This window comes from Tursiops truncatus, chromosome 3 (genome assembly GCF_011762595.2).
Source record: "Tursiops truncatus isolate mTurTru1 chromosome 3, mTurTru1.mat.Y, whole genome shotgun sequence".
Classification (NCBI taxonomy): Eukaryota; Metazoa; Chordata; class Mammalia; order Artiodactyla; family Delphinidae; genus Tursiops; species Tursiops truncatus.
The window spans coordinates 112659446-112802829 of NC_047036.1; the positions used below are offsets into that span (position 1 = coordinate 112659446).

A 143384-nucleotide genomic window follows, 5' to 3' on the forward strand; every position below is an offset into this window, starting at 1 on the left:
GGGGTTTTAATGAGCACCTTTATATGGGCCCGCGGGTAGGTGGTGGTCTGGGTTTCAAGAAGAAGGTGAGCTTACTGCTGACCTAAGCTCCTCCAGAATCTCCTGTACAGCCACAGAGGGTAGATAACATTTCCCACAGTGACCATTCTCTGATCTCATTGGTTATCATTTCTTTTTTTTTTTTTTTGCGGTATGCGGGCCTCTCACTGTTGTGGCCTCTCCCATTGCGGAGCACAGGCTCTGGACGCGCAGGCTCAGCGGCCATGGCTCACGGGCCTAGCCGCTCCGGGCCATGTGGGATCTTCCCGGACCGGGGCACGAACCCGCGTCCCCTGCATCGGCAGGCGGACTCTCAACCACTGCGGCACCAGGGAAGCCCTTGGTTCTTTACACCTTTCTTTACACCTTAATGTGAATGAGTCTGCTACTTCCTGAGGAGTAGTGTGTAAACCTCTCTCGTGGTAGACAGTTGGCTTCGTTTCCTCTTCAAGAGGTTTCAGGCATCTGTGAGAGGAATCTTGTCCAACAAAGAGTCTTTCCTGATATTGTGATAGAAAGGCAGTCCCTGATTTTATCTATGTAAAAGGTTAAAAAGGGATATAGACCCATGGGTCTGAAACCTTAAATTACAAATATGGGATTTGGGTTGTGGAAAGCTCCAGATTAGGAAGAATGGCCTCTGAGGCCATTTACCCCAAGCTCCTGCCAGCATGACAGTCCCCTAGCAGCAGTGTTTCTCAGCCTGTTTAGACATTCCCCCCTAACTGCTGCCTTCTGTGAAATTTGAGTATCACAGATACATCATATATCTGTTTGTGTACTATGGCCCTTTGGAGGACCACAGCCATTATAATAGTGAAGACTTTTTGTCCCCCAAGCACTGATTTTGTCCTGTTGGTGTGTATCCCTCTCACTGAGAAAGCCTTCTCTCTAGCCTATCCGTGAGCAGTAGCTATGCAGCTTCTGCTTGGATGTCACAAGTGTCAGGGACCTCACTACCTGCCTCCTTCTCAGGGTAGCCTTGGAATACTGCTCAGCAAGAGAGAACTATTGATATGCACCACTTGAATGACTCTCCAGAGAATTATAGCATGTGAAAAAAGCCAGTCCCAAAAGGTTACCTACTGTATGATACTATTTATATTATGTTTTTGAAATGATAAAATGTTAAAAATGGAAACCAGGTTAGTAGTTGCCAAGGATGAGGTGTGGTTATAAAAGGGCAATGAGAGGGATTCTGTGGCTCTGGGGCTGTCCTGTATCTTGACTGTAGGGGTAGATACAGTAACCTACACATGTGATAAAACTGCATTGAGTTGAAGACACACACACACACACACACACACACACACACAAAGTACGAGTCAAAATAGAGAAATCTGATGGACTGTATGATTGTCGGTATCCTGGCTGTGATATTGTGCTATAGTTTTACAAGATGTTAGCGTTGAGGGTAATGGGATGAAGGGCACAGAGAATCCCTCTGTATTTCTTAAAGTTGCATGTGTATCTACAATTATCTCAAAATACAAAGTTTAATTTCAAAAATACCTAACTTTGAAAATAGAAATTAAACAAATTAAAGAGCCTATGTTTTCATTTTACAAATCTAGGATTTGTTTTTCCCTTTGGAATTTTCTTAGGGCCCACATCGATTGTCAGAGGCAGTCAGATTGACTTAAAATACATGCAAATGAGCCCACTTGTGTACCAGAGGCAGCAAGAATGTGCAACCCAGTGTCCTAGAGGTGGGGGCGGGGGGCCGTGTTTGCTGGGTGGGTCAGCGGAACTGTTCAGACACGCAGGAGATTCCCTCCCTCCCCATGGAGCCCCAAGGGGAGGGACGGACGGGGAGAGGTAATGGGGGGCAGGAGAGGATGCTCCCATATTCCCCCTGGGAAATCACCTTCAAAGGAAGAACAGGGGCAGGTAGGGAAGGCCCTCAAGCTGCTACATGAAGAAGGAGCCAGGCAGAAGCTGAGGGCCCACAGAACCTTCAGTCAGGGAAGTGCCTAGACCTGCTCAGGAATGTGGGACGGGGTCTGGGCAGCCCAGAGCTAGTCTCTGTGGATTGCACCTGCCCTGCCCCTGCCCCTTCTCACATGGCAGGGACATGCACCACTTCTGCACCAACTTGGAGGTCAGGGGTGCAGAGGCTCTGCCTAGCCCAGAGCAGAGCTTGGCTGCAGCCCATCCAGAAAGGGTTCTTTTTGAAGCAGACTCTGAAGGGGCTCATAGATCAGTTGGATCAACAGTCCCCTACCAAAGTCATTTGTTTTGAAAACTCTGTGTAATCCATTTCATTCTCAGCTGGCTGAGGTTGCAAATGCAGTGGCCCAAAGTCACTGCAGCCCCTGCTCATTTTAGCAGCTGAGCTCCTTGATATGAGGTGGGGCCTTTCCCCAGGAAGACCCCCCCACCCAGGTTGATCCAGATGACCCAGACCCATCCCTCTGGCCTTACAGACAAGCCCTGTTTCTTGGGTCCAGGGCCGGCTGAAGCGGACTGCTGCCTGGACCCACAGAAGGGATTTGCATCACCTACGTGCCCTTCTGTTGCCAGGACACAGCTGAGGTGCTTTTTAAGCACCTGAAAGCACCTTGGTCGATGTGGAATCACTGCCTAGGCCCTCTGTGAAAGGAAGATGTGGATTTGGTGATGGGGGCCAGGCCCTGTGCTGAGCTCTTCACAGACACTCAGACACAAACACACACACACACACACACACACAGAGCCTCCCCATTGCCCCACTCTGACTTTGTCCTCCGTTCTCCTGCAGACGAGGCTTACAGAGATGAAGGAACTTACCCAGGGTCCCAGCACTGGCCGTGCTCACCCTGAAACTTAGGTGTGTCCAACTTCAGAGCAGAGCTCTACACAACACGGCCATCTGCTTTCTATTCACAGGTCCCACTCTGCAGGGCCTCTTCTCACCCCTCTCTGTACCCGATGAGGCAAGGCAGGTGGGGATTATGATCCCCTCAATAGAGAGGAGCCCAGATCTCAGAGAGGGCAACGTGTCCAGAGACCCCCAGACTTGGCAGCAGAACTGCTCTCTGCTGCTGGCTTCAGTGTCCTTCCACCTAAACCACGAGACCCCTCCTGTGACCTGGGAGACTTGTGTGACTGAGGACACATCTACAGAGGAGGAAGCTGGCTCTCATGGGAATCAATGTCCTTGTGACCCCAGTATTTGCTGTCACTGGTACTCAATAACAGTGGTTTCCTCAGCTGCTTTGGTGCCCAGAGAAAGTTCCATAACACCTTTGGTACAGGTGTCCGTCTGGCCCTGCACAGCCCAGCCCTGGCACTACCCTGGCGGATTCTGGTCTCCTGATTGCCCGCCACAGCCCATTGCACAGAGATGCCAGGGTGGGGCAAGAAGGGAAAAGAGGAAAATCCTAGAAACCACTGGATTTACACCAACAAAAATGGGAAGTGGAGCAGGGGAGTGTAGGGATGGGATAAGACTATTTTCTGGTCTTTTCCTGGGGGGAGGGGCGGGTCCTCCGGCCGGAGTTATAGCACACCCAGGTTCTGGCTCCACCTCTGGCACTGACCCATGTTGTCTTCGCATTCTTGGGCATATCGGAGTGCAAGTGCTGCCCTGACGAAGGGGTGCTCTTAGGGGTAGCAGAGAGGGACCTGGCCCGAGGGCTCTGAGCTCCTGTTCCCGTTTCAGCTAGCATTGTTCCACCTCTGTCTGATTATACAAGGGCGCCCACCTAAGATTTCTGTTGAGGGGATTCCACACCTGAAGCTGGTTGAAAGCTACCGGCTGGGTGGTCTGAGTGCTGCACGGTGGCAGCAGACCTCTGCTCTCCAGAGCCGAGTGTAAGAGCCAGGAGAAATAAGAAGTAAGGACAGTTTCTGCAGGAGGAAGATACTTCTAAAGGGGGGAGTGGGCCAGGGAAAGGGAGAGGAGGCGACAAAGAAGAACTGTGTGTCCACAGAGGCTGCTGACAGCCCTGGTCACTGACTGGACTGGTGCCAAAGCTCTGGGAAGATTACCTGGACTCAGCCCAAGGAAGACATGGTCATGATGCCCTGGACTTCCTCTTCAATTATTATAAGATGTGCTCTGGTGACAACATGTTTCTGAAAACCAGAAATGACCAGCAGAGAGGACCTGCAGCCCAGGTATGTGGGACTTCTCCCAGCCTGGGCAGAGTGCAGTCTCCATTCTGCAGGCTCCAGGCGCCATGCCGGAGGGAATGGTACAGTGTGGTTTTGCCTTTGTTGGAACGATTTCAGAAGGCCCAGAGCAGAGCAAAAGCTGAAAATCAATTCTCTTCCCTTCCGAATCTCTGTGTAAGCATGCTAATTGAGCGGGCAGGGATCAGCAGTCTGTTTTTCTCTTTTAAATTCCTAACATTTCTCATTCATGTTTGCTCGACTTGAAGACAGCACTGTGTCAGGCCCGACACAGTGCCGTCTGGGTCTGTCTGTCGGTTGGTCTGTCCACCTGAAGTTCTGTGCTGCCTGTCCCCAAGCTTCTCGCGCTGTTAATAGCAGTTGGTACCTTCTGGGCAGTTTGACCATGTAAACTGGCTGTCTGAGGGATCCGTCGATTGGTGTGTGAGCACAGAGGGAATTTTGTTTCCTTCCTCTTTCCAGGCACGTGGCTGCTCCTCCACATTTTTCATTTGTGCGGACAGTCAGGAGCATGGTGTGCATTGCATCATGCTGTCATTTACAAGGACACGTGGCCTTGGACCTCGGACGAGTTACTTGTTTCTTTGGAGACTCAGTTTCCTCACCTGGAGAGATGCATTCCAGTTTATGGACTGCCTGGGAGAGGCCACAGGAGTGGAGAGCCTGAGCCCCATCACAGCTGAGCTGAGGTGTGGCCTGGCCCGGTCCCAAGGAGGCTGGCATTCCAGGGCACCTTCCAAGATCCCCGACTGTCAGGACAATGACATTGCTGTTGTTCAAACATGAGTGATTATTACAGGTACTGCATCTCTCCACCCTGGCCACCCACAGGGGTCACCAGGCAGGGCCAGACAGGGCCAGAGCACAGGGGCCTGATATCCCTAAGTGACCCCTTTGCTCACTACACAACATCTGCTTCTTTTCCAAGAGGCCTGTATGGCTGGGTATCTAATGGCTGATGAAGTAGCTGGCCCTTGCGGGCCTCTTCCTGAGGGTTCAAGGTTTCTTGATTCACAGGCTCCTTGCAGGCATGTGTTTTCATGGTCTGGCTCCCCGCAAACTTTCCCTTTGCCCTCATGTCTCTTTAACTCCCCATTGTGCCAAAAGTCTTGATGACAAAGCCCAACAATGTTTTTTTCAGTGGCCAGTCGATTGGCTATTCTTTCAGCTACTGTAAATTTGCAAACTTCCCTCTTCAATAGGTCCTTTGGGACCTGGAGCCATTTTGAATGGTAGCAAGTGGGAGAGGTGGAATATCAGAGAGAGAGAGAGAATGAATGAGGGGGACAGCTCTAGGGGGTGGCGCCAGGGGCCCTTGAACTACACATGCTCCCTTATCCTCTCTCTCTCTCCCTTTTTTACTTAAAAAAATGGGACAAACCACAATGTAACAACCATAACAAAAATGTTGCTTTAATCATTCCTAATCCCATCAGTCAAGCAAATCAACTGTTTTTAATTTTTGCTTCCAGAGCTGGTCTGTAAGTAAACATTTTTCTAAACAGCTGTAATTGGCACACAATTTTGCATCCTGTGTTCCCCTTCTCTGCTAAGCCTGGCCTCACATTGCTACACAGTCTTCATAAGTATCATTTTTAATGGCGCACTCAATTGTGGCCTCTGGAATTTACTTGCCGTCCCCATAAATGGCCATCACGTCATTACTTGTAAGAGCTAAAATTATCTGGGAAACAAGTATCTAGGTTATTCTATAATTTCTCAAGGTAACTGAATTCTAGAAGTATCTGGCCTTAACATGCTTCTTTGGGAAGGCACATCCCTGTTCCAAGCCTGGAGCTGTTCTCCATGCCTCCTCCTGTGTAAATAAATTCTACATTTTTGAAGGAGGCTCCAGCCCAGACCCCTTTGTCTGTCAAGAGCACAACCACAGGTCATTCTTTGCACGGTGACTTTTTTGAATATGAATTCGCCTTGATGGAAGAGAGATCTTCCATCAACATTATCATCGTCATCACCATACTAAGAGCTGCCGTTTATTGAGCATTTACCCTGTGCCAGGCGCTGTGTTTTACATCATTATTTTGTTTAATCCCATGACTTGCTACTGCTTTTATCCTCAGTTACAGATGAGCAAACTGAAGCTCAGGATGCTGAAGTGGCTTGTCCGAAGTCTAATAGCTCTCAAGTGTCAGAGGCCTTGTCCAGCCCCACACCCCCTGGGAGGCATCCCTCCAGGATGGGTGAGCCTTTGCACCATCTACCTCCTCACGTGAGGGTCTTTCATCCAGGGCAGAGTTTGTCTAGAGCTCCTAAGGTGGGCTGCTGGGCCCAGGGAACCTACTGTCTTAGTCTATTTTGGCTGCTATAACAAAATACCACAGACTTGTGGCTTCCAAACAACAGAAACTTATTTCTCACAGTTATGGAGGCTGGGAGGTCCATGATTTATGGCACTGGAAGATTCGGTGTCTAGTGAGGGCCTGCTTTGGTGTAACCTCACATAGCAGAAGGGCAAGGGAACTGTCTGGAGTCCCTTCTATAAGGGCACTAATCCCATCCTGAGAGCTCCACCCTCATGACTTAATCACCTCCCAAAGACCCTTCCTCCTAACATCACTTTGGGCACTAGGTTTCAACATATGAATTTGGGGGACACAAACATTCAGTCTATAGCACTTATTACAATGAACCTTTCTCTAGAAGGGAAAGGAGACCTTCTCCCACCCCGCAGGAGCCCTGGGCAGGAGGGAGTGCCTGGTGAAGATAGAGCCAGGAGGCCATGATTACTTTATAGAAATCGAGGCCCAGAGACGCCCAGAGCTGGGAAGGGCCTCACCCAAGGTCACGGGGTGAGTCACTGGCACAGCCAGCACCCACAGGAGGTGGGTCTCCTGACTCTGTCCTCCTCACTGGGAAGTGATTTCAACAGACTACACCTCAACCTGAAGGAGAGGCTTTGGAATAGTCTAACCTCTCAGTTCTCAGAACATGCTGGTGCCGTCACATAGACAGTGCAGGGCAGGAACAGGAGAGAAGGCAGTGACTGGTGGCGAACAACATCGACTCAGATATGTCAGAAACACAACCCTGACTTGACTTGTCAGACTTACTAAAAAAGCTCCAGCCGAAGGGATTGCCCAAAAGGTGGGGCTCTTTGCTCTTCTGAGTCTTCCACAGGCAGCAAAACCCCCTGAGAGGGACCTTTACTATGACCACAACCTTTCCTGGGCAAAATTAAAGCTGCTATAGGAAGAGAGACAGCTTCATTCACTGATTCTTTCAACAGTTATTTATTGAGAGTTTCTGTGCCAGGTAATGGGGATAATGGGGGAATAAGACCAACTTCCTGTCCTTATGGAACATCCTCTTTGGTGGGGAGAATAAACTAGTAAACAAGATACTTCCTGAAGATAAGTGCTTTGAAGGAGGACGGAGGTGTGGTGAGGACAGTGGGTGGAGGTGAGGGTAGGAAACCAACTTGGAGGGAGTTGTCAGAAATGGACGGCCCTTCTGGGGAAGAGGCGTGTGTGCTGAGACCCAGCAGAAGCTGCTCAGATCTGGGGGCAGGACACTCAGGCTCTAAGGTGGGAAACAGCTGGGGGAGTTGCCGGAACAGAAGGAGGGGCAACGGGAAGAGCTGTTATTTTAGGTTCAGCATTAGTGCTGTTTAGAGCAAAGAGAGAACCCGCTGGAATTCCTGGCCTGTCTCCCCTTCCTCAGTCATCCACCTGGGCTGTATTCCTCCCTTGCCTCTGTACATCACTCCAGATTGTCCCCTCATGGGCTCTGTGTGCACGCTCCAAGGAGCAGCGTGTGGTTGGGCACTAGTGCAGACAGTAGCCCTTCGAGATGCACTGCTCCCTCCAGATTCTCAGTTCTCTCAGTCTGATGGCTTGTGTATATCTCTGATTGCTGCCTCGTATTAGAGGCTGTTAACAGATCAAAACAGCTTTTCTTGGACTTTGTAAAGTAATAAGTCATGTTATGTTTAGCTTTTGGTTACTAGGCGGAGTGCTAGGGTTTGCAAAAAGCCAGCCTGTGGTTATTTAATTGGAGAAACCTGCTCTTGTTAAGGACTCAGCTCAACAGCCATTAGTTCCGGGAGAGACAGATCTGAACAGGCTGTGCCTACTCATTTGCTGGTTCCTGATGGACACTAACTGACTCCCAGATCTCACTGCCCATGGGCAGGGCTGATCCAGGTGTGCCCTGCACTGAGGCTCTGCTGCTGGGGTCTGGGCCTGGCTCGGCACTGACTGAGGAGAACCCCTGCCATCCCATCTCCTCTTCTCCTGAGGCTACAGACAGGGCAGGGGAAGGGAGTGCCCTGGGGGCTAATAGTGGACCCCCACCCCCATGGCTCTGACTCTGTGCTGCCACCTCAACAATGAAGCACTCCCAGTTATAAACGATAAGCCCCATCTGTGTCCCCTGCGGGATTCGAGGCCTTTGATGAAGCCCACAGTACACAGCCTCATGTCTGCCAATTTTCTGGGTATGGTCTCATCTACTTCCTTTTTTTTTTTTTTGCCTTGTTTCAGATTTTTTTTTAAAATAGGTCTTTATTGGAATCTAATTCTTCATAATACCATGTTAGTTTCTGTTGCACAACAAAGCGAATCAGCCATATGGATACACATGTCCCCATATCCCCTCCCTCTTGAGCCTCCCTCCCATCCTCCCTATCCCACCCCTCTAGGTCATCGCAAAGCACCGAGCCGACCTCCCTGTGCTATGCTGCTGCTTCCCACCAGCCAACTATTTTACATTCAGTAGTGTATATATGTGGATACTACTCTCACTTCTCCTCAGCTTTGCCCTCCCACCCCATGTCATCAAGTCCATTCTCTATGCCTACCTCTTTATTCCTGCCCTGCAACTAGGTTCATCAGTACCATTTTTTATTTTTAGATTCCATATATATGCATTAGCATACGGTATTTGTTTTTCTCTTTCTGGCTTACTTCACTGTGTATGACAGACTCTAGGTCCATCCACTTCACTACAAATAACTCAATTTCAATTCTCTTTATGGCTGAGTAATATTCCATTGTATATATCTGCCACATCTTCTTTACCCATTCTTCTGTCAGTGGACTCTTAGGTTACTCCCATGTCCTGGCTATTGTAAGTAGTGCTGCAATGAACATTGTGGTACATGACTCTTTTTGAATTATGGTTTTCTCAGGGTATATGCCCAGTAGTGGGATTGCTGGGTCATATGGTAGTTCTATTTTTAGTTTTTTAAGGAACCTCCATACTGTTTTCCATAGTGGTTGTATCAATTTACATTCCCACCAACAGTGTAGGAGGGTTCCCTTTTCACCACACCCTTTCCAGCATTCATTGTTTCTAGCTTTTTTGATAATGGCCATTCTGACTGGCATGAGGTGATACCTCATTGTAGTTTTGATGAGCATTTCTCTAATAATCAGTGATGTTGAGCATCTTTTCATGTGCCTCTTGGCCATCTGTATGTCTTCCTTGATGAAATGTCTATTTAGGTCTTCCACCCATTTTTTAACTGGATTGTTTGGTTTTTTGATATTGAGTTCCATGAGCTGTTTGTACTTTGGAGGTTAATCCTTTGTCTCTTGTTTTATTTGCAAATATTTTCTCCCATTCTAAGAGTTGTCTTTTTGTCTTGTTTATGGTTTCCTTTGCTGTGAAAAAGGTTTTAAGTTTAATTAAGTCCCATTTATTTATTTTTGTTTTTAGTTCTGTTACTCTAGGAGGTGGGTCAAAAAATATCTTGCTGTGGTTTACGTCAAAGAGTGTTTTGCCTGTTTTCCTCTAAAAGTTTTATAGTGTCTGGTCTTACATTGAAGTCTTTAATCCATTTGGAGTTTATTTTTGTGTATGGTGTTAGGGAGTGTTCTAATTTCATTCTTTTACATGTAGGTGTCTAGTTTTCCCAGCACCACTTATTGAAGAGGCTGTCTTTTCTCCATTGTATGTTCTTGCCTCCTTTGTCATAAATTAGGTGATGATATGTACGTGGGTTTATCTCTGGGCATTCTATCCTGTACCATTGATCTATATTTCTGTTTTTGTGCCAGTACCATACTGTCTTGATTACTGTAGCTTTGTGGTATAGTATGACGTTGGGAAGCCTGATTCCTCCAACTCTGTTTTTCTTTCTCAAGATTGCTTTGGCTTTTCAGGGTCTTTTGTGTTTCCATACGAATTGTAAGATTTTTTGTTCTAATTCTGTGAAGAATGCCATTGGTAGTTTGATAGGGATTGCATTGAATCTGTAGATTGCTTTGGGCAGTATAGTCATTTTCACAATATTGATTCTTCCAATCCAAGAACATGGTATATTTCTCCATCTGTTTATGTCATCTTTGATTTCTTTCATCAGTGTTTTATAGTTTTCTGAGTACAAGTCTCTTGCCTACTTAGGCAGGTTTATTCCTAGGTGTTTTATTTTTTGTTGCAGTGGTAAATGGGAGTGTTTCCTTAATTTCTCTTTCTGGTTTTTCATTTTTGTTGTATAGGAATGCCAGAGATTTCTGTGCATTCATTTTGTATCCAGCAACCTTACCAAATTCAATTCATTGGTTAGTTCTAGTAGTTTTCTGGTAGCATCTTTAGGATTTTCTATGTATAGTATCATGTCATTTGGCAAATAGTGACAGTTTTACTTCTTCTTTTCCTATTTGTATTCCTTTTATTTCTTTTTCTTCTCTGATTGCCATGACTAGGACTTCCAAAACTATGTTGAATAATAGTGGTGAGAGTGGACATCCTTGTCTTGTTCCTCATCCTAGTGGAAGTGCTTTCAGTTTTTCACCATTGAGTATGATGCTTGCTGTGGGTTTGTCATATATGGCCTTTATTATGTTGAGGTGGGTTCCTCTATGCCCATTTTCTGGAGAGTTTTTATCATAAATGGGTATTGAATTTTGTCAAAAGCTTTTTCTGCATCTATTGAGATGATCATATTGTTTTTATTCCTTAATTTGTTAATGTGGTGTATCACATTGATCGATTTGTGTATACTGAAGAATCCTTGCATCCCTGGGATAAATTCCACTTGATCATGGTGTATGATCCTTTTAATGTGCTGTTGGATTCTGTTTGCTAGTATTTTGTTCAAGATTTTTGCATCTATGTTCATCACTGATATTGGTTATAATTTTCTTTTTTTGTGATATCTTTTTCTGGTTTTGGTATCAGGGTGATGGTGGCTTCGTAGAATGAATTTGGGAGTGTTTATCCCTTTGCAATTTTTGGGAAGAGTTTGAGAAGGATCGTTGTTAGCTATTCTCTAAATGTTTGATAGAATTTACCTGTGAAGCCATCTGGTCCTGGACTTTAGTTTGTTGGAAGATTTTTAATTACAGTTTCAATTTCATTACTTGTGATAGGTCTGTTTATATTTTCTAATTCTTCCTGGTTCAGTCTTGGAAAATTGTACCTTTCCAAGAATTTGTCCATTTCTTCCAGGTTATCCATTTTATTGGCATATAGTTGTTTGTAGTAGTCTCTTATAATCCTTTGTATTTCTGCAGTGTCAGTTGTGATTTCTCATTTTTCATTTCTAATTTTATTGATTTGCATCCTCTCCCTTTTTTTCTTGATGAGTCTGGCTAAGGGTTTTTCAATTTTGTTTATCTTCTCAAAGACCCAGCTTTTAGTTTTATTGATCTTTGCTACTGTTTTCTTCGTTACTATTTCATTTGTTTCTGCTCTGATCTTTATGATTTCTTTCCTTCTACTGACTTTGGGTTTTCTTTGTTATTTTCTCTAGTTGTTTTAAGTGTAGGATTAGATTGTTTATTTGAGATTTTTCTTGTTTCTTCAGGTGAGTTTGAATTGCTATAAACTTCCCTCTTAGAACTGCTTTTGATGCGTCCCATAGGTTTTGGGTTGTTGTGTTTTCTTTGTCATTTGTTTCAATGTATTTTTTAATTTCTTCTTTGATTTCTTCAGTGATCTCTTGGTTATTTAGTAATGCACTGTTTAGCCTCCATGTATTTGTGTTTTTTACAGTTTTTTTCCTGTAATTGATTTCCAATCTCATAGCGTTGTGGTCAGAAAAGATCCTTGATACATTTTCGATTTTCTTAAATTTTCTGAGGCTTGATTTGTGACCCAAAATGTGATCTATCCTGGAGAGTGTTCCATGTGCACTTGAGAAGAAAGTGTATTCTGCCACTTTTGGGTGGAATGTTCTATAAATATCAATTAGATCTATCTGGTCTATTGTGTAATTTAAAACTTGTGTTTCCTTATTTATTTTCTGTTTGGATGATCTGTCCATTGGTGTAAGTAGGGTGTTAAAGTCCCCTACTATTATTGTGTTACTGTCAGTTTCTCCTTTCATGGTTGTTAGCATTTGCCTTATGTATTGAGGTGCTCCTATGTTGGGTGCATAAACATTTATAATTGTTATATCTTCTTCTTGGATTGATCCTTTGATTGTTATGTAGTGTCCCTCCTTATCTCTTGTAACAGTCTTTATTTTAAAGTCTATTTTATCTGATGTGAGGATTGCTATTCCAGCTTTCTTTTCATTTCTATTTGCATGGAATATCTTTTTCCATTCCTTCACTTTCAGTCTGTATGTGTCCCTAGGTCTAAAGTGGGTCTTGCAGACAGCATATATATTGGTCTTGTTTTTGTATCCATTCAGCCAGTCTGTGTCTTTTGGTTGGGGCATTTAATCCATTTACATTCAAGGTTATTATTAATATGTATGTCCCTATTACCATTTGCTTAATTGTTTTAGGTTTGTTTTGTGTGTCTTTTTCTTGTGTTTCCTGCTTAGAGAAGTTTCTTTAGCATTTGTTGTAAAGCTGGTTTGGTGGTGCTGAATTCTCTTGGCTTTTGTTTTTCTGAAAAGCTTTTGACTTTTCCATCAAATCTGAATGAGATCCTTGCTGGGTAGAGTAATCTTGGTTGATGGTTTTTCTCTTTCATCACTTTAAGTATATCCTGCCACTCCCTTCTGGCCTGCAGAGTTTCTGCTGAAAAATCAGCTGATAACCTATGTGAATTCCTTTCTATGTTATTTTTTGTTTTTCCCTTGCTGCTTTTAATATTTTTTCTTTGAATTTAATTTTTGTTAGTCTGATTAATATGTGTCTTGGTGTGTTTTTCCTAGGGTTTATCCTGTATGGGACTCTCTGTGCTTCCTGGACTTGGGTGACTATTTCCTTTCCCATGTTAGGGAAGTTTTCCACTATAATCTCTTCAAGAATTTTTTCAGGCCCTTTCTTTTTCTCTTCTTCTTCTGGGATCCCTATAATTTGAATGTTGGTACACTTAGTGTACCAGAGATCTTTGAGATTGTCTTCAATTCTTTTCATTCTTTTTTCTTTGTTCTGCTCCTCGGCAGTTATTTCCACCATTTTGTCTTCCACCTCACTTATTCATTCTTCTGCCTCAGTTATTATGTTATCGATTCATTCTAGTGTATTTTTCATTTCAGTTATTGTGTTGTGTATCTCAGTTTGTTTGTTCTTTAGTTCTTCTAGATCTTTGTTAAGCATTTCTTGTATTTTCTCAATCTGTGTTTCCATTCTATTTCCAAGATTCTGGATCATCATTTACTATCATTACTCTGAATTCTTTTTCAGGTAGATTGCCTATTTCCTCTTCATTTATTTGGTCTTGTAGGTTTTTACCTTGCTCCTTCATCTGTGACATATTTTTTGCCATCTCTCTCTTTTTTTTTAATTAGTGGGATTGTGTTCCTGTTTCACTGGTTGTTTTGCCTGAGGCTTCCGACTCTGGAGTTTGTAGGCTACTGGGTAGAGCTGGCTCTTGGTGCTGAGATGAGGAACTCCGTGAGACCTCACTTTGATGAATATTCCTTGGGGTTTGAGGTTCTCTGTTAGTCCAGTGGTTTGGACTCTGAGCTTCCACCGCAGGAGCTTCCACCTGACCCCTGGCTCACAAATCAAGATCCCGCAAGCTGCATGGGGTGGCAAAAAAAAAAAAAAAAAAAAAGACCAATAACAAAGTAAAAAATAAAATTAGACTAGGAAACTAACAGATATGTTAGAAAGAATGTAAAAATAAAAATACAGTTGAATCAACAACCGGAAGGTAGCTCTTGGCTATAGATAGGGGGGCCTAAGCAAGGGCGAGGTTTGGGTGGTGGGTGAGGCAAATGCTTAGGACCCACAGGGCTGGAAAAGGCCCTGGGGGCTGTGGGGGGTGGGACTTAGGCTCAAGGAACAGAAGGGGCCCAGGCATGCCCCCCACCCTGGTCTTAGATGACAGGGTCCTCACCTGGAAGCCCAGCAGGCTTCCTGAGCTCAAGAGGGTGGGGCAAACGCCCTCCTCTCCTCTCCTGCTCTTCCAGTCTGTGATCTGAGAGGACCCCTCCCGCCTGCCTCTTCTGATCTCCCCGGCCTCCCTCCTATGCCTCCAGGACCAATGCGGCTGGTTGGGGGGGTGTTGAAGGGGGGTCCTTGGAGGGCAGGGGACTGGCCTGGGAGCTCAGCAGGCTCCCCGGGCCCCAGTGAGCAGGGAAAACTCCCTCTGCTCCTCTCCCGCTCCTCCTGGATGGCCCCTCCCCCCTGCCACTCCAGATCTCTGGCCTCCCTCCTATGCCCCCAAGACCCACGAGGCCTGGATGGGGCTTTGGAGGGGGGAAGCAGCTTGGGAGCTCAGTAGGCTCCCCTGCCTGAGTGGGCTAGGCGATCGCCCTCTGCTCCTCTCCTGCTCTTCCCGGAGAGTCCCTCCCTCCTGCCTCTCCTTATCTCCCTGGCCTCAGGGACGCTGATCTTGTCTGGCCTCCACTTCTGCTCCCCTCTTGGTCCCCTTACATCCTACTGGTTCATTCTGGGGTCCCTCCCATCTCCTTGGGGGTCAGAGACCCCAACAGTGGCCAGTAGGCGCCCTAGTTGTGGAGAGATGCTAACTCCGCGTCTTCCCACACCACCATCTTCTCATCTACTTCTTATTCTAATTAAGCCTTTTATTTTGAGATCATTGTAGATCCACATGCAGTTGTGAGAAATAGTACAGAGAGATCCCACATAGCCTTTATCAAGCCTCCTCCAGTGGTAACGTCTTGTGAAACTCTAATACAGTATCACAACCAGAATAGTGACCTTGATAGTCAAAATACAGACATAAGGATCCCCATGTTCCCCATAAGGATCCCTCGTGTTGCCTCTTTACAGCCACACCCTCTCCCCATCCCTCCACCCCTCCTTTACCATTTGCACAACCATTAAACTGTTCTCCATGTCTGTAATTTTGTCATTTCAAGAACGTTATGTAAATGGACTCACCCAGAATGTACCTTTGGAAATTGGCTTTTCCCACTCAGTGTAATTCTCTGGAGAGTCATGGCTGTTGTGTGTATCAATAGTTCCTTCCCTTTTATCAGCAAGTAGTATCCGTGGTACGGATGGGCCTCTGTCTGCTTAACCTTTTACCCATTGAAGGACATCTGGGTTGTTTCCAGTTTTGTGCCACTCTGAATAAAGCTGCTATATACATTCATGTACAGGTGTTGGTGTGAACATAAGTCTTCATTCCTCTAGGATAAATGTACAGATGTGAGATTGCTGGGTTCTATGATAGTTGCATGTTTAGTTTTTTAAGAAACTGTTTTTATGAGGGACTGTTTTATTTTACATTCTCACCGGCAATGTATGAGTGATTCAGTTTCTATATATTTTCTCCAGCATTTTGTGTTGTCACTATGTTTTATTTTAGCCATCTGATAGGTACATAGTGATATCTCATTGTGGTTTTAATTTACATTTCCCTAACAGGTAATGGTGTTAAACATCTTTTCATGTGCATATTGGCTATCTTCATATCCTGTTTGGTGAAATATCTTTCCTGGTCTTTTGTCCACTTTCTAATTGGATTGTTTGTTTTTATTTTTACTGTTTGGTTTTGTAATTTGTTTACTTGCAAAGGATACTAGTCCTTTGTCAGATATGTGGTTTGCAAATATTTTCTCCCACTCTATAGCTTGTTTTTTCATTCTCTTAGCAAGGTGTTTTTCAGAGCAAAAGTTCTTAATTTTGATGAAGTCCAATTTATCAATTGTCCATTTTATAGATTGTGCTTTTGATGTTATATCTATGAACCCTTTCCTGGCCTTGAAGACTTTCTATTTTTTTCTAAAAGTTTTATAGTTTTAAATTTTACATTTATGTTCATGATACACTTTGAGTTAACTTTCAAATAAGAAGTGAGACTTAGGTCAAGGTTCATTTTTTTTCACCCACAGATGTCCAGCTGTTCCAGCACCATTTGTTGAAAAGATTATCCCCTCTATTGATTTTCTTTTGCACTTTTGTCAAAAGTCAGCTGGGCATATATCTGTGGGTCTATTTCTGGGTTCTTTTCTGTTTCATGGGTCTATGTGTGTCTCTACCAATACCACACAGTCTTGATTGCTATAGCACATAGTAAGTCTTGAAATCAGGTAAAGCGGTACTTCCCATTTTATTCTTTTTTCAAAGATTATTTTAGCTATTCTAGTTCCTTTGTCTTTCCATATAAATCTTAGAGTAATCTTGCCTATATCTACAAATTATCTTGCTGGAGTTTTGATAGGAATTTTGGTATCTGTCATTTTATAAATAACTTTTCTGTAGCGAGCACATATTTTGTGTATTATTTTTAATAGGATGAAAAATTTTAAATTAGCAAAAAGAGAAATGATAACATCTACAAGTCTACCAATATATATACATCCTGCATAGTCTATTTCATAACCGAGCTGTCTTTCAGTTAATATATTATGACTCTTTTCCCATAGCAATATACACATTTCTATGTTATAATTTTAAATTGTTTCATAATATTTACCTGTGTGGATATAGCATTCTTTATCTGATCAATCCCCCATTGTTGGATATTTAGGGATTTTTCTTTTTTTAATTTATTTTTCATTTACTTTTTTCTGTTATAAATAACACTGTAATAAGTGTCTTAAAGCCACATTTCTGAAAATATCTTCAATTATTCCCATAGGAAAAACTTCTTTGAGTAAGTAGCTGGTGTTGTCTAGACTCTTATGTTTTGCTGAACTTAGATGGAGATCCAGTTCCTGGAACTGAAGATAATTTGTTTGTTTATTAGCTCAAAAAAGGATAGAGAATCAAACCGCTTTTTACCTCTGGCTTGCCTACCACCTCGGTTTCATCCTCTTGGAATGCCCCCACTGCCACCCCACTCAGGCTTGGATGGGAGAGGGGACAGATGAGAGATCCAAGTTCTCCACAACTCTCTGTTCTTAACATCTTCTCTGAGGCTCTCCCTGTAGTTCAGAGCTCTGTGTCCTATTTCTAACCCCAGATATAAAACAGATGGGAAATGGATCCTGTGCTTTACTCTTAGATTTCCCCCATACCCCTGCATTTGCCCAGTGATTCTCTAAAGCTGGTTCTGCCTTTCCAGAAGAAGGTACACAGGGACTCATGGGCCCTTACAAGCCCCTCTCCCAGCCCTGAGTAGCGTGTGACTATTTTCAGAAAACTCTTTAAGGGCTTCAAAGAGTAATAGGATAGTTTTCTGGGGTGCTTGTTAAAATTCTTGAATATATTTAAGGGATTTATATTTTCAAAGAGAGAAAGTTTTCTGTTTGATGTTGAGAAAAGTTTTTTTTCTTCCCTGTGAACTTAAATAATTTGCTTGACTTTCTAGTGGAAAGACAACAGTGTTCTTACATTCTGGATGTGGCATTTGTTAGATTGCTTAATGACTGACTGCAGGGAGAATGTATGTGTAAATGATTTTGAAATATGTTTTCAAACCAATGGCCATCTGTAAGTTGTCAGCTTAAAAAAACAAAAAAGGCATCTCCCATGAATAGAGAAGTTTCATTTCTTTGAAAGAAATAGTCACACAAAAAATCATAGTAGTTTTAAATGATCTTTAATGATGACCCAAAAGGTGCCTTCCAGAAGAAATGGTATCAGTCTTCCCCCTTGTGGATAACTAGGAAAGTACCTATTTCTCCAACTAAAATTTACATGGAAGAGTTCTGAGGGAACTGTAGGGCATATGAGATTTTTCCTTCTCATTTAAAAGTACGTTTAATGTAAAATTTGTGTTGAAGTAACAAAATACCTCTGTAATAACTGATTGGTTTTATGACTGGTATTTTAAAATACACACACAAAGTAAGTAAAAAGGTTAATGTGAGATTGTATATATAATTTATACAATATTCCTTTCTATCTGTCTATGTATCTATGTATCTATCTATCACTTTAGAGATTCCTGTCCCGTGTCCTCAGAGCCATGGCATCCCTGTGGGACAGGTCACTCTTCACATCCCTGTCTAGGTCTTGTAAGCTGAGAGGTTTATGGTACACCAGGAGCCTGTGGACTCACAGGAGAGGTGACAGTAATCATCACTGTCATGTGGTGGGGAGGTTACTATGTTCCAGGCACTATTCTTACCATTTATGACTGTTCTCTAAATTAATTCTTGTCACAGGCTTAGGCTGTTATTATCCCCATTTTACAGCTGAGGACTCTGAGACTCAGAGATGGCTAGAGACAAACTCCCTGCAGGGGACAGGGGACAGGGAAAGCACTAGAGAAGCTCTGGGCATTCGAGGAGGCAGAAGGAGGCCATTCTCTCTGTAATACAGTCTGAGAAAGCGGGACAGAAGAAGTATGAGGACCTGTTATAAGCTGAATTGTATCCCCCCAAATTCATATGTTAGAGCCCTAACCCCTAGTACCTTCAAATGTAATTTGGAGAGAGAGTCTTTAAAGAGATAATGAAGGCAAAATGAGGTCATTCAGAGGGGGCCGAATCCAGTATGGCTGGTGTCCTTATAAGAGGAGATGGGGACATGACACGCACAGAGGGAAAGTCGTGAAGACACGGGGAGAAGGGACCCATCTACAAGTCAAGGAGAAAGGCCTCAAAAGAAATCAGCCCTGCCTCTACCTCGACTTCAGACTTCCAGCCTCCAGGACTGTGAGAAAATAAATTTGAGTGTTTAAGTCACCCAGTCTGTGGGATTGTATTATGGCTGCCCAAGAAGGCTAATAGAGCACCTGTGGCCACCCGGGAGGTTTCCTGGAGGAAGGCTACTGGCTTGCTCAGGTGGGAGTAGGGTTGCCGTGTGAGAGAAGGCACAGGGGGCAATGTGCCGGGTCTGTTAGGGGCAGCGCAAGTCCAATGGGCCGGAGGGGGCACCTGCTTAGTGGAGAGAGGAAGCTAGATGGTGAAGGGCTTAGCATGCCAGACCAGAGAGTTTGGATTTGGTTTCCTAAGCAAGAGGGAGCCACCAAAGATTTTTGAGCAAGGGAGTGACAGGATAAAATCCAAATTTTAGAAAGAGAAGTCTGGGAGCAGGTTAGGTTGGCAGGGGAGTGTCTGAGGTTGGGGCCAGCTGAAAGAGGCTGCGGTTGCCTGGGGTGAGAGTTTTAAGGGTCTGAATGAGCATGACTGGGGAACAGGTCAGAAGTAGATCCCCAAGAAGGAACAGTTCATAGGTGACATGGAGGCCCCACAGGAGGGATCCGCATGGCACTGTCTGATAGGTAAGAGATATGATGACCAGAGTGTAGGGGGAGGCAAGGGTTGGAGAAAGAGGAGGACTTGGGTAAGAGCCGTAAACCCTTAGTGGCACCCATCTGTTACTGTGACTGGTATGTATAAAAGTACATCTTTGGGCTTCCCTGGCGGCGCAGTGGTTGAGAGTCCGCCTGCCGATGCAGGGGACGCAGGTTCGTGTCCTGGTCCGGGAAGATCCCACATGCTGTGGAGCGGCTGGGCCCGTGAACCATGGCCGCTGAGCCTGCGCGTCTGGAGCCTGTGCTCCGCAACGGGAGAGGCCACAACAGTGAGAGGCCCACGTACCGCAAAAAAAAAAAAAAAAAAAAAAAAAAAAGTACGTCTTTGATTTGCCAGCATTGAAAAGCAGACAGTCCTCTTAGGTGAAAGTTTGTCCTTCTGACAAACTTCTTATCTGAATTGGAAGAGGGGCTAGTTGAGCAGCTCATTTGGGGGCCCAGCTGAAAGGGGAAATTAAACACTTCATCAGTCCTTTCAAAAAGAAATAAACAATGTTAAAGGTACCAGGGGAGTTCACATTCTTGAAAGCTGCAGGAACCAGTGGCATACTCCTGCTCTGAGATGGTTTAGAACAGGAACTTTATTGGAGCTTTTCCTGGAAAACAGTAGAAAGTAAGAAAATCCTGGGGGGAGAGAAGGAGGGAGACACCAGGAGCATGGGGTAAAGGGGAGAACACCCCCAAACGGTGGGAGGAAAGTTCTGCTCCTGGACGCACCCCAGGTGAGGGACTTAGGACCAAAGGCCTCAGTTTCTCCTGACAGAGTGACCTCAGGCCACTGAAGAGCAGCTTCAGAGTGATAAAGGTGTCACTTCTGGCAGGAGGAGGAAAACACAAAGGACAATTCTGACCGCCAAAGACGCAAATGTGGTGGAGTATTTTTTCCAACAAAGAAAAATCAAGTTGGCAATTGAAACAGAATCCACACTATAGTTGAGCTCCAGGCTTTTTTTTTTTTTTTTTTTTTTGTGGTATGCGGGCCTCACTGTTGTGGCCTCTCCCGTTGTGATGCACAGGCTCCGGACACACAGGCTCAGCGGCCATGGCTCACGGGCCCAGCTGCTCCGCGGCGTGTGGGATCTTCCCGGACCGGGGCACGAACCCGCGTCCCCTGCATCGGCAGGCGGACTCTCAATCACTGCGCCACCAGGGAAGCCCTGCGCTCCAGGTTTTGAGGTGACATCTCACTGAGCATGGGCTACCCATGCAGGTCTCTGCACTCTGGGCCTTAGCTCTGCACCCCTCACTCTGTTCCCTTAGCTGACCACTCCCATCTTATCGAATCACTGCTTTCTCCAAACTCCACCTGGACTTTAGCAGCACAGGGACCATGTGTCCCTGCAAATCTGAATTTCAAACCTCCTGCAAGATGGTCACATGGTCCCTGTTACACAGATGAGGCATGAGGCACAGGGAGGGCTGATGTCCCTCCCCATCTAGACTGTAATCTGTCTGGACAGAGAGCACGCTCTGCCTCCAGAGCAAGGGCTAGAAGCACAGGCTCCGGAGGCAAGGGCCTGGGCCGAGACGCTTAGCCACACTGACCTGGAGTGAGAATCTCCACGCCTGCGCTCTGAGTCCCTGCCCCTGGGATTATGAAGGTTTTTAAAGTGCTTCCTCAGCGCAGTGCCTGGTGCTGCGTCCTGGCTCTACCTGGATAAGACAGTCCCCATCTCTGGGCCCGATGATGCCCTGCTGGTCACAAGCGTGAGGATCCAGTGAGGATTCAGTGAGGCCAGGAAGGCCAACGCCTTACGAACTGGCAGCAGCGCCCAGGGGATGGGCCCAGGGATAGGGGCTCTGCTGGACCAAACACTTGAGCTGCAGTTTGAGTACGCTCTGGCTCGTACAGTGAGTTGGACGCATCTTCTCCGGGGCTCGGTGTGGGCCGAGATGGCTGAGGGTTTGCCACAGAAATCCCGGAACCCTGGACTTGCACAGCATTCATGGGGAGGTGGCTCTCTAAAAGTCACCTGAAATGTCTTACAGGCAAAAAGGGCATCAACCCCACAGTAAAGCCTGAGGGGCTGGCCTTAAACTCTCTATATTTATGGGTTAGGGCAAAGTCTAACACGCGTTATGAAACGAAGAAAACAACTTGTGATGCATGATTTCCTTTACGTAAAATTAGTGATCGTCATCCACATTGACAGATACACACGGACACAGACCAGCCTGAAACCACATTCACCAAACCAGAAGGGACAAAGTGTAGTGTCTGTGTCCCACAGCACAGACATTCTCACATCTCCTCCATGTTCTTTCCGCATCTGATTACAACCTATGATACAGATATTTAAAGACTCATATTTTTATTGAAAGAAAATCTACCTTGTCCCAAGCAAAAATATCTATAAAATCATAGCTTTGATGTGATAATTATATTTTTTCTAATATACATTAAATTAAATATATTTGCTATCAAAATAAAAACTGTTCCCCTGTGTGTCACCTGAAATCTTCTTCAATGGCAAAGTGATTAAGTACTTCAGCTTTGGAGTCTAACTGCCTAAGTTTGAATTCCAGCTCTGCCACTTAATAGTGGCCATTGATTACTCAATACATTCTTAACCTTTTTAAACTTCATTTTCTTCTCTTTACATACCCGCTAGGATTATTAAGTGGAAATAATCAATGAAAAATGATCAACATGGTTCCTGGCATAGAATAACCATGCAAATAAATGTGACTATTGAAAATTGGTTCTCTTCATGCCGCAGTGTAACTAGTACTAAATTTGCCCTCCCACTGTGAACAAATAGGAAAGTGGATAAACCAGGAAACCACTATTTTAAGACAATGGAAAACAGAAAATGCAGGACAGTGATTCAGGCAAGAAAGGGAACAAAGGAGGTGAGCCCTGAAATCACCACAGCTGTCCCCCTGAAGACCCTTTTTAAAATGCAGCAGGGAGGGGATACTCATGCAGAGCACAGTGCCTCAGTCTCTCTGAGTCGGGAAGGCAGAGATGAATGTTCAAGAAAGATGAGATGACCAGAACTTGCATATGATTCCTTTTGTGTGATTTTAGGGGAAAGGCAAAAACCAAAGGGACAACTAACAGATCAGTGGTTAAATGGGGGTGAGGAGAAGGGGATGCCTTCTACCTAGTGGTACAGTGAATGGTGGCCAGGAGGTACCAGGTACCACCTCACAGGATCCCAGTCTGCGCCTCTCTTCCCAAGTCCACATTGAGCCGTGCCATGTTAGCATCTTGGAATCAGCCAGGTGGGAGTAGCTACACCAGGGAAATCAGCAGACACTCCCATCAGGGCTTGGTTGTGTTGTTTGTTTTTGAGAGCTGGTTTACCAGAACACCACTGGGCAAAAGGGGTTTTGGGGGGGATAACTAAACTGTTCTATGTGTTTTTTATTGAAGTATAGCTGATTTACAATGTTGTGTTAGTTTCAGGTGTACAGCAAAGTGATTCAGTTATACATACATGTATATCTTTTTGTTTTTTAGATTCTTCTTCCTTATAGGTTATTACAAAATATTGAGTATAGTTCCCCGTGCTATACAGTAGGTCCTTGTTGGTTTTCTATTTTATATATAGTAGTGTGTATATGTTAATCCTAAACTCCTAATTCATCCCTTCCCACCCTCCTTTCCCCTTTGGTAACCATAAGTTTGTTTTCTACATCTGTGGGTCTATTTCTGTTTTGTAAAAAAGTTCATTTGTATTTCTCTCTCTTTTTTTTTTTTAGATTCCACTTATAAGCAATATCACATGATACTTGTCTTTGTCTGACTTACTTAACTTAGTATGATGATCTCTTGCTCCTTCCATGTTGCTGCAAATGGCATTATTTCATTCTTTCTTATGGCTGAGTAGTACTCCATTGTATATATGTACCACATCTTCTTGATCCATTCATCTGTCGATGGACATTTAGATTAATTTCATGTCTTGCCTATTGTAAATAGTGCTGCAATGAACATTGGGATGCATGTATCTTTTTGAATTATAGTTTTCTCTCGATATATGTCCAGGAGTGGGATTGTAGGATCATGTGGTAACTCTATTTTTAGTTTTTTAAGAAACCTCCATACTGTTCTCCATAGTGGCTGCACCAATTTACATTCCCACCTACAGTGTAGGAGGTGAACTGTTCTATATTTTGATTAAGGTCATGATTACATGTTCGTGTGCATTTGTCAAAATTCATAGATCTGTACACTCAAAAGCATATATTTTATTAACTAAAAATAATATATATATATATATAAAACTTGAAATATTTAGAAGTTAACATAAATTTATATGAAAATGCAAAGGACCTACAGTATGTTTTTATTTTTATATTTTAAAAATGTAAAATATATTTTCAAATGACCAAAGCTGACAGACTCCTGTAGCTGATTTCAAGGAATATAGTAAATTTATAGCAATGGTTCACAACTGAAAGCTATTTTCCCCCCAGGGGACATCTGGCAATGTCCGGAGACATTTTCGGTTGTCATAACTCAGGGGAAGGGGTGCTACTAGCACCCAGTGAGTAGAGGCCAGGGATGCTGTTAAATATCCTACAATGCACAGAATAGCCCTCACAGCAGAGAATCATCTGGCTCAAGATGTCAGTAGTGCCAAGATTGAGAAACTCTGATCACAGTAATCAAGGCAGTGTGGTATGGATCAACAAAACAGAACAGAGAGTCCAGGATGTATGGGCCCACACATCTATGACTGAGCTTTGACAAAGGTGCTGAAGTATTTCAATGGGGGAAAGGAAAATCTTTTCAACAAGTAGTGTTGGCATAATGGATAGCCGAATGGAAAAATCAATCTTGATCCCCACCTCAAATCATGTCAATTAACTCAAAAGAATCATAGCTCAAAATATAAAAGCTAAAGCTATAGAGTTTCCGAAGAAAACAGAAATAAATCTTCACAAGATTGGGATAGCAAAGATTTCTTAGGATTCCAAAAGCACAAATGAAAAAAAGTGGATTTCATCAAATTTAAAAACTTCTGTTCCCTAGAAAGACATTGTTAAGAAAATGAAAAGGTGAGACACAGCTTGGTAGAAAATATTCACGATACATATTTCTGACAAAAGACTTGTGTCCAGCATATATAAAAGCTCTTACCACATAACAATAAGACAGACAACCTTACAAAAAAGATATTTTGAAAAGGAGTTTCCTTTTCTAGTGTGATAATGTAAGGTCACTATCGTTCATTCCTCCCATTGATTATGACTAAAGATTCTGAACAAGATACAAAAACCAACTACCTGAGAACTCTAAAAAGCAGATGAAACAGGTTGTGGAGGAGAGTCAAAACTTGGACAAGTGATCCATGCAGGGGTAGTTTTACTAGGTTCCTTCTTTTTCTCTCTGTGTCTCTGTGTCTGTCTGTCTGTCTCTCTGCTTTGCCTAGAGGGCCAACTCCATGGCCACAGTATCAAAAGCAACAGTGGAAGGAAGGGGACCCTGGAAGGACAGAGAGTGTGGGGGAAATCCAGGAGGAGAGAGAGCCAGAAAAGAGGTCCCTTAACTCTTCAAACCTGCATACAAGTGTTGACCTAACCCCTGAGCTACACATGAGTGGGACAGACCCAAACCAGCACAGCCAAGCTTTGAGAACCAAAATCAGGTTTAAACCGTGTGCATAAAAACTTTTTTAAATGAGTTATATGATTTCAGAGACCCATATTTTTAGCCTAATCACTAAATAATGTAAGTTCAGGACAGACCCAAACCACCACTACAACACAACACAGCAAAGGCTTAGAAAACTGAACTCAGATTTGAACCACTGCATACAGAAGGTAAGACAGAACGTGCAGCTTGAACCTAACAGAGTTGATTGCCTTCTAAAACAAAAACATCGACTGTCTCCAGAGGATGCTATACAGGACCCAAATCTACACAACGTAATAGTCATGATGTCCAGGACATTTCAAAATTACCCAGCATACAAAGAACCAGAAAAATGTGGCCACTTCTCAAGGGAAAAGACAAGAGATGCCAGCTTCAAGGTAACCCATATGTTGGAATTATCAAAGACTTCAAAGAAGCTTTTATAACCATGCTCCATCAGGTTAAAAAAAAAATTCAGAATGAATAAAAGGGTAGAAGTTCTCAGCAGAGAAATAAAAACTATAAAAAAGAACCAGATGGAATTATTAGAACTGAAAAATACAAAATCTGAAATTAAAAAGTTCACTGGATGATTTCAACAGCAGACTGGTGATGACCAGAGGAAAAACCTGTAAACTTGAAGAAATGAATAGAAATTACACAATCTGAGGATCAGAGAAAAAAGAAAATTAGAAAAAAAATGAGCAGAGCCCCAGGGATCTGTGGGAAAATATATATTTTAAAAATAACATATGTGTCATTGGAGTCCCAGAGGGAGAGGAGAAGTAAACTGGGAAAAAAATACTTGAAGAATATTTGGCCTAAAGCTTCTCAAATATGGTGAAAGACATAAATTGACATATTCAAGAGGCTCTACCAACTCCCAAAAGGGTAAGGATATGAAAAATAATCTCTAGTGACAGCAGGTCATAGTTGCCTGGGGATGGACCTGGAGGGAAGGAGAGATTACAGAAGTGCCAGAGGAAATTTGGGGGGGTTGATAAAAATATTTGTTAACCTGACTGTGGTAATGGCTTCTCAGGTGTGGACATAAGTGAAGACTTATCAAATTGTACACTTTGAATAGATGCAGTTTATAGTACTTTAATGATAATGAAGTTGTTAAAATGGGCAAAACATTTGGACGCTTGCAAATGAAGATACATAAATTGACAACATGCACGTGAAAAGATGCTAAGTGTCGTTAGTAATTAATGCAAATTAAAACCATAATAACATACCACTATATACCCACTAGAATGGCAAAAATTTTAAAGTGATGGCAAGAATGTGAAGCAACTAGAATGTTCATACATTGCTGTTGAGAATGTAAAAATGGTACCACCATTTTGGAAATAGTGTGGCAGTGTCTTATTTAGTTAAACATGCACTTACCATGTGATCAAGCTACGCGATCCAAGGTATTTACCTAAGAGAAATGAAGACTATGCCCACATAAAGTCCTGTACCTATTCAGAGCATCTGTATAATGGAAATGACGGAAACGCCTCTACACAGATGACTGGATAAACACACTGTTATGCCGTACAATGGTGTACTGCTCATTGATAAAAAGGAGCGAACAGTGCCACAACAGGGATGAATCTTCAAATGTGGAATAAAAAGCTTCACACAAAAGAATACGTATTGTGTGATTCCAAAATGAATCAGTAGCATCAAAAAGCAAATCAGTGGTTGCTTGGGGTTGGGAAGCAGAGAGAGGATTACCTGAAAAGAAGTACTTCTGTATATTAATTCTGGGGTTGTTACATTAGTGTATAGATTGATTGGTATTGGTGAACCATATACTTTTTAGTGTATGTAAATTAGACCTTGATAAAGTTGATGTTTTAAAAGATGACTGTATAACATGAATTGAAATTATGATAAAACTAAAGAGATCAAAACAATATGGTATTGGTACAAAGAGAGACAAAGAGAGGGACAGAGCAATAAATTCGAGAAACTGACTTGTGTTTGAAATAGTTAAGAACTTAGAATGTGGGTTTACTTTGGTATTTCAAATCAGGTTGGGGGAGAAATAAATTATTCATAAATGATGTTGAGTCAACTGACTAACCATTCAAAAGATAAAATAAAATTAGAGCCTTATCTATTACCACTTACAAAAAATCACTTCCACATGGATTCGAGAGTTAAGTCTATTAAAAGAGAAAAGTGGGCTTAAATGGCCCAGCAGCCCATGGGTCCCAGGGCAGAGAGATGGGGGAGACCCGCCTGGGCCCCGGGGGGTCTGCTGGGTCACGCTTTGCCTGGAATCCTGCACTGCGGAAGCCTGAGGTCCTGGAGACGCCCAGACCTTGTGGCTTCCCCATGGTGGGCTGGGGCTCTCCTGTCTTGAGCCCTCAGGCTAAAGTGTAACTCTGAAGTCCTCTTCTCCAGGCTGTCCTAGTGCTGAGGCTCAACTCTCCAATCTGTAAAATGGCCTAACAGTGATGCACTTTCTGACTTGAAAGTCTGTAGTGAGGACTGCATGTGGGAATCACCCAGTGGGTGGGACACTTGGGAGGCGACCTGGGAGAGAAGCCAGGGCTGCTGGCTCCATGGGAGAAAGCAGGCATTTGGCGTAATCAGTCCTTCCACAGCCGTCTCACGTCGTGCTCACTGGTGACCAGGGAAGGACAACACAGGAGGGGCTGCTGGGATGGAGAGCAGAGATCCAGGTCTCGGCTGCATCCCCGAGGGGACTGGGGCCCCCAGGTAAGGAGACGTCCAGACGCCCTGGGCGGCAGTCCTTGGGACTCCTCCTCACCTCCTGCCAGAGGCCCTGGGGGACTCCACAAGTCTCGGGGCACAAGTCCCTGAGCAAGCTCACTGGCCCCGTCGTGGAGAACTGATCTGATTACAGAAGATGTCCGCCTTCCCTTTGTCCCCCTGAGTCTCTGGGGGAGAGCTGGATTAAGCTGAATTAAGAGGCAGGTGATGAGCCCAGGTGTTGGGCGCTTGGGCAGGAGTCTCCATGGTAACAGAGCCATCTGGCTTTCTTGCCTGGCACCAGGCCTTGTGACTTCACGATGGAATCTTCTCTGACAGGCAGAGGGGGATTTGCTAGGGGGAAGGGGAGGTCAGGAGGAAGGCACCTGCTGAGGAGGCTCTGTCTTTTCAGCCCGACTGTGAAGATGAGACTTGATCTTGTCATGACTCGGGGCTACTGCTGACTCTGGAACGGCCTCTGGAGGCGGTGTCCCAGGGACAGGGCAAGCAGCATTGTGCGTGTGCCATTTTGCCGAGCCCCTTTGGGGACCTGGAGGCACACCTGGCCTCCTTCAATCCAGGCCTGGATGGTGAAGTGGAGCCAGGACCCAGGCGGGAAAGGCTGCGGTTCAGGAGAGCTGCTGGCCCCCGGCAGGGAGGTCCACGCTGGGCCAGCACTACCACATGGCAGGAAGGGTAAGGCCTAGGTGAGCCCAGCCCACAGAGGGGGCTGCCGTCATGGCGATGGGCCTCTCCCCACAAGCTGCTCGCCAGGTGGGGCTGAGAGAGTGCTGCCAGTCTCCATCCTTAGGCCAGATCCCTTTATCCACGCAACCAGCCATCCAGCCAACCTGCGTGAACTAGTGTCCTAGGGCTGCGGAAGCAAGTCACCACAAGCTGGGTGGCTTCACACAACGCAGATTTATCCTCTCACAGTTCTGAGGTCTAGGAGCGAAAATCAAGGTGTGGGCGGGGTTCCTTCCTCAGGGCTCAGAGGGAGCACCTGCTCCTTGCCTCTCTCCTGGCTTCTGATGGCTGCTGGCGATCCTTGGCATTTCTTGGCTTGTGGCAACATCTCTTCAGTCTCTGCCTCCATTGTCACGTGACATTCTCCCTGTGTCTGTGTCCAAATTTCCCTCCTCTTATAAGGACACCAGTCATTGGATTTAGGGTCCACTCTAATCCAGGATGACCTCATCTTAACTGGGTTCCATCTGCAAAGAGCCTATTTCCAAATAAGGTCTCATTCACAGGTACCAGGGGTTAGGACCTCATTTCCTGTGGGGGACATGGTTCAACCCACGATACCATGTAAGTCACAGTGAGAAGACCACAGGCTTCAGAGCAGGGCAGACTCGGGCTCAAACCCCAGCACTGCTGCTAGTCTCTCCTGTCTCTTTGGCACAACCGAGCTGGAAAGGCAAGTCTCTCCTCACAGGCCTCTTTAGGATTCCCGGAGAGAGAGGACTGCACAGCGCAGTGCCCATGGGGTGTCTGGGGAGTGGTAGAAACTCAGCAAAGGTGGCGTGAGCGAGACACGTGGAACTCAGAAGAGGGCCTGGTACCCACTCTCCAGGAAGTTGCAGTCAGCAGGACAGCAGGCATTTAGCAAGGGTTAAGACTTACGATGGGGACCGTGGGCTCAAGCTGCCCACAGGAGCGTGTGCCACCACGTGGCCTGTGGCGAGGGAGGGGCACTCAGGCCCAGAGTCCCCATCAAGCATCAAGAAGGCCTCGGCCAGACCACAGTAGGTCCTTCCTATTGGGAGGGTCCTCCAATATGGGCCCAGAGGCCACACATATACCCCACGGACCCCACCATGTACTCGTGGCCCTGACAGGCAAAGGTGGAGCATGGGCTGGCTTTTCACTGACAGGTGCTCTGGGTCCCTATGTTCCCTCAGGGCCTGGGAAGTAATTCCTCATTCTCCACCCCACCCTCCCCACAAGAAATGGCTTCTCCCTCCTGTCGACATTGAGTCTGGCAAAGACTTTGTTCCTGGCCAAGCCCAGTTCAGTACTCTTTCTTTCTTCCTCTTTCCTTCCCTCCAACCTTCCTTTCATTTCTTCCAATATCTGGTATCTACTGTACGCCAGGGCTCTTCTAGGCTCCAGGGATATGGAAGACAGATGGGCTTTGCCTTGGTGGACTTTATAAATTGTAGGATGAAAGGCATTAATCAAGTAATCATGCAGACAAATGTTTCACAGCAGAGGACTGGGTGCCTTGAATGAGAGGAATCAGGATGGGGGGAGTCAATGGTAGAGTGATGCAACCAGACCAGGGGACTACAGGAAGAGACCTTAAGCCAAGAGCTGGAGAAGTTGTCAACTAGGAAGAAGGAGAGGGGAGAGATTCCAAGCAGGAGCATTAGCAAGTGCAAAGGCCCTGTGGCAAGAGGATGCTTGACAAGTAAGAAGCACCTAGAGAAGGTCTATGTGGCTGAACTGGACAGAGTGAAGGGCATATGAGATGCACTGAGAGCAGACTAGACTGATCATTTGTTGGAAAAGCATAGGCTGAGTGCCTACAATGAGCCAGGAACACCAGACAAAGACCACCGCACACACGGAGCAGGCAGACCACTGACTAAGAGAAATGCTTCAGTGCAGAAGTGAAGGGCGAAGTGATCCGGAGTCACGTGGGGGAGGCAGGGGCTGGGAAGGCTCCTCTGAGCTGAGAGTCTAAGAGAGTCTTTAGAGCACAGGCTCTAAAGCGGGACCTGCTTGGTGTGACTGACGAAGGGCAAGAAGGCTGGTGTGTCCCGCGGGCACCTTGCAGGTGAGGCTTGTGGGTAAGCCGACCCTGGATGGGAGCCACCCTGGGTTGTAACGAGGACAGCCGCATTTGGAAAACCCCTCTGGCCTCCAATGTAGGCAGGAGCTGGGGTGGGAGCTGGAGAGGCTGGGGGAGTTGGGTGCAGTGACAGACGGAACTCCCTTCTCTTCCCAGACGTCCCAGAAGAGCTGCGAGGCTGAGCCCAGAGTCTTGCCCTCTCAGAGCCTCCTGCAGGAGGACGACCCAGAGCCCCCGTCCCAGCAACTGCAGGCCACCGGTTCAAGGGGCAGTGAGCCCCGCAGCAACCTTGACCTCTCCCGTGGGCCCCTGGTGGCCTTGGAGTACCTGCCGTTCTTTCGCACCTACGGGCAGCTCCTGGCTGAGGAGGAGCTGGCCCCGCGGCCCGAGGTTTGCAGGGACCGAGGAGGAGACCAGAGTATCAGAGAGGAGGACTCAGAACCACCCAGTGGCTTCTTCCCTTACTACCGCTCCAAGGAGGAGCGTTTTCCCAGCCTGGCCCTTCCTGGCAGGTGGTGTGCAGGCTCCCGTGACCCGCCCGCCTGGAGGGAGCTGCAGGCTTGCTGCTGCTGCAGGACGACAGTCAGCGGCAGGTGTTCCGTGAGTTGGGGAGGCCACAGAGGGTGCAGGGTGCACTGTCCCAGGGCCCCACTCCCCAGGAGGCTTGACCAGGCCCCCGAGGTCGGCTGGGGCTCCTGGAACAGCGTGTTGTTAGGTAAGGGCACAGAGCCTGGAGGCAGGCTGCCTCAATCCCAGCTCGGCCACTTGCTCAGAGAATGTGTTTTAAGCCTCATGACCCTCAGTTTCCTTATACGACAGAAAGTAATAGTAGCTACTATTTGTTTAGTCCTTAGGCTCCCAGACATATGATTCGTGTGTGTCATTTCATTTTTCCTAGTAATAGTCCTATGAGGTAGGTCTTGTTATTTATTCCCATTTTATGGAATGAGCCTTGGAGAAGTTAAGCGACTTGGCCAAAGACATTGCTAGCAAGAGCAATCCTGGGATTTGACCCAAAGCCCGTGCCCTCCAGAGTTCCTAAAGCCACTCCAGCCCCACAAAGCCGGCAACTTGCCCTGGACTGTAGGATGGAGGAGGTGGGATGCGTGGGTTCTAATCCCAGCTGGGAGCCCTGGGAGGGCTGAGTGACGTCACATCGCCGAGTGCTTCCCTTCTGTAGAAGGTACGGCCCTGGCTTCTTCCCCTACGCTACTGTGGAGTGGAGGCACAGGCCAATCCTGGGAGCCTGGCTGACCATCTTGTCTCCTGCTGACCCAGGCTGGCCCGGCAGGCCCAGACCTCATCTCTGGGCTCTCTCACTCGCCGACTCGCTGCCCCACCCTGCTGGCCTCAGCGGGGCACTCCCGTGACAGCGGCTTGGATGCGCTTGTCTACAGCGACGTCGCCTTCGGGGGCCAGGCCCTGTGTGCTCCAGGATTCGTGCCTTACTACAGAAGCCCTGAGGAGTGTCTGCGCACGAGCCCTGGGCCTCCCGCCTGTCCACTTTGGGGCCAGGAGTCCACAGGGAAGCTGCCCGGGCCTGGTGCAGCCTCACTGCGCCGGAACAGGTGCTGGGGGCGGCAGGGACGACCGAAGAACGGCCCCCAGCACCTGATGATTAGCACACAGGCGGTGAAATGGCTGGCGGTGAGGTTACCAGAGCTCAGTTCGCCCTGGACCTGGAGCTGGCCTGGGACTGCAGCCTTCAGGCCTTCATTTTCCCCCCGGCGGGAGGACTCCAAGCCCCGGCAGGCTCCCCTGTTGGGCTGGAAAGAAGACCCTGCACCCTGTTAGCCAGTGGCTCTACCCTGGGGTGTGACTCAGCAGAGGGGAGACCTCAGCCTGTACCCTACGTTCAGCCCCACCCCCAGGAAGTGACCCTCCCACCCCAGCTGCTTCCACTCAGCTATCCTAGCTGGGATACCTGCCCAGTGGAGAGCAGCTGCCCCAAAAGTGCCTCCACTAAGCAGAAGGGGCAGGGCTGGCTGGACACCTGGGAGGCGCAGAGAACAGAGACGAGTTTGTAAATAAATCATTCGACTACAAGGATTGGCGTTGGTGCACTAATTTGATGCTTTGAAGTAATACCTGTGGCTTCCGTGTATTGAGCATTTACTATGGACTAGGCACCTCACAGAGACCGTCTCCATAATCCTTAGGGGCATACACTTGTGTCATCGCCATTCTACAGTTGAAAAAACAGGCTCAGAGAGGTTAAGTAACATGCCCGAGCTCACACAGCTGGGAGTCACACCCAGGTCTGTCTGACCGGGGGTGGGGTGGGGGGGCTGAGTGCTTGAGCCCTTCCCCACATGCCCCTCCTCCGTGAGTCTTTACACGGCAAGGACAGAGCCAGCTGCTGCCTGCCAGGCTCCCTTGGACCCACCCCCAGCTCTCCTTTCCTCACTGCCCCTCTGCCTTTCCTTCCCCAGCTTCCTCCTCTTTGGAGCAGCAGGCAGGACACAGCGACACAGCACACATCTACCGAGGCCCTGCCTTCTTGGACTTCGCGCATGTGCTGTCTGGTGCCCCAACTCCAGGTTCCCCCCACGCACCACAGCAGAGGGCCCTGAGGCTGAAGCACATGGGATGAGGACACATGGGTGTGTCCGCCCACCCCACCCACTCCTGGGACTGAGCACACGGACGTCAGCTTCTGTTTGACACTGTCCTCGAGTGCCCAGTCATACACGTCATGTCCCACCTTCACAGCCAGTCTGTCCCGCGGCGCTGATTCCATGACCCACACGCCCCTGATGGCTGATTCCTGTTCCTGCACCAGGGCAATGCCTGCACCTCCTCCCCACTCTTCCTGAGGATGAGGAAGTTGAGGAGGAGGGGAAATAAATCAGTCGGTCACACTTCAGGTACGTGGAAGAATTTCTTCTAAAAAAATCCACTTTTTGATATTTCCTGCGACTTCCCTTTGGGCTGGGGGACTTGGGGTTGGGAGTATGATGGACGAAATCTAGGTGCCCTTGCTGGAAGACTCCTTGGCTTTGCTCTTGGAGTGGGGGAATTGGCCTGGTCCCTTGTGAGTTCCTCAGGGCCGAGTCTGGGCTGGGTCTGTGCTGGCTGGCATCCTTGAGCCCTCACTGCCCTCAAACAGTTGGGAGGTGTCTGGGTGTGAGTTAGAAACCAGGGCGGGGTGCCACTCTTTCTTCGTGTTCTCCGAGCTGGGTCCCAGGTACGGCTCCCTCGGTCCGTGTGTGGGGCTGGTAGAGAGCACAGGTAGGGCTGGGAGCCCTGCAGCCAAGCGCCAGGGCTGAAGAGACCCTGGAGCTTTGCAAGACTGAGAGCTCTCTTGAGGGAGTGGTTTGCAGGAAGGATCTGGGGCAGAGAGGTCCTGGGTAAGCGGATGGGCTTCTCTGCAAGAGCAATTTGCTTCTCATCCATTCAGCTGGCACTGGCCAGGAGCTGCTCTGTGCCGACTCAGACGTGAGCACACGTGAGGACGCAGAGGCCGGAACAATGGTGAGAGTTAACTTCTGTTGAGCGTTTACTGTGCACCAACCACAGTGCTGAGCACTGTACATGATTTAACACACTGATTTTGACTTTGCTTAGGTACAGTTAGCAGCCCCATTTTACAGAGGAGGATGTCCAGGCACAGGGAGATTAAACGGCCAACCAAAGACTACAGAGATGAAAAGCTTTAGAGCTAGGATCTAAACACTATCTAGCTCTGGAGTCCATGCTCTTCACTATTATGCTTGTATTAGATGTCTATTTCCTTGTAATAAATTATCTCAAAACTTGGGGGCTTAACATAACAATGAACACAATTTCTCACAGCATTAAGGTTCAGGAATCTGGGAGCAGCTTGGCTGGGTGATTGTGGCTTGAGATCGCTCGTGAAGCTGCAGTTAAGGGGTTGGCCAGGGCTGCAGTCATCTGAAGGCTTGACTGGGCCTGGAGGATCTGCTTCCTCCCTCACATGGCTGGCAGATCGGTGCCAGTTCCTGGCAGGAGGCCTCAGCTCCTCACCTCGTGGGCCCCTCCACAAGGCCGCTTGAGCAGCCGCGCAACATGGTAACTGGCTTCCCCAGAGCAAGTGATCCCAGAGACCAAGACAGAAGCTGTAATGCCTATTAACAGCTGAGCCTCAGAAGTCACCTATTTCTACCTCTGCCATATTCTGTTGGCCACACAGGTGAGCTCTAATTCAGTATAGAAAGAGACCCCACAGGGCATGAATGGTGAGAAGCATTGGGGACCGTCCTGGAAGATGGGCTACCATATGCTCTAATATAAGGTATAGTGCCAAATTCTGGGGGTTCGTGGGGAGAGAGGGCTCATTCACCAAAGCAGGCCCTGGAGTCGGGGTGCGGCATCAGAGGGAAGTGGCATTAACACTGTACTTGGGAGGGATGTGCTAAGATAACAGGGCTGTATCCCCAGAACCCAGCATTATGCCTAGTTCATGGGAAATACTCAAGCGTTCATGGTTGGATGAATGGATGAGGCATCAATAAGGGCAGAAAAGGGGGCACATTCTGGTTTTATGGGGCCTAAACTTAGGGGAGGAGTGGAGGAAGGGGGATGGAAGCCTCCTTGGTCATTCTGAGGCAACTTCGGAGGCTGCATGCAAGAGGAAAAAGGTGGAGCTCCTCAGGAGAAGGTGGAGAGGGGGCTGGAAGAAGTGACAGGCAGGGGCAGAGCCGGAGCTCGGCTGCTCTGCTGGGAGACCCGGCTGCAGCAGAACCGTGTAAGGCATGAGGCAGTGGGCAATTTCCCTTCTGCACGCCCCTCCCCAAGTGGACTGGTACCTCATTTAAGGCTGGTTCTCCTCAGCCTTCTCCCTGGCTACAGATTTGTCACATAGGAAATCTCTACTTTGGAGAAAATTGAATCCACATGGTTTTGAGATTTTGTTCTTTTAAGTTTTTGCTTTGTACTTGCATCAAAAATGAGATGTCCTTGGAGTCCTTTAAATCACCCCTCTCTTAAAAACAGGAAGTTCCTCTTTGCCATGTTCACACTGACCCTGGAGCAGAGAGCAGTGGTTTGGGGTGGGTTCCAAGCTGAGAGTTTTGTCACCCCGTCTCTTTCTTTGAGGTGTGGGGTCTTAAGTCTGGCCTTTCTTTTAATAGATGGAGAAACTGAGGTCGGGAAGGAAGAGTGCATCCAGAGACGCAGAGCAAGTGGGAGGACCTGTGCCATCTCTGCGGACGGAACGTGTTGCTGGTTCTCGTGCCCACGCCCCACCCTCACCCAGAGGCTGATGAGTGTGCTGTGCGTGTGCTGGGTGAGGGGAGCGAAGGGACACCACAGCCCTTCTGAGAGGCTGGACCAGCACAGGCCTCAGCCTCCCCAGGCAAGCCCGCCAGGTTCCCACAGAAAGCAAGGCTGGTGTGCAAGGAGCCCAGGCCTGCCTCAGGGTGGGCCAGGGAGGTCTGTCCAGGTGAGATGCAGCTAGCCCCCAGATGGGTCCTCCGTCCACTCACAGGGGCAGCAGGAGGACTGCGGACCACCGATAGACAGCAGATGCCACCGCCCACAGAGGCACCTGGCCAGCCAGGGCCCTGGAGCTCAGACTCCAAGCCTTCAGCCTTCTCTCCCACAGCAGGCGAGCTCTTTTGGCTCCCGTGCTCTCTCCTGCCTGGGGTCACTCCGCTCTGCCCTCTGCCTGTGATGTGATGGATGCCCTCTCTACTGCCTCCGCAGGCCAAAATCCAGATCGTCTTTTTAGGACCAGCTCCTTCCTGAGACTTCAGAGTCTGGCTCCTTTTCTTTTCAGCTCAGGCATGAGAGGAGGTTTCCTGGTCTCCCTCAGAGTTCTGCCCCTGAAGTTTGAGCCGGCTGGTGGAGGAGACTCGCCACACAGCGGCAGAGATGGGGCCGCCATTCCCAACACAGACTCCTCTCTCACCATCCGAGTCACCAGCTCTCTGCACCCCAGGCAGTTCAGCACACAGCAGTGCTCAGCAGGGGCCGCCGGATGTGACCTCAAGAGCTGCAGTGGAATCCCCCGGCCATCGCCCACCTCACGCCCCTCTTCTCCTGCGGAAATCCCTCAATCCCAGATTTCCTGGTCCCCGACTTGCCCGGCCTCCGCTTGTCCTCAGCACAAGCCCGCTTATGCCCATCAGCTGAGAAGGAAAGGGCAGACTTGCCTTGTTCTCAGATGTGCACAGAGCCGTCTCAGCCCACAGGACCCTGGCAGGGAGGCAAGGACTGAGGGCAGCCCAGGGTGCTCCCCTTGATTCCTGAGACATCTGCTCCAGCAACTCTAAGAATGTGAGCGTAGTTGGCAAAGGTTAATACCATCTCCCTGATGGTGGAGAAGCTGAGTCAGAGAAGTTAGGACATTTACGCTCGGGGGCCAGGGCAGGGAGGGGGCAGGGCTTTGGGGAGAGTCACCTCCACTTTCTGAGGCTTGACCAGGAGGCAGCACCTCGGTTATGAGCCGGGTCCTGGAGTCAAACAAAAGGTGTGAAGCCTTAATCCTCCACTCACGGAGGTTTTGTGTGGTTTTGGAGAAATTGCTTAACTAATCTGAACTTCATTCTTCTCACCTGCAAAGTGGGGAATTGCCTCACAGAATTTGATGAGCTAGTGTAGGAGGAACATATAGCACTGGCCCAGCTTGGAGCCCTGAGGTGGAAAAGAACCTGGTAAATCTGAGGCCTGGATGAGTCAAGGCAGGTGAAGAGATGGAGGTGTCACCTCTCCTTACTGGGGGCTCTCCCTCCAAGTACAGAGTCAGCTCCCAGGAAGCCTCAGATGGGTCCACATCAAGCCCCTCAGAGGTCCGCTCTGGCACCCTCAGACTCCTCCTGAGCCTCCCGTGTCAGCGCATCTCCCGTTGCCCAAGTGTATACTGGCTCTGACTCTGCCAGCCCAGTGCCAGGGAAACTGGGCCAGGAACCTCTCCCCCTGCTGCAGCCAAGCCTGTCCTTTCCTCCTGGGAGTTCCAAGTGCTGTGCCGCAGCGCCCTCTGCTGACAGATCTTAAGAAGACACCCACAGCCGGCATCTCCATGGCCCAGAATTTTAGACTTCTCTGGACACTGAGGAGGCCCGTCTCTACTCTACAAAAAGCAGAGGGGAAATTGAGCCCTGGACTTGCCCAAGGTGCCCAGTGAGCAGCAGCACCAGAAGCAGAGCCCAGGCAGCCCAGCCTCCCAGCAGCTGCTTTGCCCCCTCACTTCACAGCCACTCGCCTCTGTTACTTGACTTGGAGCATCAAATTGAAGGGACACTGGACCAAATACAGAACATGCTCTGAACAGACTCTCTCAAAGAACTGTCAGTAAAAGAAGGAATCCTGCCCCAAATGAGAAACTCCAGCGGCACCTTCAAAATCACTCATCAGAGTCAGGGAAGGGACCCCAGAGCTCCCATTGTCTGAGGCCGGCACAGGAGTGATGCAGCAGGTACAAACACCCAAAGAAGAAAGACAAGACATGCATGTGTCCCACTTCATTCATTCATTCGCACTCAATCATTAGTCATTACCGTTCATCTGCTCTGCAGCAGAGGCTTAGAATGCAGCAGCAGTGGACAAGGCGGACAGCTCCTACCCTCCTGGGCCTCCCAGGCATTGCACAAAGACTGACCAACACGGTGAGGGCTGGAAGGAGAAGCAGGGAGCCTCGAGAGGGGCAATGAGAGAGCCCTCTCTGCAGAGGATGTTTCAGCTTAGTCCTGAGGGAGGTAGAGCTGGCCTTGAGGATGGCAAGAGGAGGGAGCTGCAAGCAGAGGGAGCGATTAGTGCAAAGGCCCTGAGCTGGAAAAGCATCTGGAACTTTTGAGGGCCTGCAAGGAGCCGGGCTTCTGTGACATGCCAAGAAAGACCCTGGTCTCTTCTGCTCTGCCTTGTATCTAGACTCCTTCTTTGACTGCCAGCAGTCAGCAGGCCCTTCAGACTTGGTCTCCATGGCCTCCCCTTTTAAGTCCCGCTGAGCAGTGATGTCCGTCGGGCCTCTGCCAGGCTCTGCAGGTCCAGAGGAGAATAAGGCAGTGCCCTCTTCTCAGTGTGTCCACAGTCCTGACGGGAAGGCAGCCTGTAATCCGTAGAGCGTGACGGCAGTGCTATGCATATGCCTGGAATGTTCTGGAAATACAGTTGAAAGCTAGCAGATCCAGCATGGAGTGGGCCGTGCTTCAAGGAAGGCCTATCAGGAGCAGCTGAGCTGAGTTTCAAAGGAGTAAGGTGTGAGGGTTAGCTAGAGAAGAAGTGGGGAAAAGGGCGTTCCCGGCAAGGGAACATGTGGGCGGGCACACATGTGAAAAGCATGTGGGGCGTGCAGCACATACTACGCAGCTGGGGCTTTGGCCCGAGGGGAGGGCTGGGGTGGTAGGAGGTGAGAAGTGGAAAGGCAGCCGGACCCAGGCCCACAGACCCTCACATGCCAAGCTAAGGAAGTGGAAGTAGACTCAAGGCCGTGGGGAGTCATTGGAGGTCTGTCAGCCGGAGAGCAGGAACAGATTCAAGGTCTCAGAAGCTCACTGTGGCAGCTGCTGGAGGGACAGAGGATCGGGGCAGAGGGACCCAGAGGCTTCTGTCCACCATGATCCAGACAGGCAGAGGCACAGGGCTGGGCTGAGCCACATTGGGAGACGTCAGAGAGGGATGGATGTTGGGGCCAGGGAGGAGATGGACCCTGGACTTCACAGCTGATGGAATGAGGCCTTGGGGGAGAGAGCTGAATCGAGGGTGATGCCCAGCGTCTGGTTTGGGTGGCCAGCTGGGTGGGGCACTGGAGGGATAGTTAGAGAGTTAGTTAAACAGAGAGTCCATAAAAGGATGTGCTGAGTTAGAGATGACATGGGGCCATCTACTCCTCAAGTAGAGGAGTTGAGGAGAGGAGAGACAGGTAGGAGATGAGGTGTCGAGGTTGTGATCTGAGAGGTGATGGGTGTGGCTGGGAGAGGGTCCAGGTGAGGGCCCTGAGAGTCCCCAAACAGAACGAGGGGCAGGAAGTGAGTACTGCGGACAGAGAGAAGGAGGGAGAGCGCAGTAGTCAGGGAGAAAGGCCGCCCCACCGGGTGAGGGCAAGCTTCCAGAAGACAGAGGAGAGCAGGGAGCAGGGCCGGGTCTCTGCCGTGGGGTGTCAGTTGGGAGCACCTGGCCCAGGTGTAGCAGGTGGGGGACCTGGGCTTGGCCAAGGAGGTGGAGCCATGGGGCTGGAGAGACTCAGGGTGCAGCCAGGAGGCTGCAGGCCGGGAGTCGGGGGCCGGGGGGAGTGGGGGGCCTTCCCTGACTGCTGACTGACACTTGACTCCCCTCAGTGCTCTCACAGCCGCCCCCATGTGGCATCTCAGGCAAACGGTCCCCTCTCTGCCAGAGCCCTTCCCAAGAGCAGAGACTGACACAGAGTAGGTGCTTGGGAAACTCTTTACCTGAAAGGGCAAATGAGAAATGGGAAATGCACCACTCATCATCAAAGACTGTCAGCATCGCCCACCTGCCGATCCCCACTGCGGTGGAAGATGCTCTGGGGGTTATCTTTGGGGAAGGAGCTGAAGGAGAAAGGAAATTGGGTTTCCTTCTGACCCTAGCAACCGAGGGAGTTGATCTCCTGTGCCTCCGTTGCTTTACCTGCTCCCTCCCAAGGGCGGAATACAAGTGTGCATGGCAGGCAGCACTGCAAATGCTGCTCCAAAGCGGGGAAGCCAGGCACACGTAGCGGCTCAGAGCCCTCCCCAGAGCCAGCGTTCTGCTGGGTCTAGGATCCTCTGGCCGGGCCGTTGGCTGCCACGAGACCAGACCTGGGTCCTCCCCCTACCTCCCTTGTAGGTGTGCCTGCTGGGCAGATCTGTGGCCCACATTTGGGAATGGAGCACAGAGATGCCTTCTGGAAAGGAGCCCACACCCTCCGCTCTGCTGCAGCTCATTAGCAGTTCAAGCAGCCGCTCTCTGGGCCCGGGAGGCTGTCCCAGGGCTCCGGAGCCTCTGCCTGCCAACTCAAGGCTTTCTTACTTGGTGCCAACACAGGACTGAGGGAACGACAGTCCACCTGGCACCCTCTAGGTGGTCCTCCAAAAGAGCAGGCAGGCCTTGGTGAACTGGCAGACTCTCCACCTGTGGACTGGCTTCAAGGTGAGTTCACACAATGACCACTCTCTGGAGACCTTTCATTTCTCATAACTGTCCTGGCACACGTCCCAAGCATGGCAGGGCACAGCATGGTGAGGGGGGAGAGGTGCTGCTGGTAGCCCCACTCCTCTCAGCCCTTTTCAGATCAAGCCTCAGTGGCAAACTTTGTCTTGCTTTGGAAGAAGGAGCCCTGGGCAGCTTCCACACCATGATGGTCTTGATGATGTGACATAAATGTGCCAGTGGGAGAGGCCCCTTCCTTCAGACATTACCCCTCACCATTTTTTGCAATCCCAGGTGCTAAGGCTGGGTCCCTGCTGGAAACTAGCAGGACACTGAGGTACACCAGTCCTCCTCCTTCTTGGAGGGAGGCCAGGGAGCTCTCACTGGACCAAAAGCACCTCCACGTAGCCAGGTCACATTTCCCAGCAAGCATGGACCTCCAGCTGGGACCTGGCTGGGTGCAGGGCTGCCTACAGAGAGGAAGTCTGAGAGAGAGGTGACCGCCCCTCTGCCTTCCTTCCGGGCTGGCTCAGGCTGAGCCTGGGCCTGGAGGGAGCTGGGCCCCTGCAGAGTCAGACCCTGGCCTTCCAGGTCTTGCCTGCTCTGGGGCCAGGGCCTAGGATGTGGCTGGAATGTCAATAAACATCACTGCCTGGGGGTGAGACAGGGAAGAGAGAGCCCATGGCTGACGGGGGTCAGCACAGGCTCAGGGAGACGTGGGCACACCGTGAAGCACCATTTCAGGACAAGGGGCGGGATAGGAAAGTGGAGGGCGGGGTGAGAAGTGTGTGGAGAGAGGTCCAGAGCAAGGCTGTCTCTAGAATTCCTCCACCAGCTCACAGCTGGGGGGCATGAGACCCCCTGACTGGTTAGGGTTTCATGAAACCTCCCTGAGTCTCCTACGAGCCGCTTCGTCTCTATTTTACAGGTGTACACAGTTAGGGTTCTACCAGAGAAACAGAAGCAGAGGGAGATTCTATGTTACATAATTGTAGGGTCCGGCTGGGCAAGTGTGACATCTGGAGGGCAGGCTGGTAGGCTGGAAATGCTCATCCCACAGGTGGCATTTCTTTCTCAGGGAAACGTCCATTTTGCTCTAAAGGCTTTCGGCTGACTGGACGAAGCTGACCCAGATTATCAAGGATGAGCTCCCAGACTTAAAATCAGTTGGTCGTCACCTCCACAGCATCCCTTCCCGGCAACACCTGGATGAGCGTTTGATCAAATCACTGGGTAGTGTCACGCAGCCAGATGGTCACACATAAAAGTGACCATCGCCGGGATGACCCCCAGTGCCTGCTCACAGCTGCTGTGAGGGGGAGTGAGGAAGTAAGACTTGGCACAGACGCTGGCTTGAAAACATCCTCAGGGCGAGGCAGCTCTGGCTCCCTGTGCTTGTCTGGGGCGTGCAGGGAGTGCGTTTGCAGGCTGGTCAGAAGTGTTCGAGCCAAGGAGGCTGAGCTGGGTTTGGGTCTGCTTGTCTGCAGGGGGTGGGGACTGGCTCAGAGAGCCCTGGGGGCTTTGTGGGTGGGGCATCAGCGGCTTCGGGGAGCTTCAAGGCAGGCACTTCCAGGGGCACAGCGTGCTGCCTGGCCACCCAGACCTCACGCCGAGGCAGCTCTCAGAGGAAATTTCCAGGCTAGCCTCATCCCTCCTGAAAGCCTGGCCAGGGGCAGGCTGAGAGTTTTCAGGGCTCTGGAAATTCCCACCTGGCCCGGGGTGCTCTCAGCAGGGGGCTGTGTGCCCTCAGCCGGGGGTGCTGCAGGACCTTCAAGTCTGGGTGGGGTCTCCCCTGGGCTCTCCACCGTGGCAGCTGGATCTCCTGGGAAAAAGCTCAAATCTGTCCTCACACAGCTAAACCTACAACTCAGGTGCGACAAGTTTCGTCTCCTAATCTGGACCAGTTTTCTAAAAGATTAAAATCTATGTGTCATACAATCATTTCCCTAGGAATGAGGATAATAATAGCACCCATCTCACAGGGCTGCTGTGAGGGGTAAGCCCAGGTACAGTGAAGGGGGCCCGATGTCAGTGCCCAGGAAATGTTGCACATTATTAAGAGCGAGTACTTACTTAGCGCTGATTTGGAGACTGCCCCTGGGCTAGGTGCTTTCCACACATTATTTCAGTAATTCAGGAATAGATAGGGTCTTGAAACCTGGGGGCTAGAGAAAGGTGTGGAGTGCAGGCGGAGGAAGAGCCCCTGACCACTAAAGTTGTTATGGAAGATTGTGTGTCCTTTGTATTTTATAGAGAAACTGTCCATGGCTTTCAATCAGCTCAAAGAATTGAGAACTTCTGGTTTAGTTGATAGTTGGACATTCAATTATAATTATTTCAGCTCTGTTTTCGCTAAAAAGAGGATGTGTCCACCCAGCTAAATAATCCTATCACAGAGAGACCTTGGTGTTTGTAATCAAATACTTCTGGACTTCGGATAAAGCCTTCCTCTGTACCTCTTGTCATGAACTTTGAGAAATGTCCCTGAAATCATTTCCAGTGTCTCGGAGGAGATGTGAAGAACTACCATAACTACCGGTGGACACTCCCTCGCCTGGCCCGCGCGCTGCGCCTTTAAGGTCTACTGGGGGCGTGATGTCAGCTGCCCGCGGGCACTTGGAGCGCGAGCCCGGCGGCCCGCGCGCTTCGGCGATTCCGAGCCATTCCGAACCCGTTGTGGAGAAGGACCTGCCTGCCGGTAGCTCCGCGTCCCTGACTTCGCCCGTCCGGCGCGCTCGCCCGTGGGCCATGACCAGCAGACCCTGAACGGGCACCGACCCGGCTCCGGGAACGCGAGGCTCCGCGGCCCCGGCCATGGGCAACTTCCAGCTGGAAGACTTTGTGGCGGGCTGGATCGGAGGTGAGCGCATCCCCGGATGGGAGGGACCCCCAGAGGTGAGTGCGCTGACGGGACAGCCCGGCCCGAGAGGAAGAGAGCGAGTCAGCCGGGAATTGCGCAGGCGGAGTTTCCACGCCGTGCCGGGTCAGGGAGCTCCGCGCCCAGGCGCTGCCCACACGCGCCCTGGGTGCTCGCTGCCCGCCGCCCGGCTGGTCTTGCCGCTTCTCGCCTGCTGCCGCGACCCCGGGGGAGATTCATCCCGAGCCTGCGATTTGCCTCAAAGTTTGGGTCCGCGGAACTTGATCCTGTAATGATTAAACCAATGGTCAAAGCGGACAGCCAATGGAACGTCCCGGCGCGTACACACCCTTCGGCGCCCTGGTGCGCACTTGAGTCTGGGGACTCTGGGCTCACAGGAACTCGTGTGTGAGGGTGGCGTTTGACCGCCGCCCGCCCCCGTGCGCGGGATGCGGAGCCCGGCCTGGCGGTCAGGCCGGCCCTTGTGGCGTCCGGCTGCGGGGAGCGGAGCGCAGAGCTGGGAGCCCAGCACTGGCTGCAGGTGTCCGCTGCCAGATAGGAGGAACCCTTCACGTTTTCAGCCACAGCCAACTGTCATGCCTCTCCTCGGGCACTGCTGGGCCCGCCGGTCCCTTCCTACCATTCCTGGAGACGCTCTCTGCTGAGCCTGGGGTGTGTTTGCTTAGGCAATAGTCGCATCCATTGCCTTGCTTCTCCATTATTCTCTTTCCAATAGGTCTATCCCTCCTCTTTGCTCAGCTATTGGGGGGGGGGCGGGGGTGAGGGACTTTGCTTATTGTCAGATATAGCCTTTCTTTTGGCTCCATCTAAGAGGACCATCAGAAAAGAGCTGTTGGCGAATGCAGTCCCTCCCCAATGTAAAATCCTGAGACGCTCGCTCAGGTAGAGGCTATGGCTAGCATGTTTGTGCCCCACTAAGTGTTCTAGGTATGGAGACCAGGAGATTTGTAGGAAAGGAAAAAAAAAAACAAAAAAAGCAACTAACCAGCTAGGATCCCGGGTGGTTCCCCTTCTGGTGGCACCCTCCCACCTCCTAGCAGGAGTCCATGTCTGTCCCCCGCAGGTGACAGGTGGCTGCAGGGCCCCTGCTTCTCACCCTCCCAAGCAAAGGTGATTCCTCTCCCTGGGGGCAGTTCCATTGCACAGGCTCCCTTGGGTAGGGCTGAGACCTGCCTCTCCTAACTTTGCCAGTCAGGGGACTGTGCCCAGGGACCTGCCAGGCACATCCAGACCCTCTTCGGACAACCTTTCAGCCGTCCGGAGGGGGAGGCTTTCCTCGGCTGCCCTTTAAATAGTCAGACCAACTTCAGTAGGGCTGCCAGGGGCTTGGTTTGAGAAATGTCCTGGAGGGTAAGACTGTCAGAGCAGCTCAAAATCTCTGATGACACAGAGACCCTCCCCAACTCACACAGCAAGTAGTGGGTTGTCCTTTATTCTGAGATTGCCCTTACTTTGTTGATGTCAGCATGGTTTTGTTTGTTTTTGTTTTCGCTTCCATGAAATGAACACGAATGTAGTAGCAGTGAATGCTTCGTAAGTGTCAGGTGCTGTTTAAATGCTACATGGATACTTTTAAAGCAACTTTATTGAGGTTATTTTACATATCATAAAATCCACTCATTTCAAGTGTACAATTTAGGGATTTTTAGTAATTTTACCAAGTGTTGCAACCATTACCATAAACTAGTTTTAAAACATTTCATCCCCCAGTAAGATCCCTCATGCCCATTTACAATTAAACCCCATCCCCTCCCTCTCTCTCTGGGCAACCACTTTCAGGCTCTATAAATTAGTGTTTTCTGGACACTCTATATAAACAGAATCATACAATATGTGGTCTCATGTCTACGTATATTTCTTTACAGCTCTAATGAGGTAGCTACTATCATTACATCCCCATTTGACAGATGAGGAAATGGATACTCAGAGAAATTCAATGACTTTCCCCAAACCATACATCTAGGATGAACACGAGGATTCCAACCCAGGCAGTCTGGTACCAGGGCCATTTTAAGCCCTGTACTCATCTATAGCTGTTTTCTCTCTCAGTGACCTGTCATGATAAACTTTCACCATTACATCCTTCACATCTTGCTTGAAATTTTACTGGTCTGTAATATCCCAAGGTCTGGAAACCACTGACCTGATAATTCTGTTTCTTATCTTGTATCCCTGCTTTCAGATGGGTGGACTAATGAGTGTGCAGGGAGATAATGGCCCAAGGCTGGGTCTGGGGCTGCTGCCCTGGGCTGAGGGATACAGCCAGAGCCTGAGGACCAGAGCTCCTTCCTTCCCCTGAAGGGAGGGGTTCCTGTAGAGTGAATGGCCCGGCTTTCCGCCGCCCACCATCTTTCTGCCTCTGCCCCGTTCTGCGGGAAGGAGGGGTTGAGAGGGGCCTGGAGGTTCTAGACCAAGGGAACATTTGTTCTGGAATAGCTGGTTTCTCTGCCCTGTAGATATCTAATGTTCCAGGACCCCTGGTCTGCCCTACCTGGTGCAGTCACTCCTGCTAGCAGAGACACTGCTTCCTCATCAGCACGACGGGGAATGGGTCTCAGAAGGATGGCTCCTGCTTCAATCTCACAATCATTGCCTTCTGCGGTACGGCCTCAGGGCGGTCTTGCTTGCCTCCAAAATCGTTCTGGCCTTGTGAAGGTGTGTGTGGATGGGCATTTTTCATTGAAAAGATCCGGAGTATCCATCACCTTTTCAAAGAGGCCTTCTTAAAAAAAAAAAAAATCGATAGGGATGGCAGCCCCTTTGAGCATCCTGTAAGTGCCAAGCTCTGCTGGCCCTTTACCTTTTCTACTTCAGTTCATTCTTAAAATGGAACCGTGAGGTAGGTGCTAATGTTATTCCCACTACACGTGCTACAAGGGAGGCGTAGAAAAGCTAAATAACCTGCAGGTACCTGAAAAGTTTCTGGGTTTTCTCTTCATACCCTCCCTCTTTTTTTTGAGGTGAGATTCACATAACAAAATGAATCACTTGAAAGTATACAATTCAGTGACATTTAGTACATTCACGGTGTTGTGCAACCATCTATCTAGTTCCAAAACATTTTTCTCACGCCCAAAGGAGTTTCTGGACCCATTAAGCAGATACCGCCGTTTCCCCTTCTCCAAACCCTGGCGATCACTAATCTGCTCTCTGTCTCTATAGATTTACCTATTCTAGATAATTCCTATAAATGGGATCATACAGGATGTGACCTTTTGTGTCTGGCCTCTTTCACTTTGCGTAATGTTTTCCACGTTCGTCCACACTGCAGCACGTATCAGTACTTCATTCCTATTTATGTCTAGGAATAGTCCATCGTATGGATACACCACATTTTATTTAGCCACTCATCCAGCAGTGCACATTGGGCTGTTTTTACCTTTTGGCTTTTTTGCATAGTGCTGCTATAAACATGTGTGAATATGTACTTGTTTGAGGGCCTGTTTTCAGTTCTTTTAGGTATATTTCTAACCGTGGAATCCCTGGGTTATAGGGTAATCCTATGTTTAACTTTGTAATAAGCCAAACTGTTTTCTACGGCAGCTGCACCATTTTACATTTCCACCAGCAATATATACGAGTTCCAATTTCTCTATATCATCACGAATACTTGTTATTTTCCTTTTCTTTTCTTTTCTTTTTTTTTATTATAGCCATCCTAGTGGGTGTGAAGCAGAATCTCACTGTGCTTTTGACTTGCATTTCCCTAATGACCAATAATGTTGAGCATCTTTTCAGGTACTTGGCCGTTTGTATATCTTCTTTGGAAAAATGTCTATTCAAGTCCTTTGCCCTTAAAAAAGTTTTTTTTTTCTTTTTAGTTGTTAGAGTTCTTTACATATTCTGGATATCTGACCCTTATCAAATGTTCGATTTGCAAATATTCCCCCCCCTTCTCTAGGTTTCTTTACCTTCCTGAGAGTGTTCTTTTATGCACAAACGTTTTTAATTTTTATGACATCCAATTTATCCAATTTTTCTTATGTTGCTTGTACTTTTGTTGTCATATGTAAGAATCTGTTGCAAATCTCCATTCGTGGAGACTTCCCCCTATATTTTAGCATATGATTTCTGTAGTTGCAGTGCTTCCATTCAGGTCTTTGGTTTCTTTTAACTTTTGTATATAGTATGAGGTAGAGGTCTATTTATTCTTTTGCATGTGGGTACCCAGTTATCCCAGCACCTTTATCTCCCTTTTTTTAGGGTACTTGTTTCTTGAGGCAGGACCCAGGTTTTACTCCATTTTCTTGCCTTCCTCCATGCGTGAGCCTGTGCCTAACACACTGGGTGGGGGTTGTCCCCTCTGGTGACTGGGCATTGACTGAATAAGTGAATGTAAGCGTCTGAGTCCTCTGTTCTGTCCTAAGAACCAGCCAGTACAAGCGAGGAGTCCAGGGACTGAGTAACCAGGACGTCCTCTTTGATCCACAGGTGCAGCGAGCGTCATCGTCGGCCACCCTCTGGACACAGTCAAGGTACGGTAGCCATGTTGCCATTACCTTTTGGAAAGGGGCCTGGAGTGAGTCTGACTCTGGGAATGTGCCTGCTGTTTCTGACCCCCAGAAAGCCACCAGTGCAGGGCAGGCTCTCTGTGCCAGTCCACGGGGGTGGAGCGCTAGGAGGCCCAGTTGGAATGCTCCCCCGTCCTTGCTGGGCAGTGATTTTGTTTTTGTGAAGCTCCATTTCTGCCTCCAGGCTCTCATGAGCTGCAGGGGAGGGATGGGGCACTGTGAGTGCTCTCCTGCAAGCCTCTATGGAGCGAAGGAACCAGAATCTGGGCCCATAATCTAAGCTTGGGCCATTGGAAAAGATACTCCAGGCACAGAGACCGGCACGGGCAAAGACAGTGAGGTGGGGACACCACCGGGGGGGCCGTGCTTTGGAAGGGCCAACATGGCCACTTCTGCTGATGCATCAGGTTTCTGAAAGCAGCTACGGATCAGAATCCAGGACTGGTAGGTCGGCACTCAATCCTTGGAGGCCTTGACCTTCAGGTTAGGACTCTAGACTTAGGTTGGGAATGGGAAGCTGTTATAACTTGACGGAGCCAGCAAAGCCACCTGGCATTGGGGTCATCCACGCTTCTTGTTCTACACGTGTGGAAACTGGCCCAGAAAGGGGAAGGGTGTCACCTCAGGACATACAACAAATCGAAGCATTGAGGAGTGAGATGTTACAAAGGGACATTCTTTGGGTCCACCCCTACCCCTGCCACCTGTCCCCATGGTGACCAGCACTCACAGCTGTACCCTGAGAACGTGGCCGCAAATAGCGCCTCCTCACCCTGACTTCCGCATTTGTATCTAACGCTGTGCCAGGATCGTGCACAAAGAGGACCTGCCAGGCCCTTCTCCAGTGGTCACTGTGGTCCCCTTTCTCCCCATCTTCCTCCCTGCGTGGCCGTGGGCCCCTCCTCAGTCAGAGCCCAGGCCTGCTCTCTTCTTGATGGGGAGGTCAGCCTATGTGTCTAAATAGTTAAAGGTACTTCCTGGCCCCTCACACAGGCCCAGCCTTCTGCTCATACCTCAAATGCATCTTGGATGCTTTCTCTGTGCAGGCACTGTGGGGCTGGCAGGGCAGCAGTGGTGGACAAAGCAAGTCCAGTCCTTCCCCGGCCTAACAGCCACATTTCTGACCCAGGCAACCAGTGTCTCTCCCTGGTAGAGCATCCTTCCCTCACCTGCAGCTTGGTTAGGGGAGGGTAGAGCTTGTTGGAACCCCCATCCTCATCCCCTGCCCCTGGCACAGGAAAGCCTGGCCACCCTTTGCCTGGCGACATGTCACCTGTAAAGACCAGGACTCTCCTTCTTTTCTCCACTCTGCCCCCTGAGCCTCTGCAGGGAACCTTTCCTGATACACAAAATCTTGTCTCTGTTCAGCCTGAGAACCTCCCTGCTGAGGGTCCCAGCCTAAAGATGCTGGCTTACATGGCTGGCCTCTGGGTCCAGCCCGGGGCTGTGGCCTGGGGCCCTTGTTTCTCTCCAGAACATCCTCCTTCATTCTGGCTGGCATTTTCTCTAGAGTTCCTGTTCACTGAGAAAGGTCTGGGCAATAGTCTCAGAGTCAGAATAACCTGGAGTACAGCTCCAGCCTCCCACATACTCTCCTATGCCTAGGGCACAGCACTTAACCTCCCCAAGCCTCGATTTCCTCGTCTGTAAAATGGGCAAAGAGCACCTCCCTGGTGGGGCTGTCATGAGGATTGTCAAGTGGCAGTGAGGATAGAGCAGTGAGCGATCCCCTCCTGTCCTGAAGAATACACACATTAGAGTGTGGGGAGGCAGATGAGTGACTTGTTCCTGGTTCCCAGGGTCGCCCCTGGGAGAGCCAATCTAGAAGGATCTGGGCTGCTGACCTGGGTCAAAGACTCATTCCCTGCCTGCAGCTGCCTCACCACAGGTGGGAGAGCCAGCACTGGCTACTTGGTGGCAGTAGAGCTGGGGTCAGGATGCACTGCTGGCTCCAGGCACAGCTGGTGCATTTAAAGTTTATGTTTGATGCAATGTGACCAGGGTTTTCTACTCAGGGCTCAGCTCTCTACAGCCCAGCTAGAGCACTATAAGAGAATACATTTGCATTGTTTTAAGCCACTGAATTTATCGTAATTTGTTACAGCAGCAATCGGAAACATGTACAGGGAATCAGCTTTCTTCATCTGTGAAGTGGGGATAGTATCCATGCCTCAGAGCATTTGTGGGATTCTGTGAGAAAAGTTCCATAAGATTTCCAGTGTTTTCCCAAGTATGCAGTTGGTGCATACTAAATGCTAGCTCCTGTTGCAATTGGAGTCCTTAGAGGCTTGAGCTGTGCTGCTGGCCTCGGTGGCAGCTTCCTCAAGAGCTGACAGACTTTTGCTCTGGTCTAGACCCAGAGTGAGGTGTGCCCTGGGCTCTTCTGTGGCTTTTCTCAGACCCTCTGCCTGTCTACGGATGCCCCCAGTCACCAGAGCCAGCCTCCATTAGAGGATGCCACAGTTTCACCTTCCGGCCCCTCGGTTAGCCAGTGCAAAGGGCCGAGTGCCACAGCCACGCTCGGCTCCGGGGACGAGAGGGAAATACAAGACGGCCCTGCCCCAGAGGGGGAGCCCAAATAAACCCTAAGTAAACAGACAAACAGATCACATCATTGCAGCATGTAAGCTCAGACCCAAGAGATGAGCAGAAGCTGGAGAAAGAGCCTTCCAGGGGAGGAAAGCAGGTGGAACGTTCTGGAAGTGAGAAGCAACGGATGCTCCAGGGTCCAGGAACGTGCCGCGTGGCAGGCCCAACGGGTGTGGAGGAAATGACCTGCAGGTGGTGAAAGCCACGCTTCTGGGTGCTGGTTAAGGGTGGAATTTATTCTGAGTTTGGTGGGAGGCCACTGGAGAGCTTGAAACAGCAGTGACAAACATTCATCGTTGTTTGGAAAAGATTAGTCTGACTGTTGTGTAGACACAGGCAGAGGAGTTGGGGTGGGGGAAGCAGGAGGCCAGCGAGGGGCCCAGCCCATCATCAGGGTGAGAGATGCAGGGGTTCTGGAGATGAGAAGAGCAGGTTGCTCCTGGGAGTATTTAGGAGGGCAGACTGACGGACAGCAGGTGGGCCAGAGCCACGGGTTAGCTTTTTGTACTCAAGATGCAGCAGCATCATGTGTCCCCACACAAGTGTTGTTTTTGCACACCAAACTGGCCTTTGTTCTTCTCTCAGACCGAGGGGACTCCTGCTGCATTCAGCAAGGTGAGAACGGGACTTGGTGCAGGGAGAGGATGCAAGGCCAGCCAGGCCGGGACTGAAGTCCAGGCCTCCTTCCTGACGGGGTCACTGGGGCAGGGCCTTCCCTTCTCTGGGCTTCAGTGCTGGGAGCCCAGCGCCGTGAGGGAGGTGGGGATGTAACCTGTCTCCGGCTGGCCCTCACGCCCTTGCCTTTCTCCGCAGGCTCGCCTGCAGGCCGGCACTGGCTACGGGAGCACCCTTAGATGCATCCGCACTGTGTACAGGAGGGAGAGTGTAAGTGCTCCCGGGGTGGGGTCTCCTCCTGGGGACCGAGGTCACAGCCCCTCACACCGGCACGCCCAGCAGGAGGCCTGTTTATTCCGCTCATCACCTTCGGCTCAATTTTCTCTCTTCATCTCACACCATCCTCAAATATTATGTGTTACCTAAACTTAACCCTGCCCCCAAGTGGGATGTTATTGAGGAAAAAAACTAGTTTGGCATCACCTCTCTGGAGAAATTCGGAGGCATTTAGAACCACAATGTGGAAAATTCCTACAAAAACAGGAGGACCTGCCAGGTTTTCAAAACCTAATGTGTGGCGGTAAACCATGTGTTCACAGGCTCCCTTTATCCCAGCATGGGGCGGCGGGTGCGGGGAGCAGGCTCTTCTGATCCCAGACACCCCGAACGGGCTTGCACCCCAGGTCGCTCCAGACCATGGACCCAGGGGTTTTCTCTGCGAAGGGGAAATTCTGAATAGCATTTTGTAGAAGAAGCATCAGGTGACCTTCTTGAGAATGAGTATGTGCTTTTGGAAGACTCCAAGGCTCCTCCTTGGGGAATTTAAAATAAATTTTAAAATTTAGAATGAAATGACCTGTTGGTTTAAAGAAATAGTCGGGTGTAAGCCCTGTGGCAGCCCTGGGCTTCTCCTTGAGTCACTGGAAATGTGGCCCCGTTATTGACTGCTGTCCCCACCCAGGCTCCATCCTAGGAAGTGCCCTGGAGCTCGGGAGCCTCCTGCCTGCACCTGGAGGTTCTTCTCTTCAGTCAGAATATGTCTTGTGTCCTGGTGTTGATCTGACTCTCTTGATCGTCTGCTTTAAAATCAGGGGGAGCGCTGTGAACCCAGCACTCGTTGCTCCGGGGTAATGTTGTCCGATTCCTGTGTCCCCTGAACGGCAGCTGTTGAGCCTCCTTTTTGGCACATGTTCTCCGCAGTGTCTGCCAGCCTGCATCTCCGCTCTGGGGTTTCTGTGGGGACTGTGGGTGTTCCTCTGACACACAGCAGCTCAGAGCTAAGTGATGTCTCAAGTTATCTGAGGGACCTTGTTGTAGAGGAAGAGGCTGAAGCATGGTGCGTGCGTGCATATGTGTTTGCGTGCACATGCGTGTGTGGACGCCTGTGTGAGGAGGTGTCCTGCCCCTTGCAAACAGGGGGCATGCGTTCAGGTCGGGATTAGTGGGTTTGAGCACAGCCTGGAGTTTTTACAATGGCTTCCTGGTGCTTCTTCATCTTTGGTGCCATGTGTGCTGCACTGACTCCTCGAAGAGCCTGTGGAATTTTCCAGGTTCAGTGGAGCATCTGTGGTGTTTGCTGAGAACGCAGTGTGTATGGACAGAAGCCACATCGTGCTGTTCATCCGGGGACTCCCCCTCTGGCTTTTTTCCAATAGACTCCCATGCTCGGGGCACCCAGCTACATGCTGGCCCAGGTGCCCCTGGGATGCTGGGGGACCCTTCTTACCCCATCACTACAGGCTTAGCACATTATATTTTAATTGCCTGTCAGTTTGTCTGGGTCCCCCCTCCCCTGCCCCCAGACTGTGAGCTCAGTGAGAGCGGAGAGTGTGTCTTTCTTGTTGTCCTCCAGGGCCTGGCACGTGCCCAGAGAATGCTTTTGTTGGAGTGACACATGAGGAAAGAGTGTGTGGTGCTTGGTAAGCCCACTACCCACTGGGGCTCCATGGGCTGCCCTCAGCCACAGCCCAAGAACACTGCCACTCCAGTGACAAATGCAGGTTCCAGGCCCAGCACATCACGGCTCAGGAACCAAAGCTTCATGCAGAAGCCGGTTCCTCCTCGGGTTAAGGATGCTCTTGCCCTCCCCTGTCTCTCCCCTCACATCAGCATCCTCTTTTATTCTTTCCACCAACGTACTGGTTTGCTTCTCCTATGGTGTCTCCCCTGCCAGCCCGCAGGCTCCAGGAGGGCAAGGTCTCTGCCAAGGGCAGCATAGGCCCTCATGCTTCCTCCCCCTGGGTCTCCCCACAGGTGTTTGGCTTCTTCAAGGGCATGGCCTTCCCCCTCACCAGCATCGCTGTCTACAACTCAGTGGTGTTTGGGGTCTTCAGCAACACACAGAGGTTCCTCAGCCACCACCGGTGCCAGGAGCCCGAGGCCGGCTCACCCCGCGTGCTGTCTGACCTGCTCCTGGCCAGCATGGTGGCTGGCGTGGTCTCTGTGGGGCTGGGTGCGCCCGTGGACCTCATCAAGATCCGGCTGCAGATGCAAACACAGCCATTTCGGGAAGGTAAGCGGCCAGGGGAAGTGGGCTGGTGTCTGGGGACCTGTGACCCTTTCCTGGTTTCCCAGGTCTGGGATTTGATTAATAATCTTTTTATGGAGCAGGGCATCTATGTTGAATCATTTTATCTGTAGTGGTAACTCTCACTGGTTAAGGATTTTCTACGCGCCCGGTGCCTGCAAAGAGCCCCGCATGGGTTCTCTTAATTCGTCTTCAGCACAATTCTCTGAGGTAGGTGCTGTGATTTTTTCCATTTTACAGATGAGAAAACTGAAGTTCCCAGAGGTTAAGATGCTTATTCAAGGACACACAGTTAATGACTGGGCAGTCAGGACCAGCTACATAACTTGCAGCCCCCCAGGGTGAAATGAAAATGAGATCTTTTGATCACAAATTAGTAAGAATTTTAAAAGGGCGACAGCAGAGCATTGAGGGGCCCTGTGTGACTGCCCAGGTCTCAGACCCACACCTGCCCCCCCCCCACACCAGGGAGTGCAGCCAGGGAGGCCTCAAGCTGAACTGGCTGCAGGGCCATGAAGCGGGCCGCCCCTCCCTCACCCTTGGTGTTCCATTAGAGCTTCATTTCTTTTTTTCTTTTTTTTTTTTTTTTGCGGTACGCGGGGCTCTCACTGTTGTGGCCTCTCCCGTTGCGGAGCATAGGCTCCAGACGTGCAGGCTCAGCGGCCATGGCTCACGGGCCCAGCCGCTCCGCGGCATGTGGGATCTTCCCGGACCGGGACATGAACCCGTGTCCCCTGCATCGGCAGGCAGACTCTCAACCACTGCGCCACCAGGGAAGCCCAGAGCTTCATTTCTTATGTGCTGCGTAGCTACTCCTGCACCGCGAGCTGGAGCTCTCATCTCCTCCCTGCTGGGAAAGAGGTTTCTGACTCCTCCTGGAGCAGTTTTGATAAAGGAGGATGGAAAGAGTGGGAAGGTACTTGCTGTGCAGAGTAGATAGCGCCAGCTCCAGAGGAGGGATGAGCTGGGGGTCTTGGACAAATTTCAGTACCTTGGGGTTTGGTCCTTGGCTCTCATTTTACTCTGTCTCCTCAGGGAAGATATTATCCCTTCCTGGGCCTCAGTCTCTTTTCTGTATAATGGAAGGATTGCATCCCAGGTCCCTCCTTCACCTCAGATGTATACCTGACAGATCTCATGGGTAAGACCCCTCTCCTCGGCAGCCTCCTGAACGGCCTCCGTGTGAACCCTCTGCCCACAGAGGCGGGGGGGTCGGCTCTGCCCCATGGCTGAAGCCCCAAAAGCTCGCTCAGGAGCATCCCAGGCCAGTGCCTCTCCTGCCCCCAACCCAGGTTCCTCGATTCAGCCTGCACTCCCTGCTCAGCCGGGGAGGGGTCTAGGGCAGGTCTGCACACACTCTGAGCACAATGCTAATACTCCTCACAGGGGTCCCTGCTACCCCAAGAACATGAGTCACACCTGCTGGGTGCTCAGGGCCCCTGTCAGCATGAGGGGAGATGCAGGGCGACAAGCGGGTTGGCTCACCCAGAGGGTCACAGAGCATACTCCCATGGGGGCCGCCCAGGGAGACACGGGGCAGGCAGGTCCTTACCTCCATCCATCTGACATACTGAATCGTGTCTTGGTACAGCTCAGTTTGACCAAAGAGGTCACACCTCTGAGAAGAGTTTGGAGCTCGCTGATCTGGTCCTATCCCAGAGGCAAAAGCAAAGATGTAGAGAAATGAAGGGCGTCGTGGACAGGCCTAGAACCCAGGAGTCCTGGCCCCCAGGCTGGTTTTTTGCGCTATCCTGTCTACTTCCAAAAAGCTGTGTTAGTCTAGGGTGCAGAGGAAATCTCTCCATAAGCCTTAAAGCTCTTTGGGGTCCAGATGTTGCAAGAGTCTCGGTGATGAGGCTCCTGGGGGCAGCCCCACCTCCTTCACAACCAGGGCACCTTGTCCATGGAAGGGGAAGAGAGAGGAGTAGGCATGCTTTGTACGTGTGAGGGGGCCCTCAGCCAGCCTAGACACCAAGGAAGGTGTTTCTCAATAAATGCCGGGACGTTTGGAGGCAAGTTAATGGGTAAACTTTCTTCACCGTGTTTGCTTCCATTCTCTGTTCTGTCCTCGCCCACCTACACTTTTCCTGCAGAGGGTTCTAGAATGGTGGCTGACTTGGCAGGCTAAGGCCTGAGCTGCAGGGGTCCTGAGGCCAGGCTAGAAGCCTCCGGAGACTGGAGGAAGGATAGGAGCAGAACAGCCAGGGCAGGAGCCTCACTTTTAGGGAGCTGAGCAGCCTCCATGAGCAGCTGCCTAAGTGTTCATCGTGTCCTGACACTGTGTTAAGCGCTGTGTGTGCATCATCTCATTTAATATCCACCCGACAGTGGGAGGTCAGCATGACTGTTAGCCCTGTTCATCTACCCAACGCACAATAGTTATGTACCTGCTGTGTGCCAGGCTCAGGGCTAGGTGCTGGGGACACAGCGATGAACAGAAGGCTCCGTTCCTCTTGTAGTGCTCTGTCCAGCAGACGGGCAGACAGGAATTGGGCCACTCCAAATAGGGTGGGTGGCAGGGAGTGGGTTGGGCTCTCAGCCAGGCTGGGGGTCAGGAAGGGCTCCGGGGCAGGTGGTGGGAGGGGTGGAAGGAGAGCGTAGAGGTCAGGACGGTACACCTGGTTAGGGCAGCACCGAGGGCCACCCATGCCTGCTCTCCTGGGCCATGGGAGTCTGAGGCACAGCCCACCTGGGCTGGGACTCTCTAGAACTGCCCGTCCAGGAAGTTGGGACACTTCTGGAGCCTTGTTTCCTGGAGAAGCCCGCTGAGCAGGGAGAACATGGGGATGGTGTGCCCCGCCCCTCCTCCAGCATCTGGGCGGGAGGCAGTTCCGTGAATCCGCGTGGCGCAAGAAGGAAACCGGTTCTTAAGTAAACCGCTTGAGGCAGCGACAGAAAACGAAAATGTGTTTGTTCTGTCTTCCCCAGTGTGTGCCAGGAAGCTGATCTTTGGGGAGCTCAGGGAAGGCTCTTAATAAGAGACCAAGGGAGGTCCTGCACACAGATTTTTCTCAGCCCTGCAAAGCTCCAAGTCATTAGCGCCTGATCCCAGGGGCTTAGCTGGCAGTGCGGACCAAAACGGTTGACCTGAGTGGGCGGAGGGAAGGTAGAAACCGAGACTGGAGGGTCCGCCTCAGCTGTGCCCCTAGAGCCTCTGATCTGGACTAACCCAGAAGAGTCACAGCCATGGGGGCCGAGCAGCCAGTACTTACTTAGCCCTCACCACGTGCCAGGCACTGTGCGAAGAACTTGGTGTGTGTTTAATCTTCACGACAACCCAATTCCTAGACATTTACAAAGGGGAGACTGAGGCACAGAGAGATTCCATCACCCGCCTGAGGTCACTGCCCTAGTGGAAGGTGGAGCTGGGATACAGACCCAGGCAACTGACTCAGAGCCCACTGATGCTGTTTCTGCTTCTGCCCCAGGGTTCTGTAGAAGCTGAGGCTACAACAACTTTGGTAATATCTGGGCCTTTGCACAAAATCATCATGTACAAAACCAGTTGCAAACTTTGCGGGAGGAAAGGGGACTTGGAGGATGTCTCCAAAATGACAGTGTTCAAGTAGTGGACATAGCTTGTGGGCTTCGAGGGATGGGTCTGAATTCTGTGGCTTTGGGCAGCTCCACTCTGTGTGGCCCACTCTTCCTTACCTTCCCCTGTCCCCCAGATGCATGGGGAAAGGGCTTTGGCGACTACAGGTGCTGGTCAGGATCAACTATTGGGGATAAAGCATGGGAGGCAGGCAGTGGGTCATCAGGCAGTACTTTCTGCCAGGAATCTCTCCAGAAGATGAGGAAGGGTGTAGTTATCTTTCACTTGTTCCTCGGGAACCCTCTTGGCCAGAGATAGAAAACTCAAAGACTCGCTGGGACCAGGGAGGTAACATAAGTAAGCACAGGTACCTGGAAAATGTACCCTTTTCCATTTTTTGGACACCTACAGCCCTCCTAACCTGTGTTTCGTTTTTCCTCTTTTTATTGAAACACAGAACATACTTCACTTTCCATATCACTCTGCTGTTAGAAACACAGCAGTTCAAGCACATGTGTCAGCCTTGGTTCTGGGAAGGCAGTCGGGAGTGGTGCGCACAGTTGCAAGCTGCCCAGATCCTGTGGGAGGGGTGGCTGCAACCCAGCTCTGGCTGACTGTTGCCATGTGGCCTGGATCTTCTTTTTAAGAGAAGGCAGAAAGCTAGATTTTCCCAGGATCTTCCAACTGGAAATTGTCAGATAATTCAAGTAAAAACAAAACCAAACACAAACCAATGTAACACCATGCAGCCGAAAGCATTGTGTGGGCTGGACAGTGTGGGGCTGTGGTTGGCTGCGAGCTTGTGGTCTCTGCTCTGAGTCAGGCCCGCTCTCCCTGATAACTGGGCTGAGATGGGTAATTGCAGGCTACCCTGTGCAGGGCTTGTGGGATTGCTCATGGCTTGTGGCTTTACCCCAGAATTGCCAGTCCACTTCCCCGGGTGGTGACAACGGGTATGAGAGACTACGCCACGTTGGAGACATGCAAATATAAAGCCATTGAGTTCATCCTCACTGTCCGAATGTGGAGGGAGAAAGCGCCCACCCACCCAAATACAGTCACCGTTAACACATTAATATGTTTCCTTTTTCTGTTCTATATGCATGGATTAAATGTTTTAAGAGGTTGTACTAATGTTATATAGACAGTTTCACATCCTGTTCTTAATTCAACGTAAAACAGAAGCATCTTCCATGTTACTAAAATAGAATTATAAAATTAAAATAGATGGATAATATTTAAAATAGATGTACAATATTCCATCAAATAAACACACGCACACACGCACACACGCACACACACACTTTGAGAGGGATGATACAGTGTAGTGAGAATTCAGTTTCTGGAGTTAGGCCACCTGTTTCTAATCTTACCCCCACCTGTTGTCGCCAAGCCTCAGTTTACTCATATGCATAAAAGGCGTAACAGGAGTAGCTCCTTCATAACTGGGATGGGATGGGATAACATGTAACACAGGAAGATCTTAGCACAATGTCTGGTACGTTGAAAACACGAAATAAATGTTAGCTATGCAAGTAAACTTATTAGTTAGAAGTCTTCCTACTAGTGAACATTTAGGTTGTTTACAGATTTTCCTCTTCTAAAAATAGTGATGTGATCAGCAAATTTGTCCATAAAGAGTTGCCTTCATTTACAGTCATTTCCCCAAATGTGTGGGCTCTTTGATTCGTGACTGGGCCAAAGAGTACAGTCATTTTTAAGATTCTTGGTACATATTGTGAAATTTGTTATACAGAGGGGTTTTACCAAATTACATAGGCAGTTGCTAAAGTTTAAAGGGAGTGTCCGTTGGGCGCTGCCTACCAGTACATGCTAGACGGCAGTTATCCTCGTGAAAACTCTTCCAACTTCACGGAGGTTTTCTCCTGGGGCCTCTGTCATTTGGCCTGAACTAATTCAGGTCTGGCCTTGACAGTAAGGTGCCTGTAAAGGTGCCGTTTTCAAGTTATCATTACCCTTCGCCCAGGCATGAGCCTCACTAGGCACCCTGCTGGGCCCGAGCTGGAATTCAGGGGTGAGGTCCCTCTGCTGCCTGGGCCAAGTCACATCCTGGAGCCCGGTGGCCAATGACATTCACTCCTCCCCCATCTGGGAGCTTTCAGGTCTGTGTTTTCATTAAGAGCCTAATTAATGTGCAGATCACAAAGCCCTCAACACCACAGGAGGCCAGAGTTTGCGGAATCAGAGGAGGACTCAGCATTAACTCTGTGCTGACCATCATAGTAATTTCACCAGGCCCAGCTGGAGGCAAAGGGCTGAGGGTTACACTTGATTGAATTCACTCTTTGATTCATTCATTCACTAGCGTTTCCCGAGGCCCTGCTCTGAGCCAAGCAGAGTAGGTAAACCAGGTATCAGACACGCACAGCCCCTGCCTTCATAGAGCACTCAGTCTGGTGGGGAATCAGCTGTGCACCAGAATGAGAAGGGCCCCAGGAAGGCTCTGGAACCTCAGAATCTGGCTCTGCAGACCGGGAAGGCTCCAGAGAGGAAGTGGCTCTTCATTGGGTGTTTGAATACTGGCTAGGATTTGGAGGTGGGGATGTAGGGAGGGAGAGCTGTTTCAGACTGAGAAACGATGTAAGGAAAGAGTCAGTGGCAAGGGACTTCCCTGGTGGTCCAGTGGTTAAGACTTCACCTTCCAGTGCAGGGGGTGCGGGTTCGATCCCTGGTCGGGGAGCTAAGATCCCACATGTCTTGCAACCAAAAAGCCAAAACATAAAACAGAAGCAATATTGTAACAAATTCAATAAAGGCTTTAAAACTGGTCCACATTTGAAGTGAGAGAGTGGCATGGACTTATATATACTACTAAATGTAAAATAGACAGCTAGTGGGAAGCAGCCATATAGCACAGGGAGATCAGCTCAGTGCTTTGCGACCACCTAGAGGGGCAGGATAGGGAGGGTGGGAGGGAGATACAAGAGGGAGGAGAGATGGGGATATATGTGTATGTATGGCTGATTCACTTTGTTATAAAGCAGAAACTAACACACCATTGTAAAGCAATTATACTGCAATAAAGATGCTAAAAAAAAATGGTCCACATTAAAAAAAAAATCTTAAAAAAAAAGAGTCAGTGGCAGGAAAGGCAAGCATGTGGCAGGATGAGGGGGGAGGGGTGGAAGATGCAGGGTCAGTTGTGAAGAGCTTGGATTTTTAGCCGAGTATGGGTTTCCCTTCTGTTCTGCAGGCAGTGGAGCGTCTTGGACAGCAGCATGACCTGAGCACAGCTGTGTGGTAGGAAGTGAACCTGGCCTTCAGAAGGGGTGGGAGGGGGTGGGAATAGTAGAGGTGAGGAGTCTGATTTGGAGGCTGCTCCACAGACCAGGCGAGAGGCTGGGAACGCCAGACCCGGGGCCGTGGGCTTTGGGAGTAGAGGGGAGCGGCAGATGGAAAAGGCATTGATGACGTAGAACCAACAGGCCCAGCAGGAGAGAGGAAAGTGTCGAAAATGACCCAGGATTTCAAAGTTGGGTGGCGATGAGGGAGGTGGTACCTCCCACGCAGGGAATTCACCAGCAGATGAAGCATGCAAGACAGAGCTTGGCGTGGAGTGGAGCACACATACTCATCGTTGCTGCTGCTGGTTTGGACCCTGGCTGGAGGGGTAGGCTCAAGTGAGAACTGTGGGGACTTGACCTTGGTTCCTGTCGAGGGAGGGACTGCAAATGGAATGTCAGGGCTGGAGGTCTAGACAGGGGTGCGACAGACATAGAAGTGACAGCTGAAGTCATGGCGTTAGATGCAAATGCCAAGGTGAGCTGCAATAAGACCTGGGTAGACGTCAGTGAGAAAACGCTGTAAAGGGGTTCGGGAGGGAACTATACTGATGCTAATAGCTGTAGTTAACAAGTATTGCGCCCCAGCCATGTGCTCTGTGCTAACACAAATCCCGTGATTCAGTCACCACAGCAACTCTATGAAATCCGCACATTCTCCATTTGACAGGTGGGGAAACTGAAGCTGGGCTTAAGTGACTGGTCCATGCTCCCTGGGCTCTTCCGCCCCGGGCCATGCAGCTCCACACCCTGGGAACACAGTCCTGAGAGACTCGTGTCACCAACGTGGGGAAGGAGAGGGTAGAAGGGAGAGTTGCTGAAGTCAGGGTGACAGTGGGGACGGAGACCAATGGGCAAAGAAGGAAAAAGACTTTCTTTTCCAAGTTGGGAGGGGAGAAGGCAAGAGACGATTGCGAGAGAATTTTGAGGCAAGAGGAAGGAAGTTGAGGAAGCCTGACTCTACCATACTTAAGATAATCTGATGGAATGAAAGGGACAGAGTGTGGCCAGGATTCGAGGAGGAGAAGGTCCTAATACCTGGACATGCCGAGAGGAGACAAGCTGGACTGGATGGTCACAGTGGGAGTGCCAGCTGAGGGGTGATCTGGGCAAGTAAGATCGTCAGCCACACACCTGAACACAAAGCCCGTTTGAGCTCAAGAATCTGCATGATGACAGAATGGGGCAAAACCATTTCTCCCTGGATCTTCTGAAATGTCTGGCTGAGAAGGTCAACAGCTGTGCCTCAGAGGCCCTGACTACATCAGTTTGTCTCTTTGGCAACACAGTTTTATTGCTCCCATAAAGATGTGTGGCTGCCAAGAAGGATACTTATCTCCAGGCAGGTTAGCCTTTTGATGCAGTGGACTTTCTAAGAATTTCCCAGTTCAGGGCAGGAATTATTGATGCTAAGCTCCGTAAAGAGATACACATTGATCCATTCAGTTCCTAAAGAAGGAAGCCTCTGGGAAGGCAGGAACCCTTGGAATGTGATAAGGGGCACAAAAACCTGGAGACTAGCCAGGACCGTACAGTCGGGGCCTTCTTCTCAAGTAGGCTGTGTGCCAGTAGGAAGTGAGGGCTGGAGCAATGGCAGCCCAAAAGTGGAGGGAGGAGGTCTGTGAAGAGGCCAGGCATATAGCCATGCAGTTCAAGAGGTGCCCTTGAGTTCTGGGCAGTGTGACTGAATATTTTTCAAACTGTGGTCCCACTTGCTTGCCAAGATTAATGAAGGTGTACACAACATAACACACCGTTGTATAAGTTACATACAGTGAGGACACATCCATTTGTTCTTTCAATCAATTGACAAGGGCAAATATTGTCCTGATTTCTAGACTTGACACTAGTGTTGGTAGTTCTCAGAGCTGGGTCGGTATCTACAATCTTTCCACAGTAGGCTTGGCAGGTCATGGCAGGTGACAGCAGGGCATGGCTGCCTGAGATTAGCAAGTCCAGCACTTCCGGAATCTGAAGTCACATCAGGGCAAGGTAATAAAGACAGGAATGATAACTATTTGCCTAAAGTAAAGTACATTTGCACAACACACATTTTAGTAAAGTACATTTGCCAACATTCTCAGTTAATTTTCACAAAAGCCGAATGATGTGGACAGGCCACTGATTCTTCCCCTTTTGTGTATGATGAGGAAACTGCAGCCCAGTGTGGTTGAGTCCTTTGTACCAGGTTGTACAGTAAATAGAAACTGAGAAACAGAGCAAATCCCAGCTGCTCCTAATCCAGGGCTCTTTCTACTAAACCATCTGCCTATCATGGACTCTTCAGATCATGAGAAAACTGCTGGACTCTTTAGAAACAGGAACTGGGCCAGAGCTTCCCAGTTGGTAATACCCTGGGGAAGTGAACTGAGGGGTCCCTCAGCTTGTTGAAACCCAAACCACAGAGGTTATACCCAACCTGTTTGTTGGAGGATGTCCATCCACATTACTGGATGCTTCCATAACATCTTCGACAAGTGTGGCAGCTTATGATTTGGAAGTTTCTTTTAGCATCTATAGTCTCTGGCACAAGGACCAGACAGGGCTGGGCTTGGAGGAATGCCGAGCACAGGAGGTGAAGCTTTGGGAGGCCCCGGTGCTAGAGCTGCCGATCAGATGCTCAAGTGTTCACTGAACGGATGTTGAGGCACATACGGCCCACAGTGTCAGGCACAGGGCCACAGTGCCTGGGACAGGCCACAGTGTGTGATTCCTATCATCAGGAAACTCACTGAACTCACGGTTAAGGCAAAACAACGTGCTCAGGAAACAGCGGCAGCCAGGACAGACCACGGCAGGGGGCACAGCCTTGGCATGGACTAAGGGTCCCAGCTTTTTCTACGAGTACCTTTTACATATATACGATGGAGACCAACCCATAGAACGGCTGTTCACTTTGTGTCCACAGATTAAGAAAACACATATGACAAGAAGCTACCATGGATCATCAGTGTACTTAAGTAATTGTTATTGTGTTCCCACAATAGCACCTACACATATGAGAAAAATGGCCAGACATGTATGTGAGATATTTCAGGAATTCTGTCAATCTATAATGCTTGTGGATGGGTGGGTCCCTTGAAATAACCCCATGCTGCCCACTTCCATTTGAGAGCCTGCTGGCCCAGAGGCATTCGAGCACAGAACACTTGGTGAGCCTGCATGTCGTTAACTGGGGACCAGCAGGGCCTCATCAGTGGGTGGCGGACTTGTTAAGGATTTTCTGGAGAAAGTGACCTGTTGAGAAATGATGTTGTATTTCCACCCCACCCTAACATAGGCACACAGAGGAGGATTGGTGGCGCTCTCCCTTCCAGAGAGGCTCCTGAGGCCTGGGCCCTCCTTACCTCAGTGGATCAGTGACCAGTCACTGTGTTTCAGCTGACTTTCCAGTTTCCAAGGTCATGACCCACTGAAGAAATTGAACAGCATTGCCTGAAAAAGAAGTGAAACTTGTTCGTGTTTGTGTCTGGGAAGGGTACAGCGGGATGCAGTGACAGGACCCTGGGTTCTGAGAAGAGGGGCACTAGTGGCAGATCTGTGGGGACCTCAGCCTGCATCTGGGCCAGTGCAGCCTCTCTGAGGTAGGAGGACCCCCCAAGGAGTGGCTGCATGTGTACCTGTTAGAACTGACCAAACCTGGACACCCGTACTCTCTGCAGAGCTCCCTGCAGAGGCACCTGCCTACAGAGGGACCTCCCGGCCCAGGCAGGAGCCAGCAAGCAAGGCACCAGACACTGCTGCTGAGCGGTGGAGCCAGACAGCCACAGTGTGTGCTCCGAGGAGCGATGGCGGGGACTGAGCTGGACAAGGCAGGGGAGCCCAGAGGAGGGGTCTTTTTAGAACTGTGTAGGCCTTCCTAAGCTCCTAGGTGAAGGTTAGGAGCAGGGTGGGGGGCAATTTTATCAACTTTGAACATCCTGCTCGTCTCGGTGTAGGGCGCTTGAGTTGACCCTAAATGAATTTGGGAAAACAAAGAAAACCACAGGCATCCTGAGTGTAACTCTACCTATCATAGTAAAAGACTCTTGATTTAGCGAGTACAGCAAAAAATGGCCTTAATGACAAAGTGCTCATGATAAGAAATAATCAGAATTTGATTCATCATCTTATCCTCATTTTAGAACAAAAAATTCTCATTAGAGAAACTAAATACATTTCATTCTAGAAGGAAATATACCTAATGTGAACCCTTCCCTTGCATGTGTGCACCCCAAGCCAAAGCCCTGAAGGTTCTAGAACAACAGGCTGAGGGGCAATGGTTCAGTGTGAGCAGGGTGCCTACTTCCTTCCTTGGGTTCCTTGCACAAAGACAAATCCACATGTATCAGATGTGCATATTTCCAAGAGCTGCTTGCCAGCAACCTCCCAAGTCAGTTCTTAAGGGTCACCAAAATTTGTTTTACACAAACTAAATTTGGTCCACTGCTAGAGTTACCAGAAGCTCTGATTCGGTGCTTTTCTAAGTCTAGCTGCCAAGGCTCCTGGGCAACTCCTTCCCCAGCTGAGCCACAGAGCATCTTGTGGTCTGAGCAACTGATCAGAATCCCAGCGGTCTTCTGCCTTGTGGTCCCTTATGAATTGTCCATACCACTATTGCTAAAGTAGGTGGGCCCATAACAGAGATTTGCTTCTCATTGAGTGACACGTCATTGATGTCACAGAATCCTTTTGCCTTGAAAAGCAGGAGAGGCTAGGTAGGCTTCTTTGCTCTGCCTGAGTAACCAAAACAGTTTATTTCAAGTCTAAGACGTCATTTTCTCAGCAGGATATGGTGTCTGGTGCATGCCATGGTCAAAACTCACCAACTGTGCACTTACAAGCTACACCTTTTATGGAATGTAAATGATACCTCAGTTAAAAAAACAAACTAATAACAACAGGCAGAGGAGGCCAGAGGAGAAGACAAGGGCTATTAAGAGTGATTGGTCTTCATGGGAAAAAAGGTGAGACTTAAGAACAGGGAAGAAGTCCAGCCAAGAATGCATCATCTCAATGTAATAACAAGGACACATCAAACAAGCCTCAGATAAGGAAAGTTCTGTTAACAAGAAAGGGGGTGGTGTGGTCTTGAAAAGTGGCAGTGTCATAAAAACAAAACCCAAGAAAGGCTGTGGAAATGCTCCAAATGAAAGGAAGCTAAAGAGACCTGACAACTAAATATAATACATGATAGACTAGATCCTGTCCTGGGGGTTGGGGAGGAACACTCTAAAGGTCAGCACGAGATCACAGGAAGGTATGAGCATAGACAGTACATTAGATACAAGTATTGTCCATGTAGATTATGAACCCGGCTGTTGTCCCACAGTATGTAGAATGGTATCCCGAGTCTTAGGAAACACAGACTGAAGTATTTAGGGGTAAAGGACCATTTTGTATGTAACTCACCCTGAAATGGGTCAGAGAATAAAATTATGTATGCATGTGTGTGCAAAAGAATTTCCTTATTGCTTATTTTGGGAGAAAAAAATGAAAGTACAGATTTGGTTCTGGTTTGGGTCTTGATGTCAAGGCCGGTTCTCGTTTGGCCAAGTGTTTTTCCAATTTTATCAGATTCTCTCCTTCTATCAGTAACTCCTGAAAGCCACATTGTACCCACAGCTGATTCGTGAAAACCCTGACTCCAAGTCAGGTCACTGTTACCTGGAGATGAGCATGGCCCAGGCAAAGTTTAGGCACTGGGACAAAGGCATCTGTTCAGTTTAATTGCACACACGTGTTTGAGTGAAAAGTGAGGGGGCGGAGTGGGAGAAGAGGGGGAGGGAGGGAGAGAGCATACAAACCATAAAAAAAAATAAGGTAAAATGTTAACAATAGGTGAATCTGGGTAAAGGTGTTCTGTGTACAGTTTTCCTTTTTTGTACTTTTTTTTTTTTTTGCAAATTTGAAATTATTTCCAAATAAAAAGTTTCTTTAAATATATTGGGGTTGAGGGAGCTGGAAGGAGTTCCAAGGGCTTCACAGTATCAACTTGTGTCCAGAAGGCCTTGGCCACCAGTTCAGACTCATGTCAGTATTCCAGGTCACCATGACAATTCTTTTGCTGTAATAATTGTAAATGGATCATTTTCAAGCAATAAAAGCTAGATCACTTATGTTACAACCCTGGGAGAATGTGAGAGAATTTCCTTATTGATTATCCTGAAAAGAAAAGGAAAAAAGTACAGGTTTTTTGTTGACAAAGTCAGTTGGAGGTTAGACAAGTTTTTTTTTCAACATCTGTCCCCCACACAAGCAGAATGTTATCAGGACATTCTCTTTCAATCAGTAACTTCTGAAAGCTACATCATACCCACAGTTGATTCATGAAAACCTTGACTCCTGGGACAGATCACTGTTACTTCGACATGAGCATGGCCCAGGCAAAGTTTATATGTTGGGACAATTAACATCTATGTGGGCTAATGTCAGAATTTCCCAGGATGACCCTGGTGGTATCATAGTGGATTTGGGAGAGAAAGGGGTGTTCAGTGACCTCTCAGTGGATTCTCAAAGACCACAGTGTCTGATCTTGCTCTGAGCTCAGCGGGCCATGTGCCCCTAAAATTGGCCACCACTCCTGCTCACTCCCTGCTATAGACTATAGAATGAGACTCAGCCTCCTGCCCACGCTGTAGTTGGCCTAATGTACGTGACCAGGATGCCTCTGTTCCCCCAACATAGAAAGAAAATACGGGATTAGTTTATTCAAGCATACTTTCCAGGCAAATAGGAACCTCCCCCTGGACCTCGCCTACTTCTGGGTTGAGTGAAAAGGACAGGTTGTACTTTACTCCTAAATCTCCGGTTTGGGCTGTGGCATCATGAAGCTGAGTATTTTTTCCTAATCTTCATTTGATAAAGATGGGGCTCTGTAGGGGGCTTGGATGTTCACCTATATAGCAAAAGTGATCTGTCTCTTAGCCAGCATGTGTAAAACCCCATTGAGAGGGTGATTACAGGGCATTAAACCCAGGTGGCAAAATACGCATGTGGTCACAGGCAAGCTTCATTCTGTTTCTGTCCTGGCCACGTCATGTTAGTTCTTCAAGAAGGGAAAGTTGAGAACATGAGTCCGCTTTATCTGCACTGGGACTAGGAGGTCTCTCTGGCCATGAGTCAAAGCTGTGCTAAAAGGTCCGTAGCAGGGGCCTCCCTGGTGGCGCAATGGTTGAGATTCCGCCTGCCGATGCAGGGGACACGAGTTCGTGCCCTGGTCCGGGAGGATCCCACATGCCGCGGAGTGGCTGGGCCTGTGAGCCATGGCCGTTGAGCCTGTGCGTCCGGAGCCTGTGCTCTGCAACGGGAGAGGCTGCAGCAGTGAGAGGCCTGCGTACCGCAATAAATAAATAAATAAATAAATAAATAAATAAATAAATAAATAAAAGGTCCGTAGCAGAGTAGACAGGCATGAGGCAGGGAGATGGAAGAAGCCCGATGGAAGAATTAGAGGGACAGACAGAGTCACTACTTGCTGTCTACACACGGCCTGTAAAGAAGCTACTGATATAACAACAGATGATCTGCCAGCAGAGACCCCAGAGGTCAGCTAAGGAGACAGCACCCTGTGCCCCTGGACTTTGAGGGCCAATGGCACCAGTACTGCCCTACAGCTGTTTCAGGGCACAGCCTGGCCAGGGCTGGAGAGAGTCAGTGAGAACATGTCCAGCCCTCCAGCCAGTGCATCCTGCACCCAACTCACACCAGTCAACTTGGTCTCAGTAATAATCTGGTGATAACATTGCGCTCCTACAGTGTTCCTAGCGCCATGCTGAGCTCTTTATAGGTATTACCTTGTTGATACTCACAACAGCCTGTTCTCTTTTTTATTTAAAAAATACAATTTTCCAACTTTATTGAGACACAGTTGACATATAGCCTTGTGTAAGTTTAGGGTGCACAATGTGATGATTTGGTACACGTATGTATAGTGAAACGATTACCAAGATGAGGTCAGTTTACACATCCATCACCTCGCATAGTTACCATTTTGTGTGTGTATGTGGTGAGAATGTTTAAGACCTGCTCTCTTAGCAACTTTCACGTATACAATACGGTATTGGCCTGTCCCCTTTTCAAAGGTAAGGAAACAAAGGCTAAACAGGTGCCTACCAAGGTCAGAAAGTTGGTAAGCAGGGCCAGGATTTGGAACCAGGACAGTCTGCGTCCAAATCTCATACACTTTTTACCACACTATGCATGAGTACACACACACACACACACACACACACACACACACACACAGGGTGTTGGATTTTCCAGCCTCTGCTTCAAGAAGGAGCTTGGTATGCCTCAGCATATTTGATCCAAGGCATCGTGCAGTCACATTTACTTAAAAAGACATAGTGATGGTTGACCGAGAACCTCTGGGCATTCTAAGGCAACAGGTGCTTTATCACCTGGCTGGGATTTTGTCCAGTCTGGCTGAACATGCTGGCAGGAGCTCCCTGCTGGGACTTCAGAATACCCATTTGAGTTGCCAAGACGGTCAGAAGTTTTGGTAAAAATCAATTGGTGACGTGAGTGGGAACTGTCAATGGGCTGGGCTGACTCCAATGCCAGACAGTGGTCATTCTCTTGCCCCCAGGTCACTTGCTATCTTTTTGCACTGTCTTTGCAGCCAACCTCGGTTTGAAGCCCAGGGTGGCAGCTCTTGGGGAGCAGCCAGCCTACCAGGGGCCTGTGCATTGCATCATAACCATCGTGCGGACTGAAGGCCTGGCAGGGCTGTACCGGGGCGCCAGTGCCATGCTGCTGCGGGACGTCCCGGGCTACTGCCTCTACTTCATCCCTTATCTGTTCCTGAGTGACTGGATCACGCCCGAGGCCCACACAGGCCCCAGCACCTGTGCTGTGTGGCTGGCGGGAGGCATGGCAGGTAAGGGCGGCATGGCTGATCCCTGCCCCCGTGCTGACCATGGCAGCAAGACAGCTGGGGAGCCTACCATACCCTTCTCAGCCCTGGGGAAGGGCAGGGTTCATCCAGCCACTCATCCAACAATTCTTTGTTAAGTACCTGCTATGGCCAGACCTAGCCAGGCAAAGGGCTAGGAATGGGGAATGGTCCCCCCTCTTTCTCCCATCCCCTTCTCTCTGAGTCCCTATTTGGACTCTTACAGCTTTCAGCTGGAAGGTGTATTTTGAGCACTTACTCTGTGTCAGGTATCACTGAGCTTTGAAAAGAAACTCTGTTATCATGGCTCACCTTTTTTGAATACTGGCACCCTGCAAACCTTTCCAATGTGAGATTTTCATTGGCCCCAGAAGGTAGGAATAAATCTCCCTATTTTTCAGGTGAGAAAACAGGTTCAGCGTGACCAACTCAAGGTCACACAGCTAATGCAGACAGTATAGTAGGGACTCTGCAGTCAGAAAGATCCAAGTTCAAATCCACACTTAGTCATTTTGTGACCATGGACTGGTTACTTAACCTCCTTACTCAGAACCCACGCTGCATGCCCATTTCACCTTGGGTAAAAGTCAATGACCTTGCAATGGTTTCAAGACCATCAGCATTCCAGCTGCCTGTTACCCTTCCGCACTCATTTTGTTTGCTACCGTCCCCTTACTTTGCTCTGCTCCAGCCACGCTGGTCTCTTTCCTGAAACTTGACTGTGCCTGGCTCTCTCCCCACCACAGGGCCTTTGCATTGGCTATTCCCACTGCTTGGACTTAGCAATGCAGTAGGTCACCAGGGACTTTGACAAGACCCATTTTGATGAAGAGAAGGGTGTGAAAACCTGATTGAAGTGGGATCAAGAGAGAATGGGATGAAAGAAACTGGAGAACCCAAGGACAAAAAACACTTCTGAGAGATTTGAATGTGCTGTATCGGGAGAGAGAGAAACACAGCTGTAGTCAGAGAGGCGTATGGAAGTCAAGAGAGGATTGCTTCTCAAGAAGGCGGATAACTGATGAGAACGTACTGTATAGCACAGGGAACTCTATCTGATGCACGGTGGTAATCTAAATGTGAGGGAAGTCCAAAAGGGAGGGGATGTCTGTATGTGTATGGCTGATTCATTTTGTTCTGCAGTGGAGGCTAACACAACCTTGTAAAGCAACCAAACTCCAAAAAAAAAAAAAAGGCAGATAACATGGTATGTTTGATGCTGATGGGAAGGATCCACTGGACAGAAGAAAATTGTCATCCCTCCTCCTCATTATCTAATCAGCTGTGCTTGAAACTTAGGAAACACATAACAGAGCCCACATCTTAGCCACCAGACCCCAGTGTTCCCATTCCCCGCCTTGTGCCTGAGGCCTGGCCTGTGCCAGCTCCCAGTAAGTGCTCAGTAAGTACTTCTTGACTGAGAACGCAGACAGGCCCCGGCTGCTCTCATTTCTGGTGAGAGCAGATACGTGTAGCCTGGCAGTCAAACCTGGTTTTGTAATACCCTCGCCCATGGGCTGAGAACAGGGGAGTGTGCCAGGGCAGCACCTGGGCTGACTCCAGGGGAAAAGCGGCCCCATTTATCCTGGAAGAAGGCAGGAGGGACGAGAGGTCCAGAGGGCTCCCAGAGGACCAAGGGCAGGAGGCTGGGATGGGCAGGGGGCTGGGGACAGGCTAAGGCCTCTTTTGGGAGCCGCTGGGCCGCAGTTACAAAACCTTGCAAACCAGCTGCCTTGGACTTTGGCATCGGTTTGTTTTTCTCTCCCCATCAAAGAATGTGCCAATTTCTCTGTTTATACAATAACCTGGCGTTGTTTTCTTAGAGTCCGTTAAAGTCACAAAGTACTCAAACCAGGACACCTGAACTTATCCAATGAAGATGACCCAGTGGCCCATGGTCCTAAGACTTCTATTCCACATCACTGGAAAAGATAAGAGCTTTTTAAAGACCTGACCCTGCTCTTCTCTGCAATCCCTAAGCTGACCCTTCCTTGGCAAGCAGGCTATGGGAAAGTGTTTGTTTAGCGTCTTCTTCATGTTCAGAGTAAATCCTGCCTCTGGGGAGCTGCCAGCCTTCAGCCTCAGGCCTCACCCTGATCTCCCTCCCCTGTGCCCGGAAAGTACTATGGGGCCTGTTCCTGTTCCTCCAATAGAAGCTGCTGATAAATCCTTCTGCTTAGGAAGCACTAGCGATGGACCTGGCCCTGTGCTACATGCTTCACATGCCTCAGGTTATTGTCCTCATAGCAGCCCCACGAAGATAGGTGCTGCTGGCCCATTTTACAGAAGACAAACTCAAGGCCTAGAGGTGGCAGGAGACTTCTGCAAAGTCCCACAGCCAGTGGCGAGGGAGGATCAAGAACCCCCTTCATAGGTCCTGACCTTGAGCTGTTTCCACGTCCCCCAGCAGCATATGAAGCCTCTGAATGGTGGAAATCTGCAGGGAGCCGGGTCCCCTCCAGACCCCAACCAGCCAGCCCCTGATACCTATTTGTCTCTCTCTTAACAGGAGCAATTTCTTGGGGGACAGCAACTCCTATGGATGTCGTGAAGAGTCGACTGCAAGCTGACGGGGTTTATATAAACAAATACAAAGGTGTCCTGGACTGTATCTCCCAGAGTTACCAGAAGGAAGGTCTTAAAGTAAGCCCCACAGCAGTCATGCAGGGTCAGTGTCAGTCCCTGGAAGGTAGGGTCAGAGATTTTGGAAGATGTGAGACTACAGAGAAGAGAATCAGGAAAACGAGGTGCTGGCTTTTAAATTATGAAGCACTTGTTTCATCCAGTCCTTGCCCCGGCCTGGAGGAGGAAGTGGGTGTGCACCCAGCTGATGGGTTCAGAGAGGACTGGTAACCTACCTGAGGTCACACAGCTGGTATGTGGCAGAGCCGGGGTCTGGACCCACATCTGTGTTACCAAAGCTGGCCTCCTCATCCAGAAAGGCTAGGAGCTCCTTCGTCACTCCCTGCTTAGCACCTCAGCCTCACCCCTCCTATAAGTGGGAATTCCCAGAACCACTTCAATCATCACATCTTGCAGGTTCCAATTCCCTGATCTGTCTTCTGCTTTCCACCCCACACAAGTCCAGACCCCATCACCTCTGGTCTCGGCTACTGAGGCAGCCTCCAGCCTGGCCTTGTCTTCCTTCTCCTGAACCTAAAGGGCTTATCCTAAACCCAAGCCTCTACTTGCCTCTAAACTATCTCAGAATGAAGATCAGTTTTCCACATCTAGTGTCCAAAGTTATAAACATCCCCATCTTTCTTGCCTCCCACTATACCCCCTAGTACCCTCATGCTTGCTCTTCCTTGAATGGGCCCCTGGCTTTCTTGGCATGCCTCTTAGTCAGCAGACTTAAGTGCAAAGCCAGGTCTGGCTACTTGTGAACTGGGGGAATCCAGGCAAGCTTCCCCTCTCTGGGCCTCAATTTCTCCAATGATAATCACCCCTACCATGAGCAGCAGAGATATTTGTAGGTTAAATTAAATTAGGCATATAAAAAGTGCTCAGTTTAATGTATAACACATAGAGAACATTTAGAAAGAGTCATCTGTTTATCATTAGCATTAGTATTAGTAGTTTTATTAGTGTTAATGTTACTATTGACCTATGAGGCCTTGCCTCATCCCAAGCCCTCCAATCCTTACTAACTGCCACTCCAGTGTGTCCAAACTTCTGCTTTTTTGCTCCAATGGAGTGCCAGAGCTTGTCCTCTGGAAAACTGGACTTCCACAAAGGCTCTCTCATCTGTGTGTGACCTCCCCAGTCAGTGTTCTCCAGCTGCTCCTGGACTACAGCCAAGAGTGGCTGGAGCCAATTCACAGGCTACTGCAGGTTTCGCTGCCAGTACTGAGGTCTGTCTGACTATTAGCTGATGCACAGGTGGGAAAGACTCCTCTTGGGTCCCTTGGTGTATGGTACTGGATCCCACAACTCCCACAGAGGCACTTTTGTTCATGGATGGATGCTGAATTTTTGTTGTTGAACTGAGGACAAAATAAGGGACATTTGGGGCTGCCATGATGCTAGTGTCACTCTCCCCATGTATTTACCTTTTGTGAGATTTTTACAATATCTCTTCATACAGCTGCAAGTTAACTGTCTAGTGATTTTATTTCAGCCTGCAGGGCTCTCTTGAGAATTTCTTACCAGGTAGATCTAGTGGTAATGAACTCCTTCAGCTTTTGTTTATCTGGGAATGTCTTGATTTCTCTCTCACTCTTGAAGGATAGTTTTTCTGGATATAGAATCCTTTCTTGACAGTTTTGTTCTTTTTCTTTCAGCACTTTGGATATATTCGCCCATTGCCTTCTGGCTGCTAAAGTTTCTGATGAGTAATCTGCTGAAAGTCTTACAGAGGATACTTTTTATCTGCTTTCAAGATTCTCTCTTTGTCTTTCAAAAGTTTATTATAATGTGTCTTCTTGTAGGTCTCTTTGAATTCATCTTGCTTGGAGTTCATTGAGCTTCTTTGATGTTTATATTCATGTCTTTCATCATATTTGGGAAGTTTTTGGCCCTATCACTTCATATATTCTCTCTCTCTCTCTGTCTCTCTCTGTCTCTCTCTGTCTCTCTCTCTCTCTCTCTCTCTCTCTCTCTCTTCTCCTTGGACTCCCACAATGAATATGTTGCTCTGTTTGATAGTTTCCCACAAGTCCCTTAGGCTCTGTTTACTTTTCTTCAGTGTTATTTCTTTCTGTCACTCAGACCCAATAATTTCTCTTATCCTATCTTTAAGTTTGCTGATTCTTTCCTCTGCCTGTTCAAATAAACCTTTGAATCATTCTAGTAAATTTTTCATTTCAGTTATTCATTCATTCATTCAGTGCTTTTCAGCTCCAGAATTTGTTTGCTTTCTCTCTGGGTTTTCTATTTCTTTATTGATATTTCTATTTTGTTCACATATCATTTTCTTGACTCTCTTCACATCTTTCTTTAGTTCTTCAAGCATCTTCAAGAAGGATATTTTAAAGTCTTTGTCAAGTAGATATGCTATCAGGTCTTTTTCAGGGACATTTTATTTTGATTTTTTTTCTTTGAGTGGACCACACTTTCCTGTTTCTTATATGCCTTGTGATTTTTTATTGAAAACTAGACATTTGAATCTAATAATGTGGTAACTCTAGAAGTCCAATTCTCCCTCTTCCCCAGGGTGTGGTGGGTTTTGTTATTATTTTTGATTGCTGTAGACTATCTCTGTGCCAATGATCAATCTGAGGTGTAAACTTAAGGTTTTCTCAGTGTTTTTCTGAGCCTGTGCCTTTCCCTGGGCATACGCAGTCACTTTCTAATTTTCCTCATACATGCAGTCGCTTTTGAATGTCCTAGTCTGGCTCCCAAAAGAGGAAAAAGAGAGAAATGAAGGGAAGGGAAAGGGGCACCATCCCTTTAAACTCCCTGAAAGTCACTTCAGCCAGTGAACAAGGGGGTTGCAAGATGGAGGGGGAGGTTAAACAAGAATGACTGCCCTCCTCTTTGCACCTCATGATCAGAAACAGCAATCAGTGACCAGAACACAGATGTCCAGTATTTGGAGGACAAGGTTCTCATTGCCCACCCTGGTTCCCACAAGCTGTGTGCAGGTTACTCCAGGAACATGTGCATAGATGCCTGCCAAAGGGCTTGGGATGGGGGATGGGTAGCTGCTACTGTGCTAAATGCTGACATTGACTGAAATTAACCACTGCCCAAACCCTCTCCTGGAAGTTGGAAGCCTTCGGTAAACTCCAGAGTTCTAAAGTAGTTACATCAGACAAATTCTGTCTGTGTAATAGTTATCTAGGTGAGGAGACAGAGTCCTGGTATTTTCTACTCTGCCATGTTCCTAGAATTCTCACCTCAGTTGTTTTTTTTTCTTTTCCAGTTTTATTGAGATATAATGGACATATAGCACTGTAGATGTTTAAGGTGTACAGCATAATGCTTTGACTTACATATATCATGAAATGATGACCACAATAAATTTAGCGAACATCTATCACCTCATATAGATACAACTTAAAGAAATAGAAAAATACTTTTTTCCTTGTGATGAGAACTCAGGATCTACTCTCTTAACCACTTTCATACATAACGTACAGCAGTGTTCATCATATTTATCATGTTGTACATTACATGTTGTACATCCCCTCCCACCACCCCTCACTTCTGGTAACCACAAATCTGATCTCTTTTTCTCTATTTGTTTGTTTTAGAAGTATAATTGACCTACAACACTTTGTTAGTTCCTGGTACACAACATAGTGATTTGATGTTCCTATGCATTTCAAAATGATCACCATGATAAGTCTAATTACCGTCTGTCACCATACAAAGATATTACATAATTATTGACTATATTCCTCACACAGTACATTTCATACCGATTACTCATTTAGTTTGTAACTGCAAGTTTGTACCTGTTAATTTCCCTCACCTATTTCTCTCCTCCTCAACATCCTTCCCCTTTGGCAACAACCTGTTTGTTCTCTGTATCTATGACTCTGTTTCTGGTTAGTTATGTTTGTTCATTTGTTTTGTTTTTTAGACTCCACATATAAGTGAAATCATACAGTATTTGTCTTTCTCTGACTTATTTCACTTAGCATAATACCTTCTAGGTCCATCCATGTTTTCACAAATGTCAATATTTAATTCAGTCTTGGCTATTGTAAATAATGCTGCAATGAACATAGGAGTGCATGTATCTTTTCTAATTAGCGTTTTTATTTTCTTTAGGTAAATACCCAGGAGTGGAATTGCTGGATTGTATGGTAGTTTTATTTTTTATTTTTTTTGAGGAACCTCCATACTATTTTCCATAGTGCTGCACCAATTTACATTCCCACCAACAGTGTGCAAGGGTTCCCTTTTCTCCACATCCTCACCAACACATGTTATTTCTTGTCTTTTTGATAATAGCCATTCTGACTGGGGTGAGGTGCTATCTCATTGTGGTTTTGATTTGCATTTCCCTGATGATTAGTGATTTTCAGCATCTTTTCATATGTATGTTGGCCATCTGTGTGTCTTCTTTGGAAAAATGTCTTTGCAGGTCCTCTGCCCAGTTTTTAATTGGGTTGTTTGGTTTTTTGATGTTGAGTTATATGAGTTCTTTGTATATTTTGGATATTAACCCCTTATCAGATATATCATTTGCAAATATCTTCTGTCATTCAGTAGGCAGCATTTTCATTTTGCTGGTAGTTTCCTTCACTGTGAAAAACCTTTTTAGTTTGATATAGTCCCATTTGTTTATTTTTGTTTTTGTTTCCCTTACCTGAGGAGACTGATCTCAAAAAATATTGCTAAGATTGATGTCAAAGAATGTATAGCCTATGTTTTCTTCTAGAAGTTTTATGGTTTCAGGTCTTAGTTTAAGTCTTTAATCCACTTTGCATTTATATAGGGTGTGAGAAAGTAGTCCAGTTTTTCCAACACCATTATTGAAGCGGCTTTATTTTCCCCATTTTATATTCTTGCCTCCTTTGTCATAGATCAATTGCCCATATAAGCATGGGTTCATCTCTGGGTCATCCATTCTATTCCATTGATCTATGTGTCTGTTTTTGTGCCAGTATCATACTGTTTTGATTACTGTAGCTTTGTAGTATAGTTTGAAATCAGGAAGCATGGTACCTCTAGCTTTGTTCTTTGTTCTTAAGATTGTTTTGGCTATTCAAGGTCTTTTGTTTTTCCATCCAAATTTTAGAATTATTTGTTCTAGTTCCATGAAAAATGCCATTGATATTTTGATAGGGGTTGCATTTCATCTGTAGATTGCCTTGGGGAGTATGGTCTTTTTAATAATATTAATTCTTCCAATCCATGAGCATGGTATATCTTTCCAACTGTTTGTGTCATCTTCAGTGTCTTTCATTGATGTCTTATAGTTTACCAAGTACCTTTTACCTCCTTAGTTAGATTTATTCCTAGGTATTTTTTATGCAGTTGTAAATGGGACTGTTTTCTTAATTTCTCTTTCTGATAGTTCATTGTTAGCAACAAATTTCTGTGTATTAATTTTGTATCCTGAAACTTTACTAAATTCATTGAAGAGTTCTGGTAGTTTTTTGGGGGCATCTTTAGGATTTTCTATGTATAGTATCATGTCATCTGCAAACAGTGACAGTTTTACATCTTCTTTTCTAATTCAGATTCCTTTTATTTCTTTTTCTTCTCTGATTGCTGTGGCTAGGGCTCCCAATACTATACTAAATAAAAGTGGCAAGAGTGGATCTTCTTAGAGGAAATGCTTTCTGATCTTAGAGGAAATGCTTTCAGCCTTTCACCATTGATTAAGAAGTTAGCTGTGGGCTTGTCATATATGGCCTTTATTATTTTTATCATAAATACATGTTGAATCAATTGTCTTTTGTATTTTTTTAGCAGAAGCACAGTTTGTGATTCAACCAACAAATACAGAGTGACACATAAGAGAGATTCAAAAGAGATGCTCAGTTTTTATTTGAGATTTTTTTTCTATTTCCCCATATATTAATGTATCATTTTTCCAAAAAGTCCTGTAGAAGCAAAATATATCGCTGATATTATTTCCTCCAAAAATTTACTGTGTTCTGTTAAAAGCAAAGTCCTAGAAAACAACTGAGGTCAGATGATTGATTTCTTAACCTCAAAAGTGTCTGACCCAAAGTTTATAGTCAGAGACAGGTTTTAAGCAGAGATAGCAATATTCAACTTGATTAACCACATCATTGACTGAAATTATTTTTTATTAGTTGCTTAAAAAATGTGTAGTATGTAGGGCTTCCCTGGTGGCGCAGTGGTTGAGAGTCCGCCTGCCAATGCAGGGGACACGGGTTCGTGCCCCGGTCCGGGAAGATCCCACATGCCGCGGAGCGGCTGGGTCCGTGAGCCATGGCCACTGAGCCTGCGCGTCCGGAGCCTGTGCTCCGCAACGGGAGAGGCCACAACAGTGAGAGGCCCGCGTACCGCAAAAAAAAAAAATGGTAGTATGTGAACATAGGAAGCTTCAAAAGGTATAAGAGGATATACTGTCTAAATGTCCCTCCTGTGACCCCCTGCCAGTCTTCTCTCAAAGGCAATCACTGTTATAAGTTTCTTGTGATATATTTTCAAAATATTCACAGCCTATGCAAGCATATATGTGTGTATGTATATTTATGTATGTTTGTATATGTGCTTGCATATAAACATATATAGTAACATGATTAAAAAGATAATCTTATACAGCCCTGGAAAGTTGGGTGGTCTCACAGTCAGATCCCCAGCTGCGGCAGGTGGAGCATCTTTTCCCAAGGCCGAGGGATGGCTCCAATCCTACTGAGCTTGAGTGCTGGCTTTGTGGAGTACGCATTCCCAAACAGTTTTACTGCAGCTCACTGAGGCTGCAACCTATTCTCACTTCCCTATGGAAGAAGAACTCAGTGATAGTAAAGAACTGGAAAGGAGTGATATAATGGCAGTGGTACCCAATCTTAGTAGCCCCTTGTAACTCAGTGATTACCAGTAAAGCAGTCTTTATGGTAGGGGAACTAGTAAGTCCATGGACTTCTGGGGCATTCCCAAGTCAGAACGGAAGAAAGGTGGAGTAGTTTTGGATCCATTCTCTGCCTGCTGCAAGGATCGTCCTAAACCACATGAGCCATGGCTCACACTTGGAGAGCTGTCATCTGCAATAAGGAGGCTGGAGGAGTGACTTGATGTCCTCTAGCTCCACAGAGGTGACTGTTGTGAGGGGGTTTGTGACAGTGGGATGAGACTGGATGACTCTAAGGAGAGATGGAGGGGACCATTTGTAAGTAGGCACCAGTGTTGGTTACTCTTTGGTTCTGCCACTTGGGGGATCTGAAGGCCTCCCTCTACTCCAGGAATCCCCCACTACCACCAGCATGCTTTCAGCCCAGAGACCATTTTTTTTTTCACATCAAGGAGTTTGTTCGTTCACGCATTCATTCATTCATTCACTCCTTCATTCATCTGCCTGTCCATCCATCCATTGATTCATTTAATAAGATTTATAGAGGATCCTCTAGTCCAAGCACCGTGCAGATGCTGGGGATTCAGATGTGAGCCACGCACACAGCCCTGTTGTCACTACTCTGACTGGGACTTTTTTTTTTTTTTTTTTTTGGTACGCGGGCCTCTCACTGTTGTGGCCTCTCCCGTTGCGGAGCACAGGCTCCAGACGCGCAGGCTCATCGGCCATGGCTCATGGGCCTAGCCGCTCCATGAACCCGCGTCCCCTGCATCGTCAGGCGGACTCTCAACCACTGCGCCACCAGGGAAGTTCTGACTGGGACTATTAATGAAGGGATAGACAAGTCATAGGTGATTGGAGGATGGTGTGAGAAGTGCTGTGATGGCAGAGATACTGAGGGCACAGAAGACAGCGGGCCATAATCCTACTTGGGGTGGCCATGGCAGGGCTACCAGAGGGTATAGCCGAGTCTGGGGAGGATTCCAGCAGAGGGGACCAGAAGAGGCTCAGTGGTGAGAGAGAGCTGGCCTGTTAGGAGGAATGAATGGCAGGCCAATATACTGCCCACAGTGTCAAGTGTAAGAGGCAGGTCAGAGCAGTGCAAGGAGAGAGCATGTGGGTCCTGGCAGGCCAGGGAAGGGTATGGACTTGACCTTGGGAAGTGGGGAGCCATTGAGGATTCATGAGGAAAGACTCTGTCTACTGTTTTTGTGTTCCAAAAGCCAAGGTGATAGCCAGTAGCTCTGCACTATTTTTGCCATCTTTGGGCCTCACAGCAGAGCAGGCCATAGCTAGGGGTAAGTAGGCACCAGTGTTGGTTACTCTTTGGTTCTGCCACTCGGGGGATCTGAAGGCCTCCCTCCACTCCAGAAATCCCCCACTACCACAACCACCACCAGGATGCTTTCAGCCCCAGAGACCATTCTTTTTTCACATCAAGGAGTTCGTTCGTTCATGCATTCATGAACTCTGGCTGCCTGAAGTGGCCCACGGCTCCTGCACAGCCCAGTGCTATGGGAGAGGAGGGTCACATTCCAAGCTGCGTCCTGCCTGGCTTGCCCCGCCTTGCAGAGCCAAACCCCGGTGCACACGGGAGCCTCTCTGTGCACCCGGCATGGAATTTTCCTCTCAGAGGCTGACCCAGTTCCTTGCTGCTATTCAGTCACCCTGGCTGAGCCTGTGGAATTCCATAAAGGTTAGACATTAGAGAGGAGTCCTAATGTTACAAGGAGCCTTCCTGCCCCCCTACCTGAATTGCTTCAGGGTTAGGCTGGGCCACTTGCTCACCTCTGGGGATCTTAAGCTCCCTTCCCTGGGGCCAAGTCTCCCTCACCCCCCAAGGTACACTGAGGGCCTTCTCTCTCCTTCCTGACAAAGCTGCATGTCCCAGGCTGCCACGAGTGCCATGGTGCAGGCTCCTCTCCTGAAGGGATGTCTGTCACCTGATGTCCTGGCCCATGACAGTGGCCTGCACCTACCCTGACATCACAGTGTCCAACAACTAAGAAAATTGGGGACATGTAAGGGATTTCTACCTTCTGAAAATTATAGTACCAGGTCTAGTCCGTAAACAGTAAATTATACAGGCATCAATAAACAAGTTTACATCTTACACCTGACAGTTCTCAGGTCATTCACACTTGGGTAGTGATTTGCCTTCAGACACGTGATCTTTTCCCAGAGAAGACATTTAATGACAGCTCCTCCCCATTCCACCCCTCACCAAGGCCTTTATTTATTCTCATCATGTTCTAGGTTATGCTGTAGTTACTCCTGAATGGGGCTTATCTTCCCTAGTAGGTTATCAACTTCCCAAGGGCTGGAACCACATCACAGAGATCAGTGTCTACCCAGCACCAGGCAGGAAGATTCAGGGTGGAAGGAAAGCGTCTTACCATATTCCCTAGGGGTGAAGACAAGTACAGTCTTCTTGTATTAAAGGCTCATACTAATGAGCGAAGTGGAGTGCTTACTCTGTATGAAGTGGTGACTGCTGATAATAAGGATGGTGGTGTGATTGTCAACAGTTAAGGAGTGCTTTACTGCTGGACAGGCACTGTGAAAATGCCTTTAAAAGCAACGTCTCATCTAGTCCCTCAAAAACTGTAGGAGGTCAATGGTATTATCACCCCCATCTGACAGTTGGGAAAATTGACTTCTAGAGACTTTGCTATTTTCCCAAGTAACACAGCTGCTAACTGGCAAACTGTACCTGGACTCCAGGTGTGTCACCTTGAGCAGGGCCTGAGTTCCCCCTACCCTGCCCCTTTGGGGACATCCTGTGAAGCACCTGTCACAGTTGTTGGTCATGGCCGGGTGCTCTACCACTGCAAAGCGTGTGGAGCTCTGACTTGCAGAGTCCCGAGAACCGAGCATGTGTGCGCATGCTCACGAGAGAGCGCAACAATTAAGCGGAGCGTATGTGGTGTTCGCGGGACTCACCTGTTGGCGCATAGTATGCAGCGCATGCGTACCAGGCCTGCAAAGGAACGCGCCTTCAGAAGTGACGTGGCTGAGGGCGGGGGCGTGGCTGGGGTGTGTGTGTGCTGAGCGGGGAGGGTCTCCACCTTCCCCGTCCTTTGGGCTCTGTAGGGTCCAGCCTGGGACAGGGGGCTGCGTGGGTGGGCAGCAGCGCCGGCCCTGGCTCTGCCCTCGGTGGCAGCCCTGCGGAAGGTGCAGGTCAGTGCCCTGTGATAACGCCGCCTCCTGCCAAAGGTGTTTTTCAGAGGCATCACGGTCAATGCCGTGCGGGGCTTCCCCATGAGCGCGGCCATGTTCCTTGGGTACGAGCTCTCGCTGCAGGCGATCCGCGGGGACCACGTGGCGACCAGCCCCTGAGCGCAAGGTCAGTGCACCTCCTTCCCAGCCACTTGTGCCCTCCTGGAGCTTAAAACTTTGTTCTTTGAGGTGAAAATGGTGTGGCCTTCTGAAATATCCCTCTGTCATTTGTTTCCTGTTTAATCTGTGTTAATTCTGGGCTAGAATTGCCACCCTTCTTGTCATCAAAAAGCCCTTCTGAAATGCCCACCTGTGGCTGATGGTGAGCTGGACGCTCAGTAACTGAGGTCGACACAGAACTTACCTGTTTATAGTGAGCTCACCTATCTTGTTTCCCATTCAGTAGCTTCAACAGCCCTTGAAGAGACGCGTGTTTAGCTTCACTGTACAATTTAAATAACCCAGGCTCAAGACTGAGGACTTGAACCAGGGTACCCACAGCCTGTTACACAGGCAGCATCTCCCCACCTCCCTACTGAACTCAGTCTAGGTCTGAGGACAGGCTCCCAGAGCTCTAGAGGACAGCCTCTGCTATACCATCCCTGCCTCCCTCACCCTCTCCTTTTCCTGTTCTCATTGTAGAAAGGTCACTGCAGCCAAAGGGATCTAAAAACAGAAATCTGAACAAGTGACTCCCTTGCTCCAGTGTCCTCAATGGCTTCCCATTGCCCTCTAGGTTATGTTTCAGTCCTTAACAGACTCGTTCTCACCAGCAGCTTAAACATACCATCCTCACTCTCGCCTCTGGGTCTTTGTGCATGCCGCCCTTGCCTGACACCCTCTTCTCAGGCCTTCCTCTTATTTTTGGCCTCACCAACTCCTCTTTGTTGTCCAAGGCTTGGTGTAGAGGTCTCCTCCTCCAGGAAGCCTGCCCTGATGTCTCAGCCCGGAGGATGTGTGCCTGCTATAGGCTCTGCTGTGTCCCTACCACATGCCCTTGCATTATAACTGCCTGCCAACTTTCCTCACTCCCCAGCCAGCACGAAGGTCCCAGGAGAGCTGTAACTATGTTTTCACCTCTGTATCACTAGTGGTTCTCACGAAGCCTGGCACACAAATGGCCACTCAGAAACACCGTTGAGTAGACGGATGATCAACTTCCAATATCCCCTCAATTCCTCCCCTTCTTTTCCTCCCCTGTTTCTCCTTCTCTAGCCCCAAACTAGTTGTGTGCAGAGCTCAGAAGACAAAGTGGGATGAGTCACTGAATTTTCTAGAAAACAAGAGACCATTTTGCTTCAGTCGTGGTGACTGCAAATTCTCTCAGAAAGGATTGTCTTCATTAGGAAGGTCTAGCCAACCTCCCTGTTGACTGCCCTGGGGCATCAGAGTCTGGCTAGGATGCGTGGATGGGGCCAGACCCTAGAGCCAAGGGAAGGATGGATGAGAATGAGCCCAGGCCCAGCCCTGGACGCTGGCTTTAAATCCCATGCTTGAGCTTTTCACTAAAGCACCTATATCCGCAGCTTTTGCTGGCGTTTTGCCCTCTTACTAAAGGAAAAGGGCAGCAACACATTTTGCATAATTAAATATCCTGGGTAAAGAGTCACTGAACTTGGGTTATGTCCAAGACAGGGAAGAGAAGTCTGGTTCTTAAAGCTGTGCTCAGATACTGGCCACATCCCCCTTTTAACAGATGAAAGTGACTTTAAAACAATCCTATCATAAAATCAATGCATTTTTATTGTAGGAAAAAATAGAAAATACAAATAAACAGAAAGAACAAAATAAAAATACCTGTAATCTCGTGACCTTGTTAATATTCTTCCAACTTTTTTATCCCCCAAATGGGATCCAACGTTACTCAGTATTTTATAACTCACTCCTCCCATTTGCTAGTTCAGGACCATTTTTCCATGTCATTAAATCTTCAGCCGCAAAGCGGGTTTAATGCCAAGGCTTCACAGATCCCAGAGTCACTGGACGCTTGCCTGAGCCGTGGCACCCTGCCACTTGTGGCCACCCTGGTGATTGGCTGCTTCAGGAGGGAAGAAGGCGTTGCTAGCAAGCCCCATCCTGATTGTCCTGGATTTGACCTTTCAGAGCAGTGCCCCAACTGGAAGCTTTTGCTTCTGAAAGCGCTCTGATAGGACAAGGGGCACAGTTGTCTGTGTGCCTTTTCTTTGCTGTGGTGGCAAGGGGGCTGGTGCCTCTCAGGTGGAGGAGGGCGTTCCCAGTGACTCTTCCGGAGCCTCGTCTTGAACAAGCCTCACCCAAGGAGTTCAACTTCCTCCTCTAATCCAAGAACACCAAAGCCCTTTAATGAGTCCTGGATCTGAATTTATCAAGTCGCGCTGAGGTCTCGGGCAGGTCATGCCCCAGGCAGCAGTAAAACCCACTCTTTGAAGACAAGGCAGCCAGTGCCCGCCTCGTAACCTAGACTGAGGACAGAGTGGGATGAGGTAGTTAGAGAATTAGGGAGCCTAAAAAGTGGTGGGACGCTGTCTATCGCGATTCCTGGGCACAGGTGGTGGGAACGGCGTGGAATTGTTTCCAGGTGCCTGCAGGGAATAGAGTCCAGCCCCAAACAGCTCCAGCCCCCTTCCAACCACCGGATACAGAGCCCTCCCCCGCCCCCCCCCCCACCCCGCTCCCACGAAGTCCTGGGAAGGAAGAGCACTTCTCTCTCACTCATCCACTCAGTTATCTCGCTCCCAGATCACACATATGAGTGACCCAAGGATCATTGGAAACCCAGTAAATACCGCACAAGGTGGTGGTTTTGTGATGTGGTTAGTTTTGTCTGTTCACATGGAGAAACCAGGATCAGACTGTACGAGGAAGATGCCCTTTGGTGGTAGAAGTGGGGTCCCAGCCACTGCTCAGTGGTCAGCGCTTGTGAATCCAAGTACTGACCTGAATTTTCAGGTCCGAGGCCTGTGAATCCAACTGCACCATCCCTACCGGCCCGCCAGCATCCCCTGCCCCCAGAACTTTCCTGGAATGATGCTGGCCCGCCCTCTGCTGTGATATGCAAACTTCATTGGCCCGCTTTCAACTTCAGGAAAATTCATGTTTCAAGGCAGGAAGATACATGTTTTCCTACAATATCTTTTATCGAACTTTTACAGATAACCCCGGACAACCTCATAGCCTTTCCCCAGTCTGTTCTCATGGCGATACTTTGCCCAGTGTTGCTTCACTAAAACAGTTTTCAGATGGATTGACTCCTGGATCTCGCTGACTGATAATCCCAGTTAGATGAAAGTCTTACCTTTCCTCTTTCTTCCCAGAGCCAGCATCACCTGACCAGGGCCTCATTCTGCTACAGCTGATACTGATGGCGGCATCTCTAGAACCTGCGGTAGCGAATTTACTGAAGAGAAAGAACGCCTCCCCGCCGACCCTCAGCCAACCGGTCTCACCTCCGGAATCCCTGCTTTCCCAGTTGCAAGCACTCTTCCTCACCTCTGGGCTGGGGCCGCTGAGCTGCTGCCTTGGAAGGACCTTTGATTCATGACCATCTATTGCAGATCCTCACTGGCACCTGATATCAAGCAGGATCAAATGGACCCTGCCCCCAAGACTGCTGTAAACTCACTGGGAATTCACAGAGGAGCTGGAGTTGTCTCGAAGCTCCCAAATAAAAACATTTCTGTATCAGATGCTTCCGCCTGGCTTCCAAGAGACTGACCACCCTCATTCTTCCCTCTGCTTAGACCCCTGTGGATGTCACCAGCCCAGAGAGCAGCCCGCTCGACACAGGTGAGGCGAGGAACTCAGATGGCGAGCTCGCTTCTTTTTCCTCAGCTGCCTCAGGTGGGCAGGGCGGCGGGGAAGCCTTGTAGCAGGTTTCTCTTCCCCGGACAGTGACATGCGCGGCTGCAACATCTCCGGGATGGCGGCGTTGAGCGCAGGTCGGGTGGGCGTTCTCTGGGCCTTATTTTCACATGGAGGACAAAACAGAACAAAATGAACTCTTTGTCTACAGTCTGATTTCCATTATGATGTCACTAATCTAAATTTTACTTCTCCCTGGGACCACGTGGGGAGGCCACTGCTCTTTTGCTGTTATGTGTCCATGATGTCACTGCCACTTCCACGCCCCCAAGAGCGTCCCTAATCAGTCATACAGCCCCTTCCTCGTGAGCTGAATGCAGCTCCCGAATCCTTCTCAACACAGGGCCCTGGGAAGCCGCCTCCAGCCAGCGTGATGCATCTATTCCGGGCTTAAATCCTGGTGGGGAAAATATCCTTAGATTTCCCCGCCCACCACCCCTTTTTTCCCCCTTGAAAGGGTCTTCCTTGATTTTTCCACTGTCTCCCATCCCCCTTGAGTGATTTGGAGAATGTCTCTGAAAATGCCATCCCCCAGCAGACCCAGCACCAACACAAAGCATGGCTCTGGCACCGAGTTGAAAGTGTTCAGTCTCCTCAGCTTATGCTGTTACTGTAGCAAAGGGTTCCCTGCTTGAAATAAAACCCTCAGTGTGGTCTCCTTGATTTTTCTCCTTTACTATCCCTGGCACTGCGGGGTCCCCAGGCAGCTCTGTAGGCTGTGGTCTGAACTCTTCACCCCGCTAGCAGCAGGATGTTTGCTCATTCCTTCGGTCATCGAACATTTTTGAGCATTTACGACATGCAGACGCTGTCCTTGATGTTGGGGACAGCCATGAAGGGCCCCTGTGGTACTTCCATTCTGGCGTGTTAGAGACGGTTCTGTTTACATGAGAGATGGGTCTGCATGCATCGCTGGGCCCGGCGGGCACTATGGATGCTGGTGAAGAGAGGCTGACTAGCATCTGGTTCATTCCCGGGGGAACCTGAGATGTTTTGTATAGCACAACCCAGAACATGTTTCTTAAGTCCTCCGCAGCTGGACCATTTCCTGGAGCTGCTGCTGGTTGCCAGTTTGTTCAGAAGAGTGTTGTATTCACGAGGCCAGGTGGGGTCTTCTGCTGGGTGCTCCTGATGAGCTGAGATCCACAACAACCTTCTGCAGGTGTCAGAACCTGTCCCAGTTTCTTTTGATCATCTTGGCTCCTCTGCGTGATTTAAGGAGGTAAGTTAACATGGAAATACGATGCTGGCCGTATATTAAGTGCAAAAATGAAGTGGAAGGGTAAAATGTGTGCTGTTACTCCTTTAAATATATACATGTTGGGGCTTCCCTGGTGGCGCAGTGGTTAAGAATCCGCCTGCCAATGCAGGGGACACGGGTTCGAGCCCTGGCCCGGGAAGACCCCACATGCCGCGGAGCAACTAAACCTGTGCGCCACAACTACTGAACCTGCATGCCACAACTACTGAGCCCGTGAGCCACAACTACTGAAGCCCGCATGCCTAGAGCCCATGCTCTGCAACAAGAGAAGGCACCGTGAAGCCCACACACTGCAACGAAGTGTAGCCCCCTCTCGCCGCAACTAAAGAAAGCCCGTGCACAGCAATACAACACAGCCAAAAATAAATTAATTTTTAAAATATATATATGTTATATAAATATATTCTAATTATGCATAATTATATAGATATTGAAAAGAATCTGGAAGGATACACACCAAACTTAATAGTGGCTATTTTGGGAATATGGAATTGGGGGAAGGCTTTCAATTTCTACTTTGATGATGATGGTGATTTCTCTGTGCACCACTATAGTGTTTCAATCTTTTATAGTGAGCATATATTGATTTTATAATTTTTAAAAATAAAGCCACATCTATTTGCAGAGCTGGGTTCCATGCTGGGCACTTATTTCTCGGGCTCCCGCTGGCTCAGCTGCACAGGCCAACTTCAGGCTCTAAGTAACAGCCCTTCCTCTGCCTGCCCTGCCCACCCCCGTGCCAGTTACACACAGCCTGCAGCACACTTTCTGCACACACACACACACACACACACACACACACACAGGAACACCTGGACAGCAAAAGGATGGGCCTCAACCTTAATGAAGGCACTCGACCCCAACCCAGACAAACCTCATGTGTAGCCAGTACTGGGAGGGGTCAACCAGCAATGGCCCCTCTTCCTGTTAAATTCTCCTGGAGGAGATAATCTTGTGGAATAATTGGGACCAACAGTTTGGGGGTTTTCCTTAGTCCACACGTCATACACTCAACCCAAAAGATGTGTGTTGAATCTGACTCTGTATCAGGTGCTTGTGCTAGGCATGCTGGGTGACCACGGGAACCTTAGTACAGGCTGATCTGTGTCATCATCAGGAATACGTTTACAGATGGAATTCCATTTGTTTTTCTTTTTTTTTTTTGGCTGAGCCTTGCGGCAGGTGGGATCTTAGTTCCCCGACTAGGGATCAAACCTGTGCCCCCTGCATTGGGACTGCAGAGTCTTAACCACTGGACTGCCAGGGAAGTCCCAGAATTCCATTTTTCAGAGCGGCTGAAGACAGAACAGAATTTCACGCTAAGCACCAGGTTTGGTGCCTGTATCCTGGTCTTGGAGAACTTCAGACTTGCCCTTTTGCCTTTCTGGGGACGGCAAAAAGAATACCAATAACCATTATTCTACAGCAGAGGCTCTCCACAGCAGTCCTTTCACTCTGTAAAATTACGGAGGGCCGCGAGGAATTTTTGTTTATGTAGATTATAACATTTACAGAAGTTTTACAATGTTGTGTTAGTTTCAGGTGTACAGCAAAGTGAATCAGTTATATGAATACATATATCCACTCTTTTAGATTCTTTTTCCATATGGGTCATTACAGAGTATTGAGTTCCCTGTGCTATACAATAGGTCCTTATTAGTTATCAATTTTATATATAGTAGTGTGTAGATGTCAATCCCTATCTCCCAATTTATTCCTCGCCCCCTTCCCCCCGGTAACCATAAGTTTGTTTTCTACATCTGTAACTCTATTTCTCTTTTGTAAATAAGTTCATTTGTACTATTTTTTTAGATTCCACATATAAGTGATATCATATGATATTTGTCTTTCTCTGTCTGACTTATCAGTACTTCACTCAGTATTACAATCTCTAGGTCCATCCATGTTGCTGCAGATGGCATTATTTCGTTCTTTTTTGTGGCTGAGTAATACTCCAGTGTATGTATGTACCACATCTTCTTTATGCACTCCTCTGTCAATGGACATTTAGATTGCTTCCATATCTTGGCTATTGTAAACAGCACTGCAGTTGGGATGCATGTATCCTTTTGAACTATGTTTTTTTTCCAGATATATTCCCAGAAATGGGATTACTGGATCATATGGTAGCTCTATTTTTAGTTTTTTAAGGAACCTCCTTGCTGTTCTCCATAGTGGTTGTACCAATTTACATTCCCACCAACGATGCAGGAGGGTCCCCTTTTCTCCACACCCTCTCCAGCAGTTATTGTTTGTAGACTTTTTGAAGATGACCATTCTGACTGGTGTGAGGTGATACCTCATTGTAGTTTTGATTTGCATTTCTCTGATAATTAGTAATGTTAAGCATCTTTTAGCCATCTAAAAACTGAGAATTTTTAAAGTATTTGTTTAAAGTATAATAAGCCCACTACATTTTAGCACACATATTTTAATGAAAACAGTTATTCTTTCCAAACAAAAATAAATAATGAGAAAAGTTGCACTGCTTTACAGTTTTGCAAATCTCCTAATGTCTGGCTTAAACAGAGGACAGTTGGATTCCCATATTTGCTTCTGCTTTCGGTCGGCTGCGATATCCCTTGCCATGTAGTTTTCTGAAAACTCCATTGTTAGCTTGTGATAATGTGAGGATAAAAAAGGCAGATAATCTCGGTGTCATATGAAAATAGTTTTGAGCACGGGTCTCCCTTTGAGAACTCCTGCTCTACAAAACAAAATCAGTCACCCAAAAGCGCTCTCGGCTGATGAACTGTAGAATAGCCACTAGGTGGCAGCAGAGGTCAACTAAATGCACCGCAGGTCGGGGCTTCTGTTACCTAGTGACATTGGTTTCAGTGGTTAGAGCATCTGGGCCCCATGACACTTCTCTTCCTGTTTTTTTGGGTCTCATCATCTTCGTTGTTGTCATTGTTCTTTTACTTCTCTGTGGTGGAACTAACTTCAGACCAGGGAAACCTTGCCTTGGGTTCCAGCTCCGGGTCTGTAATCAGCTACCTGCATGAACTTGGCAAGATTTGGCCCTCCTGGACCTCAGTTTCCTCATCTGTAAAGTGGCCACACTGGGTGGACCTCCCTTACCTATCTTCCAGGGATTCAGTAAGACTCTATTGCTAAAGTGGTTTTCTAAACTGTGAAGTGCTAAACATAGGTGTCAGAGGAACGTGGTGGAGGTTGGGTACTCTGTGATTTTTCCTGTTTCAGTTTCAGGCTGTCTTCCTCTCTCTGAGTCTGGGTTGTTGACGTTTTTCATGGGGTGACACAGAGTGGCTGCATCACCGGTCCCTGAGCCTTGTCTCTGCCTCTAAAACTCTGATTTCTACAGATGCTTGGCTCCTAGGCCTCTGGACCCCCAAGTAGACCTCCGATATGCATGCTTGGGGGGGTGGTGGATGCAGATGCTGATGTGACCTTTCTGATGCCCAGGATATCTGTCGAGTCATTGATTCAAGTCCTCCAGGGTTCTGACTCCCAGTGCCTCTCTCTGACAGGCTGATATCAATGAAGTTTCCAGGAAACATTTGGTCAAGCAGAGGAGTCCAACCTGTGAGCACCTGGGAGTGAGAAAAACCATCCAGAGAATGTCTGCTTTTTCCAGCTGCTGGTGGAGAGTGGGGAGAGGCCAGCGTGCTCTGGGCCCAGTCACCCTCACCAGTCACAGGACCCACCCCTAACTGCCTTGTGCCGGGTGTCACTCTCCTCCACACCTGTAGATTATGAAGACACCACTGTGTCTTACTCACCGCTGTGCCAAGCCCAGCACCTGGCACTCCTTGCGTGCTTTACTGGTGTTTGTTGATTGACTCGGCCACATCCTCAGGTGTACAAAAAATAAAAGAAGCTTGCTTTTTTTTTTTTTAATTTAGTTTTTTTCAAGCTTCCATTCTACCTGGTGGCAGAAAAAGTAATTTTGCCATTTCAGATGTAAAACTCAGAAATTCCAAGTTAAATACAGCCAGTTCAGGATTTTCTCCTTCTTCGCCCTCTCCTGGGGTGACTTTAGATTCTCAGGGTTTGGGGTATAGGGAGAGGCTTCTTGCTCTTGGGAGATGCTCCATCCTGTGCTAGCATTCTTCCTGTCTAGTCCTGGGGCATGGCCTTCCCTCCATGGTGGCTTCTGTGGAAGCATCTTCATTCCCATCTGGTCCTGGCCATATGGTTCCTGTCTGCCATATCTGCCAACCCCGAGGCCCCTCTGGCCTTACCGTGCTCCATGACACATCCATGCCCCTCTCTGTCCTATGGGAAAAGCCTTGCCTTCCACACTGGAACTACTCAAGGGCCTGAATCAGGCCCACCTTCCTGGGGCTCCCTATGCCACACCATGTAATGGGAGACAGGAGACAATTTCTTTTCCGATTGTCATCTCCCAGGGTACACAGGACATGTGGCTCAGGAGCCCTCCCTTCTCAGGTCCTCAAGCCTCCCTGGAGTTCTGCCACCACCACTCCAAGCTCAGCTGGGGGAGAAGCACTCACCAGTGTCTGCTATCATCTTCTCTAACTTCTCTTCCACGGTCCATACGATATTACTTCCTCCCCCTAGAGCTAGGAGCTCTACCTTTGGAAATTCAAAAGCCAAGAATTAACATCTATATTAATAAGTAAAGGACAGTCACCTCAGTCGATGCAGAAAAAGCATTTGACAAACTCCAGTACTTGTTCATGATAAAAACACTCAATGAACTGAGAACAGAAGAGAGCTTCCTCAACCTGATACAGGGCATCTACAAAAAGTCCACAGCCAACATCAAACTTACAGTGAAAGGATAGGTGCTTTCCTACTAAGATCAGGAACAAGACTCTGACCACTTCTATCCAACATTGCACTGGATGTTGTAGCCAAGGTAATTAGGCAAGAAAATGAAATATAAGGCATCCACATTGGAAAGGAGAGCTAAGCTACTTCTATTTACAGATGATATGATCTGGTATATAGAAAATCCTAAGGAATCCACTAAAACCTATTAGAACAAATAAACAAGTTCAGCAAGGTTTCAGGATATAAGATCAACCTACAAAAATCAATTGTATTTCTATATCTTAGCAATGAACATACCAGAAATGAAATTAAGAAAATAATTCTGTTTACAATAGTATTTGAATAATGAAATATTTAGGCACATTTTAATAAAAGTACAGGATTTTTACACTAAAAACTACAAAACCTTACCGAAAGAAATTTTAAAAGATCTAAATAAATAGAAAGATACTCTATGTCATGGATTAGAAGACTAAATATTGTTAAGATAGCAGTACTTCCCAAACTGACATACAGATTTAATGAAATCTCTCTCAAAAGCCCAGATAGCTTTAAAAAACAAACAAACAAAACTGAAACGCTAATCTTAAAACTCATATGGAAATGCAAAGGACCCAGAGTAGCCAAAGCAATCTTGATATGGAAGAGTCAACTTGGAGGACTCACTCTTGCCTATGACAAGGTTACAGTGATCAAGATAGCGTGGTGCTGGCATAAGGATAGACTCGTAGAGCAACGGGATAAAATTGAGAGTCCAGAAATAAACCCTTATATTCATGGTCAATTGGTTTTTGATGTGGGTGCCAAGATAATTCAATGGAGAAAGAATAGTCTTTTCAACAAATGGTGTTGGGACAACTGAGTATCCACATGCCAGAAGAGTGAAGTTGGAACCTTATCTCACACCATATATGAAAATTAACCCAAGATGGATCATAGACCTAGATGTAAGAGGTAAAACTATGAAACTCATAGAAGAAAACAAACAAATAAATCTTGTGACCTTGAGTTAGGCAAAGATTTCTTAGAATACCAAAAGTGCAAGTGACAAAATAGAAAATAGACAAATTGGATGATAACTTAAAACTTTTGTGCTACCAATACCATGAAGAAAAGGAAAAAGACAACCCACAAAATGGGAGAAAATATTTACAAATCTTATATCAAATAAGGGACTTTTATCCAGAAGTACAAAGAACTCTTACAACTCCACTATAAAAAGACAAATAACTGAATTTAAAAATGGGCAAAGGCAGGACAGACAGCAGAAGCAAGAAGAACTACAATCCTGCAGCCTGTTGAACAAAAACCACATTCACAGAAAGAGAGACAAGATGAAAAGGCAGAGGGCTATGTACCAGATGAAGGAACAAGATAAAACCCCAGAAAAACAACTAAATGAAGTGGAGGTAGGCAACCTTCCAGAAAAAGAATTCAGAATAATGATAGTGAAGATGATCCAGGACCTGGGAAAAAGAATGGAGGCAAAGATCGAGAAGATGCAAGAAATGTTTAACAAAGACCTAGAAGAATTAAAGAACAACAAACAGGGCTTCCCTGGTGGCACAGTGGTTGGGAGTCCACCTGCCGACGCGGGGGACGCGGGTCCATGCCCCGGTCCGGGAGGATCCCGCATGCCACGGAGTGGCTGGGCCCGTGAGCCAAGGCCTCTGGGCCTGCGCATCTGGAGCCTGTGCTCCGCGGTGGGAGAGGCCACAGCGGTGAGAGGCCCGCGTACCACCAAAAAAATAAAATAAAAAGAACAAACAGAGATGAACAATACAATAACTGAAATGAAAACTACACTAGAAGGAATCAATAGCAGAATAACTGAGGCAGAAGAACGGATAAGTGACCTGGAAGACAGAATGGTGGAATTCACTGCTGCGGTACAGAATAAAGAAAAAAGAATGAAAAGAAATGAAGACAGCCTATGAGACCTCTGGGATATTAAACGCAGCAACATTCGCATTATAGGGGTCCCAGAAGGAGAAGAGAGAGAGAAAGGACCCAAGAAAATATTTGAAGAGATTATAGTCGAAAACTTCCCTAACATGGGAAAGGAGATAGCCACCCAAGTCCAGGAAGCGCAGAGAGTCCCACACAGGATAAACCCAAGGAGAAACATGCTGAGACACATAGTAATCAAATAGGCAAAGATTAAAGACAAAGAAAAATTATTAAAAGCAGCAAGGGAAAAACGACAAATAACATACAAGGGAATCCCCATAAGGTTAACAGCTGATTTCTCAGCAGAAACTCTACAAGCCAGAAGGGAGTGGCATGATATACTTAAAGTGATGAGAGGGAAGAACCTACAACCAAGATTACTCTACCCAGCAAGGATCTCATTCAGATTCGATGGAGAAATCAAAAGCTTTACAGACAAGCACAAGCTAAGAGAATTCAGCACCACCAAACCAGCTCTACAACAAATGCTACAAGGAGCTTCTCTAAGTGGGAAACACAAGAGAAGAAAAGGACCTACAAAAACAAACCCAAAACAATTAAGAAAATGGTCATAGGAACATACATATAGATAATTACCTTAAATGTGAATGGATTAAGTGCTCCAACCAAAAGACACAGGCTTGCTGAATGGATACAAAAACAAGACCCATATATATGGTGTCTACAAGAGACCCACTTCAGACCTAGGGACACATACAGACTGAAAGTGAGGGGATGGAAAAAGATATTCCATGAAAATGGAAATTGAAAGAAAGCTGGAGTAGCAATACTCATATCAGATAAAATAGACTTTAAAATAAAGAATGTTACAAGAGACAAGGAAAGACACTACGTAACGATCAAGGGATCAATCCAAGAAGAAGATATAACAATTATAAATATATATGCACCCAATATAGGAGTACCTCAATACATAAGGCAACTGCTAACAGCTATAAAACAGGAAATCGACAGTAACACAATAATAGTGGGGGACTTTAACACCTCACTTACACCAATGGACAGATCATCCAAAATGAAAATAAATAAGGAAACAGAAGCTTTAAATGACACAATAGACCAGATAGATTTAATTGATATTTATAGGACATTCCATCCCAAAACAGCGGATTACACTTTCTTCTCAAGTGTGCATGGAATATTCTCCAGGATAGATCACATCTTGGGTCACAAATCAAGCCTCAGTAAATTTAAGAAAATTGAAATCATATCAAGCATCTTTTCTGACCACAACACTATGAGATTAGAAATGAATTACAGGGAAAAAAAACATAAAAAACACAAACACATGGAGGCTAATCAGTACGTTACTAAATAGCCAAGAGATCACTGAAGAAATCAAAGAGGAAATCAAAAAACACCTAGAGACAAATGACAATGAAAACACGACGATCCAAAACCTATGGGATGCAGCAAAAGCAGTTCTAAGAGGGAAGTTTATAGCTATACAAGCCTACCTCAAGAAACAAGAAAAGTCTCAAATAAACAATCTAACCTTACACCTAAAGGAACTAGAGAAAGAAGAACAAAGAAAACTCAAAGTTAGCAGAAGGAAAGAAATCATAAAGATCAGAGCAGAAATAAATGAAATAGCAACAAAGAAAACAATAGCAACAAAGATCAATAAAGCTAAAAGCTGGTTATCTTTGAGAAGATAAACAAAATTGATAAATAATTAGCCAGACTCATCAAGAAAAAGAGGGAGAGGATTCAAATCAGTAAAATTAGAAATGAAAAAGGAGAAGTTACAACAGACACTGCAGAAATACAAAGCATCCTAAGAGACTACTACAAGCAACTCTATGCCAATAAAATGGACAACCTGGAAGAAATGGACAAATTCTTAGAAAGGTATAACCTTCCAAGACTGAACCAGGAAAAACAGAAAATATGAACAGACCAATCACAAGTAATGAAATTGAAACTGTAATTAAAAATCTTCCAACAAACAAAAGTCCAGGACCAGATGGCTTCACAGCTGAATTCTATCAAACATTTAGAGAAGAGCTAACACCCATCCTTCTCAAACTCTTCCAAAGAATTGCAGAGGAAGGAACACTCCCAAACTCATTCTATGAGGCCACCATCACCCTGATACCAAAACCATACAAAGATACTACAAAAAAATAAAATTACAGACCAATATCACAGATGCAAAAATCCTCAGCAAAATACTAGCAAACAGAATCCAACAACACCTTAAAAGGATCATACACCATGATCAAGTGGGGTTTATCCCAGGGATGCAAGGACTCTTCAATATACGCAAGTCAATCAATGTGATAAACCATATTAACAAATTGAAGGAGAAAAACCATATGATCATCTCAATAGTTGCAGAGAAAGCTGTCAACAAAATTCAACACCCATTTATGATAAAACCCTGCAGAAAGTGGGCATAGAAGGAACCTACCTCAACATAATAAAGGCCATATACGACAATCCCACAGCAAACATCATTCTCAATGGTAAAAAACTGAAAGCATTTCCTCTAAGATCAGGAAAAAGATAAGGATGTCTACTCTCACCACTATTATTCAACATAGTTTTGGAAGTCCTAGACATGGCAATCAGAGAAGAAAAGAAATAAAAGGAATACAAATTGGCAAAGAAGAAATAAAACTGTCACTGTTTGCAGATGACATGATACTATACAGGGAGAATCCTAAAGATGCCACCAGAAAACTACTAGAGCTCATCAATGAATTTGGCAAAGTTGCAGGATACAAAATTAATGCACAGAAATCTCTTGCATTCCTATACACTAATGATGAAAAATCTGAAAGAGAAATTAAGGAAACACTCCCATTTACCATTGCAACAAAAAGAATAAAATACCTAGGAATAAACCTACCTAGGGAGACAAAAGACCTGTATGCAGAAAGCTATAAGACACTGATGAGAGAAATTAAAGATGATACCAACAGATGGAGAGATATGCCATGTTCCTGGATTGGAAGAATCAGTATTGTGAAAATGATGATACTACCCACAGCAATCTACAGATTCAATGCAATCCCTATCAAATCACCAATGGCATTTTTTACAGAACTAGAACAAAAAATCTTAAAATTTGTATGGAGACAAAAAAGACCCCTAATAGCAAAAGCAGTCTTGAGGGGAAAAAACGGAGCTGGAGGAATCAGACTCCCTGACTTCAGACTATACTATAAAGGTACCGTAATCAAGACAATATGGTACTGGCACAAAAACAGAAACATAGATCAATGGAACAAGATAGAAAACCCAGAGATAAACCCACACACCTATGGTCAACTAATCTATGACAAAGGAAGCAAGGATATACAATGGAGAAAAGACAGTCTCTTCAATAAGTGGTGCTGGGAAAACTGGACAGCTATATGTAAAAGAATGAAATTAGAACACTCCCTAGCACTATACACAAAAATAAACTCAAAATGGATTAGAGACCTAAATGTAAGGCCAGACACTATAAAACTCTTAGTGGAAAACATAGGAAGAACACTCTTTGACATAAATCACAGCAAGATCTTTTTTGATTCACCCCCTAGAGTAATGGAAATAAAAACAAAAATAAACAAATGGGACCTAATGAAACTTCAAAGCTTTGCACAGCAAAGGAAACAATAAAGAAGACGAAAAGACAACCCTCAGAATGGGAGAAAATATTTGCAAATGAATCAATGGACAAAGGATTAATCTCCAAAATATATAAACAGTTCATGAAGCTCAATATTACAAAAACAAACAATCCAATCCAAAAACGGGCAGAAGACCTAAATAGACATTTCTCCAAAGAAGACACACAGATGGCCAAGAAACACATAAAAAGCTGTTCAACATCACTAGTTATTAGAGAAATGCAAATCAAAACTACAATGAGGTATCACCTCACACCAGTTAGAATGGGCATCATCAGAAAATCTACAAACAACAAATGCTGGAGAGGGTGTGGAGAAATGGGAATCTTCTTACACTGTTGGTGGGAATGTAAATTGGTACAGCCACTATGGAGAACAGTATGGAGGTTCCTTAAAAAACTAAAAATAGAATTACCATATGACTCAGCAATCCTACTACTGGGCATATACCCACAGAAAAGCATAATTCAAAAAGACACATGCACCCCAATGTTCATTGCAGCACCATTTACAATAGCCAGGTCATGGAAGCAACCTAAATGCCCATCCACAGACGAATGGATAAAAAAGTTGTGGTACATATATACAATGGAATATTACTCAGCCATAAAAAGGAACGAAATTGGGTCATTTGTTGAGACGTGGATGGAGCTAGAGACTGTCATACAGAGTGAAGTAAGTCAGAAGGAGAAAAACAAATATCGTATATTAACGCATATATGTGGAACCTAGAAAAATGATACAGATGAACCGGTTTGCAAGGCCAAGGCAGAAGTTGAGACACAGATGTAGAGAACAAATGTATGGACACCAAGGGGGGAAAGCAGCGGGGGGGGGGGATGGTGGTGTGCTGAATTGGGTGATTGGGATTGACATGTATACACTGATGTGTATAAAATGGATGACTAATAAGCTGCTGTATAAAAAAATAAAATTAAATCAAAAAATTTAAAAAGAATGGGCAAAGGATTTGAATAGATATTTCTATACAAGTGGCCAATAAGCACATGAAAAGATGCATCACTAGTTATAAGGGAAAAGCAAATCAAAGCTACCACGAGAGACCACCTTATACCCACTAGGACGGCTATAATCAAAAGGACAGATAATAACAAATGATGACAAAGCAGTGGAGAAATTGGAACCCTCATACATTGCTGGGTAGAAATGTAAAATGGTGCAGCCACTTTCGAAAACAGCTTGGCAGTTCCTCAGAAGTTAAATATAGCATTACCTTATGACCTAGCAATTCTACTCATAGGTGTATACCCAAGAGAAATGAAAACATGTTCACACAAAAAACCTTTAAGTGAATGTTCATAGCAGCATTATTCATAATAGCCAAAGAGTGGAATCAACACAAGTGTCTATCAACTGATGAATGGATAAATAAAATGCCGTATATCCATGCAAAGAAATATTATTTGGCTATAAAAAGAAATGAAGTGGAACTTCCCTGGTGGTCCGTGGTTAAGACTCTATACTTCCACTGCATGGGACGTGGGTTCTATCCCTGGTGGGGGAACTAAGTTCTCACATGCAGCACGGCGTGGCCAAAATAATAATAATAAAATTAAAATTAAAAAAATAAAAAGAAATGAAGTACTGATACGTGCTAAAACATAATGAACCTTGAAAGCATCATGGTAAGTCAAAGATGCCAGTCCCAGAAGAACACGTCGTATTCCAATTATAGGGAGAATCCAGAAGAGGTAAATTTATACAGTAGAGACAGAAAGTAGATTATTAGTTGATTAGGCTGGGGGAAGGGAGGAGGGGGAATGGCTGCTAATGTGTACAGGGTTTCTTTTGTGGGTGATGAAAATGTTCTGAAATCAGATTGTGGTGATGGTTGCACAGCCCTGTGAATATACTCAAATCCACTGAGTTGTACACTTTCAGTGGGTGAATGGTCTTTGCATTTCCGCTGAGCGCTCCCTTTGCAGAGGAAGAAAGGTGTTGGTCTGGGGTGAATGAGGAGGGGAGCAGGGTAGGAAAGGAATTGCAGGGCTGAGACTGCACAGTATCCTCCTGCCTCAAATGGGATGGATGGGCAGAGAGGGAGAGACAGACAGACGGATGTGGACTGGTCAGCTTTCAGGCCAGAAGCATCTGGGCTTGGCTTTGGCCAGTGACAATGTGCCCTGCTCTGGCATCTCCTGGGCACAACTCTGCTGGGGGCCTGGCAACCTGGACAAGGCAGCCAGGTTGTTGAGACTGTCTGTGTTGAGAGCCGACACCCTCCTGTGGGTCAGATTTAAGAATGTAGCTCTAGAGTCAGTTACCTGAGCTGGAATCTTGGCTTTTCCACTTGTGAGCAGTTTGCCCCTGGCAAGTTATGTAACCATGTAAACTTTCTGGGCCTCGGTTTCCTCATCTGTGCACTAGGCATAATTGCAGACAATAATTCTACACCGACCTCATGGGCTTGTTGTAAAGATCCAAGTAGATATTGAACAAAACATCATGAACCGAGTGCCTGGTACACAGCAAACAATAAATGTTAGTCCTTCTTTTTCTCCTTTCTCCAAGGTGACTTCTAGATAAATCTCAACTCCTCCGGCACAGGAAGGAGAGCAATGACTGGGCACCTCATCACAGGCAGGCCCTGAGAATCCTGCTTTGAGCTGGCTGCAGGGGTGCATCCGGTGGGTAACGCCACCTTTGCAGAAAAGCCAAGGGAAACCGCCAAGCTCTGCTGGTGACTAAGCTGTGACAGTGGGTTGCAGCCTATCTCTCTGCCCATCTTCTCCGACAGCTGATTGCATCCCCAGGTTGTGTTGTGAAACCATCACCAACCACTAGCGTCTGTCCTTGTTGTGATGCCCGTGTGGGGTGAGCATTGCTGAGGGGGCGGCTTCCAAGGCTGCAGGCTGTAAACCATGTTGTATAATGTGGCACAGCTCTGCGTCTGGGGCCAGTCATTCAGAAAACCCAGATGGAGGAGAGGAGAGGAGAGGAGAGGAGAGGAGAAGGCCCTGCTGCCACAACCTGGATGCCACAGCGGGCTGTCCAGGGAGCCACAGAGGTCTCCGTCCCTCCTGGAGGTGCCCAGTGCAAAGAGAGGGCCCCCCTTTCTGTAAGTGGGGCCAGAGCTAAAGAAATGCCCACAGATCCCTCATCATAATGTTGAAATCCAAGCAGCTCTGGAAGCCCAAGATTTGTTGAGATTCATTTGGTTGCCAAAGCTGACTACCTCATGCGATTGCTCCTCTGTTTTTTGCAGAATATTAATGTGTTTAATTACAGGATCCTGCCCCAGGCCCTGCTATGGATGTTGTGTAATGTAAGAAGTGTGAACTGTGTATTCTCTTTCTAAACAGGTAAACAGTTTGAATTCTGAAAGCTCTCTGGTCCCCAGGTTTTTGGAAAATGGAATGTGGACCCATATTATTATGAATCTTTTTTACTGTCAGGCTGTAGTCAGAGGGAACACAACACAGACACGATATGTAGAGTAAGAAAAGAGCAGGATGGAGAGAGCAAAGAGTTTGGAATCAGAGGTAGCTGGGGTTGGATCTCTACTCTAACTCTTACCACCCGTGGGACCTCGGGAAGGTCACAACGTTTCTGAGCCTTAATTTCCTCATCTGTAAAACAGAAATAATAAGACCTACCTCCTACGGTTTATTAGGAGATTAAATGAGGTAATGCATGCTTAGTACATAGAGAGTAAGGGCTTAATCATTACATGATTAATATTAATAAATAATAGTAACTATGTTATTTGATAGACCATTTTCTCAGTGCTTTGTCCATGGGAATCCGCAGGCCAGCTAGGGAGCCGGCACAGCAGCCACAGCCGGACCCCGCATTTGACTCACCCTGCAGGGCAGGCCTCCGTTGCTGGGGGCTGGGTGCCAAGAGGAAGGGCACTGAGGACAGTTAGGGGTCAGACTGTGAGTCTCGGGGAGGAAATAATATAGGAGATGCTGGGAGATACTCATTAAAACAGTAATAGCTGGAGCACGAATTCTCATGCTATGAGAGGTCCTGAGGAAACGTCCTCGACAGAACCTATACCCCACTCCCACCCACCTGCCACGTGATGTTTTCCCTTTTCTGGGGAAGCCGATGGGTCAACAGACTATGACTGTTGTCTGTCTGTATGGAGGTCTGTGTCCCCTGCAACGTGCCTGATGGCCTTCAGCACTGAGGGAAGACAGAGTTTAAACCAGTGAGCAGAAAGCCTCTGGACTTAGAGACCCAGCTTGTTGCCCTTTGATAGACATGTCACCATCAGTTAATCACTGAGAAACTTGGCTCTTTCTGTCAAAACTAAGACTAAAATAATTATGATTGGATGTACCCATGGACCCACCATTTCTGCACCAAATAATAAAACACTCCCCTGACCTGGGCCCCCTTTGCTAAAACTCCTCCACTTCCCCTATGCGGGAGGGGCGTGGCTGCAGGTGGAGGGCGAATTTCATGCCACCCCCGTCACTAATGGAGCTGCACAGCTACAGGGACCACACTGCCCATATCATCAGAGAACCTCACCTCTGGCCAAGGCCTGTTTGCTGTGCAGGTCACATGGATATTTCTTGACATTGTAACCGACAGAAATCCCTTTGAGGAATCCTGGCTCTGGGTGCTCTGAACTTTATGTATTATTGACACCAAAAGTACCAAAGGATGGTCTAGCCCCCATAGGGAGAAGCAATTTTAATTTTACCAGTACCTAGAAAAATACTGCCCTTGGTAGATTCCTCTAAACCAGCGGCCCCCAGCCTTTTCGGCACCAGGGACCAGTTTCGTGGTAGACAATTTCCCCACAGATAGGGGTGTGGGGGGGCTGGGGGATGGATCAGGCAGTAATGTGAGCCATGGGGAGCGATGGGGAGCGGCAGATGAAGCTTTGCTCGCTTGCCACTCTCTTCCTGCTGTGCGGCCCTGTTCCTAACAGCCCAGACACGGTTCACGAGGCTTCAAGTCTGTGTTGAGGATAACGAGTCTTACTGTTATTACAGGAGTATTTGACCCATCAGCCCATTGACAGACTTGTAGCTTTCTTTGTTCTGAGCATCAAGGAACAAATAAGCACCTAGAGACCAGACTTGAGTTTTTTTCCAAGATCTGTTTATTCCAAAATAAAGATATAAAATTTTAAACAAACTATTAAAACTGATTTTGACTTAGCATGGCTTATTTGATTTTTTAATTGCAACAACTTAAAGAGGAGGCTTTCTAAATTCAATAAATAGAATAAATAACATTTCAGCTTCACACTCTGCCTCTCATCCTTTCTTTCTGGAAACTTTCCAGGACAGTCTTCAGAAATGTCAGCATATTGCCTGTTGTGGTTTGGTTGCATGGCTGTTCACAGGAAAAAGACTGTTGGGATAAAAGTTGACAAAGGCAGAGTGACTAAAACAGTATGGAACCCAGCAGCCCCAGGAACCACCCTGCCCAGAGCCTGGTGAGTGGATGGGGGGGGGATGGTCAGTGGGGGTGGGGGTGTGCTGGCAGTGGGGGGCTTGAGGCATGGAGCAAATGGATGGGGAGTTGCTAACATTTTGTGTAGGCGGCATAGGTGCTTGACTTTGAAGTAGGATTTCAGGGATCTGCTTGCCACACACACACAGACACACACACATCAAGTGGCCCTAAATCTCTAAATCTTCTCATTAGAGGAAACCTTCTTGGGACGCTTTGAGGCTTAAAATTTTGTTTTTGTCCTTTTTGGCTGTCCTTCCAAGGTCATTTTATAGCACAATGACTAAGAGCGGGATTTAGGAGTCCCATAGACCAGAGTTCAAATCTCAGCACTGCCACTTATTAAATATGCAGCCTTGGGCAAATCAGTTAACCTCACTGAGCCTCAGTGCCCACCTCTACAGCGTGAGGGTGGTAAATCTGACAATTGTCATTAAGGTAGGTATTCAATGAAACGGTATATATTAAGCATTTAGAACTGCATGCTGTTGATGGCAGAAACCCCCGCAGTTCAGTAGCTGAGCGAGGAGGGGCCCTCACAGGGTGACGGTAATGAAAAAAGTTCACTCCCTCCCCTCTCCTCCAGCGACCAGGGTGTATGCTCAAGAAGAGGACGCGCTGATGGACATTTAGGGCAGATGACAAGCTTCCACGTGGATGTGGATGTGTCTTCCCTTAAACACCTCCTTGGCCGACGGAAAGAAAACTTTAACTTACAGGCCGGAATATCCACTCGGCAAACTGAATCTCTAAGATTATGTAGAACTGTATGGCCTACAGCCCTGATTCTCTAGATTTTAGCTTCTAATTACAATCAGGCTAGATTCTTTCATTATTCAAGAGGTGGAGAGAAGTAAAAGCCAACACAGGGGTGAGTGTTTTTTAAAGGGAGAGGGAACAATGAGCCATCCGGGCAGATCTCACTTTAATTCTCTTGCTCTAATTAAATTTCTTATATGTCCCTAATCAACCTTGAACTACCAGTTCCAGCTTTATCACCCTTTCTCATTCAGATGGAGTTGGCATTGACATTCACACAAAAATAACTAACCAGAGCACATCACAGATAAAAACACACTCACTCCACACTTGTTGTTCTGGAGGGCTTCAACTGTTTTCTTCACCCGATTGAAAGTCAGCAGGAAACGTGTATTCACTATGGTGTTGGTCATCTGCGACAGACCCTCCTGTAAGCATGCTGAGGTGCAGTTGTCCTGGTAAATAACAAGGATTTAGGAAAAGAAACACTCAGAGGACAGCTTTGAGTAGGAATCACAAAGAGAACGCTTTTAGAGGCTATTTTAATTTAACCAATGTAATCTAAACTTGCATTATTTTTTAGACAGGTCCCTTGTCAGGCTAGGAAATGATCTTCAATATTTCAAGGTAAGGCCCTTTTCCCACAGTGACACTCCCTGAAGATTTCCAGTATGTTGCGCCCCAGGGAACATGAGGCCTGTGGACCCCAGGAAACAGCCAGTGCTGAGTCTACTTTTCAAAGGAGGCTTCCTTGTTCCAAGTCTTGTCATAGTGAGTTTGAAAGTACAGAGAAAGGAAAAGCCTTTCCACACCAGCCTGATGGGATGTGCCAGTTGAATACTGCCATTGTTTCAGCAGTAGCTAAAACCATGGATTAAAAACTGAGGGAATGGGCTGGGCCATAAGTGTGTGGTTCCTCCTCAGAAGGCATAATAGATGGACTGTGATAGGGAGTGACACCTGACCTCAGCTGTGGTGAAAAGCTCGGGTTCTCCCAGGCCTGGCTTGTGAGAGAGTCAAGCACCACAGCACCTTGTGCAGGTGCTGCTTCCTCACCTTAACCAGGAAATTCCTGCCACGCTTCCTCTCCACCAAAGTGGGGAATGACTCCCTGGAAACCCTTTTCACTTTCCCTCCACCCACAATCTCAGACACCCTATCCTCCTGGAAGGCAGGCTTCAAACCTTCCAATAGCCACTCTAAATCAGCTAAGCAGAAGGATAGGGAGGGAGGGAGGGAGGGAGGGAGAAGGCAAAGTATGTAGAGAGTTTAGGCCAGTGGAAGGACAAAAGGATGTCATTTTATTTACATTGTTTTGCAACCCTAGAGATACCAGCAAATGGATTAGAAAACTGTGATATGAACTGTATCATTTGTTATATTCTCAGTCCCAGTTTGATTTAATTGTGCACATGGCCACTAATCTAAAAACACATTCAAGATTCTTTTTTAAATATTGAAGTGTTCAGACTTCTCAAGGAGACTAAATGCAAAGAAATGTATATATCAATAGCATAGAATTTCAAGATTTTGAAGCTTTTTAAAATTGTTACTAATCTGTAACAATTGTAACTAAGTAACGGTTTCTTATTTCAGATATCAAATAGAACAATTAATTTTGACTTAAAGCCTTTAAAAAACCATGATCAAGATTATTTTCTTTTACTATACTTACAGAAGGAATGGGCAGACACAAACAATCAGTCACCTGCGAAAGAGAAATTTCAGAGTGAAGATTCCAGATGTGAAAACTAAAATTAGTTTGGAAAGATCTTAGAAGAGCATTTACTCACATTGGTGCTGCAGTTGCATTTTGAAGATGCATGTTCCTAAAAAAGTAAGTAGAGAAACAAGAACCCATGGTGGGTGGTGCATTTTTCATCCTCTTATATTTCACTTAAATGTTCAATAATTGCCTTTCCCGCTGGCGCCCCCGTCTGCAGCTTACCTGCAGGTTGTTGATGAGGTACTCAACATCCTTGATCCCTGTAAGGGTCAAACACGTCTGGCTGGCGGCAGAACAGAGGAGCAGGGCAGAGGCAAGGACCACGGCCAGGAGCATCTTGACAAGGGGCTGGAGCTTGGCCTTCAAATGCCTTCAAATCAAGTTGTATTTAAAGCTGCCCTGCAAACATGGAAAATCCCTGACATCAAACTGATACCAATGCCCACTTTTTCTCTGTAAACTTGGGCCACTTGACATCGAAAAAATATTTGTGTGTGTATATATCTCAAACTGAGTCACTTGGCAAAGACTATGTTACATTGTCCCACGAAATACCATTCCTCAGAAAAGATGCTTTTCAAACAGTTGGGTATCAAGTTGCTGCAGGAAAAGTTAAAGATCTTAAAACAATAATTTTTTTGAAGGCAGGAGATTCTGGTTGTGAGAGTGAAAATACTTTCCATGAAGGCCCAGGTCTGTATTTTCCCCTTTTTACTGATAAATGCTGATATAATAACCAGTCACTGGTGTTCTGACGAAGGCGGGTGTGGAGGATGAGAAATAGTGCAGGAGAGCGGTTCTGTCATCAGGGTTTTTGCAAGCTCAGTCTCATCATTGCTACCTCAATCTTACTATACTTTACTTCCAAATCTTAAACTTGTCTTCCATGCTTGGGGCCAGATTCCCTACCTCACACAAACGCATCCTGGAACAAGTGACTGAAGGAGGAAGTCTTCAACTTAAGCACAAGAATGCAGCAACAGTGCCTGTTAAAACTGGCCTGGAGGATCCCTTAGTGTCTTTAGGGAACTTACATAGCACTGTGCAACAGCCAGTAAAAACTCCATGCTCAAAATAAGATAATAGTTAACATTTATTGAGTACTTATTACATACCAGTCGCAATTCTAAGCACTTTATGGGAATTAAACCATGTAATGTGTACAGTCATCAAATGAGGTCTGTACTAATTTGTCATCCCCATTTTTTTACCTTTTAAAACGCTGTCTGCCCCTTAGCTTCTTGGTTCTTTGGAGAAGTCGTTCTAATCCCTATGAGCCAGGAAGCAGTCTCACTGTAGCCCTATGAAGGAAGTAGTATAATTATCCTCATTATTTTATTTTATAGCTGTGGAAACTGAGGCACAGAGAGGCAAACAATTTGCCCAAAGCCACACAGCCAGAAAGCAACAAAATTTGTATTCAAACCCAGAAGTCGGATTCCCAGGTTCAGTCCTTAATATTCTGGCTTTCCTGCTTCTCTGTGTTTTTTGTATGCCTCTTCCATCAGGATATATACCTCTTGTGGGTCTATTTCACCCCTGTATCCTTAGCACTTGGGAAGGTGCCTGGGGAACAGTGGGCCATCACTAAATCCTTGTTGGGTCAAATCATTAATGTGAAAAGTTTTTGAAATAGTAAGAAATGTGCACATAAACTGAGATTTTATAAGACTTCAGACCTAGTTTCTAGGGTACATATTTGGAGGTGTGTGCGCTTAAGAAAATATATCTTCTACATAATAGAGACTGAAAAGGCACTTTGCTTGGCACTTTGTGCCGTAGTGGCCCACGGGGACAAACCCGTAAGATTTCTCACCACTACTCTTACTACTGTAAGAGCGTGTGACATTATTGCTTTTCTCGTTGCACGTTGTTCCTTACGAGCGACGATGGATCATTGGTGTTTGGCGGCTCTATGTGGCCACATTATCTTGGTGGCAAACAAGGGAAAAAGAAATTGGCTTTCTGCTTAGTTCCCCAAATCCTCCCGCATCTCTAACTTCCAGGCCTGTCCTCTGCAGGCACTAAGAAGGAGGTTCAAAGGCTTCTCAGCCTATGGCAAACACTTTTATTACTAAGTCCAGTATCTATGCCCTTTCCTTGATGGTAGAACCCTGATTAGTTCAGGGTGGCAATGTGTCCAGCCAAACATTCACTTTTTCAGCCTCTCTTGCTGCTATAGGTGACCATGTGACATGTTCTGATCAATGCAATGTCTGTATAATTCTTTTGCTTTCTTGGTACTAGGAGATAAAAGTAGCTGAAACCTGCCCTTACCCCTTGTTCCAGTTTGGGCATGGATGTGATGGCAGGAGCTTCAGCAGCAATCTTATAACCATGAAGGAATGGAAAAGAGAATTGCAGCAATAGCAGCACTAACACTTTACATAAATAGAAATTAATCATAAAAAACAATAACAATAAAACCATGAAAGCAACACCAGAAAGTAACAATAAGAATAGAAGAGTGATACTAAATTCTAGCTAGATATCACTGCCTACTGAAGACGCTGAGCCTTGAAACTCAGTAAAAATGGAAAGCTGTTATAGAAATGGAAAATACCATGTGCTGGAGAGATGTTAAAAGATATGCGAGGGTCATATTGAACCTTTTTCCCTGACATCATTGGAAGATTTAAGAGACTTGAAAGGACAGTCATCTCACTGTGTGAATCAACATTATTTAATGCTGTGTGTATGAACCGTGGAAATCATTCCACACAGCATCAGGTGTGCCTCTCACACTGAGGAAGACCCCTCTTACTGCACAGATGGGGGCTGTACCCAGAAAGACGAATGGATTTGCCCGAAGCCCTATCTCTAGTTAATGGTGGGGGATAGTATAGTGTTGTGATTAAGACCAGGAAGCCTGAGAACAGACTGCCTGGGTTCAGACCTTGCTTCTATCGTTTGTTAGACACATGGCCTTGGGTGGATGTCTTGACCTCTCCAAGCTTCCATCTCCTGACCATAAAACACCGATGAGTGTGGAAAATGGGGATAGGGTTGTCATATAAGGCCTATCTCAGAGAATTCTTGTAAAGATTAAAAGAAATGTTTATGCAGCTTGTCATGCAGATTAAGTAGCCTCAGTTTGAAATTTGACAGGGCAATGTAGTCTAGCTTAGGACTCAACAAACTGTAACCTACTTGGCCAGATTCAGTGTAAACCCCGAAAGCTAAGAACGGTTTTTAATCCTTTTGAAGTGTTATTAAAAAATAATTAACAGATAAAAACAAAGAAGAATGTGTTACAGAGACCATATATAGCCTGTGATGTCTAAAATATTGACTATCTGACCCTTTACCAAAAAGGGTAGTTCACATACCACATTCCTCATTTTCAGAAGATACAATCTGTCATCTCCCACTCCTGGGAAGGGCACAGCTAGGAGCTGGTGGCTCACGTGTCTCTTCTCCCACTGTCCTTCTCTTATTCAGGTCAGCCCTCCATACAGAGGGGAAGGGAGTGGGGGCCCTGGAATCTTCGGCTGCCTGATTCTCTGCAGTGCTGGAGGCCCATCATTTCCTGCAGCTGTCTGTGGAATGAGCTCGATGGCGTCACGAGCCAAACATCTCCTCTTGGTGTAACCATGACCCACCATCAGTGGTATCTAAAGTAGGCCCTGGTTTACTGAGAACAGTTTTGCATATTGAAGTCAGAAGAAAAGTGGGTGAACTAACATCCTTTTCTTCCTGGGCCAAATCCCGGCCTGACCAGCTAGCCTTGCGTCACCCACCCTCCTACCTACCCCCTAAGAGCTGGTGCTGGGGATAGGTGATCAGTGGACATTGGTGCTACTTGGGCAGGTTATCTAGCCTTTCCAAGCATCAGTGTACCATCTACACTCAGCCACACAGGAATCTGGGGCAGATCACCTAGGCCTACCTCACGGAGGGATAGGAGTGTTCCATTTGGAATACTTCTTCAGGAATGAGACACGTTTCCATTTGGAAATTTGGTCTGGTCTGATCCAGTCTCTACTCTCCCCTCACCTACCACCCTCCAGTCATGTTGGTTTCTTACTATATCCAGCCTCCAGGCCATTGCTCTTGCTGAGCTCTGCCTGGAATATTCTTCCTCAGCTCTTCCATGTATGGCCCGTTCTCATCCTTCAGGTTTCAACTCAAAAGCCACCTCCTCCACGAAGCCCTCCATGACCATAGTAGTCTTTGCAATCTGCATGATTCTGTCTTAAGGTCTATTCCTCCTTGTGGGCTGTAAGTTCCATGAGAGCCGATACGATGACTGACTCTTGTTCATTTGTATTCCCAGGGTGCAGTCTATATTAAGTATTCAGGAATTACTGGTTAAATGAATGAATGATGAATACATTTAATCTTGTAAAAGCTTATTAAATTTATATTATTTACGAAATGACCAATACATATTCTCCGTGGACCAGTAACAAAAAAAGAGCAAATATAACATTTTAAAAACCTGAGCCAGGAAAGTGATTCAGCAATGAACAAAATAAACCTTCCTGTTCTGTAGTCCCTTGAGAAATTTGAAGTACTTTTTAATCTCTTCTTCTTTTTCAGTTCTCATTGAACTACATGAGGAAGGCATATCAGGTGTGGGAACTCCAGCTCTGTAAAGGATGAAACAGATAGAGAGAAAGAGAGGTGACTATTCTTAACAGTTCTTTCCCATCTCCCCACCCACTCAGTTATAAAAAAGAAAAGAATTAAAAGTACTTAAATGGTAGCTCTGCAATTCAAAACACCATTAAACAGCAGATGTTTATCTACGCAAAGTCTACAACTTTTGAAGTTTAGCTTCTAGGATTTCTTTCAGTATCAAAATGTATGTACGTATGCAAATGATCTCTTACAAAGGAAATACACCAAGCTCAGAAATTAATTACTCACGTATTTTATCAAGAAGATTGGAGAGTAAGATGCTTACCAAGATTTAGCATAGATAACATATTTTACAATAAATGACAAAAGGCTATACTCAACCAGTTATTTTGTTCTAAAGATAAAGTTTGACATTTTTGTTTTGTGATAAAAACCCATGTGTCATGGATTATTTCTCTGGGAATAAAACAAAATGGTTATTTGTTCTAGGAAGCCACAGCACAAAATGATACACCCCAAAAAAGGCACTCAGTTTCTAAGTAAAACCCATTCTCCTTTTTTCAGTAAACAACCAAGCGATAACTAGTTATGAGAATCCTCAAGCACTAATTTCTTAATCAAATAGTTATTTCTAAGTCAGTATTTCTCAATCAAGTGTGATGGGGCAAACCCCACTGGACGTGCTGTCATCCCTTTAGGGGCTTCTCCCCCAAGGAGGTGATTTCTAGCTGGGTGCCCAGCACCCTCCCCTTGCATCTATCCCTCCTAAGGAAATTCTGGGTCCCAAGGACACAGAGCCTACTGCTCCCAGACTGGCCCCTATGCAGTTTCCAGAGCTCCGAGACCAGCATCCTCTCTTCCCTCCCCTCCCCTCTTTTCCCCTGCACTGTTGGTGAATAACAATCCAGGCTACCTTTGTCAATGGAATTTTCACACCCTCCTATCGACACAGCCCATCATTACCTGAAACCTGCCCCTACATTAGTTAAAGACTGTGGGACCCCCTATGCTGTGGCTAGTTTACTAGTGTCCATCTAATTAAGAAAGGATAAGAACTCCTGTTCTGGATCCCATTGGGGAAGGCACCAGAATTTGTTGAACCCTGACTACATACAAGGTGACATGTTAAGTAAGATAAGTATATTATCTGACTCAGGCCTCTTGACAATCTTTACTAGCCCCATTTTTTTTTTTAATTTTATTTATTTATTTATTTATTTTTGGCTGTGTTGGGTCTTCGTTTCTGTGCAAGGGCTTTCTCTAGTTGCGGTGAGTGGGGGCCACTCTTCATCGCGGCGCGCGGGCCTCTCACTATCGCGGCCTCTCTTGTTGAGGAGCACAGGCTCCAGACGCGCAGGCTCAGTAGTTGTGGCTCACGGGCCTAGTTGCTCCGCGGCATGTGGGATCTTCCCAGACAATGGCTCGAACCTGTGTCCCCTGCATTGGCAGGCAGGTTCTCAACCACTGCACCACCAGGGAAGCCCCTACTAGTCCCATTTTATAGATGTGGAAATTGAAGCTCAGAGAGGCTGAGAGTCACCTAAGTCACACAGCTGGCAGTGTGAACTGGATTTATCTGCTTAGCTGGACTCTCCGATTCGTCCCAATGACACGTCTACTTATATTGGTGCTATTGTACCATGACCTTTCGTTTCTGTGGCTCTTCTGTATATCTAAGTATATGGTTGGGAATATCTGCCTGCTTCTTGTTACTTGTCATTTTCAAAAGTGCCTTAGATGGCTTCAAACATTTATAGTTCTAGATTGGTTTTAGAATCCTTTTGATAAGTTTCCTCCCCCCAAAAATCATATTAGGATTTTAATTGGGATTGTGTTCAATATAAACTGAAGTTAGGAAAAAATGATGTCTTTGAAATATTGAATCTCTCCATCCAGGATGATGATATGTCTCTATATATTCAAGCCTTTTTTATTTCCCTCAATTCAATTTTATATTTCTTTTTTCATACAGGTTTTGCAGAGTTTTGTGAAGTTTATTCCTAGGTCTACCTATTTATTCAACAGTATTTATTGAGAACTTATTATATCCTGAGCATTGTTCTAGGCCTCTGGGGATAAAGCAGTGAGCAAAACGAAGTATCTGGTCTTGGGAAGCCTACATTCTAGAAAGCAGAGAAAGACAATAAACAAACAAATATCTTGGTAATATGTCAGGTGGTCATAAGTGCCATGAAGATCAAAAGCAGGTAAGGAAACAGTGAGTGGTAGAAGGTGGGAGTTACGTTCTTTAAGGTGGTCAGTGATTTTGATCAGTATTAAATCTCTGGTACGGTGATTTGAGTGGAGGTCCACAGAAAGTGGGTGAGTGCGTCAGGCAGATATCTTGGAGAATATTTCAGGCAGTGAGAATAGAAAGCTCAAGGGCCCTGAGGATAGAGTGTGTCTGCCATGCAGGAGGAACAGCATGGAGGCTAGTGTTTCTATAGCAGAGTGACTGAAGAAAAGAATGGAAACATTGGGGTCAGAGAGGGGGCCAGAAAGCAAATCAAATAGAGTATGATAGGTGGTGAGGAGGACTTAAGATTTTACTCGAAATAAGGTGGGAGCCATCGGAGAGCTTTGAGCAGAGGAATAACATGATCTGACCTATAGTTTAGGTCATGAAGAATAGCTGCTGCATGGAGAATAGCTGGGACACAAGAGTGGAAGACTTGATTGCCTTTTACAGTTAGACCTGATAGGCTGGTGGGCTGGCTAAATGAGGAGAGAGAAAGAAAAGAGTCATTGACTGACATAAGGAAGACTGCAGAAGACACAGGTACTGGAGTGGAGGAGTTGCGATGGGGTGAATTTTGTTCTGGACGTGTTTAGTTTGAGATGCCTATTAAGCATCCAGGGGCCATGTTGAGTAGGTAGTTGGGTAAAAAGGGTAAAGAAAGAGATGAAGTGTTTTCTATTTTAATAGCTATTGAGTGCAGGGTTACATTTCCTAACTGGTTATTGCTAATATTATAGGTATAGAAGTTAGCTTTTGCTATGTAGCAAAAGCCCACAACACCTTAGTGGCATGCCACAATAATCATTAATTTCACATATATTTATGGGCTTCAGGTGGGCTTGACTGCACAGCTCTGCTGATCTTGTTTGGGTTCACTTATATACCTGCAGGTTTGCAGGAGTTGGTTAATCTAGGCTGGGCCTGGCTTCCACATACCTGAGACCGTTGGGATAATCCCATGTAAAAGTTCTTCTCGTGTAGTGGAAGACATGTAGGAGTAAAGCCCAGTGCTTCGTTTCATCTCAGGCCTCTGCTTGCATCACTTCTGCCTACATGCCAGTACAAAAGCAAGTCATATGGCTGATCAATGAGCGAAGCAGGGCACCTTGCCCATGGTGAGAGGAGATGTAGCAGTTATATGGCAAAGGGCATGGATATGGGGAGGAGGGAGGAACTAGGCCAAATGATGCAATCCAACACAAGAGAAAAATGATTAATGTTTGTATCTTTATCTTATACCCACCAACTACTGAACCCTCTTATTAGTTTTAATGATTTTCAATGGATTCTCTTGGTTTTTTTCCTTAAGTAGATGTTCTCATCTGAAAATAATAATCCTCTAGTCCAGGGATCAGCAAATTTTTCTTAAATGTCCAGCTAGTGGATATTTCAGACTTCGTAGGCCATATGGTCTCTGTCCCAACTCCTCAACTCTGTTGCTGTAGCAGGGAAGTAGCTAGAGACATTACATACATTAACGGCTCTGGCTTTGTCCCAATAAAACTTTATTTAAAAATAAACAAGCAGTCAGCCCGTTTTCTGACCCCTGCTGCTATAATCAATTTCTTTAGAATACTATGTCTTGTTTCCTTTTGTTGCTATTATTTCACAGCTAGAATTAAGGAAATGCCATTTTTGTCATAGCAAGCCTCGTGGCCATTTTCTTCACTCTACTGGGAATACTTTCAGTGTTTTCCATTTAAATATCATGTTTGCTATTGATTTCATCATAAAGAATGGTTTTGTATTTCTAGTTTACTAAGTTATTAGAAATGTCTCTCAATTTTACAGAGTGTCTTTTTAAGTTCCTGTCAGGACCGTGAGTTTTATCTTTTCACTTATTCACGTGATAAATTATTTTAATAGATTACCAAATGTTGAATCATCCTTACATTCCTTGAATAAAATCTATTTGGTCATACTATGTTACCTTTTTAACACATTGCTGGATTCAATTTGCTATTCCTTTATTTTGAATTTTTTATTTGTAATGCACACTGGGAGGTCTTCCTAGGCTCAATCAAACATTCAGCTAAATGTGGACTCAGCTAAACATTCAGACTCACAAGACTATCCTAGGTCACACTCAGTACCTGCCTCCTCCAAAGGGTAGAGGATGGACATAATTTGCAGGAAGGCAGCGTTGGTTGCTTCTCTCCATGGGAGCGGTCATCCAGGAGCCATTCCTTTAGCCCTCCACATGAGATGGCTCAGGTGTGAAGTAGCAAGGCTCCCACTGCAAGGGGATAGGATGGTGGTGGCTTAAAGGCCTTGTGCCCCATAGGAGTCAATATCTCTTGGAAAAGTTCCAATGGGGGGGGGGTTTCCAAGTCCCCTGCATTCAGGGGAGCCCAAGGCTGTGATGTCCCCATGAGGAATTTATAGTTCATTGGTAGTCCTCCCAGTCCAGACACACTTTGCCAATCAGGCCCAGTTTATATTTTACCTTCATCTGGTTTTCAGGGAAACAGAACTAAAAAATTAACGGAAAGGCCAAATTCTCTTTTGGAAGGGGAACCTGTTGTGTTAATACATTACATGCATCATCTACATCCATAAGTTCATTCTTAATTTTCTCTTTTCTGTGCTTTTTCAGGTTTTGGTCAGGATTATGCTAGCCTCATAAAGTGCGTTAGGAAGCTTTCCATTTTTCTCTACACTTTGTAAGAGTTTAATCAGCCTGAGAATTTTCAGTGTTCCGTCACGCCTCCATGGAAAGCAGGGGATTTTTCTTGTTCATTTCCACAAACCCAGTGACAACAGTGCCTGGGACACAGCAATTAGATTATTTGCTGTCCTTTCTGTTCTACCTAGACAGGGGTGCGTGGCATTGTTCTGGGTTCCTGTCGTAACTTAAAGGGAAACTTTCACAATGTCTGGAGCCCTTGAGGTCCTGCAAGTGAAGGAGGGTATGTCCTCAAATTCCTTGCAGCAGGAACCCAGTTAGGTGGCACCAACCTTGACTTCCAAATGGAACGGTACGTTTACACAAGAAAAAGTAATGGTATCTACATCACAAATCTGAAGAGAACCGGGAGAAGCTTCTGCCGGCAGCTCGTGCCGTTGTTGCCTTTGAAAATCCTGCTGGTGTCGTGTCATATCCTCTAGGACTACTGGCCAGTGGGCTGTGCTGAAGTTTGTTGCAGTCAGTGCGGCCACTCCTATTGCTGGACACTTCACTCCTGGAAACTTCTCTAACCAGATCCAGGCAGCCTTCTGGGACCTGCAACTTCCGGTGGTTACTGATCCCAGGGCCTGCCCCGCATCTCTCTGGGTAAGGCACGCTCTCCTCTGCGCCGTGTGGACGTTGCCGTCTCACACATGCGCAAGGGCGCTCACTCAGTGCATCCGATGTGCTGGATGCCGACCGGGGAAGTTCTGCGCCTGCGCGGCGCCATCTCCCATGAGCACCCGCGGAAAGTCACACCTGATCTACGTCTACGGAGACACTGAAGAGATGGCAGAGGGAGAGCCGGCTACAGCTGAAAAGGTTGAGAGCACGGAGGAACTTCTGGGTGAACGGACTGCTCCAGCTCCCGAATTTACGGCCCCTCAACCGGAGGTGGCAGGCTGGGCTGCAGGCACAGGGGCTCTCTGCCCTCTTCGGCGACTCACCGGAGAAGACGAGTCAGCCCGCCTCCCAGGACGGCACTGCAGCCAGTGGGTAGGGACATCCGCCAAGTCACCTTAAGCTGTTCTTCCGCAGACTGTGAAACACAAAATGCAAATCAGGTTGACGGAAAACAACCGTTTCTTTTTTGAAAAAAAAAAGCATTGCTGAACGAATTAAGTTCTTATAAGAACTTGTCCATAAAATCTGGTTCTGATGACTTTTGGAGGTTAACTCTGGCATTTTTTTTTTTTTTTTTTATCTTTTTAGTGCTCTATTAGGTTTTTCACTTCTTGATTTTTTTTTTTATTGTGCATTTTCCTAGAAGATGATCCCAGGTTTTTGCTAACAAAGTAATGATATTGTGCGTTTTGCCCACATTTTCTCTTTGGTGAAACTTGTAGGAAAGTTTGTATAGTTGATTATTTTCGGAGAATCAAGTTATGCTTTTATTTATCAATACTGTGTATGATTTTTCTTATTCTAATTTAGCATTTTTGCTAAGTTATAAATGATTATTGCCTTTATTAATTCCTTCTTACCTGATTTAGATTATTTTATTGTTCCTCTGCTAGCTCCTTAAGTCACATGTTTGCTTCATTTTTTAAACAGATAGTAGCTCCAGTTATTGAGTACACTATCAAATGTATTATCTCACTGAATCCTCATAACACCCCATAAGGCCTCATAAGAAGTCTTTAGTATAGTGGTTATGAGTGCAGACTCGAGCTACAGTTGCTGCCATTTGTAACTTGTGCATGTGACTTCTCGGTGCTCCTATTTCTTCACCTGTAAAATGGGATAATCATATAATCTACATTATAGGCCTGTTAGGGGAGATAAATAAATTCATACACATAAAGCCCCTAGAACCGTGTCTGGCACATAATTTGCACCATGGAAGTAGTTGATATTATTATTTAAAGGTGAGGAATTGAAGCTTTATAAAGTTAAGTAACTTGCCCGGGATCACATAGTTATTACTAGATAAGAAGCCAGTCTTTTGAACACAGCAACCCTGTGTAGATTTTGGGGTATGGTTTGCTTGTTCTCATTAATTTCTTAATAGTCTATAATTTCAGTTTTGTTTTCTTCATGAAGTTTCTGTTGGTTTCTTCCTCTGAATGAAACCTTTTTGTTTCTTCCTATCCACGTGATCTTCATCCTTGGAACTCAGAAATTTCACCAGAATTTGTGTAGTTGTGGCTATTCTTTTTGCTCCTGACCAGCAAATAGCCCATTTGATCTTAAGATCATAATCTTTCTTCCAGTTAAAATCTTTTCTATTAGTTTCTTGATCACCAATCTTCATTTTTGTCCTCCTATAATTCCTATTGTACATATTTTGAAATGTCTTAAACTTAGTTTTCTTGCCTTTGTTTTTCCCTTAAATTTCTTACCATTGTTTTTACTCCTGATTTCTGGGGGAACTTTTGGATTGGGTCCTTTAATTCCCAATTCAATTATTTGCAGAATCCAATCTGTTGTTTAAACGCCTCTATTGAGGGTTTTTTCCCCATCAATGAATATTTTAACTTAAAATTTCAATGTGCATTCCAAATAGTATGTAATGAGCTCATGAAGCCCATCATGCACCATTTTTATAAAAATGATTAATTAGGAATTCCACCAAAGCTTTCATTTCCATTAAAGTTCTTTGACCCTGGATATAGCCATCCAACTTCTCTTTCTCCAAAATCTGACACCCACTGTCAGACCCTAAACCAACTTATTTGGTTCAGGCTCACTCTCCCCCATACCTTACTTCAGCATCTTTCCATCTTCCTTTTTGATCTTTAGTAAAGTTTTAATTTTAGAACAGTTTAAGCTTTACAGCAAAGTTGTGAATATAGTACAGAAAGTTCTCATATAGCCCACATCTAGTTTCCCCAGCTATTAACATCTTACATTTGTTACTTATGTACATGGTACACTTGTTACAATTGATGAACCAGTATTGATACATTATTATTAACTGAAGTCCTTACCTTATTCAGATTTTCTTAGTTTTTCCTTTATGTCCTTGTGCTGTTCCAGGATCCCATCCAGGACACCACATTACGTTTAGTCGTTATGTCTCTTTAGGCTCTCCTTGGCTGTGACAATTTCTCAGACTTTCCTTGTTTTTGATGACCTTGACAGTTTTGAAGAATACTGGTCAAGCATTTTGTAGAGAATGTCCCTCAGTTGAGATTTGCCTGATGGTTTTCTCACGATTAAACTGAGGTTGTGTGTTTTGGGAGGAAGACCACAGAAGTCAAGTGTTGTTTTTGTCACATCATATCAAAGGTACATACATCAACATGACTTATCCCTACTTATGTTGACCTTGATCATCTGGCTGAGGTAGCATTTGTCAGGTTTCTTACTGTTGGTTATTCTTTTCCCCTTTTTCCATACCGTACTCTGTAGAAGGAAGTCACCATACGTAGCCCACACATAAGGAGCAGGGAGCTGTGTTCCATTTTCTTGAGGGCTGAGCATCTACATAAATTATTTGGGATTCTTTTGCATGGGAGATTTGTCTCATTTATTTCTATCAGTATGGACTCATGAATATTTATTTTACACTTTGGGTTGCAATCCAGTACTGCCTTATTTATTTGGTTGCTCAAATTGCTCCAGCTTTAGCCATTTGGAGATGTTTGAATTGTCTTCTGTGTCCCTTTTGACCCTATCACTGTGGGCTTTTTCGTTTTCTGAGCACTGTATTACTTTCTGGTACTGTAAGATATTTCAGGCTCATCTTGTCTATTTGCTTCCCCAGTCCTAGAATCAGCCATTTCTCCAAAGAGTGCAGATTCCTTTTATTGGGGAATGGTATTATAAAGCAAGATGGAAGCTAGCTTTGTTCATTGCTGCCGGGGTTTTGTTTTTTCTTCTTTTCAGTTGTGCAATTGTATTTTTTATCTTCAAGAATTGTTACATATTATTTGTTTTCCTAACAGCCTGCTCTTGCTTTATTGATACAATGTAAGAATAAGAATTGTTAAAAATATATACACAGGAAGTGGGGGAGGGAGAAGCTCTTTTATTAAGCGCTTTTCATTCAGTATTATTTACTCTGAATGTTCTATTTAAACTGCTGAGTATTTTTATATATTTGGTAATTTTTTGCTCTGCTGATGCATATGGACAGTTGTTCAGAAAGATAATCAGGACGGGCAGCTGAGATGGGTTCCAACAGAGACTATGTAAGCCAGTGTAATTTCTTTCAGTCCTTAACAAACATAGAAGACAAATTTAGATGTATAATTTTTCTGTAGCAGCTTACAGATTGAATAGTTTGTTCAGGACAGGGATGGTGCTGTAAGCAGTGCTAAGCTGCTTGGGTGGAATTTCATGTTAGCTCAAGAGCAAGGTCTCCTTCTTGTCTTGGAACTTGGACATCAGCTACCACAGGGCCTCCCTCTAGGTGACATCTTGGCCATCACAGAGTCTTCTTCCACCCAGAGGACAAGCCCTGTCCTCAGCAGCCTCAAGGATGCAGATTTTAAGCAAGGTTACTGGATTCCACTCCCCTTGGTCTCTAGCACCTGCTCTAGGTACTTTAGGTAAAAGACTCAAAACGAAAAAGTATTGAACTTTGTCTCTGCTCACTCCTTTTTTTTTTTAAAAACGTCTTTATTGAAGTATAATTGCTGTACAATAGTATGTTAGTTTCTGCTTTTATAACAAAGTGAATCAGCTATACATATACATATATCCCCATATCTCCTCCCTCTTGCGTCTCCCTCCCACCCTCCCTATCCCACCTCTAGGTGGTCACAAAGCACTGAGCTGATCTCCCTGTGCTGTGTGGCTGCTTCCTACCAGCTATCTGTTTTACATTTGGTAGTGTGTATATGTCCGTGCCACTCTCTCACTTCATCCCAGCTTACCCTTCCCCACCCCGCAGTGTCCTCAAGTCCATTCTCTACGTCTGTGTCTTTATTCCTGTCCTGCCCCTAGGTTCGTCAGAACCTTTTTTTTAGATTCCATATATATGTGTTAGCATACGGTATTTGTTTTTCTCTTTCTGACTTACTTCACTCTGTATGACAGACTCTAGGTCCATCCACCTCACTACAAATAACTCAATTTCGTTTCTTTTCTTTTTATGGTGGAGTAATATTGCATTGTATATACGTGCCACATCTTCTTTATCTATTCATCTGTCGATGGACACTTAGGTTGCTTCCATGTCCTGGCTGTTGTAAATAGAGATGCAATGAACATTGAGGTAAGTGACTTTTTTTTTTTTTTTTTTTTTTGTGGTACGCGGGCCTCTCACTGCTGCGGCGTCTCCCGTTGCGGAGCACAGGCTCTGGACGTGCAGGCCCAGCGGCCATGGCTCACGGGACCAGCCGCTCAGCGGCATGTGGGACCCTCCCGGACCGGGGCACGAACCCGCGTCCCCCGCATCGGCAGGCGGGCCCCCAACCACTGCGCCACCAGGGAAGCCCGACTTTTTTGAATTATGGTTTTCTCAGGGTATATGCCCAGTAGGCTGATTGCTGGGTCGTATGGTAGTTCTATGTTTAGTTTTTTAAGGAACCTCCATACTGTTCTCCATAGTGGCTGTATCAATTTACATTCCCACCAACAGTCTGCTCGCTCCTTTTATAGTAACCTGCTCTATCTCTAGCTCCCTGAGGGAGTACAATGGCAATCCTTTCAGTTACCCCAGGTGAACATCCTCTCATGGTGGGATGTCTGACCAGCCCTCCCTTACTCCACTCCTACCTGGGCCATTCCAACTGAAACCTCATAAAATAACAAGGTTGGCATGTTAGTTATTTACTGCTGCGTAACAAATTACTCCAAAACTTAGCAGCTTAAAACAACACACATTTATTATCTCGCAGTTTCTGTCTGTCAGGAATCTGGGCATGGCTTAGCTGGGTCCCCTACTTCAAGGTCTCTCACAAGGTTGCAATCAGATGTCAACAAAGGCTGTGTGGTCTCATCCAAAGGCTCAGTTGGGGGAAGGATCTGCTTTCAAACCCACATGGTTTGGGCAGGAATCAGTTCCTCTGTTTGGACTGAAGACTTTGATTCCTCTCTTGTTGGAGGCTGTTGTCAGTTCCTTGTCACGTGGGTCTCTCAGGTATAGCAGCTGGCTTCACCGAAGTGACCAACAGAGAGCATCTGCTAAAAAAACAAAAGATCTTTTATAAAACAAAAGATCTTTTATAACCTAATCACAGAAATGACACCCTATCACTAGGTCCAGCTCTCACTCAAGGGGAAAGGATTATACAAGAACACAAATACCAGGAGAGGGGGATCACTGGGGTCATCTTAGAAGTTGGCCTACCACATGTAAGGATGGACCCTACTCCAGTCTCCAGCTGGGATACATAATTTTTTATCTGGTATGGTTGGGTTGTTTCTGTGGGACTCTGGGAAAGAATGCACATTAAAAAAGTGGGCTTAAAACATTTATCTAAGTCCTGGTTATGATGAACTTTATTTTTTATATGCTGAGTTTGAAATATAGAAAGAGCTTCAGGTGAAATTTTTCATTCTGTTGTTCACTTAACAATAATTCTTTTACCATTTTCTGTAAGCCAGCTTTTAATTTAGATATTCTGTGTACATTATCTCACTTTAAACCTCACACCAATTGTTTGTGGAAGGCATTACTACCTGGAATTTTGGGGTGAGAAAGTTGAGGTATAGAGAATTGAGGTAACTTTCCAATGTCTGGGCATCCCAATACCGTAAGCAGCTCCCTCCCAGCCCCAGGATTGGCTGACTCATCCAGCTGCAGTCTCCATCTCAAAGGGGACAGGGCTCTGTGTATCAGCACTTGAGGATTGTGGTAGAATCCGCTTCCTATGCACCCCCTCAGATCTGTTAACTCTATGTAATTGGCACCTATGCACCCCCTCAGATCTGTTAACTCTATGTAATTGGTCCCATATGCAAACGATTGGCCTCTGTCTCAGTTTCCACCTCTGTATCCTGCTCCCTTGGATGGAATGCATCAAAATGACTGTCTCCTTATACATCTCCTTATACAAAATGACTGGTTCCTGACTCGGTCTCCTTATAATCATGGCAAGCCCTGCTCCTCCTCCACGGCTAGTGACAGGTCCTAGAAACCCAGCCCAGCTTAGAGGGCAGGTTTCTCACTACCCACCCCACAACCCACTGGATTACTTAGACCTCCAGTATCACTAAGCTAGTGAGAGGCAGAGCCAGGATTCAACCCATGCTCTTTGTAGTATCTCATTCTGTCTCTCAGGTTGACCATTAAAGTAAACAGTTCAAACTCAATCACTGTTTGTATTGTTCTTTCCATAGTCTAGATAGTATTAACTTGATTAAATAGGTAAAATGGAATAGAGGAACTTAATAAAGATACAGTGACCACAGTCACAATTACAAGTGAAGGTCAGGGTAGGGGTAGCAGGCACCATGAACTAAGAGCAATGGTGGGGAGAAGCATGAGGCCACAGGCACCATGCACATCCCAGGGGTTTATTTCACGGCTCCTTTTGGTGGAAAAAAAGGCACCATCTCTGGCTACATTTCTACTGTTTCCAGAATGCCTGGGACACCAAGCATGGGAGCCAGCAGAGGCCTCACCCACAAAACCATGTGCTTTAGTGTCTGCCTAAAAGAATGAAAGACTAATGTGTTTTCCAAGTTGATTTCAGAAAAAAAGATAAGCAAAGCAAAGAAAGTCACCTTGCTCTTCATGACGCTGCATAAGAGGCAGACTGGAGATCCTGTGCAGTACCTCTAAAAGTTCTCAGTAAGGGCAGGGGATCTCCAATAGCCAGTGTTCACTTCAGTCATCCTGATGGGGTTTCAGTTTGGCTCAAAGAGTGCAGAAATTGCTGAATAGAGTATCATCTTAGTTAACAATGGTTACACGATTTTATGAAGTTTTGCTACTAATGGTCCTTTTAGATAAGATATTTGTTTTATTCATTCCAACTTGTCCGTATTATCCTTCTAAGGAAGCATTGGGGGTCTGAGGTAGGGTCAGGGTCAGTATCAGAGTGTGGGTAGGGTCTTTTTATAGGCTTGTCCCACTGGGAATGTTTGATTCAGTTGCACACTCCCTTTTTCCGGAAGCTTGCTCCCTCCTCTTGTGGCCCCAGTGACAGCACACGCTCGTAACTTTCTTCTGCCTCGTGCACTACCTCTCAGTGTCCTTTGCTGGCTCCTGGCTCCGTCCAGCCTCTCTGTACTAGATTGCCCCAGCACTTGGTTCTGGGCTCTCAGCGCTTTTCTACATGACTTAGATGCTCTCCTTCATTCCTGGCTTTACCCCATCCACATGCTGGTTTCTCTCAGTTGTATCTCCAGCACTGGCAGTTTCAGTGAGCTCTATACTTGTGTTACAAGTGTACTATATTTAAATATGTCTAGATTGCATTTCCCTCTGAATAATCATATCACCATTTCCCATAATCCCTTGGCCATAGCAATGTGACTGGAAAGAATTTTTGTATCCTTCAATTACATTAGAATTCTGTATATAGGGAGAAGATTCTCCCTGCCCCCACCCCATCTCTGCTGTCTGGGCTCTGATGCTTGCTTCCCAGGGCGGGAGAAGAATGGACCAGGATGAATGAAGGTTGGAAGCCCACCTCTTCTGGTACCAAGGGCTTGTTGGGAAAAGAAGGTGGGGCAGAAGAGGCAGACAATGAGAGTTTTTGTTCAGGCTACTTTGGAGGCTAAGAGAGGAGATTGTCTCCCATCTGGGCCTGATGCCAGCTTGGGTGATGGGAGGCAGATGGTGGACAAACATATCAGAGTACAATCAGTGGTATGGCATGGTCAGGCAGAGACAGGGCTGGGTGGTCACTCTCTAAAGGTATCCTCAGTTCCCATGTGATGAGGATGGGACTCAGAAATGCCCACATGTTCCGAAAGTGTCCGTGGACCATGGCTGGGTAGAGAGCTAGTAAACGTTCATAGGGCCACAGTGTGGTTTGGGTCAGGGGCTGGGTGGAGAATATGGCAGGCACACAGAGGGCTGTACAGGGCCAGCTGACAAGAGGCTGAATCATCCAGGGAGTCCCAGAGCCTGAACCGAGCTCTCACCAGCCATAGGCTGCCAGTTTCAGCAGTGAACACCAGCAGGGCAAGCAGTGACCAGGGCCATGCAAACAAGGTGCACTGCTGCAGAAGCCAGAGGTGGTAGAGGACACCAAAAGGAACAAAGACTGCTGCCAGGCACTGCTGGGAGTGCACCATGGGTGCCCACCATCTTGGGGGAGAGAGGGGTGATGGGATGGAAAGCCGAGAGATTGAACCTGTTTAAATTCTTCCCTCAGTTGAAGAATAGCAGACTGGGCTGACTCTAGTTCTCTTCCTCCACCTGCCCCCATCCCTCAGTGGGTCAGGAATCTCGAGGAAGATGTAAGAGGCTATGATCTCTTCACACTTCTGAGCTCTACTTAATAGAATCAAAAATGTCCTCAACTCATATGTCTGACTGTTTGACACCTAACATGCATCTTAGGCTAACTTTGCCAAAATTGAATTCTTGACCCCTCTCCTAAAAATAACCTAGCCCACTCCCCGATTTCCCTCCCTCAGTCAGTGACAGCACCGTACCCCATGGGTTTAAGGATCAGCATTGATTTCTCCTTTCCCCTCGCCTCTCACATCTAATCCGTCAGTAAGTCCTGCCAGCTCTTCATCCAGGCATATCCTAAACCCACTTCCTTTTATTCTCCACCATAACTGTTATCCCTACAAAGATTCTTTCAATATCTTCCCCCCCTGTTCTCACTCCTGAGGCTGCTTCCTGCCCATATGGTGCATTATGTGTGATAGAAAAATATATGCCTTTCTCCAGGTGAACGTAGGCCCCTGCTGGACACAGGGCTTGGTGAGTCGTGCAAAAGCTGGATTTCAAGCCCACTCACCTACTCTGCGTGCCTTCCTCGTGTAGGATCCAACCTACATAAACAGAACCAGCACCCCTCCTCACTCCTAAGCTTCTCCCTATGGTCCGTTACCCACCAGCTGCCAGAGGGATCTTTTAAAAACACGAATCAGATATCACTGCCCTGGAAGACCCTCACTGTCTTCCCCAAACCCTTAGCACAGTGTTTCAGCTCCCCCCACCACCTGCTACCCCGTGACCCACGGTGTCCTGCATGCTGGGACCCCTGCTTCCTCCTTCAGCCTCATCACGCTCACTGGTGGCCGCTCTCTCTCTTTCCCTCCTGCACAATGCCGGTCCACTCATTGTGCTCCTGCTGTCCCCTCATGCTGGGAAATGCAGGCTGGCTCCTTGTCATCCAGGTTCAAGCTCAAATGTTACCTCCTCAGGAAGGATTTTTCTAAACGCCCCTATTCATACCGCCCTCCTCCCACACGCTTTATCATATTACCTGTTTTGTTTTCTTGAAAGCATTTACCAACCTCTAAAATCATCTTTTTAATGAAAACATTTCCTCTCTCTCTCTCAAGAATAAAAGTTCCAAAAGCAGGGAAAGCATTTCTGTCTGGTCTGTTTTCAGAGTCTTGAACAATGAATAGCACATATTTGTTGAATGAACACTTGAATTAAAGAATGAATGGTGAAGATGCATGTGGTGCTATTGTAGGTGTTTCATAAAAGGACTGCACTGCTGACTGGCAAAGTCAAGTCTTTAGTGTTTCTCTGAGAGACAGTGATGTGGCCCTCAACACACACAGAGGGAAGAATAGCACAAGAAACCAGTGAGCAGTTTGCTGGACAGTGAACCATACACTCATGTTATAAGTTTTTCGATAAATGACATGGCAAGTTGATACCAGTGCCATTGGCGAATCTTAACAAAAGTCATGCTTATGTAAAGTTCTGTCAGTATTTCAAAAGTTCAGAAATAATTATTGTGATGTACTCTACTTGGAATATAAAACCGTTGATAGAAACTATTGATGTCTAGATTACCATATGAGTTAAGGCAAAGATTTCTTACCTAAAGAAAAACTTATTTTAACAAATAATTCACGTAGTATATTCTATTTTGCTAATTTCATGAGGGTGAGAGTGAGATCTCCCCACCCCTTCCTTTTTATAACGTCTAAATTATATAATATGGTAAAAGATGCCCTTCAGTTCTGTGTTTATGATATTAAGGAATCTTTTGGGGTGTTGTTTTTCATTACTCAATTTAAAACTAGAAAAGAGCAAGTTTGAAAGTGTCTGGGTACTTTTGAAAGTGTCTGGGTACTTTTACCATATGCAAAATATGCAAAACATATTCTCCTGATGACCATCTTATTTTCTGACTCTGAAACTTATTTTTTCACCTTTTGTCTTCATCCTGGTTGTGGTTTAAAAAGTCTGATCACAAAGAATGATAATAACACATACTAAACAATAATTCAAATAGAATAATCTTCACATCTATTCATCATCAGGTGCTCAAGTTTTCTAAAACGTTGTTCATTGTGTTACTAAATCCAGGAACCGCCCATTTTCACACAGTTTATTCCACAGCCCTTGTAAATGAATATTACTACTTGTGACTGAGCCCTGTCGTAACCAGTTCATGGAACTACTACAATGAGGGCATTTATCAAGAGTCACCATCTTCTGTTACCTTATTTGTTCCTAACGTTCAATCCTCCAAAGATGGGCTTGTCGTCTGAGGCTCTGGCTTGAGGTTTCTCTTCTCACGGTTCCTTCTGTTCAATTTAGGAGAAGCAGTAGTGGCATAGCAGACTAGGTTTCATGGCATTTATTGAGATTACTGTAAGATACTAGTTACTAACTTACGCTCTGTTGAACAGTAGAAAAAACAATTGATTTTTACTTGAAACCCACTCTACTTTTCTTCTTCTTTCCTCTTTCTCCCCCTTATTGCCTGCTTTCCTCCCTCCCTCCCTCCCTCCCTCCCTATCTTCCTTCCTTCCTTCCTCCCTGTGTATACTGAGTTTCAACTATGCATTAAACCCAGTGTGAAGTAACTACACATGAACACATTTATAAAAGACCTTATTCTGTGCCTGGAACACAGTAGATGTTCCATTGGCAAAAGAATAGAATCAAGTACATGGTTTCTACCTTTGATCCTGGCATGATCGAATCTTTTATTTGGAGTTACCTAGGCACAAATCAATTAGTTTAAATTGTCTTATCATATCACAGAATCTTTGGCAAATGATCCTTCATCTTTTGCTTAAATAAATGAATTTTGCCATGATGCAGTATGGTATGGAAAAAGACCTGTACTTCATTTAGAAAGTGTTGAATAATTCACAAGATAGAGTATATAAAGCACTGTGCAGTAGAAAATGTGTTGGAATGGAAATCAATAGATCTGATTTCAAGTCCAAATTTCGTCCCCAGTGTGCTGTATAACCTTGAGTCTACCACTCCCTCTGTGTGAACCCCACTTTCCCCATTTGAAAAATTAGAGGATGTATTACTCAGGATTCTTTTAATCAAAAGTGACAGAAATCTAGCTAAAGCTAATTCAGGCAAAAAAGAGAATTTTTCAAGTCAAACATCTTCAGGCATGGCTGAATCCGGGAATCAGACAGCATTGTTGGAACACTGTCCTTCTCTCTGCTCTGCTTATCTCTGTGTTGGCCTTACCTCTCCTCCTGCAGATGGACTTCCACTATGGGCTCAAAGGAAGGAGCCACTGTAACCTCACGTTTGCACCATCCCAACTTATTAACTCTAGAGGAAAGGACTCCTATTTCCCAAGATCTGCATACCAATCTGAGGAAATCTGAGAGTGGTTTGCTTTGGTCACATGGCTATCCTTTGGCCCTATTTCTGTTGCTAAGGGGAGTAGGTACCATCCTTGTTTGCATACAGATCACATGTCTACCACTGAAATTGGTTTTGGGGAGGGATCTTCTTGGTTGCCACCTGGTGTCCGTTTTCTGGCCACAGAAAAGAGCTGGAAAGACTTGGGATGGCACAAGCGTGCTCTCAGCCTTCCCAGGCAATCTGTTTCTCCAAGCCTCTGATAGATGAGGAGACACTGAACCAGAGAGACATTTCTCCTTTAAAGTAAAACTGTGGCCCATTTGCTTTGCTCATTTCTCTGCCCTGTCCTAGTGGATGGTAGTAAGTTTGTCTGCTTACTAGGAGGGTTTCTATTTCCCAAAGAGATGAGGTACTCGCCAAAAGTGAAATGGCTAGACTGCGAATAAGTCTGGGCTAAAACTCATACCTACCTTCTCCCATCCAGCGTCCTCTCCACACCACCGTGCTTTTTCTTTGCTCAAGCAGGTAATACTGATTTACCACCTGGTGCCTCAGGTCATGGGCTACCCTAGTGTGGAGGCAGTTGACAAGTTAATTCCTCCTGGGCCCAGCTTGAAAATCTTCTTATTAGTTTATATGATTTGCATTCCTAGAATACAGGCATTTTTGGAGCATTCTGGTTGACAAGCTCAATCAAATATCACTGCTTTTGGTGGTTGAGAGTCCGCCTGCCGATGCAGGGGAACGGGTTCGTGCCCCGGTCCAGGAAGATCCCACATGCCGCAGAGCGGCTGGGCCCGTGAGCCATGGCCGCTGAGCCTGCGTGTCCGGAGCCTGTGCTCTGCAACGGGAGAGGCCACGACAGTGAGAGGCCCGCGTACCGCAAAAAAAAAAAAAAAATCACTGCTTTTGATTAAGAAGATGTATAGAATGAATGATTATGTTGAATTACAGGACCTTTTGCAAGAAATGCAGTCAGTCATTTCCAGGCACACACAAAAGCAAGACCTGGAATGTGCACTGAGGGGCTCAGAGGACAGCAGTTAACGTTTAGGAACCTCAATTTCCTCACCTATAAAATGGGAGAGTTACACTAAATGACTTCTAAGGTCCTCCAGAAGTCTGTGAATATATGATTCAAGGCCTGTTGGAGTCTCTCGCAGACTTTAGACCCATGGGGCAGAGTTTATTTTAATAAGCAGAGCAGCTGTGTGCTGGAGATGCTTGGGGTGCAGGGGTTGTGAGTGTTTGGCCTACTTGACTCTATCTCCAGGGCATTGGCAGTCAAAGTCCTGCCCCCAAACACAGAGGCCTGGCTTGTTGATTCCTGAAACGTCACTGCTGGCATTTCATTCATTTTACTTCTGGCTTTGATCTCTCCAAAAGGACATATAACAACTTTGGAAGAGGCAGCTTATTTAAGCCATAATCAGAGGCTTTCCTGTGTGCTAGTTTTGAAAGTAAGAAGAGTGAGGGTTCCGGGCATGAGAAGAGGGGATTTAAGGTGATGAGGGGCATGCCATTAGGAGACCAGGGCACCGAAGCCACACTCTAAACATTTGACAGCTTTGTAGGGGCTCAGTCTCATAAAGGACGCTTGTCTTTAGATTGTAAGTGTGGTCAACACAGAGCATACGTGTCACTCACACTTTGACCTCAGGAAAACACTTATGGTTAAGAAAAAAGTGCCGAGAGTGAACCCCTCTTCCTTCGCCAAGCCTTCTCTGAGCAATCTGCTCAACTGTGATGTGGTAAGAAGACAGGAAGAACCAAGTGAAGTTAACTGAGGTCACTGGCTGGCCCAAGGTCGCCAAGGCACTCTGTTGATAGTCAACACTTCATTTCACTTTTTTCTCATGCTGATAAGCGAGGCAACAATAGACTTTCTAAGGCTTAAATGACATATTGTAAATGTCAGCCTGCTGCTTGGGCTCCTCTTTCATTTTCTGTTCTATTACAAAGGTGTCAAAAGCCAGTGAGATCTTGAATCCATTAAGCCTTCTACTGCTACCTGATGTTTAAAGTGATGTATAAGTACATGTAATTATGGTGCTCTTTTTTTTAAAACACATTTTAAGATGTTGAAATGAAAGGTATTATTTAATACTTAATTTCTAAAACATATAAAATGTGTAATGATTATATGCTGTCCTTAGCCTAAAATGAGAAGTTCTGTCTGTAATTCTGTCTTAGTACTTCTGCTGTTTTTTCTTGGAGTAGGGGTGGGGGAGTGGTAGTGACAGGTTATACCAACCTATCTATATATAGGCTTGCTCTGTCTATCCATCCATCTATCCATCTTCTGTCTACTGGAACAATTTTGTGAGATGACAAGACATTCATTTACTCATGCCCTTTACAATTATGCTTTGAGTACTTCCTATGTGCCAGGGGCTATTCTAAGTAGTGAGGATACAGCAGTGAATGAAACAGGCAGAAATCCCTGCCTGCCTAGAGCTTCCATTTTAGTGAGGGCAATCGATAAGCAGAACATATAGTGTATTACACAGTGGTTAGTACTAAGGAGAAAATAAAGTGGGTGACATTTGAGTAAAGCCTTGAAGGAGAAGAGGGAGTAAGCCCTGTGGATATCTATGGAAAGAGCATTCTAGAGAGAGGGCAAAGTGAATAGCAAAGGCCCTGAGGCAAGAGTATACTGGGAGGGTTTGAGGAACAGAGAGTAGAGTGAGGGACAGACGAGGGAGGAGGTAGTAGATGAAGTCAAAGGGATGGGGTGGCAGACAGCGGACTGCAGGGAGGCTTCTTAGGTCCTTATAAGGACTGCCTTTTACTCTGAGTGGAAGGACGCCATTAGAGGGTTTCAAGCAGAGGAGTGACATGGCTGACTTGACATTCTCATAGGAGTCCTCTGGCTACCGCATTAAGAATACATCGTAGCAGCAAGAGCAGAGGCAGGGAGGCCGTTAGGGGCCACCAAACACTCAGGAGAGATGGTGGTGGCTTGGATCAGGATTTTGGCAGTCGGGGTGAGGAGAGGTATTCAGATTCTGGACATGTTTTGAAGTTAGAGCTGAGATTTGCTGACATTTTACGGAAAGAAAGGAGAGAATTCTAAAGTTTTGGGCCTGAACGGAAAACATGGTGTTGCTATTTACTGAGATAGGAAAACAGCAAGAGAAGCAGGTTTTGAAGAAGAGGATCTAGAAGTCACTCTGGGCACAAATTTGAGATGACTGTCGGAAATCCAAGTCCAAGAGAGAACTGGATATAAAAGTCTGGGGTTCAAGAGAGAGGGGAGGACCGGAGATCTAGACATGGGAGTCAATAACATGTAGGTTGAGCTTAAAGTCAGGAGAAGGGGTGACGTCACCAAGAGAATCAGCATAAATAGAGAAAAAAGTGCTCCCAGAACTGAGCCAGGGCAGAAGTCGAGGAGCTGGGAGAGGGGGCAGCCAAGGAGAGGAGTGGCCATGTTAACGCAAGTTCACATGCCCCACACACAGTGAGGCCAGACAAACTGAAACGTTGGGGTTTGGAGCAGAGAAAGGCTTATCGTAAGGCCGTGCAAGGAGAGGAGGTGGCTCACGCCCTGAAAAGCCTCGAGCTCCCCGAAGGGTTGATAAAGCATTTTTAAAAGCCAGGAGATGGGGGGTGGGGGTCACAGGGTAAGCGGTCAGCTTGTGCACAGTTCTCTCATTGGCTGATGGTGAGGCAGCAAGGTGCTGTCACAGGGTTAACATTATCAGTGCTTAGGCTCCAGAAGGCCTGGGGCTACGTGCTCGTGGTCTCCAAGTAGTTCTTCCATTTGGTGGTGGTGGTGTGGGGTTTCACATCCACAAAACAACTCAGGAAATTTGCATCAAATACTGTTATCTAGGCACTTCAGAGAGGAGCTAAAGCAGAGGATATGGGGGAAGGCCTGTCCCGGGAAGGCCCCATAGGGTCCTGCTCGGTTACAGCCAGAGGAACCAAGGGAAAACCAGAGACTGCATCCATAGTCTTTGCCATGGAATAGGACATAATTAAATAGTGTACTAAAAACATCATTATACGTTATTGTCCTATATTTAGAAAAGTGTCTGTGATTTGGGTTGAGAGTAGGACAAACCAAAGCTAAAAGAACAGGCAAATGTGATGTCTTCTGGTCAGAGAAAGGTGATGCCTTTCCATCATTTTTCCTGCTTTGCAAGAGGCTGCATACCAAAGTATAAAATCTGAAGCATTTGTTTTAAAAACTATTTGGGGATTTTTTTTTTTTCTGCGTAATTCAGGAGTAAAGTCATTATAATTCTCAACATGTTTCTATGGAATATTAGCCAAAATTTTAAAATTAAATTTAGGCTATTTGAAAATAGGTTTTGTACAATGTCCAGAATATAGGGCAATCTGAGTTTGTGAAAAGGAACTTTTACTCAAATCCTTGACCTTTTATGGATAATGTTCTAACTCTGTGTTGAGAACATTTAGGAAAAGTGCGAGGGATGCCATGAATATTGCATAAGGAATGCTGTGATTTATTAATTAATGTTTTTAGCATAATTTTCTAGGTAGTTAATTCAAGGAAATGCAACTGAATTATACTCAGAAGTCAGTGAAGTAGTTGCACATCATCACCGTCACTTGTCAAAGGTAACCTATATATGGCATTCTACAAGCTTGAAATTTGTTATTTTTTCTGGATTCAAAATGAAAACTGTTGCAAAGGGAAATACATCAGTATAATAAGAGTTTGACTCGGTTCTCCTCTGAAGTACCCATACAATTTTTCTGCTAGAAAGAACAAATCACTTTCAGGATATGACTCAACAGCAACTTGCTCTGAACGAAACACACTTCATTCAATAGTGGATGCTGTCATGATTTCCTTTCAAAGATTTGAAAAGTTCCCTAAAGGCAAGAAGGTGTGATCGATGTTGATAAAGGAATATGAGTAACAGAGTTTTCTCTGAAGAGAAAACGTCTTTTATTAAACATAAGGGCAAAAATGCTCAACAAGGATTTGAGGATCTAAAATATACTCTTTCACTATGATTTGACCCACACTGAATACGTATTCTGTGACTCACCATCAAGGGAAGAAAATAGCTCCAATTCTCACGCATGAGATCTGCTCCCCGCTTCTGGAGGAAAATCGTTCCCCCTAAGCCCAAAGCTTTGTGCCTTCTCAAAAGCCTGGACGACTCCTCAGAGACCATCTTATGAGCGCACACCACTCCACGTGCTGGGTACGCATATGGTCCGGAAAGTGGTTTCACTTAGATTTTTATTTGACATGTTTTGCACACCTCACCCCATTTTTATAAGGCTCAAATAAGAAGACTCATTTGAAAGATTTAAAGATGTAACTCTCTCTCTAAGTGTTGCGCTTTATAAGTTTACTCAACAGGGGGAGTCCACACAGGGAAATGTAAAAACCAGACATGCTGTGTTCTGTTTGAATGTCTACTGATGCAGTAGTTTAATTAATACCACCATCTAGGAGCCTTGGTGGTAGGTGTGTGATCAGCAGTGACGTGAGCAGTAGTGAACATTATTGTCGTGAGCATCTGGCTGTGTTGCCAGATGACTGTGTGGTTCAGTTTGTTCTTGCTCTGTTCTCTGTCTTGCACTGGTTACCATTGGTGTTGACTGGCAAACTCTGTTGATGTCTATGAGCCTGTTTTTTCAGTGTCTCCTTATTACCTTGGTAACAAAGAGCTGCCCTGTTTCTGTTTGGGTACTTGATTGGTGTGTTCGCTGCCAGTCTGCTGCTATGCTGTAGCATTTAAAATATTACTTCCCCTAAATATTATAGTATTTTTTCTATTTCCTCTGACAATTGTTCTACTTTTATGATCTAATGTAATTGACTGGCAATATAGTATATCCCTTATGATAATGAATAATAATCACTTTTAAAAAAAACCCCTACTTTGGAGCATTTTCTTTCTAAAACCAGTAAGTCAAATTAAACTATCGTGTAGTTAATTTCCAATCTTAAGATGTGTTGTTTTTCAGAGATTTTAAATTAACATAGGAAAATGTTATAAACAAGAAAATTTAATACACTGAAAGTGTGTACTGCTCTACATAAGGAAAATATTTCAGCGTTAAATTTTTCCTCTTGTTAAAAAAGCTAAGACATTTTCATTCTTGCTAATGACTACTTCTTGAAATGCTCTAGAAATGGCTGATCACCAGGACAGCTATAAAACATGACCTACTAACATACTTTTATCAAATGATTTGAATGGCTGACCCTGTTTCTCTCTATAATCCCGGATTAGTGCTGACAATCAAATTAATAATATACATTTTGCCTTTCATAAATAAAGTGACTGCAGAAAATTATCTCTAAATTAACGAAGTATTTCTATGAAATGTTTAGTTAAACATAGCAATAAATTAGTTTCTTTTTAAAACAAAGTATATTTGCAGAATCATTTACTTGAGTTACAGCTTTTAAAACCAGATAATCTGCAAAGTTGAACATAATTCAAAGTTATACTTTATTTTAAAGACTTTGCATATAAAAGCTTGACTAGAAAAGCATTAGTGAAAAGCAACAGGTTCAAAATCATTTTTCTTCTCTGTTTTAAGAAACGATAAGTTCAGATCCATGAGATGGTACAAAACAAGGCTACCTTACACCAGGTAGAACATGGTGTTTATGAAATCTTGAGCTCCGTGCAATCCCCTTGATTTTATTCACTTTTCAAAACAGGATAGTGGCTTTGAATCAGTATTGTCGGTGATGACTAACCCTGACCCATTTAGAAATGCTCATTTCATAATTCCCTCTTTTTACAGGGGCTTCATACTGTGTTTGAATACAGTAAAAACAGCAGCAAGTTCTTCCACATTTAGGGACACACTTACTGGCATTTCTGATTTTAAAATTAAAAGCCTTAATTTTTACTTTACTAATTTTACCTTTACTAATTTCCTTTGGGGAAAGCTTAATCTAAAGGAATATGAAGTGAAATCAGAAAGTCTTAACCTATTTAGAATAGCTTATATATCTTTTTAAATATTAAAAACCAAGTTCTTAAAAGGAAGGTAGGATAGATCTTCAGAGCATAATTATATGGATTTTAGGGTTCAATTGGGACAAACTGTAACAAAAACAACTTTTAGAGGGTCTTTTTATATAGGTAGTGTGTTTGGCAAATGTGACATTGTTTTTTCCCATCACACTACCAAAACTAAAGACTTTTTATTCAGTAGCAACTATTACTGATATAATTCAAATGTTTTTTTGTTTTTGTTTTTGTTTTTTTGCAGTATGCGGGCCTCTCCCGTTGCGGAGCACAGGCTCCGGACGCACAGGCTTAGCGGCCATGGCTCACGGGCCCAGCCGCTCTGCGGCATGTGGGATCTTCCCGGACCGGGGCACGAACCTGTGTCCCCTGCATCGGCAGGTGGACTGTCAACCACTGTGCCACCAGGGAAGCCCTCAAATGTATTTTTCTTTCCAGTAGGATACAGAGACAACTTAATTGTAGAGTTCTGAAATGATGTTGAATCAAATATGATTTAACCCCTGTGTAGTACAGAATTATCCTTACCTGAAGAGAGGTCTCATCTTCACCCTCAGCTCCCATAATGTGATCTCTAAGTCCTTGGAATGTTCTGCCTGATAAGAGTGTCTTTGTTTACCTGGGGCTTTGGGCCACACCAGACAGTCTAACAATGTGATTTATGGTGAGGGCTTTGGGCCATGTGGTATCATCTCTACCTCTGGTGGGGCTGGCCAGTAGTCAGTCACACTGGCAGTCAACCATGTCTATGTGACCAAACCCCAATAAAAACTCTGCATACCAAGGCTCAGGTGAGCTTCCCTGGATGGCAATACTCCATGTGTATTGCCATACATTGTTGCCTGGAGAATTTAGTGTTGTCCATGACTCCACTAGGAGATGACAACTGCCGGCTTGCATGGGGAACTCTCCTGGTCTTTGCCCCATGCGTCTCTTCCCTTGGCTGATTTGATCTGTATCCTACCACTGTAATTAACCATAACCATGAGTATAGCCACTTTCAATGATTTCTGTGAGTCATTATAGCAAATTATCAATCTGAGGGTAGTCTTGAGGACTACCTGAATGGTGTCAGAAGCAAGATGGTCTTGGGTATCCCTGATATCTGTAGTTGGTGTCAGAAGTGACTGCAGTCTTGGGGACAGTCCTTTCCTGAACTTGATAATTCCCCAAAGTGAGACATTCTTTTATCCTTGAAAATATTTTTGGTGACATTTTGGTTGCACAATTTTACTAATATGACAGTCCTTATGGCTGTTCCCAGATATTCCAGGTTTTTCCTTCTAGATATGTGATAGAATTGCACTTTCTCACCCACCTAAATTTGAGTGTGGCCATTTTGATGAGCTTTGACCAATGAAATGAGAATGGAATTGACGTGAGGTTAGATGCATAAGATACAATTATGCATCCCACTGCCTCTTCCCCTCTGCCACAAACTGATAACTTTCTAGATAGTAACTGTTCCATCATTCTTGGTCCCAGAATGAAGACAAGAGGGACCAGAGCTCCCAGCTGAATTATGAGAGAAACATAGCATGACTGAGAATTAAACCATTATCGTGTTAAATCCTTGTGGTTTGCAGTTATTTGTTATACAGCATAACCTAGACTATTCTGATTCAAACCACCAAAATCACTATTTGTTCATAGCATGACAATGACATTCCCTACAAAAGGACTATACAGAGATGCTCTTTTTAAAAATTATTATTGGCATAATTCTGTGGTCCTTAGCTTGAAATGAAGTATATCACAATTGTCTGTCCAGCATTCTTTTAGATATGGCCGTATCTGTCAAAATCTAATGTAGTTGAACAAATAATTCCATATCTAGGATTATTATTCAGTAATGTCTGCAGAGGTGCACTAAGACATGATTTTCATAATAGTAAAAACTAAATTTCAGCAATAGGATAATAGTTAAAGGAATTGTGATTTTTCCATATAAGGGGAACTTCTCACTCATCCACTACAAAATATGAGGGGGAGACCTCCTATTCCAACCACGATAAACAGAGACTAGATTTACCCTCTATGGAAGAAAAAAAGGTGGGGAGGAGACAAAATATTAGAAACAACAGCTTTCAAGACACAAGACATCAGAAGCCCTATGAGCGCCGCCATTTTACTGCATTGAGAGCTTCTAGACTGCTATACAGGAAGGGGGAACCCGGGCTGAGTTTAGTGGACCCCCTGAACTTAGGTATTTGTGATATGCCACTAAAGCAGTACTTAGGGGGATAGTTATAGCACTGAATGCCTATATTAGAATAGAAGGAAAGTTCAAAATTAATGAACTCCACTTCCACCTTGAGAAACTAGAAAAAGTATATCAAATTAAACTCAAAGTAAACAAAGGAAATAACTATCAGAATAGAAATGAATGAAATACAAAACAGAGAAAACAATTCAGAAAATCAATGAAACCGAAAGCTGGTTCTTGGAGAAAAACAATAAAATTGTTAATACTTTAGCCCGACTGAACCAGTAAAAAAAGAGTGTAGAGACAAATTACCAATATCAGGAATGAGAGAAGTGACATCATTACAGATACTACAGACATTAAAAGGATAATAAGAGAATATTATGAACAATATTATGCCAGTCAATTTAACAACTTAGATGAAACGGACAAATTTCTTAAAAAATGCAAACGTCCAAAGCTCACTCAAGAAGAAATAGATAACATGAGTAGCTCTATGTCTACTAAAGTAATTGAATTTGTAGATAAAAACCTTCCCACAAAATAAACTCCAGGCCCAGATGGTTTCATTGGTAAGTTCTACCAAATATTTAAGAATAAATAATCCATTTTTATACAAACTCTTCTAGAATATTGAAGAGGAGGAAGTACTTCCCAACTTGTTCTATGAGGCCAGCATTACTTGTTATCAAAATCTGAGAAGAATACTATAAGCAAAGAAAATTACAAGTCAATATCCCCTATGAACATAGATGCAGAAATTCTAAACAAAATTTTAGCAAATTGAATTAAACAATAGATTAAAAAGATAATAAATTATGACCAAGTCAAGTTTATCCTGGGAATGCAAGATTGGTTTAACATTTAAAAAGGAATAATGTAATTCACCATTTTAACAAACTAAAAAAGAAAACCGTAAGACCATCTCAATAGATACGTAAAAAGCATTTGACAAAATTGAATATCACCTATTCATTAAAAAAACAAGAAGGAAGCTCTCAGCAAAGTAAGAATGGAAGGGAGCTTCCTCAACCCGATGAAGGGCATCTATCAAAAGGCTATAGGTAACAACATACTTACTGATTAAAGATTGAATGCTTTCCGCCTAAGTTCAAGAACAAGCCAAGGGTGTCTGCTCTCACCAGTAATCTTCAACACTGTACTGTAGGTAAAGAGCAGTCAGGCAAGGGAAAGAAATTAAAAGCATGTATTTTGGAAAGGAAGAAGTAAAACTGTCTTTATTCACAGACAACATGATTGTCTATGTAGAAAATCCAGTGGAATGTACTAGATTCCAATGGAAGCTTCTAGAACTAAAAAGTGATTTTTAGCAAGGTTGCAAGATATAAGATCAATGTACACAAATCAATTATATTTCTATATATTGGCAACAAATAATTAGAAATTTAAAATATAAAAAGACATACTATTTACAACAGCATTTTAAAAACTATAAAATACCTAGGGATATCTCTGGAAAAAAATGTGTGCAAGACCTGGATGAAAACTCAAGCATTGCTGGGAGAAATTAAAGAAGAGTTAAATAAGTGGAGTGATATATTGTGTTCATCAATTTGAAAACCCAATGTTTTTAAGATATCAGTTCTCCCCAAATTGATTTCTAGATTCAAGGTTATCTCTGGCAAGATCCCAGCAAGATTTTCTGTAGATATTGACAATCTGAGTCTAAAATGCAAAGAATATAGAATAGCCAAGACAGTCTTGAAAGAGAACAAGTTGTAGGGCTAAAACTACCTGATTTTAATAATTATTATAAAGTTACAGAAATCAAGACAGTGTGATATTGGCATAAAGATGGGCAAATATATCAATTAAACAGAATAGAGGGTCTAAAAATAGACCCACACATACATGGATAACTGATTTTCCACAAAGATGCAGAGGCAGTTCAGTGGAGAAAAACAATAGTCTTTTCAAAAGCTAGTAATGAAATAACTGGATATACATATACAAAAAAAGTGAACTTTGATTCATATACAAAAGTTAACTCAAATGAATCATACATCTAGATGTAAAATCTAAAATTATAAACCATATAGGAGAAAATCTTTGTGAACTTGGCTTAGGCAAAGATTTCTTAGATTTGACATCATGATCCTTAGAAGATCAAACTGATAAACTGAACCTCAACAAAATGAATATTTCTGCCCTTTTGGAGTATAGAAAGGCAAGTCACAGACTGGAAAAAAATGGTTATAAGTCATATATCTGAGAGGGAATTTGTATGCAGAATATATGAAGAATTCTCCAAGCTCAATGAGAAAACAGACAACCCAATTAAAATTAGGCAAAAGACTTTAACAGACACATCACCAAGGAGGTTGTACAGATGGCAAGTAAGTACGTGAAAAAATGCTCAACAGCATTTTTCACTAGGGAAATGTAAGTTAAAACTGCATTGTGATACGTCTAGACATCTATTAGATTAAAAAGTGTGGGTGAGAATGCAGAGGAAATGGAACTGTAATACGTTTCTGGTGGGAATATAAAACAGCCTCATTGGAAAAGACATTGGCAGTCTTTTTTAGAAGCTAAACATACATGTATTATATAATGCAGCTCTTCCATACTAGGTGTTCACCCAAGAGAAATGAAAGCATATGTCCATACAAAGATGTGTAATGTTCATACCAGCATTATTTATAATAACCAAAACCCAAAAACAACCCAAATATCCATCATCAGGTGAATGTATAAACAAACTGTGTTATATCCATAAAATGGAATACTACATAGCAATAAAAAGGAAAGAACTATGTATGATACATGCAACAACATGGATGAATCTCAAAACAATTATGCTGAGTGCAAATAACCAGACAAAAAAGAGTACACACTCTGATTCAATTTACAAAAAATTCTAGAAAATGTGAACTAATCTATAGTGTCAGAAAGCAGATGGGGGAGAGGTTGAAGGAGGGATTACAGAAGGGCATACGGACACTTTCGGGAGAAATTCGTATGTTCATTACCTTCACTGCAGCAATGGTTTCAAGGTGTCCAAACTTATCAAATTGTACATTTTAAGCATGTGCAGTTTATCTTGTCAGTTATACCTCAATAAAGATGTTTGTAAAAACAAAGAAGAAGTAGGGGGATCTATATGTGTTGATAGAGAACTATGTCCATGGTGTAGTAAGCAAAAGAAGTTCCAGAACATTATATACAATTTGATCTCAGATTTTTTTCAAACTAACAAATGAGAATAATAAAATCCTTGCCTCTCACTGGATACTTTTGGGTGTGTACCAAAGGTCTAGTCATTTACACAATGAACAGTGGTTATCCCCAGGGAATGAGATGTGGAGCAGGACAAGGAAGTGATATATACATATTTAACACTGAGCTGTTAACACTTTTGATATTTTAAGTTTCAATTCTTTGTATACTAATAAAGGGTGCACTTTCCAGGGAGGTTTTAAGTTCTAGAAACTGGAATTGCAAATTCACTCCCATTCGGAGAGGCTGGTAGTCAGTTTCACGGCGCAGGTGGCTACAGCGATTTCGGTGAAGGCGGCGGGCAGAAACTTCCCACTAACCAACTAAGAAGGTGCCCTGCGGACTCTTGCGCAGGTGTGAGCTGGCGCGCACGGTCTCCCGCGAAAAGTGGAGCTGCGCGCATGCGTGAACGCCAGCGGGTGGGTCTGGGAGACGCCTGTGGGCTCAGGGGTCTTCGCCACGGGCCCAGCGCACTCCGCTCCAGTGTAGCGGCTTCGAGCTGGGACGGGGTGGGCTGGTCCCGCCGCCGCAGCCTGGCCCACGAACACCGGGGCGCGCGCGGAAACATACGCGGTTCTGTGTTGCAAGGTAGCCTTTCCTTCTGGGGGGCGCGGTGGTGTGCGGGGATTGCGCCTCTGCTGGCTTTGCGAAAAGCCGCGGGCCGGAACGCGGGTCCTGACTCGGGCGGGTTGTGGTTTGGGGACCGGGAGGTGCCCCGCCCAGCGCACTTTCTCCGGGAACGAGGAGGTGTGACCTGGCCTCCGCAGCCGGGGCGCTGCCCACCGAGGGCCGCCCGAGGCGGGGAGAGGGAGGGGGGGCCCCTGGCTAACGACCCCACCCGGCCCCAGGCCAGGCCACCTTGCCAACCTCCACCCCCGCATTTGACTTGCGTTGAGGTCGGGTCTTACGTCTGGTTTTTACAGCCACAGGTGGTTGGTTTTTTCCCGTGGTCGTTTTTCTGCAGGGCCCAGCTCGGGACCCAGGTTTCCCGAATTCAATCATTTTGTTCATCTTTGGAGGGTAAGCTCTGAAAGGATTGCATTCGTCTTAACCTCTCTCTCTCTCTCTCTCTCTCAAACGCGCATTACATGTTTCCAGTCCATGTAGTTGATGAGAATGCTAAGTGATTGATACACGCGGTTGCTTTTGCACGACTACTTGAAGGGTTTTCCTTTTACAGGAGGATCGTGTTAAGAGTTTAAATTTACAAAGGCTTGTCTGGGAGAAAAGTAGACTCAAGCCTTTCCTGTGAGTTGGAAGAATCTATTCTCTCTTAGGTATACTGGTTTTGTTTTTAGCACCTGTGCCCAGAAAGTTTCCCCAAAGTTGAAAAATTATGATTATTTCCTCAGAAAAATGTTGCAAAATGCCTTCCTGAACTCTTTGTATTAATTGTTGGATCCCTTGGTGTACCCAGCCCTAAGATAGGGCTTTCCCCACGTCAGAAGGCTTCCCCGTAGGGGGCCTGGCTTCCTGTGCTCGCTCCTTTTTCTCTTCCAGAGTTGGGAGTAGAGGTGGTGAGGGTTAAGAGAGGGGAACGGCTGGGCCTCCCTTTCAAGGATTTTTAACAGATAGCTCAGTTCAAGTTCTGTTTAACCTTCTCCTTGCATCTCAAAAGGTGTTTTGAATCCACATGTATTTTGAAAACTTCAGTTTTCATGAGTCATTTAAAAGCAAACTTACCTATTTTAAAATTAAAAGTTTTCCTGAAAAATAAATATATCTTGATACAACAGAGACTATTGAGAGTGTATAGAAAATTGCTAAATCAATGAAAAAATATAACACCAAAAAGTTGGCAGTTACTGCTTTAGGAAAGATTTGACATAAATACTAATTTTTCTCCTGTTGAAACCTTGATGATATTGTAATTTGACTTTCATATTTTAAGAAATTGTAGGTTTTAGATTTAGAAGGGAACTTAAGGGTCGTGTGGGCTGCAAAGAACATAAATATTTTTGAAAACATCCCTAAAAAATTGTTTGTCCTCTGTTTGGGATATGTTTAGTGGGAGGATTTTGCCCCTCAGCACAATTTGCTTCTATTAGAATGCTGTGTGTTTCAAAGCTATATTTTGGAATAAATCTTCTGCTCTCCTGCCAGGTCATGCCTCCCTGGTCATCGCACTGGTGACTGGGATTTCAGACCCCTTAGCAGAGACCATGTGCCTGTGGTGGCAGCAGCCTGATTTCTCAGTGTACCACCTTAGAAAAGTAGCTTAAATAAAGAACATTTGCTCATTATTTCTGTTCATCTTCATCTTGCTGCTTCCAACGAATTTGTCTAACCTTCTAGATAGTTTTGAATTTTTATTCTTTATCTGTAGTATTTACACAATATTTCTACTGTTGCGACTATTAAAAACTTGAAACTTTTAAAAGTGCCTTTTGTTTATTCATTTCACCAATCTGGAGGAATCTGGTGATGGTGCAGAAGATATGGCTTTGGATGTTTAGCTTTTCGTCTAACCTGTCTTTGATTATCTTTCCCTCAAGAATCCTGTGGGAGATTTCTTAGATACTTTTAGAGGCTCCGATTCACAGGGTCACCTTATCTACCAAATTAATAGACGTATCAAAAAAAGGAAATTGGGTTACGGTGGATAGTGAAGCCACCAAGTGGACTTTGAGTCATCGTTGCATTCTTTCCCAAGTGCTTACAAACCTGCTTTATACTCTAGAATTGTGATCAGTGTCAGGCTTGCTCATCTCTCCCTTTTCCAAATTGTGGCTTACCACCCAATGGGATTCTGAATTCTGGGTCTGTCTTCCACCAGCCCTCACACTTTCAGATAGTGACTCTAAAACAGCAGTCAAATTCGTTCAGCCACCAGGGAAGTAATTCATCTGATCTTAAAGACTCCAGTGAACTGATCTGAGTTAGGTACTTTGGTACCACCTTATGGGTCTTAGGTAGTGATTCCCTATTTATATACCTTTACTAGATCTCTTCAGTGTTCTCTAGCATAAAGAATGGGCTGCACACACAGAATCAGCCGTATTGATAACTCAGTAGAACATTTTCTGCAGTAAATAAAATTGTGTGTCGTCTGATTGGGGAAATATGTCACTTGACTTTTCTTTCTCTTATTTGTGGTGTTCCTCTGAAAGTGTACCTGGTGGCTCCTTTCTGCCTACTTCTGGAGTGGAATGTAAAGGAGAGAGAGATGGCCTTGCCATTATCTGGAAAATAGTGTT

General features: G+C 46.0%; 3 protein-coding genes, 1 long non-coding RNA gene and 1 pseudogene across 13 annotated transcripts; 3 read left to right on the plus strand and 2 right to left on the minus strand.

The window, feature by feature from the left end:
- The first annotated feature begins 23947 nt into the window (after positions 1-23947).
- Positions 23948-32948, plus strand: LOC117311877 (uncharacterized). The gene is made up of 3 exons (XM_073802550.1): positions 23948-28639; positions 30897-31340; positions 32019-32948. The coding sequence occupies exons 1-3, from the start codon at positions 28628-28630 to the stop codon at positions 32532-32534; spliced, it is 972 nt and encodes a 323-aa protein (XP_073658651.1). The 5' UTR covers positions 23948-28627; the 3' UTR covers positions 32535-32948.
- Positions 32949-40016: 7068 nt separating this feature from the next.
- On the plus strand, positions 40017-86778 carry SLC25A48 (solute carrier family 25 member 48). Of its 10 annotated transcripts, none has more exons than XM_073802552.1 (8): positions 43310-43647; positions 48097-48140; positions 51579-51650; positions 53634-53892; positions 69347-69604; positions 72129-72287; positions 82278-82407; positions 85574-86778. In XM_073802552.1, the coding sequence occupies exons 1-8, from the start codon at positions 43602-43604 to the stop codon at positions 85587-85589; spliced, it is 984 nt and encodes a 327-aa protein (XP_073658653.1). In that variant the 5' UTR covers positions 43310-43601; the 3' UTR covers positions 85590-86778. The 10 variants fall into 10 exon arrangements, with proteins under 10 accessions (XP_019780022.1, XP_019780018.1, XP_019780019.1 ...); XM_033853197.2 differs by having other exon boundaries at positions 43313-43647; positions 72129-72262; XM_033853198.2 differs by lacking the exon at positions 82278-82407 and having other exon boundaries at positions 43305-43647; positions 72129-72262.
- On the minus strand, positions 62589-65308 carry LOC141278324 (uncharacterized). Its single transcript, XR_012330863.1, has 3 exons — positions 65183-65308; positions 64092-64179; positions 62589-62715 (listed from the first exon to the last, which is right to left on the minus strand). It is a non-coding gene; the product is annotated as an uncharacterized lncRNA (long non-coding RNA).
- Positions 86779-102909: 16131 nt separating the features above from the next.
- Positions 102910-105996, minus strand: IL9 (interleukin 9). Its single transcript, XM_004327985.2, has 5 exons — positions 105883-105996; positions 105728-105763; positions 105610-105642; positions 104258-104389; positions 102910-103073 (listed from the first exon to the last, which is right to left on the minus strand). Exons 1-5 carry the CDS (start codon positions 105994-105996, stop codon positions 102963-102965), a joined length of 426 nt encoding a protein of 141 aa, XP_004328033.1. The 3' UTR covers positions 102910-102962.
- Positions 105997-115082: 9086 nt separating this feature from the next.
- LOC101332557 (small ribosomal subunit protein uS2-like) lies at positions 115083-116874 on the plus strand (annotated as a pseudogene).
- The last annotated feature ends 26510 nt before the right edge of the window (positions 116875-143384 follow it).

Coding starts and splice junctions, on each gene's coding strand:
- LOC117311877 (XM_073802550.1), top strand. Junction 31,341..32,018: donor CAGTCAGCGGCAGGTGTTCC/GTGAGTTGGGGA, acceptor CTGCTGACCCAG/GCTGGCCCGGCAGGCCCAGA.
- SLC25A48 (XM_019924459.3), top strand. CDS start 43,602: ATGGGCAACTTCCAGCTGGAAGACTTTGTGGCGGGCTGGATCGGAG. Junction 43,648..48,096: donor TGTGGCGGGCTGGATCGGAG/GTGAGCGCATCC, acceptor TTTGATCCACAG/GTGCAGCGAGCGTCATCGTC. Junction 51,651..53,633: donor CTGTGTACAGGAGGGAGAGT/GTAAGTGCTCCC, acceptor GTCTCCCCACAG/GTGTTTGGCTTCTTCAAGGG.
- IL9 (XM_004327985.2), bottom strand. CDS start 105,996: ATGCTCCTGGCCGTGGTCCTTGCCTCTGCCCTGCTCCTCTGTTCTGCC. Junction 105,643..105,727: donor AATGCAACTGCAGCACCAAT/GTGAGTAAATGC, acceptor TCTCTTTCGCAG/GTGACTGATTGTTTGTGTCT. Junction 104,390..105,609: donor TGTGTCTGCCCATTCCTTCT/GTAAGTATAGTA, acceptor GTTATTTACCAG/GACAACTGCACCTCAGCATG.